Source organism: Prionailurus bengalensis, chromosome A1 (genome assembly GCF_016509475.1).
Source record: "Prionailurus bengalensis isolate Pbe53 chromosome A1, Fcat_Pben_1.1_paternal_pri, whole genome shotgun sequence".
Lineage (NCBI taxonomy): Eukaryota > Metazoa > Chordata > Mammalia > Carnivora > Felidae > Prionailurus > Prionailurus bengalensis.
The window spans coordinates 18,789,737-18,925,031 of record NC_057343.1 but is presented as its reverse complement, the minus strand read 5'-3'; the positions used below and the strand labels follow the sequence as shown (position 1 = coordinate 18,925,031).

The 135,295-nt window shown below is 42.9% G+C and overlaps 1 protein-coding gene, 1 non-coding gene and 1 pseudogene across 2 annotated transcripts; 2 read left to right on the top strand and 1 right to left on the bottom strand.

Moving 5' to 3' along the window:
* The first annotated feature begins 14,112 nt into the window (after nucleotides 1-14,112).
* On the top strand, nucleotides 14,113-111,474 carry FOXO1 (forkhead box O1). Its single transcript, XM_043577866.1, has 3 exons — nucleotides 14,113-15,185; nucleotides 106,333-107,688; nucleotides 108,162-111,474. The coding sequence occupies exons 1-2, from the start codon at nucleotides 14,535-14,537 to the stop codon at nucleotides 107,668-107,670; spliced, it is 1,989 nt and encodes a 662-aa protein (XP_043433801.1). The 5' UTR covers nucleotides 14,113-14,534; the 3' UTR covers nucleotides 107,671-107,688; nucleotides 108,162-111,474.
* TRNAR-UCG lies at nucleotides 74,035-74,119 on the top strand. Its single transcript has one exon. It is a non-coding gene; the product is annotated as a tRNA-Arg (tRNA).
* Nucleotides 78,396-78,494, bottom strand: LOC122496573 (annotated as a pseudogene).
* Nucleotides 111,475-135,295: the final 23,821 nt, after the last annotated feature.

The following is a 135,295-nucleotide window of genomic DNA, read 5'->3' as shown; positions in this document are numbered from 1 at the left end:
GGTCAGAGAGAGAGGGAGACACAGAATCTGAAACAGGCTCCAGGCTCTGAGCTGTCAGCACAGAGCCCGACGCGGGGCTCGAACTCATGGACCGTGAGATCATGACCTGAGCCGAAGTCGGATGCTTAACCGACTGAGCCACCCAGGCGCCCCTAGAATATGTAACTTTAAAAAATACTAGATTGGAATCGTTTTCAGATAGATGGTAGTTTGGGCCTGGAACATCTAGCTGTCCACTTGAGGAGTGGCAAGAGTGTAGGAAGAATGGACAGATGACATTCTGGGGTGTTGCATGCCATATTTACCTGGGAAGGCTGGACTACTGGGGGCCTTGACTACTGGCTGGGATGACCAGCACCATGAGGTAAATGAACATCTTAAAAAAGTAGAGGGCTCAATTTCTTGCAGTGTGTATTTCTATGAGAACCGAGGTAACATCAAACCCATGCATTTGCCTTTGGCCATGCCACACAGCATGGTGTGCTGTATGTAGCCCAGCCCGAGGCATTTTGTCCTTTGTTCTACAAGTTTTAGTAGCACAGAAAGAAGCCAACAGCACAGGAAAAAAACTCCTATGGCTCTGAATATGTTAAGATTTAGCTCAAATAGGGTGCCCAGCCTGGGGTGCCTGGGTGGCTCAGTCGGTTAAGCATCTGACTCTTGATTTCAGTTCAGGTCATGATCTCACAGATCACGGGCTCGAGCCCAGCATCAGGCTCTGGGCCTACAGCTAGGAGCCTGCTTGGGATTCTCTCCCTGCCCCTCCCCCGCTCCTGTTTTCTTTCCTTCTTTCTCAAAATAAATATATAAACTTTAAAAAAACAAAATACGAGTCCCAGCCTTGCTAGTCTCCTGTGGGGGTAAGCTTGGTGCTCTGTGCCTGCCAAGATGTTAAGAGCTCTCTCCGCAAGGTAATTAAGCCTCAACCTCACAGGAGATGAGAGGACAGGAGATGAGAGGGGTTTAGATCCTGACATGGGAGTAGCTACAATAACGGAGCTGGTTGCTTTAACCATCTGTAGGGAGTGTCGATTTCAAAAGTGGGTTCTCCGAAGAGTTTTTCTCTTCTCATCCCGAGGAGGCCTGTGCTAAGATCAAGAGTAGGAAGGGAATTAAGTAAATGTTCTCCTCAGCCCAAACAGGTATATGGCAGAGGAATGGACAGTGCTGCTGTGGCCAAGGCTCAGAGATGGGGGTGACAGCCTGACAACTCACATTACCGAGTGTGATTCCATAAGGTCCAAGCTGGGGGAGGCCTGGGAGGAAGCCACAGAAGTTCACCTGGAGGGCCAGTGTTTACAACCTGGGTGGACTCGGTCTAACACTCACACGTCCCAGGCCCACTCTGGGGAAGACTGGTGGCCTTAGAGTGCCTCACGGCCACTTGGACCATGGAGGGCAATGAGCCTGAATGCACTCTGGGAAGTTGGGTGTGGGAGGGAGGAGCTTCGGGCCGGTTTAGTAGGATCCCACAAGGCGCTGCCATAACATCTGGTCTTGTGCTTGCCTTGTTCAATAGGTTGGCCTTCCATTTCTTTTTCTTAAAAAAAAATTTTAATTTTTAAGCAAATCCTCACCTAATGTGGGGCTTGAACTCACAACCCTGAGATCAAGAGTTGCATGCTATACTGACAGCCAGTCAGGCACCCCAGCCTTCCTTTTCTCTCAGAGCCCCCCTCACCTATGTTTTTCCTCCAAAGACTCTGCTTTTCCTAAAGCTGGTGTTTCTAAGGGCTTTGCAGAAGACTAGGGGAGGCTAGAGAGAAGGCTCCAGGGCTAGGGACCTCTTTTTCCTCCCATCCTTACTTGCCCACAAAATGGTTTACAGGAGGCAAAGGTGGACCTGTGTGGATGGCATGGTTGAGCCCTCGTGGACTGTAGAGGTAAGACCAACTGATAGGGGCTATAAACCCCTGGTGGAACTAAGACCACCATGGATTCCCACTCAACAGAGAACCCCTCTAAATATTTTCAAAAGGAATCACAGGCCCTGTAAACACGCCTCCAATGCATGGGGCTAATCCCACCTGCAAAGCACCTTCATCTAATTGTCTGAGCTGACCCCCACAGCAGGTAGGCATTATCTTTCCCATAAAGGGATATCTCTATCATTCAGATAAGGAAGCTACCTGGAGAGATAAGGGGCTGAGCTTGAACTCGGATCTTTTAACTTCCCCTCTGACTTCTGCCTGATGTGTGCTGGGTTGGTGAGGAAGGATAAGAAGTATTAGATTCCTAATTTAAGGAAGCCACTTAGATTACTGGTGAAGATCAAAGATTCTCTGGACTGCCTCAGTTAGTATCCCAGCTCTCACACCTGCTAGCTAGGTGACCTTGTGCCAGCGACTCAACTTCCCTGTGCCGCCATTTCCTCACCTGTGAGACAGTAATACTCCCTGCCCCCCCCGCCCCCGCCACCAACCTAGGGTTTTGTGAAGATGAAATGAGTTTATACAGTACTGTGCTTAGAACAATTACCTGGCATAGTTTTCCTTCGGATGCTGACCATGCTGCTTGTTAATAAACCTAACATCAGCCGAATGGATTTGGTGGAGACCTTGGCTCTCAAATTTGTGTTTCATTGACTTAACTGTCTTTCTGGGTTAGGGCCCTTTAGTTCCTCAATGGAATGCTAAAAATCTAACCTAACCGTTGGAAAAACAGAACTGGTCATTTAGTTCAGTGCCTGCCCGTACAAAATGCCACAGACTGGCGGGCTTGAACAGCAGAAATTAATTTTCTCACAGTTCTGGAGGCTGCAAATCCAAGATCATGGCTGATCAAGATCAGCAGGTTTGGTTTTTCAAAGGCCTCTGGCCTTGGCTGGCAGATGCCCTCCTCTCTCTATGTCCTCAAATCATCTTTCCCTGTGCGTGCACATATGCCTCTGGGGTCTCTCCTGTGTACAAATTTCCACTTAGAAGATTGGATCTGGGACCACCCTAACAACCTCATTTAATTACCTCTTTAAAGACTCTATCTCCGGGGCGCCTGGGTGGCGCAGTCGGTTAAGCGTCCGACTTCAGCCAGGTTACGATCTCGCGGTCTGTGAGTTCGAGCCCCGCGTCGGGCTCTGGGCTGATGGCTCGGAGCCTGGAGCCTGTTTCCGATTCTGTGTCTCCCTCTCTCTCTGCCCCTCCCCCATTCATGCTCTGTCTCTCTCTGTCCCAAAAATAAATTAAAAAAAAAAAACAAAAAACGTTGAAGACTCTATCTCCAAATGCAGTCACATTCTAAGGTTCTGGGGGCTTCAATATATGGATTTGCAGTGGGGGTTCACAGTTCAGCCCATTACAGATTCGTTAAGCAAAAACAAAACAAAAAAATCCAGATGAGGTTACATCAATCAAAGAATGGAACATGTGTCATTTTTTTTTTAAGTTTACTGATTTATTTTGAGAGAGAAAGTGAGAGTGGGGGAGGGGAAGGGAGAGCGAGCCCAAAGCAGGCTCCACACTGGCAGCACATAGCCCTACACAGGGCTCGAACTCATGAGCTGTGAGATCATGACCGGAGCCAAGGTGAAGAGTCAGATGCTTAACCGACTGAGCCCCTATTTTATTTTATATTTAAAAAAAATTAGTTTTAAGCAATCTCTACCCTTAACGTGAGGTTTGAACTCACAACCCTGAGATCAGGACTTGCATGCTGTACTGACTGAGCCAGTCAGGTGCCCCTACCCATTATTACTATTTTAATAATTTCTCCATCATGACCCATTTAAAAATAATTTTTCCATTATGACCACTTTAAGAATTTGGTAGCAAAGGTAGCTAAGAAGACCCTTACTGAAAACCAACCTCTATGTCTTTAAATGTTTTGGGATAACATTTACATTACAAATTCCTACCTTGACTGTGTGATTTTTATCAACTTTTTTTTTTTTTTTTAATTTCAGGTCCACCTGACTTCTAATTTAAGAGGTTTCCATGGTTCTCATCAACTTTTTTTTTATTAGTGACTAAATTTGCTGTATGTTTTAATTGGGTTGTAAAAGTAAGGTGGCGATTTGTGATCTTTTAATAGAATCCTGGTACGTAACACACAGACAGGAACATGCATGCACACACACGCACACACACACACACACACACACACTGACATGTCGTTTTACAGCACCACTGCCAAGAATAACTAATCTAGGAATAACTGCAGAATCTGATAATACAGGTGGTGTTTCTTTTTAGAAATAATTTGTCTACATGAACAGACATGAGTCCTTTTTCATTTCAAAAGTGAATATTAAAATTAAGCTATTGACTCCTTCCTAAATAAGATGTAAATAGTCTTTAAAAACTCATACTAAAAAAAAAAAAAAAAAAAAAAGGATCCAGGACTTAGAAGCCTTATATTCCAAATCTATTTAAGTGGAATACTTACTGTTACTGTGGCTCTGTAGATTTTCTTTTTTTGAGCAGGCTGATTTTGTAGGATGTTTTGTTTGTTTTCTCTTCATGAGAAAGTCACTTGTGTTCTGTTTCTATGTTTCTTAGATGCAACATCTACCTCTTACAAAATATGCTGAGGTGTCTAAGTGGGTTTAGTTTTTAAGAATTCTATTGTATATGTGCTGCCGAAGCGAGCACAAGAATTCTATTGTAAAGAAGAACCACAAAATACCAAAGAATATATTGTATCAATTCTCTATTGCGATTATTTTAGAGAAATTTTCTCTATTGTTAAAGTTGGGCTGCCTTTTGTGATAACATTATCTGTTGAAGTTGAAGCTGCCAGTAACACCATCAGCTAAACTCCCAAAATGAGTCAGCTAACTTTATTTTTAACTGCTTTTTAATTGTCTGCTGAAACTATCAAGAATAATAAGATTTCTAAGGCATTTATAGCAAAGTTTTGGTATATTAGACCAAATTAAAAGGTGGATCAAATGTTCCGAATCCTCAAGTCATTTTTATATGTTGTTTTCTTTTTAAACTCAGCTGTAGGGCACGGATAGGTAGTAAAAATCCCTGGTTTGAGATTTTTCCTAAATTCGTGCTATGATATTCCATGGGTATTACACACATTATTTCCGAATTCACAAAAAATCGGTTGGATTTGGGCAAACGATGCTCATAACACTCAAATATGAAGGAGCCATCGTAGGCTTTAGAACAAATGTGAGTGATCTAGAAATTATGTGTTTACCTAAGTTAAAATAATTCTCAACGTAAGAAAAACCTACCCACGAGGTTGTACCGATGTCAAAGAACAAACATTTCATCCCTGTTTCAAAGCACTTTAAGACATTATTTTAATCCTTACCTCATTGAGGTATGTAGGTGGCAAGTCATACCGAGATAAAAATTCAAAATGCACAATAAATTGAACATTGCGTAGGGAATGAAAGAGCTTCTTAGTTGATCACGCCCTGTTGATTTTCTGCTTTTCTTGGAAGATCATTGGTGCTTTCACTTTATCATATTTTGCATGTAGGGCCAACACGCATCACAGCACCCTCGATAAAACGGCTACCAAATCTGTAAGAGAGCCACTACGTCTCCACAGTTTCCTCTTCACTCGAGCCCCGGTCCGACACAACCCCAGGAACACAGCAGGGCGTCCTTTTATATTCAAGTGGAGGCTTTCGGCTCCTTTCTCCATCCTGCTTCCCCAGGCCTTATCAGGGTTCTGATATGGCTGTGTCTATAATGAAAAGTGAAAAATCCAATCAAAGATAAAATATAGGGCTATCAAAGAAAAGAGATAATGTATTTGGATGATTGATTTTCCTTGATTATCATACAAAGATTGGCACTAATCTTCAACATTTGCTGGCTCTCACAGCAAGTTCAACGGGTCATTAAAACGAGGATATCTCCTGGAGATTCTAAAGCAGTGAGGAGTGATTTGCCTTTTGTGATTCATTGGCAATTGAAACTGTTCCTGGCTGAAAGGAAGGTAGCCACAGATAAGTTCTTCTGACTAATACTGACCGGTAGTCTGTGGTTTGTAGAGGGGGCTTTACTTCCCCGTGACAAGAGAGTGCACCCTAAACCCTTAGCTAAAGGTTTTATTCACGCTTACGAGAACTGGGGGCATTGAGATATGACCCCATACCATTCCCACAGTAGGGAGCTCTAAAAATGTTTCTGATATTTTATGCTCACTTGATGGTGGAGGAGGCACTTTCCAATTCATGTTGAAGTTGACCTTAAAATAGAAAGGAACACGGGATTTTATTTGTTTTGCTTATACTGTTGTTTATTGTCCCAGGAAAGTAGACCTTAAGGCTTTGACCAATCCCCAGCAGGTTCAGCCATAGAGCTGGATTTTAAATAATATAGGAGGAAGGCCTCCACTTGAACTGTAAAATACATGTTCACGTGTTCTAATTTAAATCCAAGCTTCTGAAACTCAGATGAAACAAGGCTTTTAGGTAAAAATCCAATGCAAATGACCTTCTTCGGTAGGTAGGGATGGAGCTCAATCTAGTGGTTCACTTTGGTTTGATGTGCTTTTATTCAGGATGAGACGAGCTTTGGAAAGAGTTCCAGATAAGCCAACCATTCCGGAAGGGCTAGTCGCTCTTATTGTATATGGTCCGTTCAAATAAGCAAGTGCTAATGGCTTGAAATCCCCCACATCATTCGAGTTATACAAATGCAAACATCAGCATTATTATTGTTATTTATGTTCTATCTCTAGGCTTCTCTCATTAACATAAACTCGACTGGTTTCAGGCAGAGCCGATTGCAGATAACCCCCCCCACCACCACCACCACCAAAATAAAGTCCCAAAGTCAATTTTCTGTTCCAAAAAACCCTGAATCATTGAATTAATCTCTGGTTAATTTCTAGTTCTCTTTAAAAGAATCCCAACATGTTATGGAGGCAGGAATTTAGTGTTAAACAGGAGATAAGCTCTGGGTTTTGATAATGGTCTACCTATAATTAGATAAACGTGTAAGATAAGACCATAAGTAAGTTTCTTAGGTCTTTGTACCTCTGTTTCAATTTCTGTAAAATGCAAATCATAATGTCTCCTACATTATTGGGTGGTTTTGAAGACTCATTCAGATGAAAGCTGTTGAACAAAAAAATGGTCATTTTTATTAACCCTGGGGCACAAAGAAAATAACATTTATGTATATATTCTGATTCTGGGTAAAAAGTCATCTATGGCTTATATATGAACATATCTTGAAATAAAAAATATATGTTTATATTTGTCAATTTATATATCATCTTGTTTCAGATGATATGTAAATCTGAAAAACAGGAGGAAGAGATCTCACCAAGCTTAGTCTTGGATTGCGGAAGGAGTTTTTCCTGTTGGATCCTTCCAGAGTGCAGACATGCAATATAGCTGTCAAATGTTCCGTTTTTAGTTTGTTGTCCAAACACAAACTCATTTAAAGCACACATGGCATCGTATGAGACAAATCAATTTCTCCTCCAGCATGATATCAGTGATCAACTCATTAGAAATTCCATTTTTAAATGTTAAACCTTAGAATATAGAATATTTCAATGTGTTTTAAAGGCTGTATTTACCACCAAATAGAAACCTGATACCCTAGAAAAATACTCACTATTCATCTATGTTTACTCTCTGGCACAGCAGACGTTGCATATGGGTGGGCCCTGTGAGTCAGCCAAATCTGAAATTTGATAAAACTCTTACCTCCTGTTTTTACACCTTAACTGATACAGTCAGTGACTATACATATCATTAAAAACACATGTACTCTACACAGTCATTACCTCTTGTTATTGATTCTTATCAACAAATGACAAGCAACATGGTCAGTTAGCATAAAATGCTAACAGTTTCTTGTTCATTCTTTTATTACTGTCAAGGACTCTCAGGGGTAGCTTTGACTCCCCTTCCTTTCTAATGTTATGGAAATAGGGAGATTTTATTTGAAAAAAAAAAACACAACTGATTATTGTAAAGCAGCAATTAATTCTTACTGCTTAACTTGAACATTCAGACATATTAGTTTTCCAAGTAAATAAGTAAAATGCCTCGTTAAACTTCCTTTCTGCCAAAAATGTATTACCATCTGTGTTCTACATGGCAGCGTTTTCTTATTTAATACATATGTCCCCCCTTTTTTGGAAGCATGTGAAGAGCTTTAATATGACACAAAACAGAAATAAAATAGTGAAAACACATTGTGCTTAAGCACGGATGCAACATTCAGATTTGTGACATTCAAAGAATCGGGATTTCATGTGCCATCCGTGAATTTTATGGCAATTCTATGAGTCCTTAATGTTAGAAAAAAATTTTAATGGTACCATTTACACAGCTTGGAGTTTGGGAGAGTTATTTTATTGTCTCAAAGATAAAGACCTAGTGTTTACTTAAAATAGGTTGAATTTAAGGGGCGGCTGCTTCACTTGGTAAAGCATGCGATTCTCGATTTCTGAGAGGTGAATTCAAGCCCAACGCTGGTCAGAGAGGTTACTTCAAGAAGAAAAAAAAAAAGGGTTGAATTTTAAATTAATTAATTAATTAACTAATTGATTAGTTAAAGTAGGTTGAACTTCATCAAACAGTCTGAAAATCTCCAGTTAGGAAGGTACTGTCATGAAAACCAATGCATGAAAACCGGTTTTGGCTTGAATGCTAAGAGGTCTCAATTCTGGTCCCAGTAACTGCACAGCCTTGGGCTAATCACTGAAATTCTCAGTGTCTCTGTTTTCTTACGTGTAAAAGGAGGAGTTTGTGTTGTATCAACAATGATCACCTAGAAATCCATCACCCAGATACAATCACTGCTAACATTTTTTCCAACCTTTTAAATATTGTATCCCCAGTATCAACATAGTCACAATGTCATTACAAATGCTTTGTCTATTTTATTTTATTTTATTTTCTAAATGTTTATTTATTTATTTTGAGAGAGAGAGAGAGCGTGCGAGCCAGCTTGGGTGCACAAGCCAGGGGGTGGAGGGATGGAGAGAGAGAGTCCCAATCAGGCTCCATGCCTTCAGCACAGAGCCCTACCCGGGCTTGATCTCCTGAACCGTGAGATCATAACCTGAGCCCAAACCACGAGTTGGATGCTTAACTGACTGAATCACCCAGGCACCTCTCATTTTGTTTTATTTTATTTTATTTTATTTTATTTTATTTTATTTTATTTTATTTTATTTTTAATGTTTATTTTTGAGAGAGAGAATGTGAACGGGAGAGGGGCAGACAGAGAGGGAGACAGAGGATCCTAGCAGGCTTTGTGCTGTCTGTGCAGAGCCCGATGTGGGGCTCCAACTCACCAACCAAAAGATCATGACCTGAGCCCACGTGGGACTCTTGACCAACTGAGCCAGCCATGCGCCCCTCACTTTATTTTCAACGACTACATAAGATTCTACCTTACGGATATGCCATTAGTCATTTAACCATTCTGTACTGCTGCTCATTTAAATTATCTACAAATATATTTTAGTATTCCTGTAGAGATCCACAAGTAGTCTCTCCCTAACACTTAAAAGTGAGGGAACAAAGTTTATTGAAAGTAACAAACTTTGGCTCTTCATAACTGAAAATATTGATGATCTGGTTCATGATTTGCCCAATGCCTCTCTCCAGTTACAGGTTAGTAAGCATTGTCTTTATTTGTGGCAGGCAAATAACCTGATGCAGCTTGTGGCTTTTGTCCGTTTGCAGCAAGATATCTAAACTGCAAGCTTGGTGGCCAAAGCTCATATTCCCAATGCCTGTGGACGGCACATTTTACTTAGCTTTTCTAGCTCGTCTTATTTTTCTTCGAAATTGATGATAATATTTCCATTTTTTCCTGCCTTAGCATTCCTAGTATCGACCAAATACTTTGTGTGTGTGTGTGTGTGTAATTCCTCCAAATAAATATTGTTAATATGCATTGGTTATTTTTTTTAAATTTTTTTTTAACGTTTATTTATTTTTGAGACAGAGAGAGACAGAGCATGAACGGGGGAGGGGCAGAGAGAGAGGGAGACACAGAACCGGAAGCAGGCTCCAGCCCAGAGCCCGCCGCAGGGCTCGAACTCACGGATCACGAGATCGTGACCTGAGCTGAAGTCGGACGCTTAACCGACTGAGCCACCCAGGCGCCCCTGTGTTGGTTATTTAAGAGTATCATAGCCTTAACTCTGACATCACAGTCATATAAAAGAAAAGAAAATAAACTGTGCACTCAAGGAATTTGCCATCAAAACGATGCACTCTAAGAGGCACAGTACCTGGCATCCACATGGTAGGCACTCTATAAATATTTGTTGGAACAATAACAAAATCCCAAGGAAATTATCCCTCAGGAAAAAGAAATGACTCCTTCTGCCGTTGCCGTAGCTACCGCTTAGTATGTCAGGTTTCAGGACATTGGTTTAAGAACCTGAAACTGTGTTTTTTCAGATTATTTTCTACGGACAAAGTGAAGAAAGGCTGTTTTAGGTTGATAGCGGTACCTCTTAATGTAGACAAAATGGTGGAAATGGGCAATGGTGGGGGAAAGGGAATGTGAAGTATGAAGCTAAATACCATGCCTGAAAAATAAACATCCAGACCTTTCATTTACTCATTAAATTGGACTTAAATGACCTACTTTGACATGTAAGAATTGAAACCAGAGATCAGGGTGTTGGTGGTGAGGGGTAAATGCAGGAGTTTCTGCCAGGGCATTGATGGAAGGCAACCATCCCTCCGTCTTCCCATCAAGGATGAGGCAATAATTACCCTGCAAACCAGGCAGAGAAAAGAACACATTGGTTTGTGAGATGGGCTTTGTGATGATGCGTTTCCTTTTTCATTTTAATTGCTCTTACCTGACACGAAACCTTTTTCTGCCCAGTTGGGCCATGTGTGCCAACTAGTGAGTGATAATCATTAGAAACAGCCTTCAAAGCAAAGGGCTACCACAAAAAATACTGAAGAAAAGAAATGAACTTCTTTCTCTTAAGCAGAACCAATGCCAACCTAAATACTTTGGCATCCTTCACGGAGAGAAAACGGGTACGTTTTTGACTAAAAAACCCCAAACCACTTCTTGTAATCTTCTTCCTTTCGTTATCTTCCTGTCGCCATCATCTTTTTGTGTCTGCTTTTCCAATCTTTTAAATCAAAACTTCATTTAGTTCAGTGCAATTCATTTAACTAAAATTACTAAAATCCGTGGAATGCACTGGAAGGAAATATACCGCAGAGTTTTATATAGTGGTTGTTGCTATATTGGGACTGCAGGTATTTCTAATTTTCTGTGTGTCCAGAAGATTATTGATGGGAAGGCCGGAAACTGGGGTTCCAGCTCTGGCAGCACCACTCAGGTCTGTGTGACCTTGGACAAATCAGCTTCTGGTGGGGTTGAGGGGGGGGGCTCAGTTTCCTTGTGGAGAAAGTAAAGGAGGCCACCGAGGTGACCCCTGTCTGCTTTCAGTTGTAACATTCTGTGGTTCTAGCTGGAAAGAAAGTTTAGCTGGATACAACCCTTATGGAGGGCAATTTGACTGTGTGTCTCAAAATTACAAATGCATTTAACTGCCGACCCAGTGATCTCTTTTCTGGAAATTCCTCCTGTGTATATACTTTCACAGATGCAAAATGAGTTATGTAAGGTTATTCATTACTGAATAGCTCCTACAAGCTAAAGATTGGAAACAAGCCAAATGTTCACCAGCACCCTAAGGTTCAGTAAATTGACACATACAATGGTACCGTAGGCAGCTAGAAACATCTTTTATCATACCTTCAGTTTTTTGGAACTATGTGTCTGGGACATTGGCGCTATAAATATTCTGTGCCTGTTTCAAGTCAAATTTTTAATTTTTATTTTTAAAATATTATTTATTTTGAGAGTGAGAAAGAAGGAGAGGGGCAGAGAGAGAGAGAGAGAGAGAGGGAGAGAGAGAATGCCAAGCAGGCTCCAGACTAGTTAGCGCAGAGCACGACATGGAACTCCATCCCACGAACCTCGAGATGGTGACCTGAGCTGAAATCAAGAGTCCCACGCTCAACGGATTGAGCCACACAGGTGCCCCTCAACTCAACTTTTTAAAAAAAAAGACCAAAAAAAAAACCCACAAAAAAACCTCACCACTGTAACATCCAAACGAGGCAGGATAGTCCAGATTTCAAGGACCGGAGGAAAGTCTGTAAGAAAACTGCCTTAGCCAAATACTCTCCTCCGACTGAAGCCATGAAAAACCGGAATTGAAAGGAAGGCAAGGCCAAATTTGCAGCTGGTTTCCTTTGCCAAGAATGATGCACTAGGGCACCGCCTATTTGTAGGGTGCGGCCATCCGAATGGGGGCTGCCTCTGCAGAGCTTACTTGAGGCTATCAACAGTTCTGCATTAGCGCCTTCCTTTGAGCTCGTCGTCCGGGTTACTGAGGTCCCCTAGCGGCTGGCAGAGGAAGCCTGAACCATCTAAATTTGATTGTAAATGCAGAGACCACAAGAGGAGGAGGGTGGGAACCACCTCTATCCTTAATCCATCAGGCTCACGACCTTCCTCTTCCCTGCCCCTCTCCCCCATTTATCAGTAGGAAGCTGTGATAAGTGGATTGTGAAGAAACAGGGGCCTGGACTAGGGAGATGATAGCGAGAATGTAAAGAAGAAGTAAATCTAAGTTCTTTCAAACTTTCGTAAATGAGGCCTAATTTTCTTTAGATGCCACTTTTCAATTGAAGAGTTACCTGTAAGAGAAAGGGGATTGGAAAAATAATTGGGAGCTGTCATTTTGGACAAGATATTTAAAACCCTACTGTCAATCTTCCATCCCAAGTGATCCCATCCCTCTGAAAGGAAATGCCTTCCTTATGCCTCCTAAATAGGCAAAACAAAACAACTGTTTCTTGAAAACTGTTTCTTTTGCTCCCCGAGACACAAGGGCCATTGTCTTTCTGCCTTTGGCCCCAATGATCTCGACAGGACGTCCAGGACCTGGAGCCCAGATGGGGAAAGGTGGGGTGGGGGGGGGGGGAAGTCGACTGACACTCGAGGCAATTTAAAGGAACCTGGGGGTGGGCAGGGCTCACCCAGGCTTTGGTTTTACCCCTCTTGCGCTGTTACTTGAAATCTCACTATTTCCATCCTAAATAGCAAAGAAATGACAAGCAAGCCGTTGAACTTAATTAGGGGTACATAATAAAGTGACAAGGTTCTCTCTAAATGCTCTTCTCTGACCCCTTCCCCGCCGCCCCTGGACCATTAGAGTCTGAGGTTCCCGCGCAGGGGAAGATGATCCCACAGAGGGCACTGAAGTCTAGGATGCTTTTGGGTCTCTGTGTGCGTGTGAAATAGGACTGTCTTCGGCCCGGCTGAGTCCCTTTACCTCATTTCTAGCCTTTTAGGTCAAGTGTGGCGTCAACCCAGCTGGGCTGCCGCTGGGCTGGACGCCTGGCCCCCGACTAGACCGAACCTGCAGAGGCTCAGATCTAGGGTACGAACAGGTGGGCTCGAGGCGCGGAGGCGGCGGGGACGGCGCCCGCCGCGCGGACTGGACCGCCGGGACCCAGGTGCGGGAGGGGCTTATGCAGCCCGCGCGGGGGCTGGAGGACTTGACAGATCGCAGGAAAATAAAACAAAAAACAAAAACAAAACCCACCGACTTCCCCACGTTTCTCTGCAAAAAACCGTGGGTGGAGTCGAGAAGGGGGCGATAGAGTAGAATTCCGCAAGGCCGCCTCCGCCCGCCCACCCAGTGCCCGCGAAGCGAGGAGCGTCCCCCTGGGCCCCGCCCCGCCCCACTTCGGGCCCCGAGCGGAGGTCGAGGCGAAGAAGCGAGCGACTTGTTCCACTCGAGCTTCTCGAGTACTCGGCTTTGCTCTTCAGTAGTAAACAAAGTGTCGCCGCCGCCTCCACGCTGGTTTGCGTCCTAGCAATCAAAACACTGAGAGGGCGAGAGACTCACAGAAATACTTGAGAATTACCAGAAAATAATAACAGAGATCCAAAAAAAAAAAAAAAGAGAGAGAGAGAAAGAGAGAGAGTGTGTGAAAGAGAAAAACATCCCACTACCCCCCACCAAACCACTGCCGCCTCCCGGGTGGAAAACCGGCCCCCGCCCAGGCGGGCGACCACTGGCTGCCTGGGCGGCGGCGCCGCGCGCTCATTGGTCGCGTGCGCTGTCAGTCAGGGGCGGGCCGGCGCGCGCGCCGCCGCGGGCGGGGGGCGGCGGCAGATCCCGTAAGTCGGGCGGCAGCGTAGTCGCTGCAGCAGCCGCCGCCGCCGCCACATTCAACAGGCAGCAGCGCCGCGGTCGCGCCGCCGGGAGAGCGAGCGGCCCGCGGCGTCCGTCCTCCTTCGGTCCGCAGGCCCTGTCAGCAGGAGTTCGGCGCCGACTGCTGCCCGACCCGGCGACTCTGGCCTGCAGTCCTGCCCGTGCAGCGAATCTGGAAGAGCCTAGATGTTGATGGACCCGCGAAGTTAAGTTCTGGGCTCGCGCTACTACTCCGCCGCGCCTTCCTCCGGGTTTTCGTCGGCTCGAGGCGCCGACCTCGCCCCCCCAAATCTCGGACCGTCTCTTCGCGCCCTCTCCCCCTTGGCTCCCTGTGCTGCTCTCGACCCTTTGGCTCTCCCGCGGTTGGGGGAGGGGTGGGGGTCACCATGGCCGAAGCGCCCCAGGTGGTGGAGATCGACCCGGACTTCGAGCCGCTGCCCCGGCCGCGCTCGTGCACCTGGCCGCTGCCCAGGCCGGAGTTTAGCCAGTCCAACTCGGCCACCTCCAGCCCGGCGCCGTCGGGCGGCGCGGCAGCGAACCCCGACGCCGCCGCGGGCCTGCCCTCGGCCTCGGCGGCCGCTGTCAACGCCGACTTCATGAGCAACCTGAGCCTGCTGGAGGAGAGCGGGGACTTCCAGCAGGCGCCCGGGTCCGTGGCGGCGGCCGCAGCGGCGGCGGCAGCGGTGGCGGCGGCGGCGGCCGCAGCTGCCGCCACCGGGGGGCTGTGCGGGGACTTCCAGGGCCCGGAGGCGGGCTGCTTGCACCCGGCGCCGCCGCAGCCCCCGCCGCCCGGGCCGCTGTCTCAGCACCCGCCGGTGCCCCCAGCCGCCGCCGGCCCCCTTGCAGGGCAGCCGAGAAAGAGCAGCTCGTCCCGCCGCAACGCGTGGGGCAACCTGTCCTATGCCGACCTCATCACCAAGGCCATCGAGAGCTCAGCCGAGAAGCGGCTCACGCTGTCGCAGATCTACGAGTGGATGGTCAAGAGCGTGCCCTACTTCAAGGATAAGGGTGACAGCAACAGCTCCGCGGGCTGGAAGGTGAGTGGCCTCGGGACGCACAGCCGGACTGGGAGGGGGCGCGGGGACTCTGCCTCCACCTGAGGTCGTGGTGAGGCAGAGGAGAGGGCGGCTGTGGAAGTTTGCTTGGGCTGAAAGTGCAGGGCACGCGGGCAGCGCGTGCAGGGAAAGCTCGAGAAGTGGCAGATGTGAGTGGTGGGCTTGCCCAGGACCTGTCGGGGGACAGGAGTAAGTGTGTGTGCGCGCGCTCAAGTGAGAGTTGGAGCGGGACGGGGAAAAGGGGCTCATTTGGGAATTAGGGAGTGAAAAGAAGTAACGGCAAGAAGTGGACATAAGAGCGAGCCGAAAAGTTCGCCGCCAGTGGAAGGAGGAAGGGGTTTACTGGGAGCTGCTCCCCCACGGCCGGCGAGGACTCTTGTCACCGCTTCTTTTACTCCAGGATCTTTAGTAGGGGGTGAGGGCGGCTCCTCTCCGTCGCCGCGACGCGCGTTCCCCCCAGCCTTGGGCTGCGCCGAAGAGCCGTTTCCGCCGCACTGGGCGGAGGAGGGCGCCGGGAAGCTCATCGGGGCCCCGCCGCCGGGGGACCGATCTGTAGGTGGAAGGGACAGGTCGCGAGTCGGCCCTTGGCAGCGCAGTTTTGGAAGGCCGGTGTGCATTTTGCTTTGTTTTGATTTTACCCGAAGTGGCCTCGAGTGCAGGGGGTCGGGCGCGACGAGCCCGAGGTAGTGCATCCGACACGTGCGAAGAGGCGGCCACCGCCTGCGGAGCGCGGGCGCCGGGCCGCGCCGGGCGAGCTAAAGTTCAAGTGTGACCCTCGGCGGGGGCGGAGGCGGGAGCGGGAGCTGCGACGGCGAGGGAGGGGCCGCAGGCGTAGGAAGAGAGCGTCTTTAAAGGGCCAGCGCGCTGGGGCGGTGCGCGGTGCCCGGCCCGGCCGCGGGGCTGCGAGGCCAGTACTTCTCTACGCAGGGAAGTGTCCCCAAACTTGGCCTCGCCCATGGTCTGAGGCTTTTACATAGGCAAGGGGAGGCTGCCTTGGGTGACCAGAGCTGGGGATGTGTGTACCTTCTTTCTCACTTTGCCGCCTCATTGTTACCGAGCGTGGAGGTACAGATCCCAGAGGCAGGCAGGGGGCTTTGTGACAAGTGTTTTCGGGGAGTCAGAGTGGAGGTGCGCATCAAAGCAGTTTGTAGGGCCGTCCTGCCACAAGAGAGGACCGTAGATGAGGGGCCTCTGGTCCTTTTTGTCTTTCAGAGAGGGAGACCCGGAGAGAAGCAGGATGGGGGCAGGTACTTCCCTACTAGGAGACTGAGAAGACCCCGGGGCTCTCAGGAGGAGAGGCTGTGGGGAGGCCTCCCGGGGGTGCATTCTCCTTTGGCCTTCTGAAGCTGACAGTTTCTCGCTGTCCCAGGTGGAGGGATCGATGTGAAAGTTTAGTGGAGAACTTCCTCACTCCTCGGAACTTCTTCCTCACCCCTAATCCTGACTGTGCAGCCTAATAAAGATTGATCTTTGCTGCGCAATTGGTTACACCACGGTTGTTTTACATACACTGTCATGCCTGTGGTTAATGTGTGTCAAAAAGGTTAAGATACTCCTAACGTATTGAGGTTCCTGGAGAAGGAGCCAGGATATAATTTTTTCCCAAGTGTGTTTTAGAGTAAACGTACCACTTAATAATCTCATTACTAGGCGTTAACATGTTATTTTACCAAGTGTTTCAGAAAGGTAAAGTGCTTTCTTTTAAGCTTGATATGTATTCTTTTAAGTCACAAAATCAAGATTGTCTGCCAAGTCCAATTTTACTTAACATTTGAATTTAAGACCTGACTTGCTCATCTATCAACCCTACTTGAGCTATTTATTTATAAAGCGTTTGCCATTAAAAAAAAAAAAAAACTTTTTCAAAGTACGGTGTGTACTTACACCATTCTTTTAGGTCCTTGGAAATGGATACAATTTACTTCAGCTTGCTGGAGTGCCTTTCTTCAAAGATGGAGAAAGGCGATGTTTGGGATTATTTTTAGTTTTGCCTCTCATATGGCTTTAAATCAGATTATTCTTCTTAAACTAGGAATACAACCTAAACTTTCAAGTTCAAAACAAAACAAAACAAAGATTCTAAGGCCAAAGCAAACCCCCAACCATTTTTATTAGGTTTTTGTTCTAATTTTTTTTGCCAAAATGCAATTATAATTTTATTTTTAAAAATACACTTTTCAGAGCTCGAAGAGCAATTAGAATCGTTGGTATCTGTTCAAAATTGGAGGCCCAGTGACTGCTCCCAGTGGCAACCAAGTGGGGCTTTGGGAGGAGCGGGCTGCCGTTCTCAAGTGAGTAAATGTTTCAGGTGTAATGAGAGTCCGTTGGTGGAAGTCAGATTACAGCAAGTGCATTTTCACTTTGAGTAAAGGGATATTTTAAGAAGAAAAGAAACAGCCTTAAGTATTCTAAGTCATAACTAGTCTTTTGGTTCGAGTTTTCATAAAAATGAGTTACTTGTTAAAACCAAGTTTTTCAGATTTGAAAGACTCCCTTGATTTAAAGGTTCGTAAAAGGGAGAAATTTTACTGTGACTTTTAGCTTTAAAAATCGAGTCCTAAAATGCAAATCAACCAAAACCTAACTATTTTAAAACTCAGGAGAGGCTGCTTTGGAACTAAATATTTCCTGTGATTTACTGGTGGGAATTAGATTGACTCTTTAATTAAATATAGTTGCTTGTGCTTTACTTTCTGGGGCCTGCCTAAGAATTTGAAAGTGGTTTTCATGGACAGAATAGTTGAGAAGCTGTTAAAGAGTTCATAAACTTCTAGTTCCTTAGACACTGGTTATATTTGTCAGATACGCATTTTGTATTTATGGAGATGGTACCTTACATGTGCTTCACAGTTGTTTTAATGTCGGCTATAATTATCATAAGGTTACACTCAAAGTGGAAGCTAAGACTTTTGGAAAACCCAGGATCTTTTAAACCATGTACACTATTTATAAATAGTGAAACTTCATTTCCATGACCTTTTTTTTTTTTCTTCCCCTCCCACATAGAAAGCTTTCTAGAGCTTGGGAACTAGTATTGTGAGCTCTGGTTCTGTCCGTCCCTCCCCCCCCCCCTCTTTTTTTTAATGGCAGTTTTAAGTTGACTCTTGTTTTTTGTTTTGACACTATTTGGAGCACTTTGGTTAAAAGAATGCTTCGACAAGTGAGATATCTCAGATGTTCCTTATTTTGGAATGACATTTCTTTCATTTGGCTTATGAACTGACAGTACTACTTTTTGTGTTTAGAAACTCATATTTTGTAATTTGGGTTTGTAATCTGCAGGTGAGTTATTTAAATAGCCACAAAGTCCCTAGCACAGGGATGATAGATGCTTTCTTGCTGCAGTCACATGTGATTTAAAAATGACCTCTTTAAAGGTGAGGCCGGCTTCTAGATTGTTACTGAAATTACCTTAAAAGAAAACCTTTTTTTTACAGTGGGGTGAAAATGTCAATATCTGTATTTGGGGAAGGGAGCATGCGGTAAGAGAATTAAAAATGAGTAAGGGAATTATGCAGCCAAGTGTGATACCATATTTACTAAAGGCTGAAAAAGGTATGTGGGACTGACGTAACAGGTCTTATGGCTGGCATGTTTATTTTTCAGAAATTCCAAAATTGATGTCAAATGTGAATACCTTAATTGATAATTATAAGAATTTTATTTTTATTTTACCTGTAGATTTGTGGCAGATCCTTGGAAGAGAGTGGTGACTTCTATTTTTGACTTTTCTCAGCTTTTATTTTCTTAGGGTGGCAAACATTTGAATACTGGGAAGAAGGCATTTTTAATTCTCATGTAAATTTTAAAGAAGGTTAAAGTTCATTGAGACACCCCCTCCCCCCCAATTATTGAGAGTCTGTCACATTGGCAGTGGACACAAATGTGGCTAGGATACCATGCACTGCACAGGGAATCTTTTAAGGGGACATATAAACTGGGGAGGAGGGAAAGAATACTCAGTGGTGAGTTAGAATCCCTGACAGGCTGGACATGTTCTCTCTGTCCTTGTGCCTTTTCATCCAGCCTCCTAAACTACAATTCTGTATGATTTTTCTAAGACAGCAGCTGTCTGTATTTGCCTGGAATTTCTTTGGAGAGCCTGAATTATTTGCATTTTTCTAGAACACTCTGCCCTTGGAAACTACCCAGTACCTTGGCATCATGGGAATTTAATCGGCTGGGTTTTTTTTTTTTTTTTTTTTTCCCTGCGTGTGCCGTAACTTTGGGGCTTCCTGGAATCCTCTTGGAGAGGCAGGATAAACCCCATGGTGATTAGAGCAGTTTGTAGTTGTACTGAGCCTTGGAGCATTGAGTGAGCAAAGTGGATTTAGCCCTGCGTCTCTGCAGTTCAGCATTTGCCTCGGCCTTCTTAGTAACAGCTTGCAGAGACTTGCCTTTGCCCCAATCCCCTGGGACCTTCCTTGGGTTAGATAACCACCTTTTCTTGGTGTGTACAAAATTCTGAAGTTGGTATGGGCTGCTCCTCAGTTGTCAAACAGGGTTGGATGAACTTGAGAAAGTGTTTCTTTTGGTGTCTGAGGGGGGACGGTTTGTGTTCCAGTGGATATGCTGTATATAAGTGTACTGAAGCCTGGAAGAATTGTCCCTTTTTGCTAATTCTTGATTAAGACTAACAGAACTCAGTGGCACATAAATTCTTTGCAGAAAATTACTGCTTGTTATTTGTGGTCTTCTAAGGAACATATGAAACAAGAAAATGGATTTTTGTACATTAGTGATTTCATATGGTTCAGTTTTTAACATCCACCCTCCTATTGGCATCCCACTCCACGCTGTCTACCTATGGTTTATAAATTTGTGGGTTAAGCACTGCAAATATTGAGGCTTGGTTTGAATTATTCTTGCCACTTGGAAAGCTTTGGGGCTGCTTTCCCTTTTTTTTTTTTTTTCCTCTTTTTCATTCATCCTCATGTAGCTTTGACATAAACTGTTAAAAAAAAAAAAGCAAACTATTTTTGATATTGTGCCAAATAAGATTAGAAAGCTAAATCTGCAATCCCTTTCCAGTTTATTATTTGGTGAATTTTCACCTTGGTGCATTATTAATATTAAATAAGGACATACATTCAATATGTGTCCTTTATTTCAGGCCATATTTATTACAAAAAAAAAAAAAAAAAGACGAGATGGGACTGTGTGATGAGCTTCTATACCCCCAATTTTTGGTTTCTCATGATTGCTCGAGCTTGTAGTCTTTATGGTCAGAGTTCACCAAGGCTGGCAGGGGAGTGTCTAAGCCTTCCATTTTCTCAGTTTTCCGTTGACCACCCCCTCTGTAGAAATCCCTTTATTGGAGACTGGGTTACATTGGACTGTCTTCATCCCCCCCCCACTTTCATACTGCTTTCTCCTCCAGTTGGTTCATTCATTTTTTCTTCTGTGCTCAATCCTAAAGATAACCTCAGGACTAGTTGTGGACTTTTTCTCTGGCTCTTCCCTAGGTAACTTACTCCATCTATTGTCCTGTGTCTCCAGTTACTTTAAAGGCCATAAATGTCCCACTTTCACCTCAAATTGAACATGTCTAAACCCAAGCACGCCATATTTCCTCTTAGTCTCAGATAAGGTTCCCATCTTGAGTTCCCTGATTTGGTTAATAGTCTGGTTAACCTTTTCCCTAGTTTTCAGGCTTGGATGCCCTTTTCAGCATATTCTTCTCATGCTTTTTGGTGCCCCCAAGTCTGTCAGCAATTCTGTCTCAGTCTCTTGAGACATTCTTTTCACGACCTCCACTCATTCCCCTAGGTTAGGCCTCTTATCTCAGGTCCAGACCATCCTGTCCCCAGCACTTGGATCATCTTGTGCCTCTACTGCAAGTTCTGAAAATTTTGCTTAGTCTGCAAAGCTCATGTCCTTTCCACCAACTTCCAGTCTTGGTTCCTGCCTGAAGGCATTTTTGCCTTCTCTTAGTGAATGTCTGGTGATTTCTTAATTCATGTTGCTGTATATTGTAATTTGACTTTAATGTCTGCATGTTATATCATGTCCATTATATAGTAAATATGTGGTTGGGAAGAAATTTTTTCTTGAACCATGGGTCTTTTATATTTCAGCTTTATGTGTGTTCAAAATGTGATAATGTTTTTATTAGTATTACTAAAGAACAATGATTATTTTCCACAGATGGTCACGGTATTTTTATTAATTTTTTTCAATTTGTTGAATAATTATTGTATGAAAGATGTCATATTAGATGTATCTGAACGATAGAAAAATGATTCGAATGTGATCCTGTAGGCAGGTTAGGTATGGCACATAAATCAGTGTAGTTAGTCCACAGTAGAGAGGGTTAAGTGTCTTTGAGAAAAATGGAGTTCTGTTTTGGCTATTGAGGTGGACCTTGCAAATGGGATGTTAGTCTCCCAAGATTTCATTATAAAATTTTCAAATGTTCAAAGTTGAAAGAGTTCTACATTGAACATCTGTATACCTGCCATCTAGTTTTTACTTACTATCATTTTATTATACTTGGTTTTATCAAGTAACTATCCATTGGCATTCCACTTTTCTATACATCAGATAATTCTTTTAGCTGATTTTCAAAATGATGAACTGGCATTTATAAAGGCGTGAAAATAAGGGAAGCATCAGTTTCTCTGAGTAATGGCTATATGACACACAGGAAGTTTAAAAAGTATAGGGTAGAATATCGTCAGATGGAAATTGAACTTTATATGTATTAGAACAAATTTTTCTATGAAATTATATGTTTTTATAATATAAGAAGTTATTAAAATAGGGTCACATTTTTAGTTTTAAAAATTCAATTTTGTAGAAATGTTCCTGTGAATATAGAAACCCATGGAATGCAAGTAAAGCCAGTGTACTGCATTGGGTTTAAAATTTACATGCAGAATTTGATAATGGAACATGGCACATATTACATAATTGACTTAACATGAAGAGTAGGTATTTCTAAAATATTTAGCTTTTTGCTTGGTCTGTTCCTTAAAACTAACCTTCAGGGGCACCAGGATGGGCCGTGGATGGAGCATGCAACTCTTGATCTCTGATCTCTGGGTGGTGAATTCTGGTGAATTTGAGCCTCACCTTGGGGGTAGAGTTTACTTAAAAAGACAAATAAACAACAAAACCTAACCTTCATACTGTCCTGTCCTGGGAGCAGAGTGATTTAAATAAAGAAGGGTCATTGTTGAGCATAATTCTTGTGTTTTTGGAAAAAACAGAAATTCCTTTTTTTTTTTTTAGATCATCATTTGAAATATTTTGAAGAACCTTTATACCATTTTCCATAATGGCTGCACCAGTTTACATTTGCACCAAAAGTGCATTAGGTTTCCCTGAAAAAAGAGAAATTCTAAAGTTGGAGTTAGCAATCTCAAAATATACTTACGGCAATCATGAAGAAAATTTATATTGGCTTAAAAAGATGCTTTCAGATTTAAATGTCAGTTCTAATATTGCATTAGCTAAATCCTAGAAATCCTCGATAGCTTTCTCATTGTAGTTTGTCTTTACTCACTAACCTTGTATAGGAATGAATGTTATAATGAGATTGTTCAGTGGATCCAGAGGAAGTTAAATCTGGATAGGCTAAACCCAAAACTGATGTCAGGCCGATATATAACTGAATGCATTCCAAATACTTGTGAGTGAGCCTAGCTAGCTCATGGAGAACCAAAAGATTTATGTAATAGAAACTGTACTGTGGCATAGCAAAAAGGCACAGATACAGATCTTTAAGCTTATTGGCCATGTTAGAAATAACAAGTGTTGGAGAAATGTAGAAAGCTATTTTGCTAGTATGTACATATTTATGGTAGCAGACGGTATCATTTAGAAGGTGCCTTACTTTGGGGAGCGAGGGACAGGGAAACAAAAACAGATGAAGAAAGAGCTCACTTGGAGGAATTACTAAATTTGTAAGTTACCTAACACATGGACAAAGTAGCTTTCACAGCACACCAGGATATCATGCTTGTGTGATTGCTAGTGATCAGAAGCACTAGGAAACAGTATGTAATTGGCCAGTCTGATTTTTTCCCACTGTTAATGTTTGTGGATCCAGTGAGGTTCAGAATTGCTGCTCATCTTTGGTCTTTTCATTCTGTCTTTAGAGAGATATGTAAAACATCTTCATCCGATGACTTATGTCTTATCTTAGTTCTGATTTTGAAGGGGAGAAGTGTAGGCTTATTCCTAGGCTTATCTCCTGGGAGGAGAGGCAGAGTCAATTTGTAGATCTGTGGGAGGACAGGTCATTTTTTCTAAGGTAGCCTGTCCCCTGTGGACACTACGTCACATGGGTTCTTCAATTCTTAGGGCTGGTGGGTGGTACATGTGTCTTCTCAGAAGAGACACCTCTAAAGCCTGTGCTGCATTGGTCTGCACTGCAGCACCTGTGACCTGGGATGTGCTGTTACCTCTGACAACCCACGCTCCTCTTACACACTGCTGCTGGGCAAAGACACGAAGTCTCAGGACTGCCACCTTTTTGAGTGTGACCTGGTTCCAACATCTCTAATGTGGATCCTTGAGACCTAACAAAATCTTACTCTGCCTTGATTAACTTTTCGCCCTAGATGATATTGGTCTTAAGTTACAGAAGTGACCCTCATGCTAAATCCTGTGACCTTGAAGGGTGTGGAGCTGCTGCTTAACTCCCCTGAGTAAAGCAGTGCTGTTATGTGAAAGAGGGTGGGAAGAGAGTGTGGCCCATTTTCTTTTTGTGTGATTAAACACATTTCTTGGATAAATAGATTTTTCTCAATCGCCATTCCTCGCAGATCTGGAAAATGGGTCATGGTTTTGTGAATCTCTTATGTTAGAGATTCGATATGCAGCAGAGTTGGAAAAAAATGTTTTTGTCTTTACAACCCTGATCCTGAAGTTGTTCTAGAACTGCTTTCGCGTGGCTGGTGAGAGGCCTCCTGTTACTGGTTTGCTGAGTTAACAGTTTGAAAGGAGCTAAGCAAACCTGACATCAGGAAGGGGAGGGGACCTCCGTGGCTCCATTTATTTTATAACTGCAGTAGGAAAGTCTCGAAGAGCATGATTAACCCTCTGAGTCTTGTTTGGGTTCTAGCCAAGAGAGAAGGTCTAATGGAGGAAGGAGGAAGATGAGAACCAGCTTGGATTATGTGGGAAGATAAAGATCTTTTCGGTATCTCTCAAATAGTTATTTGAGGCCCAGAAGCATTTAACTTTGCCTCCTCAGTTCCTCCCCAGCCCCCATAGTAGTTTTCCTTTTGCTTTTAGTAGGCTCTATGCCCACCGTCGGGCTTGGACTCCCAAAACCTAGATCACGAGTGACATTCTATATTGACTGACTCAGTCAGGTGCCCCCAGTTTTCCTTTTTTAATTTAGAAAATTAGTGCTTTTCCTCTACCAGTTCCATACCCCAGGAGCTTGCCATGCAGGTGTCTTGAGGGCAGACCCATCTTGTCTAGGTGAGAAATCCCTGCATACAGAATGGGAGGGTCTTTATCTTTTCAGTGGTGGTGAGGGTAACTGGGAAAAGAAAAGGGCTTACTCTACATTCCGTATTTAAAAAGAAATGTATTTGGATTTCAAATGTAATTTGGAGAGTGAAATTATAATGAATTACATAATTCCTAGGCTTGTAAATACTACATGTCCTTCAAAGCTTGAAAACAAAATAACCACATAAATATTTGGGAATGGTCTATACAAGTAAATATCAAATACTTCAGATAGTTCGTTTGCTTGGAAGCAAGGTCAAAGGAAATGGTTTGCATATGGTTTAGCTACAGGCTCTTATTTTGGCAGATTCTTGAGGTAGTGACAGTCAAATGTGGATTTTATTGTACTATTTTGACATAAAAGGAATTTTTTTCCTGTTGTTCTCATATAACCTTAAGTGTAGGTTGCATCAGGATAAATGCATCAAGATAGGTACCTTCAGTCATCCTGATTTTGTATCAGAGATGACGTAGTTTCTTGAGTTTGTGATATGTAATTTGGAGAATCATCAATTTGTCCCACCAGTGAGGGTTCAGCGTCAGTTTCAGCCCACCATACTGTGACTGAATGTAGGAGAACCCTCCTACTTTAAGGCAAGCTTTATATCACCTGTCTGCATCTGGAGAACCTCTTTCCCTTTCTCTCACCCTGCAGGGCCAGCTCTGAAGGGGGGAGGGGGAGAGGCTGAGAGGAACTTGCCGAACTTGTAAATATCACTAAGGTTGTTTGTGTACTGGGTACCAAGCTGGTTGCATTTCTCTAAACTTGAATGTAAACCTTTTCTCTCTGGATGGGTAGATATGCATGCCATCATGAAATTTACATGCAATGAATGTGAAAGCTTCCTGTGGGCCATCCTGCTGAGAGAATCTTATGTAACCTGTGCAACTTGAATTGGTCTCTCCTTCAACCTTTTAGAATTTAACTTTCTATTTTTAGTGTCCCATTATTACATTTGCATACATTGAATGTGAAAGATTCCTATACTTGCTTCTGTTACCTGTGTGCCCCAACTGGTTTCTTGAACCTCTTAGAATTCATGAAATAGAATTAATTATATAGGGTCTAGATTTATATTTATTTTGTATTTGTATTAAGACGCGGGCTTTCAGATTATTTTTTTTGTTGCTGTTGTTAACACTGATCTTAAACACAGTATTTGATGGGTTTACATTTTAGATGAGCTCACCAAATGGTTTTTATTGCTTTTTTTGTTCTCTTCTGAAGTACTTAGGAAAATTAAAAAATTAATGCCAAGGAAATTTTTTAGGGTTAAAAATTCCTGTAATGAGGTGTGTTTTGATGTGATTTGCATCATCTTTTTTGCCTCTATAATGGATACTTCGCCAGCTGTGATCACTCTGCTTTGTAGTAGCACTGTAATATTATATCCCCGTATTCCTGGGATGTTTTCTGTAAGGTGCTTTATATTTCTAGAAATGCCATTTTGATATCTTTGATAGTTACATGGAACATACTAAAAACCAAACAAAACACCAAGATTTGGGGTTACTGAAATAGAAATTTAGAAGCATGGTTGTCACAGCTTTAAGAATTTCCGTGCCCACACTTTGGTGTTTAGATGGTTCCCTGTATTTCAAGGCTAGTCCCCACGCTGTCTGTATCCATCTTTTCAGAGTTTATAGCCTGAGTTTCTCAGTGTGGTGTCTAACTCAGAAGTAAATATTCTTTGTAAAAAAAATATTTTTAAGTTTATTTATTCTGAAGGAGAGCGTGTGCATGAGGGGCAGAGAGAGAGGGGGAGAGAGAGAATCCCAAGCAGACTCTGCACTGTCAGTGCGAGGAGGCCGATGCGGGGCTCAAACCCATGAATCCGTGAGATCATGACCTGAGTGAAAATTAAGACCAGGCGCCCCCAGAAGTAAATACTCTTGAGTCATCTTTCCAGGTTATTGAGTTTCAATAACTCAGTTGAGTTTCATTTAATAAGTAGTTGGGATATTAAAGTTTGTACCATTTCATTCCTTAGTGTGACTGCTTTATTTTTGCTTTATTTTGAGCTAAAGATGGAGAATATGGGGGAGAGACAGAATATAATGTAGAGAATATTATATTGATACATGCGTAGCTCACATTTATGCTGATCATTTCTGCTCCACAAACTATGGGAGGTTGCATGTTTGAAAGTCAATTTCAGAATTCATTACCATTCCATTGCATGCCTTATAAATTCTATTTCTAGGAAAAAAAATTAAAATAATGACTTACACCATGTGATCCTGTTGAACAGCGTAAATGATTTTGGGTTATATCAAATGCTGAATGTATTCATAGAAAGGCCCTGCTTAATTTCTTTTGTGATGAAATTATGTAGACCTTTTAATCAAAGACAGACTGTTGATGGCCATGGTTCTTAGACTAACCATGACTTCCGCCTGTGTTTATATAAAAGGCAAGAAGAGAAAAAGGAAAACACATTCAATCACGGATGTCAAGAGCTGAGATCATTCTACTGGGATTGACAGCTCAGGGCTTCCAATTAAGCCTCATTCACACTTTCCACCCCCATTTGTGTTTCAAATAACTTTTAAAGAGGACTGGGAGGAAGAAGTAAAGAAGTCTAAGCATAAAATGAAAACTAAACATCTCAGATTCTAAAGTAATGCATCAGAGGGATTCCTTTCCTGTCTAAATTCTTTGTGATCCTTAACTGTGAATATACCCCTGGGATTTGAAATGGCGAGCCCTCCCTTTAGTCACATGCCCTATTAAGCATGTTTCTGAGGAGGCTTGCCTAGACTGTTTCAGGGACTCACTTAAAACAAAATGACACTGAATTTTATTAAGCAAACTTTCCAGTCCGGGACTTGCCTTTTGCACAAAATCTCATCTCTCCTGGTGAGGTCTCCCTGCTCCCTGGGGCTGCCATTGTGTTACTCTGGCCTGAAACAAGTTGGCGGCCACTTTGCTGCAGACCCGCACAGGGCCCACAGGTAAGAGCCATAAGAGCGTCGACTTGTTAGACCACACCAGTTTTGCAGATGAACTTAAATGTCATCAGGACAGCCTTCCTGTGTGGGCATAAAAACTTTTGAATTTAATGCCTTTTCCATCTTTCATCAGGTTATAGCTTTTGGATTTATAGTTACCCGTTCTGGCTATAAATATATTAATAGTATTTTTCTTTCGCCAAATATGGGGCATGACCTTTGACATCCTGCCTGGCCATGCCTGGGAATTTGACATCCTTCAATTTGGATAGAATTCCCTTGCTTTGTTTCCTGTGATAGTGTAGGGAGTACACATTTTGGCTCTTTCAACCAGAGGTAGAGGAAGACAGGAAAAAAATAAAATAAAATTGGAACACACAAAGAGGGTATTAATTATCTCTGTTGGGTGTGGTTCAACACTGGCATGCTTCTGTAGGAGTCTGAGCCTACAAAATAATTTAGCTAGTGCAGAATATTAAGAAAATACTATAATGATACTTAGTTTTATTTTCTGTGATCTGGGTCTAATTTTTGAATAGTTTGACATGTTAGGGTCTTTGAGCTCTTGCATTTAAGTACACATGGTAAAAAGAAAATCTGACTTTTTGTGATGCTTTTATGTCCTAAGTATGCCATTGACAGCACAGAAAGCTGCGAAAAAGAACATACATGAACTTCTCCTGAGTCAGGGAATGTTTTGCTCTTACTAAGTTTACAAATGTGTGGTTGTGTACTGAATCACCAGGAGTCAGAACCACCATCAGAAATGATCCCCAGTGAATTGTCATCCAATTCAAATGTCTTAAAAGTTTGATGAGGCGGAAAGAAATGTGGAAGCCAGAGTTTTGCGGTGGTTTACCTTTTGAGAGTGACGAAAGTTAGCTTTTGCCTGAACTGCTTTAAACTGAAAATCACCATCTATTAATGACCACCCCCCTCATTTTAATAGGTTTACTTTTTGTTCATTAATTTTCTCATTTCTCAGCTGAGGCTGATAGCTGGGGTAGATTAGTTAAAAACGTGGGTTGTAGGGAGTCTGTCTGATCTGTTCTCAATTATTCCCTAAGTGAAGAATGCCACATAGTCTGCTGAGCTTCTGAGGGCACAGATCTAAATGACTTATATTAAAAGTGTCTTTTTGATCATCCCCTACTCCCCCTCCATACTTTTTCATTTCTTCTTCGGTTTCTTTCTCATTTTCAGCCCCCTGGTTTATTCAATTTGAATAAATTTCTCCAACCGGTTAATGTAAATCAGGTGAAAAGTTTCTTCAGAGGTTATTGCTGGTTACTGGTGCAGTTTTACTTTATCACCACAACCCTATTGTATTAACTACTGCCATTGGAAATGGTCTCTAAATTATTAATAGATACAATCCCATTCACAGGGATGTACAAGTAGATTTAATGTCTCACATTGTGTAGAAGTTACCTTAAACTGTTTGTGTTCCCATTTATTTCCTTGTTGAGTTTGGGTTTGGGCCTTCAAGTTTATTAAACTTTGTGTACCAGAAGGCATGATGAATCTTGGAGTATCATTTATTTATTTAACTTTATTTTTAAGTATAATCTCAAATTTTAAAACTACCACCTGATATGGAAGCCTCTGCTTGGCCATTGTGAGATACTTGAGAATGTGTTACTTCCCACATTGCTATAAAGTTTATTTCTGTATTGACCCCATGTGTTCGCCTGTAATTCCCCTTTCTCCTGCCCCCTGGCTTGCTTCTGGTTCTGGTTTTGGGAGTCACCTGGAATTGGCTCAGTGTGTTTCCTCTTCAGGTATGTGAAGCCAGTTTCTACAGCTAACCAGTATTCTTTTCCCGGCTAACCGGTTTTAACTCTTTAATCAACCTTTCAGAGGACTTAGATTTCTATGTGTTGACAAAACACAGAATCCCAAACCTGGTTTTTCTTTTTTTTTTTTAAACAATTTTTTTTTTTTTTTTACATTTATTCATTTTTGAGAGACAGAGCACAAGCGGGGAGGGGCAGAGAGAGAGGGAGACACAGAATCTGAAGCAGGCTCCAGGCTCTGAGCTGTCAGCACAGAGCCCGACGTGGGCTGGAACTCAGGAACCTCCAGATCGTGACCTGAGCCTAAGTTGGATGCTTAACCGACTGAGCCACCCAGGCGCCCCAAACCAAACCTGGTTTTTCTGTTATGGATGGGGAGTGACCAGTGGAGTACACAGTGGGGTCGGGTCGGTAGTGCCTTTGTCCAGGGACACTGTGCTTCTTGAAAGGTGGCCTGAGAAAACCTGTCCTAGTTTCTGGATGCTGTGTCACCCTTTGACACAGAAGAGCTGTGAAAGAGCGTAGGGCCATAGGGGCCTGTGCTGATTCTAAGCAGTGTCTGGAGGATGGTAGTATTGTGCTTTACGGGAGCAAGTTCCACATTAAGCAACACCCATAGAGAAGAGAGTGACTGAGGGGAGTAAGCTAAATGGAAACAACTTTGTGTATTTTAGTCTTTAAGCTAAAAAAACCTGTGAGTATGTGTTTGTCTTAAAAGATATTTTTACTAACCTTAGTTTGTGCTGGTAAATAGACAAGGGGGGAAGGAAACAGCTTCTCCCTGCATAAGATAGTCTGGATGTATAGACGTAAATTTCCACTGAATCTGCACCATCAGATCCATCCCATTATGTGATGTATAGTTAATCTATATTTGACTTTTGGGAAGAGAGAACCGTACCAAGGGATAAGATGAGTAATTATAGCCATATCAGTGTTAATTCTAGGTGCCTTTTATTTTCAAGTAATCTCTGTAACCCAGTGTGGGGCCTAAACTCCTCACCTCCAGATCAAGACTTGCATGCTCTTTTGACTAAGCCAGCCAGGCGCCCCTCTAGGTGCATGTTGTCATCACTTGTTTTCACTGAACTAAAAGTGTATCTTCATGCTGTTCAGTGGCGAATCTTGAACTCTGTAGGCATAATCAGGCTCAGCAGATTTTGTAGTCTTTCCGCTCCATCTGTGTTAAACGTGGAAATTATTGACTTGGTGATGGGTGGTGGTGTTAGCTGACTTCACATTCTTTTTTATTTTTATTTTTTTTTATTTTTTTTTTATAAATTTTTTTTTTCAACGTTTATTTATTTTTGGGACAGAGAGAGACAGAGCATGAACGGGGGAGGGGCAGAGAGAGAGGGAGACACAGAATCGGAAACAGGCTCCAGGCTCCGAGCCATCAGCCCAGAGCCTGACGCGGGGCTCGAACTCATGGACCGCGAGATCGTGACCTGGCTGAAGTCGGACGCTTAACCGACTGCGCCACCCAGGCACCCCATGACTTCACATTCTGACATGTCTCTACATTACCATAGTCTCCACGTTAGTAAAAGGAGTTAAAAATCTCAGGATTGCATGGTTTTTGTGCCTTGATGAGGATGATCAGGGATGCCATCCCTGTGTTCTGGGTGAATAATTCCATAGACATTTTATCTGTTGGTTACAGAGATTTGACTCTGTCAGTCCAGGCTTATGGAGCTGGGTTCTCCAGCTCCTGTGCACTGCTTGGGAAGTGTCTGAGCCAACCCTGCATGTGTGACCTGGTACATGCTTTGGGACCCACACACATCTTACATCAACCTCATTGGATTGGGTACTCATCCTATTTCTGTTTTCTCGTTGCCCTCTCTCCCTTCGTCATCATCTCCCCAATACCTCCTAACAGTTTTCTTCCTGTTCAGAGCAGTAAAATCCCTGCTCTCCTTGTCAGTCTACATGGAAACTTGGCCTACTTACCTGGCTTCCTTTGGGCTGAGCTGAGATGGGAAAGGAAGACTAGTCCTGTCTTGATCGCAAAATGTTGGGGATGTGTGTTTCAGTTTCCTTCTGCCTCGGTTTTCCCACCTGTAATTTTGGACAGTGATAATTGGCCAGCCAGTGCTAGTGTCTACAAAACTTGCTTGGAGATCTTCGGTTAGATATATTTTCTAACACCCCTGGGAAGATGTTCTTAGATCACCAGCATGTTTGAGAACTGATTCTCATCAGAATTCCCTCTAACATTGGCTTTTTATAGTGCCTTCATGACCCTCTCCCAGGTTTGTGATTTTGCAGTAAATATTAGGATCCCTGGATTCTGGTTTTAGATTGGTAACCAGATAATTCATATTTAGAGAAGTCACATCACTGCTCTATTAACTTCTTGATCTGTAAAGTGGGGTTAGTGATACCACAGGGAAGTACTTGCAGGGCAAATGGAGGTGTTCAGAGCAGGAGCTGTATAATTATGCAGTATCACACATTTTAGCATTAGCCAAATTTCTTGGCCTTAAAATTCAAAGTAGCTGAGCATCTGGGGCTTTCATATTTTTATTTATTTATGGGCTTCTGGATTATGTAGAATATTTTCAGATAAAAAGCGCAGATCAGAACCAAAGAGAGAGCCAAAATACCTATCTTTCCTAATAATGCTGTAACAGATTTGATAGGGACATTCTGAAAGACTTGTTTTGTGTTTTGGAAGAGCTTCTGATAGCATGGGAAAATACCCAGCAACATGGGAAAGCAGAATATAAAATTGTATGTAAACTGATCTGACTGTATGATATATCTTTCAGTTTCGGATCATGTGAAATATCTGGAAGGAAATATATCCAGATGTTAATGGTGGGTCGTATTTGGATTGTATAAATATAAGTAATTTATTTTTTATTTTATTTAAAAAAATTTTTTTAATATTTATTTTTGAGAGAGAGAGAGAGAGAGAGAGAGAGCGAGCGAGCGAGCACGAGTGGGGGAGGAGCAGAGAGAGAGGGAGACACAGAATCTGAAACAGGCTCCTGGCTCCGAGCTGTCAGCACAGAGTCCAACGCGGGGCTCAAACTCACAAACTATGAGGTCGTGACCTGAGCGGAAGCCGGATGCTCAACCAACTGAGCCACCCAGGCGCCCCTATTTTTTCTTTATTTTTGACTGACTTTTCACATTTTAAGCAACAAACACATTAGAAGCATTTAAAGTTTTTGAAATGAAAATGAACTTTGTGGTTTTCCATTCCTATTTGAGAGAGAATATTGGATTAAAGCAAGTGTTGATTAGTTATACTGTTTTTTTAAAAAATTTTTTTAAATGTTTGTTTATTTTTGAGAGAGAGAGTACGAGCAGGGGAGGGGCAGAGAGAGAGGGACACAGAATCTGAAGCAGGCTCCAGATTCTTGAGCTATCAGCACAGACCCCGATGTGGGGCTCAAACCCACGCACTGCAAGATCATGACCTGAGCCAAAGTCGGACACTTACCCAGGCGCCCCTGATTAGTTACACTATTACAGGGAGGAGAAGAGGACTGGAATTAGACTTTATGTTTATTACTTAATTACATAAACATACCAGGTAGGTATTGTTGCTATCCCCATTTTTAAATTATTATTTTTTAAAGTTTTTATTTATTCATTGAGGCAATCACTATACCTAGCATAGGCTCGAACTCGTAGCCATGATCGAGTTGCATGCTCCTTGGGTTGAGCCAACCAGGTGCTCCTCTATCCCCAGTCCTTAGATTAGGAAGCTGAGGCACAAAGTTAATTTGCCCAATGTCACATAGTAAGTGGTGGAACCAAGAGGTCAGTGGGTTATTATTGCAGATCTCAGGTTCTTAACCACTTCACTGTACTACATCAGAGAGCATGATTACCTTTGGAATCTTGGAAGAAAAAACTAGGACTTCAATTTAAAGTTGGAAATACAAAGGCAGAATAAAATTAATGGATAAATGATAAGTTAATTAACAGAATCTAAATGGTTAATGCACATACTGGCAGTCCCAAGACAAATTCTGTCGGCCCATCCAACTAGTTAACTAGATTCTTTTTTTTCCAACGTTTATTTTTTTTGGGGGGGGGGGGGGGACAGAGAGAGACAGAGCATGAACGGGGGAGGGGCAGAGAGAGAGGGAGACACAGAATCGGAAACAGGCTCCAGGCTCTGAGCCATCAGCCCAGAGCCTGACGCGGGGCTCGAACTCACGGACCGCGAGATCGTGACCTGGCTGAGTCGGACGCTTAACCGACTGCGCCACCCAGGCGCCCCTAACTAGATTCTTAAAGATGACAAAGTACTTTGATATAGAAAACCTTTGGGCTAGTGGATTTTCTGCACCTCTGAGGAGAGGAGGGAGTGCATTTGTAGTGATGATTAATGAGTGGTCGGGAGGGGCTGACCAAGTGACCTAGACATGGCTTACGGTATGGCCAAAAGGAGTTGCCCCGTGTTCTCAGTATGTGGATGAGTGGACTCTAGTCTCTCGTACTATGGGCTCTGTAACTCCCTCCACACACTGCTTAGGAAGAAAAGTACTTACTTTCACAGGGAGATAGACTTGGCTTGCTGATGCTCTTTGGTTGACAAATAGAACAAACACCCATTTGGACAAAAAAAAAGACTGCTCTTGGTGTGAGCTTAAGCTTCAGAAAGATTATTGTGTCCTCATTTAAGGGGCAAGGATGAGGTAAAGTTCTTAATTAAGCTGTCATCCAAACGTTGCTAAGTGCTGGTTAGTCTTCCTTACCATTTGGCCGTATCTCCATTGCATGGGTAGGAAACTAAGGCCAAGGAAGGCCTTGTGCTTGCTCCAGACCATCCTCCTGGCATTGTAGGAGTTGCAGAATGCCAAAGCTGCCCTTCTTGCTAGATCATCAGTTGGCCTGTATAACTCCTGGGATTTCCCTTGTTTAGAGAAAGTCTTTTGGTTTTGTTTTGCAAGATGCATGGAGAGAGTAGTGTGGTTCAGAGGCAGTGATAGTCCGGGCTTCAGAGTCAGGTGCTACTTACTTGTTTTTGGATCCTGCTTTCAAAGAGTGTTCATTCCTATATAGCCCTTAAGAAATCATGTCAGCCTACAGCGATTCTTTCTTTGAACTGCTTTTGTATGTTCCTTGTATGAAGTGGTGGCATTTTAGATTTTCCTGAACAAATAGTTCATAATAGGTGGACAGGATTTGTGCCAATTTAGCATGAGATTATGTAGAAGATGATTAATATTTACTTTTTTTCATTAAAGTGATATCTGTTTAAGTTAGAGGGCTCCTTTGGGTCAATAAGTAATGTTTAGAACCTTGAGTCTTGTCACCAGATTTATTCAATCTTGTTGAACTTAGAACTTTGGACAAGTTCATATCTAGGTATAGGTTTCTTCATCTCTAAAATGAGAAGAATACTTCCTGGGATGGCCGTGAGGGCCAGGAGATTGGGGTTGCTGCATAAGACAGGGTGCTGTCTCCCGTGTCCTCCATCCATTTTATTTGCAGAGGTTTTTCAGGTAGAAGGGAGAAAGGAAAAAAATTGTAAGTATTTCTACATTCTTATACAAAAGTCTAGGCCAGTGGTTCTCAACTGGGGAGGATTTTGACCCCCTGACCCGGGCACATTTGGCAATTGGGGAAACACTTTTGGTTGTCAGAATGGGGTGGGAGGGGGTCACTACTGGCCTACAGAGGAGAAAGGCCAGGTTGCTGCTGAACATTCAGCAGTGCTAAGGACAGCCCCCTAACAGAATGATCTGGCCTCAAATGCCAGTACTGCTGAGGCTGAGAAACCCTGCTCTGTGCAAAATTACCTTATATATTTCTCTTGGACTAAAATCCCCTTATTTGTTGATTACTAAGTGACTGCAGAACTTAGACTGGCGTGAATATAGAGTTTGCCTCAATTTTTCTCATCGTTGTCTCTAAGAGGGCAAGAGTTTTCTCAGGACACTTGCTGTCCTCTGAGATCTTGGGTCCCCCAGATGTATATTAGCAAAGCGCTCATCCCAGGCCCAGTCCTCCCGCCTTCACAGAATGGGCATTGCTCACACTGTGCTTCCTTCCTCCTCCCACGTGACCTCTTTTGCCACCTCCTTTATGAAGCTTTTTTGATTTCCTCCAGTTGAATGGGATCTCTCTCTTTCCTTGGATTCCTCATAACAGGTGTGCTTTCTCATGGAATTTCTGTATTTGTCTCTTGCTTCCTGTGTATCATCTGACTGCGAGAGCTCTTTGGGGCAAAATTCTTCCCTTCGCTTTCCTGGTCCTGGGAAACACCTGAGTATAGTTCCTCACACATAAGGGGGCATGAAAACAGACATTTGGAAAATAACACATTACATTTTTTTCTTTTTATTTTAATGTTTGTTTAGTTTTTAAAAAATTTTTTTAAAGTTTATTTATTTTGAGAGAGACAGAGACAGCATGAGTGGGGGAGTGTCGGGGGGGCAGGAAGGAATCCTAAGTGGGCTCCACACTGCCAGCACAGAGCCCGATGCGGGACTCGAACCCATGAATTGTGAGATCATGACCTGAGCTTAAATCAAGAGTTGGACTCTTAACTAACAGAGCTATCCAGGCGCCCCACATTACATTTTTCTTGGTGAGGGTATGAACACTATTTTTATTCTTTCATGTGATGACTTCCTCATATTACTTTAATATTCCTCTGTAAGTTATATGATGATGATGATGTCATCATCAGAGGTTCTCATCTGGCTTCACATGGTTTTCTAGAGCAACCATTTAAATTATTAGGTCCTTAAATTACCAGGTTCACTGTTGTTATTGTATTAACCTAACCTAATCCATACGATTTCTTAAATTTAGAAAGGAAGAGAGTATCCCAGTCCTTTCTGCCACTGAACTGTGCTGGTAGAAAAACAAGTTTCAAGAATTAAAAAGCAAAAAATACAGTTAAAGTAGGCAGACATACCACTATTAATGAAGTAGGTGGACTGGTGGTAAAAACGTGTATTGTAACTTGGAAATGAGTCTAAAATGCTTCAGAATTTTAGACTTGCCTGTAATTGATTTATAGAGAAACAGAATATTTCTGAAATTCTGTAGTATTGGTTATCTAAACCACAGATTTAAGTTATTCTCATAAAGTTAATAGTTGCTGAGAAGTCAGTATACCTGAGGGGCCAAGAGCTTGGGTTTTGCCGGTCACACTGCCTGGGTCAAATCCTGCCTTTTGTACTTAACAGCTTTGTCACTTGAGCAACCCACCTCACTGTGTTGTAGTTTTCTCATCTGAAAAATGCGACTAGCAACTCTCTTAGAAGTTGTGAGAATTCCTTAAAATACGGACTGTTCAGCGCAGTATTTGGCATGGAGGAAGTTTTATAAACGGTTGCTATTATCATTACTTCAGCATAGAACAGTTCATGGAAGGCCGAAAACAGGAAGGAGATTGACATTTTTTGAGTTGGGTAAAATTTGACAGATGGGAAGACTCAAGTCAAGGGTAAAATCCCCACGTGGACCTGTTATAAGCGTTTATACTGGCATCAGCCGCCACTGCATATGACCACAGCTACAAGGCAAGCTGCCGTCTGTCTGATTTTTGAATCCAGTCTTTCTCCAGTTGTGAAGTTCTTAATCTGTATGCCTCAGTTTCCTCATCTATAAGCTGGGATAATAATGATAGAGGGTTGTTGGGAGAACTAGTTAATTCATTTGAAGTGCTTGAAGAATAGTGCCTGGTACATTGTCTGGACTCAAGAAATGCCGTTGTTTCTGGTTGTTTAAGAGATGTGTTGTTTATTCAGCTTCTACTTGGTGCCAGATGCAGTGCTAGGATTGTTGTAGAGATGTTCTTTTGTTCTCATGGCAACCGTTCCAAGTGAGTACTATCACCAGGAGACCCAGACAGTTAGAAGAACTTGCCCAAGATTGTATAGCTTGTGGCAGTTGTAAATGGGTTTAACTGACCCACCTGATGTTTTTGTTTTTGTTTTTGTTTTTTAGTTTTATTTGAGTAATCTCTATACCCAGTGTGGGGCTCAAACTCACACCCCGAGGTTAATAAGAGTCTTCCAACTGAATAGCCAGGTGCCTCCACCCCTCTGATGTTTAACTGACATTTTGCACAGACATGTGCTACTTTGGTCCTGAGATGCATATACTGGGTCCTTGGGAGGGGGCAGTAGTTGGGACATCCCGGTGGCCAGGACCACTCACACCCCTGAGAGTGGGTAGGGTAACCCCCCAGTGGAGGGTGAAAGATTGGCAGCCATCGTCCTCATCAGAGGGTATGGCTGATGGCCAGAGGCCCTTCCTGGAGGAGGCGCCCAGCCCTGCCCAATTGTGGAGGGCAGTGAGAGAAATAGAGTTAAAGCAGTTACCCAGACATTACATCTTCTAAATTGTCCTTGGTTTACAAATACTCTGTCAGATTGTCATAAAAATATTTTCATGATAGTTTTAACAGGGTATTTGTTCAAGGATTATAATAAACCTGATTACAGAAATGTCAGTAGTGTTTGATGAGCAGATTATGAAGTTAAGTAAAAAAACTGGATTGTGGTGATTTCTTTTTTCTTTTTAAATGGCCTCGGTGGTGTATAAAAATACCTTTTCCTTGTTCCCATGGGTTGCAGAATTAAACTATAAATTAAGTCTTTAAATGTTTCCCTTTTGTATTAAAGCACCTTTTATTAGAAACTTAATTGAATTTTTTGTAAATATTAGGAGCTTATAGTGTAATGGTTCTCCAGAGCTGCAGATACTTGGTAGCCTACAGAAAAGTTTTATCATCTTTAATTTACTCCTCCTTTCTTCCTAGGAGGAATTGTGGAAACAGTTAAATGCGAACCACTCTTTTCCTAAACTTTTTGTTGTTGTTGTTGTTAACATGGCATTAGGCTTTATGGTTTCTTGATTGAAGGCTCTTGTAAGCGTTTCTGATGTCTAACACTTCATTTCAGGCAGATAGAACAATGCCAGGTGACCCATAAGGTAGATGATTTATATACTTAATTGGTTATGGTTCATGAATGTTGTGAGTTAGGTTTAGAGGCTTAGATTTTAGTGAATGGTGCTAAATTCACAATGAATTTGTAGAGGTTTCTTCTATTCTAGAAATTAAGACCAAAGCCACTTTTCTTAGTAATACTAGAGTGACTTATAAGTTGTACATTTTCTTTGCAGCTTCTTAGGTTTATGTTCAGTTTATTGAATGTCAGACTGCTCATTTATTAATGTCTAAGTGAGATTTGTTATTACCTATGTGGCAAGACAATTATATGTGCACATATGTGGTTGTATAAACATGAACTAGTTAAATTGTGGAGTCTTCTCCTGCAGATTACTCCCAACATGGACCAAGGCTTTGTGATGTCATTGGGAAAACTCTCAGGGGACTTTGTCCTGGGTAGTTTTATTAGAAAAGTGGAGCTTTTATACATTTTGCTGTCAAATCATATAGCTGGTACATCCAGCCTTGTTATCCTGTCCCATACCTATCTCTCATGTGGGCAAATAGTTGAAGAGCTATTGTCAAATCCTAGATTGTAAAGGAAACTTTTCCTAATTAAGTCTCCAATCTTAATACAGTGAGTGCTTTACTTGGTACAGTACTTTTGCAACTTTATTTTTATGATCCTAGGTGCTCTGCATAATACATACAGTAGGCATTTCCACTGATGTACGTATACCCGGGCTATTGTTACCTGATTGTAAGGAGCCTTGTGAATTCTTTCCTTTTCCACTCGAGTTACTCTGACTTGATTTTCTTTTAGGTATGGAATGGATGGACATCCACATTCATATTTTTTCATAATAGCTTTATTGAGTTATAATCCACATAGCGTACAGTTAACCCATTTAAAGAGTACAATTCAATGATTTTTATTATATCCACAGAATTGTGTAACCATCACTATAATTAATTTTAGAACATTTTCATCACCCCCCCCCCCAAAAAAAAAACAAAAACAAAAACTATAACCGTTGCCAGTTACTTGCCTCCTACCTTCCAGCCCTAAGCCACTAACTATTTATCCGCTTTGTGTCTTTACGGACTTTGTTATTCTGGACATTTCATATAAATAGAATCATATAATATGCAACCTTTTGTGACTGGCTTTTTCATAACATTTTCAAGGTTCATCCATGTTGTAGCATGTGCTAGTACCTTATTCCTTTTTACGGCCAGATAGGATTCTGTTGTAGGGATATGCTGCTTTTTATTTATCTATCAGTTGCTGGACCTTTGGGTTGTTTGCAATTTTTGATGATTATGAATAATGTTCTGTGGTCATGTACAGTTTTTTTTGTGTGTGGACACGTGTTTTCATTTCTCTTGGCTTGGATATATACCTAGGAGTCAGATTGCGGGGTCATTTGGTAATCCTTTTTTAATCTTTTGAGGCACTGCCAAATTTTTTTTTTTTGAGAGCCAGAGCATGCGTGAGCTGGGGAGAGGGGCAGAGGGAAAGCAAGAATCTTAAGCAGGCTCCACCCTCAGGGTGGAGCCTGATGCGGGTTCCATCCCATAACCCCTGGGATCATGACCTGAGCTGAAATCAGGAGTCAGACGCTTGACCAACTGAGCCACCCAAGTACCTCAAGGCACCGCAAAACTTTTCCAAAATGGCTGTACCGTTTTACATCCCTACAAAGAGGGTATGAGGATTCTACTTCCTCTATATCCTCGATACTTGTTACTGTGTTTCTAGCCATCCTGGTGGATATGAAGTGGTATCTCATTGTGGTTTTGTTTTCCATTTTTCTGATGGTGAATGTTGTTAAGCATCTTTTCATGTGCTTATTGCCCATTTGTATATCTTGTTTGGAGAAATGTCTATTCAGATCCTTTACCCATTTTTTTTTTTTTTTTTTTTTTTTAAGTAGTCTCTGTGCTCAACCTCAACATGGGCTTGAACTCGTAATCTCTAGATCAAGAGTCCCGTGCTCTACCAACTGAGTCATCCGGGCACCTCTCCTTTACCCATTTTAAAATTGTGTTATTTGGGGCCCTGGGTGGCTCAGTCAGTGGAGTGTGTGACTCCATCTCAGGGTTGTGGGTTCAAGCCCTATGTTAGGTGTGGAGATTACTTAAAAATAAAATCTTAAATAAATTGTTATTTATGTTTATTTTTATTTTTTTTAGTTTTTTAAGGTTTATTTGTTTTTGACCGAGTGAGACACAGAGCATGAGCTGGGGAGGGGCAGAGAGAGAGGGAGACACAGAATCTGAAACAGGCTCCAGGCTCTGAGCTGTCAGCCCAGAGCCCGATGTGGGGCTCGAACTCACAGACCGCGAGATCATGACCTGAGCCGAAGTCAGATGCTCAACCGACTGAGCCGCCCAGGTGCCCCTATTTATGTTTTTGTTCTTGAGATTTAAGGTTTTTTATTTAACCTGGATACAAATCCCTTATCATGTATATGATCTGCAAATAATTTCTCCCATTCTGTGGATTGTCTTTTCACTTTCTTAGTGTTTTTTCTTTTATTTTTTTAAATTGCGGTACACTACACGTAAACTTACCACCTTAACCATTTTTAAGTGTACATAGTTCCTTGGCATTCAGTATTGTCACACTGTTGTGTAGCCATCACCACCGTCCGTCTCCAGTATTCTTGTCATCTTGCAAAACTGAACATTGAATGTAACCCCCAACCTTCCTACCTCCTAGCCCCTGTCAACTACCATTCTACTTTGTGTCTTTGAATTTGACTGCTCTGTGCACCTCACTAGGGGAATCGTACGGTTGTCCTTTTGTGACTGGCTTATTTCACTTAACATAATGTCTTCAAGCACATACTGTAGCATGTAATAGAATGTGCTTTTTTAAATGCTGAATAATAATCCCTTGCGTGTGTATACCCCATTTCCATTCATCTGCCAAGGGACACTTGGGTTGCTCCCAGTTTTTGCTACTGTGAATAATGCTGCCATGAACGGGGATCGTAGAGGGGATAGTGGTGTTCTTTGAATTACGAGTTTTAAGAAGTTTTTGATGGGATCCAATTTATGTTTTTTTTTCTTTTGTTGCTTATACGCTTGGTGTTGTGTCTAAGAAACTATTGCCTATTCCAAGGTCGCAAGGATCCCTACTTGTGTTTTCTTCTACGAGTTGGATGGCATTAGTTCTTACATTTAGGTGTTTGACCTTTTGAGTGAAGCCATATTCATGTTTTGTGGACTGGTGGCTCTCAGCGTGTCCTGCTTCGGTTACGCTGCAAGGTTGGCGCTTAAAAGCCTGTGGCAGGGAGCCCTTCACCCCGGTGCTGCCTCCCCCGCCTCCTCCGTGGACTCCCAGCCGCCCTCTCTTGGCCCCAGAGGAGTGGGAACTCTGGAGCAAAGACTCGGGCAGTTAATTAATTTGCATCCTCTTCATTTTTCCTTATTCATCATAATGGCTTGATTCTTTCTCACTCATCTATCTCCACAGCGTAATTTATGTCAGGCAGAGAAGTCCCCCTCAGCGAGCCTCTTTGGGAATCGGAAGTCACACCTGTGTGGCCGCATTGTCCCTTTTGTTCTCTTCTGAACCACACTCTAGCTGAATGCTGTGTGCCGGGAGGGGAGCTTAGTGTGGTATCTCGAGGCAGTTTCCCTCCCATTTAAGAAATTTGAAAGATTTAAACACATAAAATGACAGAGTGGTGTTGCCAAAGCGTGTAGCCTTCACAGTACCTCAAGGAAAAATAAGATTGTTTTAGGCCCTTTTCTTGTTTACCAGACAATCATTAGATGACAAGCCTTTTCCTGGTTTTTCTAGTATTGTCAAGTAAGTTTTGCTCTTTAGTAGGAACAAAAACAAAACAGCCCAGACTGTTTTGAAGGATTCCCCTTGCCTTGGGTGTGTATAAACTACATGCAGATTTTCGGTATAATCAGAGAATCTCAGGGTTTCAGTTCCCCTTGCTGTTAAATTAATAGTGCTTGAATTCCTAGAACAAAATGCCTAGCATTTTGGGAGGTCTGGGGTTCCTGGTTCACCTAATTATGTTTTAAAACCTCCTTCTCTTAATTTTTGGAGGTAGAAAGGTAGGAGGTATTACCAGTTTTTAAAACAAATTTTTTTTAATGTTTATTTTCTAGAGAGAGCACAAGCCGGGGAGGGGCAGAGGGCAGAGGGACAGAGGATCCAAAGTGGGCTCCATACTGACAGCAGTGAGTCCGATATGGGGCTCGAACTCATGAACTGTGAGATCACGACCTGAGCCGTAGTCCGATGTTCAACCCACTGAGCCACCCAGGAACCCTGCTGTTATCAGGTTAAAAAACAAAACAAAACAAACATTTATTTATTTTGAGACAGAGAGCACAAGCAGTGCTTAAGAAACAGGAGATCATGACCTGAGTCAAAATCAAGAGTTGGACACTTAACCAACTGAGTCACCCAGGCACCCCTATCATTTTTTTTTTAATTAAAGTTTATTTATTTTGAGAGAGAGAGAAAGAGTGTGAGCAGGGGAGGGAGAGAGAGAGAGAAAGAGAGAATCCCAAGCAGGCTCTGCACAAGCCCGATGTGGGGCTCAAACTCACAAACGTGAGATCATGATCTGAGCCGAAACCAAGAGTCAGAGGCTCAACCAACTGAGCCACTCAGGGGCTCCTTATCAATTTTATTTTTAAGTGGTAAGCACTGTTTAGTAAGTTAAACATACTAAACGTGACCTAACTAAAGGCGGTTCTCACACTACATACTGACAGCCTGAGTGCTGAGCATGAGAAAAGCATAAACCCGCTACGTGTTTCTGGAGCCTTCCTGATCACCAGTTCCTATCTGCCTTCTAGGTCCTCTGGTTTCAGAATGATGTATGCTCACTGCACCAGCACTCACTGAATCGCCCCGAATCCTATCGTCTGTAGCTTCCTCTTACAGAACACAGTGCCCCGGGAGAGTCATGTGGAGCCAGTGCCCTGTAGGGAAACTAGGTCTGTGGTCTCTTCCCAGGCTTTAGCTGTGGCCCACAGCCCAAAATGTGAAAGGAGGGCCTCTGGTGGGTGGGCCCCGCACCCAGCCTCGTCTCTACAGACTGTGAATGAAGTCGTAGGCAGCTTAGAACTAGAACCACTCATTGCCACTTACTGGCTGCGCCCCTTAAGTGATTACAGTCTAATCACTGTAGTTTGTGTGTTTGTGACCTCAGACATTGAGCTCTTGGAAGCACAGCCGGCACATAAAGATGAGGTTGTTACACTTGTTTGCATCGGTGTATCTCCTTCAGGAGGTGCACTTTGATGAATGTGGTAGACTGTAGGTGGCCTCGCAAAGTATCTGTGACAGTACTGTCTGAATTCAGGGGAGAGGGGAGTCTGTTTCCAAGCAGGTGCCTGGGGGGAAACTTGGGGAAGAAGGTCGAGCCTGCAGGGCTTTCGATGCGTCCAGGTAATGGCACTCAACTCTGTTATTTTGTATTATTTCAGTTTAGGCAGCACTGTCATACTTTCCTCCTCAGTTACCCTCAGTTACTTGGACCTCAATCGCCCTGCCAGTTCCCTTCTGCATCTTGTCAGCAGGTGACCCTAATCTCTTTTTCACAGATGAGGGACTGGGCTTCTCATTGAGCACTTGATACAGCTTAGATTTGAGGTGACCTGATGCAGTTTAGACTTTTTAAATTTTATTTATTTACTTACTTACTGTTGGTGCAGCTTAGATTTGAACTGACTTGATACAGATTTGAGTCTAGCCTGCGTGAGTCCAAATTCTCTTAATCCTTTTCCAGGAAACAGTAGTAGAATGAACAAAGAGAAGAAAGACAAGCTCAGATAATACAGCGAGTTCTTCAGGATTGTGGGAAAGAGGGGTGAAGAGTGCAGGGACAAGAGGGCCACACGGTTACAAGGTGTGTTAAAACAGGTTGTCAGAGAGCCTATGAACACTGAAACCCTCAGAAGGCTTCCAGTGTGTGTGTGTTGTTAAGAAACCGCTTTCTGAGGTATAACTCACAGGCATAAACTCCATTTATTTTAAGTACACAATTTGATAGGTTTTGATACGTACATACACACTTACGAAACATTACCACAATCAAGATAATGAACATTATCTATCACTGAAAAACTTCCTTATGCACCTTCAAAGGACTTTAAAAAATGTTTTTTTTTAATTTGGAAATATTTTAAAAATGTAAGCTTAAAAATATAAAGAATTTCTGTGTACACTTTATCCAGATGCATCAATTTTTAACATTTGCTTGCATTCTTATGGATCTGTGCATTTGTATGTGTGTATTTATATGGACATACATTTTATACAAACATTTTCCCCTGACCTATTCCGGAGTAGCTTATATAAATGGTGTTGGCTTCTTGGCTTCATCCCTTCATGTTGCAGGGTATATTTCCAAAGAACAAGAGTAGTCTCCTACGTAACAGTGGTACAGCTAGCACATTTAGGGAACTTACCATTTTGTCTCCCTGTTCTATTTAAACAATTAAAAGAAAAATGTTTTTAACGTTTATTTACTTTTGAGAGATAGAGCACGAGTTGGGGAGAGGGCCGAGAGAGAGAGAGAGGGAGACAAAATCTGAAGCAGGCTCCAGGCTTTGAGCTGTTAGCACAGAGCCCAATGCAAGGCTTGAACTCACAAACTGAGATCATGACCTGAGCTGAAGTCAGACGCTTAACCAGCTGAGCCACCCAGGCGCCCCCCCCCCAACCTTTTAAATTTTTTAATGTTTATTTTACTTATTTTCTTTAGATTTTTTTTAATTTTTCTTTTTTTTTTTTTTCAACATTTATTTATTTTTGGGACAGAGAGAGACAGAGCATGAACGGGGGAGGGGCAGAGAGAGAGGGAGACACAGAATCGGAACCAGGCTCCAGGCTCTGAGCCATCAGCCCAGAGCCCGACGCGGGGCTCGAACTCACAGGCCGCGAGATCGTGACCTGGCTGAAGTCGGACGCTTAACCGACTGCGCCACCCAGGCGCCCCTAGATTTTTTTTAAAAGTAATCTCTACCCCCAGTGTGGGGCTTGAACTCACGACCCCGAGATCAAGAGTTGCATGCCCTATGGACTGAGCCAGGTGTCTTCCCAAATTTAACATTAACATGGTGCTTTTTATCCCATTTTTAAATTCCATGTTCCTTTTTGTCAGCTTCCCAGTAACATCTTTAATAGCAGTTTTCTTTTTCTCCTGGTACAGGATCCAGTGAAAGGTCCCACAGTGCTTTTAGGTATTACCTTTCTTCGTCCCCTTTGATTGGAACAGTTCCTCAATTTTCATCTTTCATGCAATTGACAATTTGAAAGAACACACAGTGGCTAGTTTAGAGAATGTCAGAGGTTTTTGAGCAGGTCGTTGAAGTGATTCCTCAGGGCTCAGGGAAGATGAACACACAGGGTTCAGGGGTGATAGAGAGACGGTCTGGGGCAGCGGCCTTGTTGCTGTGATTTCAAGAGGTCTAGGTTAGGGTGGAGGAAATGCTAATAGAATTGCTTGGCTGTGGATGGAACTGGGGAAGAGCAGAGGAGATTGCAGGGTTCTGGAAACACTCATGATCTAGCAAATTGAAATAAAGAGGAGGGAGGAGTAAAGAAAGATTGGGCAAGGGCAGGTTCATGTCCCCAAGTCATATATATGCATTTCTTAATTCTTGACGTCATATGCCTCTGGCAGGTGCTAACTTTGTGTAGAAAGATTTGGTTGTGAAATGTTAGGGGCTTTGAACCTTGTGGCCAGATAGAAGATAGAAGTTTGTTGCACGAAGGGCAGTTGCTAGTGAAGTGTCCCCCTTGGGTGCCTGTTGACACCTGGTAGGCCTCCATCTTTGGAGGGAAGTTTGTCTGCTGCCTGAAAGGAATCAAGGCTAATGTCATCTTGGGTGGCAGAGTCTGGCTACCTAGTTTTAGGGAAGTTCATGTCTGCCATGAAACTAGGCATCTTTCCACAACTCAGAAAACAGACATTTGGAAGGGAGAGAGGTGTAGGTGGAGTTTACAACTTTGTTATATAGCCTAGTTTTTATTTCTCTGGGTATTTAATAGTTCACTAAGTACAAGGAGTTAACTTCTGGGTCTTCTGTATAGGTGAATCCAGAAAACTTGGGAATCTAAACTGACATGGGAGGCACTGGGCTGGTTCAGTTGGCAGAACGTGTGACTCTTGATATTGGGGTCATGAGTTCGAGTCCCGTGTTGGGTGCAGAGATTATTTAAAAGAAAGTATTAAAACTGGCATAGAATTGGGGCGCCTGGGTGGTGCAGTCGGTTAAGCGTCCGACTTCAGCCAGGTCACAATCTCGCGGTCCGTGAGTTCGAGCCCCGCGTCAGGTTCTGGGCTGATGGCTCAGAGCCTGGAGCCTGGTTCCGATTCTGTGTCTCCCTCTCTCTCTGCCCCTCCCCCGTTCATGCTCTGTCTCTCTCTGTCCCCAAAATAAATAAACGTTGAAAAAAAAAAGTTTTTAAAACTGGCATAGAATTATTTTTATAACCTTTGGGATGCAAAGAACATTGTGCAGTTTGGGGCAGGAAATCTCTGACTGATAGCTTTAGAAACAGCATTACATTTTCAATTTTATAAAATGTTTATTGCTTTATACTAAACCATCATAACCACCTAAGTTCAGCAAACTTTGTCAGGAAGTTGGAAATATCTTTTAAAGTTTTTACAATATTTTAAATAGTGGGATTAGTTAAGAATATATCCTATTACTAGAATGTGTGCTGGTAGGATTTTTCTGTTACTCTGTTTCAGTAGAATACAAATGGCACTTGACATATGATGGTTTGACTTCTGATTTTCCAACACTACAATGGTGCAAAAGCGATACACATTCAGTAGAAACCCGTACTTTGAATTTTGAATTTGGATCTTTTCCCAGCTGGGCAGCAGTGGCTCCCAGTCAGCCACATGATTATGGGGCTAAACAATAGATACACTTATAATCATCTGTACCCATATGACCACTCTGTTTTTCACTTTCAGTACAATATTCAGTAAATTACATGAGATATTCAACACTTTATTTTATTTATTTATCAAAAAAAATTTTAATGTTTATTTTTGAGAGAGACAGAGCTTGAGCAGGGGAGGGGCAGAGAGAGAGAGGGAGAGAAAGAGAGACAGATAGAATCCCAAGCAGACTTCAGGCTCTGAACTGTCAGCACAGAGCCTGACACAGGTCTCAAACCCATGAACTGTGAGATCATGACCTGAGCCGAAGTTGGATGCTTAACCAACTGAGCCACCCGGGCGCCCATCTAGTCTTATCTTTTTAAGTGTTAATGGTGGGAAATTGTGGGCACCTATTGAGCAATAGTCAGAGTTTGCTGGATTTGTTGGAAAAGTAATCTATTAGCACTGGAGACCACAAGTAGTATAAATTGGTGATAATATATTTATTTTATTTAAGTAGGAAGGAGATCCCTTGAGTTAGAGTTTTTAGATGACACGTTACATATTTAATCATTAGTATGTTTGTGCCCTGCCAAATTGGTTCTAGATCATAATAGTTTAGCAATATGCCACATGTATGGTATTTGTGCTAATGTTTTTCTTTTCTTTTTTTTTTTTTGAGTCCAGATTGATAATTTATTATATTTTGTGTTTTCTTTCAATTCAGTGTGGTAATTCTGTTGCATTAAAGCGTTAAGCAGTTTTATCTTTACTAACAAACCGCTTAATCCCAGTAGATGGTACTTTAATGGCGTCTACTGACTTAAATCTATCCAGTCAAAACTTTATATATTACCAGACTTTCGTTACTTGCATATAGCATTTGAAACTTAGCTTTATAATTGGTTGGCAAAGGGCTTTAGGATATACACACAAATGTTTAATGTTGAAACTGCCCTTGCTAAATTTTCAACCTAAGAGATTGCCAGAAATACTGTTACATACATAAAAAACTATACATAACTCTTCAGTGAGCTAGTTATTTCCATTACTGAAACAATCCCATTGAAAGTTGTAATCATATATTTTTTTTAAAGTTTATTTATTTATTTTGAGAGAGAGAGAGAGAGAGTGTACTAACATGTGCGTTTGTGCCCACTTGGTGTGTGTGAGTGGAGAAGGGATAGCATGAGAGGAAGAGAGAATTCCTACTGTCAGCAGGGAGCCTGACGTGGGGCTCGAACTCACGAACCTATGAGATCATGACCTGAGCCAAAACCAAGCGCCAGATGCTCAGGTGACTGAGCCACCCAGGTGCCCCTGTAATTCTATATCCTTTCACATGTTTACCAAAAGCTATTAGATGGGGAGCATGGGTAATTCCAACATTATGTGTATATATGCTATATAGCATTTTAGTCTGTAGCTCCATCCATGTTGTTTCATGTGGGAGGATTGCATTCTTTTCTGTGGCTGAATAATATTCCATTACACACACACCCCCCACATTTTCAACTACTCATTTATTGATGGACACTTAGGCTGTTTCCATACTTTGGCTATTGTAAATAATGCTGCAATAAACATATGTATCCCTTTGGAGTAGTGTTTTTGTATTTTTTAAGTAAATACCCAGTAGTGTGATTGCTGGGTTATAGGGTAGTTCTATTTTTAATTTTTTTGAGGAACCCCCAGACTGTTTTCCAAAGTGACTGTATCAGTTTGCGTTCTACCAACAGTGCATGAGGGTTCCTTTTTCTCTCCATCCTCACCAACACTTGTTGTTTCTTGTGGGTTTTTTTAATTAAAAAAAATTTTTTTTCTTTTTTAAATGTTTTTGAGAGGGTGGGGATGGGCAGAGAGAGAAGGAGATGCAGCATTCGAAGCAGGCTGCAGGCTCTGGGCTGTCACCACAGAGCCCTATGTGGGGCTTGAACCCACAAACTGTGAGATTACGACCTGGGCTGAAGTCAGACGCTTAACTGACTGAGCCACCCAGGCGCCCGTGTTTCTTGTGTTTTTGATTTCATTGCCAGTAGCTTTGATCGCACTACTAACCTGCTTTCTGTGGATGACACTATCGGGCTGCAATGTGGTGACAATTCCCAGGTGCATGAAATCTTAGACTTGAGATTAGGTTATATCTCCTTTCAGCATCTCCTGTGGAGATGTGGGACTTCTTTGCAGTATTGGCCTCCATTTCTTTTATGGGATGCACTTTCATTTATCACTGTCCTTCTTAGATCGTGCTAATAAAGAGCTCAGCTATCCTCTAGCTATGACGTGGCCAGTTCTGAGCACAATACGATTTTAATTTTCTGTGATCTCAAAACTATACTTGGGTTAATGCAGCCTAAGACCCTGACAGCTTGTTGAGTATCTGTATCACTGTGATGGTTCATTTGAAGCCTGCAGTCAGCAAACGTTTCTGTTACCTACCTCTTTGTTTTATAATTCTGTTGAACTTTCAATTTCATCTTGATTTTTAACCCAGCGTTCTAACTTGTCAGTGTAATTTAATTCTATTGTTGATTTTCTGGCTGGTCTCATTTTGCTTCTTGTCAAGTTGGCTGCTCTGCCTTCTCTGGGTTATCATGGTATACACACAGATGGAGAAAAGGTTTATTAATAAGGGCAACAGTAAAAAAAAAACAAAAACTAATGCTCCACAGTGATCCTCAGGGTCACTTGAAAAAGCCTGTGTTCATGGAGTGGCCTACCAATGGATTAATGTTTTACGGTCATGTTTTTAGTGGTTGGAAAAATGTATTTCAATATGATTGTGTTATTTTTCAGAAGTCAGTTTCCCCTTTTCGTTGTTCCTTTTCCCCTTTCCCCTACATTTCATTGTTTTTTTAACTTTCCCATTGGAGGATTCAAGGAAAGGTGAATAAATGCAAATTAGGTTGTTTGTTTTGATTTAGTAGTACTCTTGATAAAAGATATTCTCTCAGTTGAGAATTTGTGTAAATGTGGTAACCATTAGCATACTTAAAGCCAAATAAAATGATTGACATAGGCTTAAACCTCTGAATCTAACCCTGGATGCAGAGAATGCCCTGGGGAGTCTCCCCCTAAGTGGAGATTATTAATGTGCAGAGCATCCTTCCCCCTCCCGCACTTACAGCTCTAATAGTTCTTGGGGAATGGGTAAGATAGGATTAAACTGGGAAATAATTTGCAAAGGGTTGAAGTTTTTCAGTAGTAATAACAAAAAGCTAATTTTTTGTTTTGTTTTTTTCTTTGTATGTTTGGCAAAGAACTATGCGCTTTATGTGTATTATTTTCTTTAATCATTATATAATCCTGAAGTAACTACCTGCTATTAACCCTGTTTTGTAGTTGAGGAAATGGGTTTAGGGAATAGTGGATTTAGGCAGAATTGGCAGAAGGTATGGTGATTTGTTTAGGTATCTTTGATTTGGGAAAAGCAGATTTAGATTTGCCTTTTGCCAGAAAAGAAACTTCATGGGTGAGCTGGTATTCAGGAGTTCTGTATCTCAAGGGTGTCATGGTGAGACTTAGCCATTTCAGAGTTGTTGGTTTTGTTCTGTTTTGTGTTTTAATAAACACCCTCTTTGTAAGTGTACCATTTTCCCACAGTTGTGAAATTTGAGATTTTAATTTTAGAATGAAGGAAAAGTCTTTAATGGAATATGGGCTGTTCTGTAAAGAGACAAATGTCATGCTCATTAATTAGGATACAAATCTTTTATAATACCATATACAAATAATTATGTAATGCTATTCAATAATATTGAACAACTGCCAGTCTCACAGAGTGCTTCAGGGTTTTAAGGATTTGGAAGAACCCTGTTTTTTTCTACTGCTTTCTACTGCTGGAATGCCAATAGAAGTAAAAATTGAGCTTAAGTATAGACGAGCTAATGAGATGGCTGCTTTTTAGTGCTCATTTTGTACTAGATGGTAAGGGCATATCTAATTCTAACTCTTAGTCAAGCCATATAAAGTAGATGATGTCAGTATTGCCCTTCCTTAAAGTGGAAATCAAGGCTTAGGTATTTCAGGAAGTAATGTGGTTAATAAAAAGGACAATCTGGAATCACATCCAGGCCAGTCTCCAAAGCTCTTAGTTTCAAGTGTTATACCGTCTTCAGTTTTGTAACTCTGGTCTTCAGTAAAATGACAAGTTCTATTCTCTCTGCCTTCATCATCCAGTTGAGCAAAATCACCCGCCAAAACATAATCCTGCAACACGGAACACAGCTCTTGGGAGCTTAGAAGAATGAAGAGCTTTTATTTTGTTATGAAGTGGTGTTTATACTTGTACGTTTAACGTTCTTAATTCTTGAACTTGTCTGGAAGAAATACCTGGAAATGTGGACGTTGTCATTTTGACAGGTGTTTAACACAGTGGTCCCTATTTTTTCCGTGAAAGAATGAGGCTGAAGTGGTGTTATTTGTTCAGTGGCCCAAAGTGTGTGAGAGGTCTAGACCTCTTCATTTCTCGTTCACGGTAGTTTTAGGCTTATACTCTAGAGCTCTCATTCTCTCCAGATCATTTCAAATATGTCATTTGTTGTGCCGTATATGGCATAGAATACCCATGCTTTCATCGCTTAGGAAACTCTGAAATTAAAAGTTAATTTCTTAGTCATTCAGCATTATTACTGGACTCTTCTATTTTCAGATCATGGTTTCTTTTCCTCCTAACCACTCATTTGATATTTTTTCTCTTGTTCCTTCATCCAAATATAAGTGAGGACAGCAGAGATGCTGGCCTGTTGAGGCTTGAGTACTGTGGCTCCGTTGTCTGTACTGACTGGGGCTATATTTCCCATCTGGCCCTTGGATACCAGGAACATGTTATTTGGTCTTCTTTTCTGTCCAAAGAGTCTGAGGTCTGCATGATGTCCCCTTTCCTTTTAGTGGTACCCTTAGGGTACTCTTAGTACCCTTTCACCTTTCTATTCCCTTATTCATTAGGGATAGACTGTTCCCTAAAATACAGTTTCTCTTCCTATTATCCCATTTGGATCATGTAGAGATTTTAATTGAATTGTCCAATGCAAAGGTGAGTACTTTTGTATATATAATATTTTAAAAGTCTGTTTAGGTTTTTTATTATTTATTATATTTTAAAAGTTTATTTTTGAGAGAGAGAGAGCGTGCATGAGTGAGTGGGGGTGGGGCAGAGAGTGGGACAGAGGATCCGAGGCAGGCTCTGTGCTGACAGCAGACAGCCTGGGAGACTGGAACTCACAAACCACTAGATCATGATCTGAGCCAAAGTTGGAGGACACTTAACCAGCTGAGCCATCCATGCGCCCCTGCCTAATTTTTAAGAAAAAATTTTTTAATGTTTATTTGTTTTTGAGACAATGTGAGAGACAGAGTGCAAGCAGTGGAGGGGCAGACCGAGGGAGACACAGAATCTGAAGCGGGCTCCAGCCCAGAGCCCGACGCGGGGCTCGAACTCAGGAACCGTGAGATCATGACCTGAGCTGAAGTCGGATGCTTAACCGACTGAGCCACTCAGGCGCCCCTGAAGCTTTTTTAATATTTAAAGTGATTTGGATTCGGCAAGGTAGGTAGGGAATGTCTGTGTATGTGTTTGCGTGTTAGGGCAGGCACTCTAGAACAGAAGGGATATAACTTGAAAAAAGAACACCTGAAAAACTCGGAATTTGTCTTGTGTTTCCTGTAACAGTTGAGCAACCAGTACCAGTGAATTGCAGTTGGAACTGGAGGTTAGTTGCTGCTTTTTCCACATATTTCCTCTGCCTCCAGACCCCACCCGGACTACCAAGTAATGCCAGTTTATTATTTTCATTCCTTGGGTCTCTTTTAGGTCTTCATTTTACTGTGTTTTTTTTACCCTTGTGCCCACCCTGACTCACTGATCTGCTCTGTCCTTAGCACAGGGGCAAAGCTTCATTCATCTCTCCCCTCTGTACTGCAGGCTCCTATGTGGTAGCTTCTAATGTTTACCTCTTAACAATAAATAATATTCCCTGTCATACCCTTTTTGTACCATCCAGTGTCTCTCCATTACGAAATGTCCTTTCTGCTACTCCTACCTGTGATTTTACTGATAGACTTCTTGTCCTAACCCATGCGTATTTTGCTTTCTTCATCTGAATTTTTTTTTCCCTTACTCTTCATTAGACCTACATTCTTTCATCCTCAAGACTCATTTCCTTCGCGAGAACTTTCTAGAGGTACCTGTTTTGATTCTTGTCTTTTTATCAATATTTCCATCTCTCTCCTTCATACTTCTTCAAACATTAGAGTCTTTGTAGAGCTCTCTGAGAGAATTCAGCATGGTCTGCTAAAGATATTTGTGTTCCATTCAAGTAAATATTCCAACTAATACTTTTGAATTCAGAAAGAAGACCTTTTTCCTTTCCCTCTCCACCCCACGTGCAATTTTATTAGCCAATTCTGCCCTCTCTACCTTCAAAATATGTTCAGATTTCCTTCCACTTTTCCTCCTCTACTGCTGGCCCCTGGTCCAAGCGGTATGATTTCTCACCAGTTGCTTGTTGTGTCTCCTAACTGGATTCCCGCTTCTGCCTTTGCTTCCCATCAGCCTGGCTGCCTCAGTTGGTGGAGCACGCAACTCTTGATGTAGGGGTTGTAAGTTCGAGCCCCATGTTGGGTGTAGAGATTAATCAAATCTTTAAAAAAAAAGCTGAGATTCCTCCAGTGACGTATGGGGCTCCGATGGCCTGACCCCCCAGTCATTTCTCTGACCTCATATCCCTCCCCTTGGTATCCTTCTGATCACACTGACCTCCTTACAGGCCAAGCATCCTTCTGCCCCAGAACTTTGGCACTGTCCTTTGCCTCTGTAACTCTCTTCTCCAGGTGTCTGAACGGCCGACTTCTTTACCTTACCTTTGTTACTCAGATGTCCTCCTTTCTGTGTGACTTTCCCTGACCACTTTGTTGATAATTGTAATCTCCCCCATCCCCAGTACATTCCCCACCATTTTCCTCTCTCCTTTATTTTTCATTGTGACGTTTATTGCCACCTGACCTACTGCGTGTATTCTGCTTGTCTGTCTCCCCTCTAGAGCTTGGGCTCCATGAAGGCAAGCATTTTCTGTTACATTCATTCCTTTGAACCCAGGACATAGTTGGTGCCCAGCAACTGTTTATTGCATGAGTATACTTTTCCTATACCTCTGAATTCACTATGTGCCTTCTACCTTACTGGGGTGATTGGGGTGGTCATTGGGAACATCCACCTTTTCTGTGTCATAAGGCTTTTGAAACCCCTCTTTTCAGCTGTGTACCGATTGGTCTCCTAGCTCCTTAAAACTGGTCTTCAAGCTAGGAAGGAATGCGGTTCTCAGGAGAACCTGCATAAACAGGGTATACAGGTTGAATAACTGACCTTATTTTGTACAGAGTTTAAATCTAGCAAGCTCCCCATGAGGGCCTGAGAGGGTCTCTGTGTCTGTAGATTAGTTTTCGACTTGCGTCATTTTCTTTCTGCCCTGACTTTCTGGTTTAATGTTGCCCAGATAGTCTGTTTTCTGCAGGAAGGCTGGCCGGCAGAAAAGAGGGTATTGCCACCATACCTGGCAGTGTTTCTCAGCCAAGGGGCCTGGGGCCTGGGGCTTCTGCTGAGTGCACAGCGCCGAAATCCCTCTAGCATCAGTCTCAGTGTCAACATCCTCTCCACGAAGATTTGTTCTAAGGAGCCCTCTGTTCCTTACTTGGCCTATTTGGAAAGTGAGGGGGCCTGACTGTATTTTTAAGTCTTTTAAGTTACCAGGGACCTTGAGTCAGGGAGCTGCTCTCCGGGTAGTGTTTTCAGATGAATGAAATGCAGTGCCACCAGACTGCAGGATGTGCTTTGAAATGGTGGTCACATTCCCATCAGTGCCCTCGTCTTTCTAAAGTGGACTTAGCTCATGATCAGCACATACTCTGATGATTAAATGTGTCTAGCCTCAACATTTTCTGCCACTGAAGGACATGGGGATAGTAGGGACCAAGCATACAGCAAACACTTTGGTATTTAGAAGCACCTGCGTGGCCGGCTGAACTTGCACATAACATCATTGGTGCTGAGTTAGTTCCCGGGGACTTTTCCAACATTCGTCTTCGTATTGAATTTTGCTCTTATTCCTGAAACAGAGTGGCCACTGAAATCAGGAACTAGACTGCTGGAAAATACCTTTGGAAACCACTGTGTTGCATGGTAGAGGAAAGGTGACTGCCAGTTGTTCAAATGCTGGGTTTGATGCTAGTTTTTTTTTTTTTTTTTCCTTCTGTTTTTTTTTTTCTCTTTAAAGAGGGGGTTTGATTTACTTTCTCTTCTGTCTGTTAAAGCTCTTCACAGCCGCTTAGAAAAAAAAAACCAAAAACGAGCCATTTAATGGTGCCAGCCATTAGGGTGCAACTTGAAATCCTGGGAGCGCCATCCTGTCGGTCCTGGTCACTGGATTCTGTTGAAGACTGTACAGCTGCAGAGACGGGTCTGCCAGGCGGTCAGTCAGATGGTTCTGGTGTGGCCCACACTCCTGTTTGTTCAAGTGACCTGAATGTGCTTCCTCTTTGGGGACCTGTTTTAAATGCAGATGCTAACGCCCCATAATCACCCACTAAACTCACCCAAGTGAGAGCCAGGAAATTCAAATTCATAGTGCCTGTGACTTGGCCGCATTGCCCACACACATATCAAGGTCTTAAATCAGAGAGACTGTCATATACAGTAACACTCAAATTGCAGATGGGCGCAGAGTTGCTGTTGCTGTGGGAAATGCAACTTTGAAGTTCCAGACTTTGATGTGATTAAAGTCTCAGACTTAAAGTCCCTCTGTGTGTGGTAACTTTTTTTTTCTTTTTTTTTTAACACCAAACTGAAAATAAAAATTGATTTAGATTGGGGATGGGCTGGAGAAGCAGCTTGTAAAGGGAGGAGGCCTCTTGCAAACCACATGTAACTATGTCACATTCTTATGTGCCTGAGAAAGAGAGAGATGACAGGCCACTGGCCTTTTCACTGTCTCTTTCTACTTCTAGCTGTTTGTTCATCACACAAACCCTGCCCCCAACACACATGCCACCAACCCCCAAAAGAGGACACTTTTAACTCTGTTGTGTGTCACGACCTATAGCGATCATCCTAATGGAGAAATAAGAGTTTATATGCATGAGGTGTTCTTTTTCTTTTTTCTTGTTCTCTCTCTCTTTTTTAAAAGTTTATTTATTTTGAGGTGGGGGAGGGCAGAGAGAGAGAGAGAGAGAGAGAGAGAGAGAGAGAGAGAGAGAGAGAGAGAATATCTCAAGCAGGCTCTGCCCTGCCAGCGCTGAGCCTGACACGGGGCTTGAACCCACGAACCATGAGCTCCAGACCTGAGCTGAAATCAAGAGTCAGATGCTCAACCGGCTGAGCCACCCAGGCGCACCCCCCCCCCTCCTTTTTTTAGAGATAGAAAGAGAGGGGGAGAGGGAAAGAGAGAGAATCCCAAACAGGCTGCGTGCTGTGCGTGGACACGGGGCTCAATCCCATGACCCTGGGATCACGACCTGAGCCAAAATCAAGACAACTCCCTGAGCCACCCAGGTGCCTCTAGGTGTTCTTTTAATGAGGATCCCAAGGTTCAGATCCTTGGGATCATCTGGCCAATTTCTTAAAATTGTGGCTGGTGAAAGTTTACTTCTTGGCCTTCGGTGTTGCTAATGAAAGGAGTATGAGAAAGCAGAGTGGGTGGGTCATTCGTCTTTAAAACGTTGCCATTAAAATTCTAGATTACTTGATATCAGTGATGGAATGGACTTTGAAAAAAACAAGCAACCCTTGTGCCTAGGACTTTAAAATATTTTGGCCACAGAAATTGTAGGGTCAACTTTGTTTTTTACAAGATACCTCCTTAGGTATGCTTGCACTTGTGTGTGTGTTTGCGTGTGCTCGTATGTGTAACACACATGCATATATAAAGAATCCCTTCTGTATTTTTCCTTTAAGTGTGAAATCCTGAGGTGTCATCCTGGTACTTAATTTTATAGATTCATGGAGACTATAATATTTTTCTCCCCCATTAATGGCATATTCTCTTAATATTTAAGTGTCTGTGATGTGCCGTGTGCCTGCCCTGCTCTATCCCATTTGTGCTTTGTAGAACCCCATGGGAGAGGTGGTGAAGCCCCAGGTTTTGTGGATGAGACTCGAGGTCTCCACGGAGTGACTGCTAAAAAATGCAAAGATGGAGAGTGGGAACGCCCAAGTGTATTTCACTCCCAGGCCTCTGAGAGTCTACTGGCTCTGCCCTTGGTAATTCCTGCAGAAGGCAGGGCAAAATTTAGCCCCCTAGTTCTTAGGAGGTTTTTGGTATTGATAATTCTATAGCTGTGATGGGGAGGAGTGAGATAACAAGGCTCATGAGAGAGCACAGAGTTTGTGCCATAAAAGTCTTGGAAATGAGAACAACACACCAAAATATGCCTTCTGTTTGCCTTTTCGCATCTTCCTATTCATGTTTAGGGGCATAAGGAGAGTCAGGTGAGAAGGGAACAGGCATGTAAGTCCGTGGGAACACCTGGTGGGGTTTTCTACCTCTGAGCATCCTTTCAAGAGGAGATGGAAGGTGGCTTAACTCCCTTAATGTAAACAGTCAGTGGAGCTATGTGTTCTACACTGAGAGTCTTCCAGAATTCTAAATTTATTGGTCATATCTTGCCAACACACTGAATGTACCTAATATTGGCTACGGTGATGATGTCTTGTAGAGTTTTGTGGGCTTTGTTTTGTTTTGTTTGTACTGAACCCACTCTAGCACAGTTCTGGCTAACAAACAAGATCACGTTCTGAAGTGGTGTCATCACTGGTCTCTAGAACCCCTAAGGTCACATAGAATGAGTTTAAATAGCAGGACAGAACAAACTCATTGTTCCTAGAATATGCTGCTCCCTCATTCCAGTTATTTTATCTGCAGACATAATGGGCTTTATGGTTTATATGCCGTGTACGTGTCATTGAATATACATTCATTTTTGGTGAAGGTGTCACTTTCTCCCTAACTTTTAGTTTGAGAAATTGCAACAGCCAAGACTCTGGGTTCTGGAATGTATGTGTATATTTGTGTATAAATAAATGCAGTTTTATCAAACCTGGCAGCCTTAACAAATGGTGGTGAAAGATTTTGGCTGTCTTTTAATAGTATTATGATGTGGTTGACAGTTTAAATAAGCGGCACTTTATCTTGATGAAGTGAAGGCATTTAATTGGTTATCTTGGCCCACCAGGGTGTTTGTTGGTCAAAAATTTAATTTTCTTTCTGGGTGTTTATATTATTTTTCCTTCTAGTTGCTTGAGAGGTATTGTTTTTATAGCGTATGTGGAAAACATGCCTTTTTTTCTTTTTAAAGTGGATTGTAGTATAGAGCTTTGTTAATAAAAAAATTAAAATAAAAATGGTAAGGCAGAATGACTTAGTTATTTTTATATTTTCCTGTAAAAACAGCCTCAGTTAAGTGAGCCACAATGAGCCATGATGTATTTCCTCCATCAGGATGGAAAATAAGCCATTTATTATTTCAGGTCTGACTCACAGTGAACCTGCTGACACTGGGGTGTTTTAAAATCATAATCACAAGGAACAGGTTAGGGCAGAAACTTGGACGCTGGGCCTAGGATTACCTGCTTATTACAATGTTTTACAACTTGGATGCTTTAGGTTTTCTGGCACAATGTCCTAAACCTCACACACTAAACACCCCCTTGTTGTACAATTATTGCTTGCTGGTTTTAGATGGTGCCAAATAGACAGATGTCTCATCATAATTACCATTTTTTAATTTCACTGTTACACACACACACACACACACACAAACACACACACACACACGTTATCTCCTCTCCCTTCCCCCAGTGTACCGTCTCCCTCCCCATTTGGGATGTCTTCCGTTAAGGAGGACTGGAGAGAGAGGGATGTGGCACATGGGTGCAACACGTTACAAAGAGCTGGTTATAGCCAGTAGACTTATTGTATGGGAATAGATATGCTTCTTCTGGCTGTTTGTTTTTTAATGTTTATTTATTTTCTTGAGAGACAGAGACAGTGTGAGCGGGAGAAGCGACAGAGAGAGGGAGACACAGAATCTGAAGCAGGCTCCAGGCTCTGAGCTGTCAGCACAGAGCCCAATGTAGGGCTTGAACCCACGAACGGTGAGATCATGACCTGAGCCAAAGTCGAACGCTTAACTGACTGAGCCACCCAGGCTCTAGTTGTGCTTCTTTATCAATGTATTAAAATAACAGGCTCTTCTGGTGAGTCACTGTAATTTTGAGGTACTCACTGGAAATAAATACTTTGAATTTTTGATAGCAACTCTGATGTGAAGATCTCAAATTTCCAGTCGTGTCAAAGTCACAGGTTCTTGCTAATACTGTGTTCCATTGCCTATTTTCATAATTGCAAGAAATGCTAAATTTCAATGAGAGGTTAGTGAAAATAAAAATGCATGTTATTTGTTGCCCACCACTTTACTAAATCCCTTGAATTCTGCTCCATGCTAAGAACTTTGGCTTTGAGGGATTTTTTTTTTTTCCCCGCTGAAGAATATCTTTAGATGTCAGTTTGAATATATGCAAATACAGTCTTCCTTGAAGACAATGCTATTCTACTGGTCTTGGTTCAAACACGAGGAGTAATGTTTCACTTTGTTTTCCTGGCCAAATTCTAATGAGCTGCGTGTAGTCCAAAATGGACAAATGAGTAGCCTTCATTTTTTAAAGGAGATTACCACCTCGTTTGACAGAAAAAAATAGATGCCTTCAAACCTGTGTATTTTGCGCTGTTGCAGAAACGGACTCACAGGTACACGAACTCCTGTAATTCTATACACACTCCAGGCGTATGATACTGTATATACTGCTACATGAATTTGGAAATTACATCCTTTCAAGAGGAAGTATGTCACTTTGTAGACAGAAGAATAAAGAAAGGAAACACGTTGACTTTGTCGTGACAAGCAGAAGGAGATCTGTGGTAGGTTCCTAGTTTGGTATTCCATCCTCCAGATGACTCTGCTGCATAGTGTGTTCTGTTGGTCCAGACGTGATTTTATTTCAAGTCTACTCAGCTTCCAAAGTTACAAATGAGAACTATAATTAATTAAGCTGTAGCAGTTTTAACAACATTGAGCTATGTGCTGGAATAAGAGATGGCTAACTTGAAGGATGTTTACATTGGGTCTTATTGTTTAATGTTATCCTGATTTGGAGGCCCTTTAAAAATACCAGAAATTGGTTTATTTTAACATTAATTCTAGTTAAGGATTTTAAAGCAGCGTTTTAAAAGTCTTTGGTACCTGCACTGAAAGATAGATGCACTCCTTCCCACCTATCTTTAGGATCCATCATAGGAGCTGAGAATTATTTTCAATAAATTAGCTGTGATCGTGACAAATCTTACTGCTTTGAAGGGGGAAGAAGGCTTTTTGTGAGGTGATACTGACAGGATATGGTTTTCTCCCACTTATATAATACCTATCTTAAGAATCAGTAAAACATTTGGAGATGACACTGTAATTTGGAGACCTTTTCTTTTCTGAAGGTAATTCAAATAAAAGATGGCCCTGAGGAGTTAGTAAGATGGAAATAAAAAAGAATAAAGTAATTTCTACTTGAACAGCAAGCTGATACTCTAAGGGGATACAGCAGTGACAGGTAACCAGAAGTATGGGTTTTGACTTGAAGGATAAGATAGCCTACATCAGTCATCTCTTGCTGCATAACAAACAACAAAATAACAACAAAACATCCCGGTGGCTCACACTGGCTCACACCTCGCAAGCATTTATTTTTTGCTCCGTTGCCTGGGGCAGCTCACTCCGTTTCTCACTTTGAGGCCCAGACTGGAAGGTCAGTGACTCTCTGGGCTAAGTTCTCCTCATGATGCTGTCAGATGCTCAGGAGGGGGGAGCCTTACTACGCAAGCTCGTTTCAAGCCTCTGCCAGTGCCAGAGTCCCTAGCATACCATTGACCAAAAACAAATCATATGACTAAGCCTGAAATCAGGGAGGAGGCAAGTGCACTTCATCCAGCAAGAGGCCATAGAAATAACCACATGGGAACAATTGGGACCAACAATTCTATTTACCACAAATGCTAAAAACGTTAGCAGCTGAAGGAAGCATTTGGTTATGAGATTATATGGTGCTACCTTGTTGTCTTTGGCTTTTGTCGTTTCCCATGCTCCAAGAAACACCAGTTCGGGTTTGCGTGTGACCGTGGACTGAATTTAACACGTCACGGAGGGCACGTTCCTATCAGGTAAGGGGTGAGCAGAGATTTAGGAGATTTGGATTCCAAATCTGGTTTAGCTCTTTCCTTGTTGAAGGACCCTAGGCAGTTCATATAATTTGTCTCTGCCTTGGGCCCTTGTTCTGTAAAATGAAAATACTGGGCTATTCTGTCTCTGTAGTTCCTTCTGCTACTAGGATTTAGATTTCATTCCCTGTCTATATGTGCAGGTTTCATTTATTGACACCTTCAGTCCACTTTATGTGGCCGTGTATTGGAAGGGTGTAAGACTTTAGGAAATGCTCAGGAACAACAGAAATGACTTTAGACGCCAAAGGAGGTTAGGTAGTGGACAGGTTACACTGAATGTATGGGGACTGATTATTTGTGTGTCCTCGGCTAAGTAGAATGGAGTAGTGACTGCTGAGTGCTGTGTTTGTGGTTACAGAATCTCCCAGCAGGATCTAAGTTCCCTGAGAGCAGAGACTGTGCTTTACTTTATCCTTCACTCATAGTGCCAAGTACAGTGCCTGACATGCAGCGGAGCCCATTTGGAATGAATGCAAGCTGTAAAAAGCTTCAAATGGGAAATTCATGCAAGTATAGCTTGAAAGTCTGCGAGAAAAATGTGGGTTTTCTGGAGCTCCTCTTCAGCGCCTCGTTGTTGCCTCTGGGGATCTGGAATGTTACAGTAGTCCGAGGGTTGCAGCACTGATGTAGACGCCGTCCACTCTTTGACTCCCTGCTGTATCTGCAGCACTCCGTTAGGTACTCAGGGTGTAGGAGAAGGAAACAACCGCTGTGCTGCAGTTTTCCAGTTGTTGCAGAGTTTCGCAACCGTGTGCCTCTTTCTGTAACAGAAAGACAAGACACATGGGAGAGACGTGGTGGGAGGCAACAGTGACCTCTGGTCAGGAGCAGATTTGAGGGGTTTATGGAGAGCCTCTGGGAAGCGTGAAATGACCCAATGTTTTGGTAGCCCACGTACGAAGTCAGAAGGGTGAGATGAGGCTGTAGGGAGGCAGGCAGGGTCAGGTTTGAGAGCCTGGCCTGAACTTGATCTTTACCTGGTGGCATCTGTATGTTGATCTTTACTTTTCCATCCTGGAAAAAGGAAGCCAAAAAGGGGTTTTCCGCAGGGCCGAGGATGTGATCAGAGGTGCTTTTTTGAAAAGTGGGGAACAGGAATGGCAGCAGGGAAGCTGGATGGTGGGGATGAAGGGCTCCCAGATGACAGTATGGCTTGGGAAGAATGGAGGGACAGGGGGACACCTGGCGAGTAGTCTAGCATGAACATCCACTTCCATAGCCTTCCTCAGCCTCTCCCTGTTGGTGCCTTGCCCTTCCAAAAAAAACCCAGAAAGCATCATGTGTAGCCACTTAAAACCCCTTTTTCATAAGCTGACAGAAGCTGGTGCACTGCTTCTGAAATATTGCTAGTCCTTGAAGCAGTTTGTTTTAGGTTAGAGAGCTTCAGGTGACAGGATGGGTGTGGTGTAGTCTCGGTGTTGAAGGATGTTATAACCTCACTTGGGTAAATCGTCAACTTGGTGTGTTGGAAACCACCTTGGTCACTAAAGTAATGGATGTTCTTTTGATCTTCAGTTTTTACCTTTGCTTTATCTTGCCATCAAACATTTAGAAAAATGGCTTTTGCACTAGTTTGGTTAAGTAGAACATGCCTTTCAGTAAATTCCACTGTATTACTGTGTCAGAATATCTTTTCTATTACTCCGGATTTGTTGGTATTTTCACAATTCACTCATGCACGTCTTCTAGCTTATTAGGTTCATACTTAATTAGCTTTAAACCTGTCAACTGATGTTAAGAGGCATCTCCTCGTGGTTGGGGTTGGCAGTATAACTGGTACAATTTGGGGTATCCTGTTACACCTTAGTTGCTTGTATTTGCTAGCCCTGCACCTTCACTAGTCACCAGTGGTGGTGTTCTTTCCCTTTGTGCAGTCAGTGATGACACAGCCTCTTCTTGAAGTGGCTAACAACTGGTCAGGGCTTCTAGAGCTACTGATCCGTAAGTATGGTGGGCACATGACTGGAGAGAACTGTGAAAGGGAATGTCATGGGGTTTCAGGGACTGGAAAGGTCATGTTGGGTCAGAAGCACCAGGAAGAATACTGCCCTCGCTCTTAAATGGGTGCTAAAGTGTGGGTAGAATTTCAACAGGCTTGGGCAGTTGTTGGGCTGGGCAGGGAGGAAATTCAGGGTAGTGGGATCACCTGTGACTGGAGGGTGCTTGTGGGAGAGGGTGAGCTGGTAAGGGGATCGAGAAGGACAGTGTAGTGGGAGTTGGGTTACTAGAGGTAATGCTGGAAAAGGGGGGGACATGTCCTCATCCATCATTTGTATTTAAGAGTAGGGTGCTGTTGGGCAGGGGAGTTTTCATATGTGTATCGGTGACAATAATACTGTTAAAGTTTTAAGCACCAACTGTGACGCTTTGGACTTAAAATTGTAATGGAGCATCTGTAAACACATTGGAATTATCCTCAAAATGTCCCGGAAATCATCCACTTATTCCATGATCAGGGAATAAAATATGATTAAACAGTGGATTTTAAGAATTTTATTGTTGCTATACTTCTGCAGACATGTACTAGTAACTGACTCTTACTATTTTTTTTTTTTTCTACAGTGTGTGGTTTTGCAGGCTAAAAGTGGGGACTGGATTACAGTTGATCAAAAGTGTGTATGTGTGTATTAATCATTTTGGAAAATTTAAGTTACTGATTTTGTCAATCTGAAAGCATGCTTAAAAGGACTTTAGCATAACAGCATAGTTAGTTTTCTTAGGATTGCCTTTGGCTTTTGCTGTTACAAACTTCAAGGTTAAAAAAATGTTAAATCACATATATATATATATCAGATATATGTATATCAGATATGTGTGTCTATATATAGATATATTTATGTAAATGATAAAGAATATCACTACCCAGTATTATTTATTTGATTTTCAGTAAATCACGAAATAATGTACCAGTTTGTCAATTCTGGAAACAAATAATTCAGGTTTCTATGGCATTTAACAAATATGATTATTCATAGCAAAATTTGCATTCCTGTAGCAGTTTAAGAGGAAAGCAGTTCTGTCAAAGAGGAACCAGTTGGATTTTAGAAAGGAATTAACATATAGCTGTTTAACTCTCCGTAATATTAAATAAGTATACTTTTGGTTTCTGTCTGGGGGGGGGGGGGATAATATTTTAACCCAGCGGTTTGTGGTTTATTCTTCCACATAGAACTGTATTTAGGGATGACAGTAATATTTACAAATATGTGAGCAAATGCAGAGCTGTCTGGTTTAGAACTGTATTGCCTGTTAATGACATTTTCAAAGAGAGCTTCCCGCAGGGAAAGGCTCGTGATGATTAAATAGCATCACCTTTCAGTCATCTGCAGTATAGGTTACATGTCTGCCCTTTTGGTGATGCTGGTGGCTTGGTGTCCTTGACTAGGACCAGTCTGACACTAGGCTGAAAATGTCCAAATCAATTCTAATGTAGGAGTGTAGATCACATAGGAAGATAAACATGCTAAGAGAGCCACATACAGAAAGTACTGTGTATTCCAAAGCTTAGGAGAATTAAAAAAAAATTATCTGGCATCAGGTAATTATGAGATAATTGGGAGTTACATGCAGTCATATGTGCACATTAACTAGCATGTACATACAGGCACATATATATATAATACCACCATTCAGATTTTCCAGAAGATGGACTTGTAGGAACAAGTAATGACATTCAATTCTTACACATTTAAAGTGTTAATATAAGTGCTTCTTGGGTGGCAAGGTGTGTGTGTGTGTGTGTGTGTGTGTGTGTGTGTTTTAATCGAAGTTGAAACAATTCAGCCTAATTCTGTCATATTAAACATAAACATTAAAAAAAAAATCTTTACCCTTGCCTAGCACAAAAGCCTCAGGGGACGTCCTTGTGGCAACACCAGCATCAACACCAGCATGGAGACGGTCGCAGCTCCCCAGTTGACCTTCAGTTTCCCAACACACATTAACCCACGCTCTCCTAAAGCCCCTTATTGGTTGAATGTGGCATTCTGACTGCTTGAGCTAGCCTCTGGTGCCTGGAGTTAGTTGTCTTTTTCTTGGAACTTGGTTTGCAGTTGTACTTGTTTTCCCAATTAATTAACTAACAAATGAACCCATTAAATATGGACAGAATACTTGTTTTTAGGAAAATGAAGTTGAACATTTTGGGGATACTTAGATTGCTGATAAATCAGGTGTGCTCAGACCCTATAAAAGATTAGGAGGAGACCATGGAGAATTCTGTAGTTGGATTGCTGTGCTATGGGAAGATTCCTTCTCCACTGTAAAGAAATGGCAAATGTAAATACTTGGTGACGATGCAATGTAGATTTATAAGAACGACTGGAAATCCAGCCAGAGGATGACATCTCACAGGTTTTTCTTTTATCTCAAGCACATTTACATTTATATTTTTAAGGTAAACATTTAAATCCTATATACCATTTTAAAGAAATTCTATACTTTATCTTGCTTTTTTCTTTTTAATGTTTATTTTGAGATAGAGAGTGGGGAAAGGGCAGAGAGAGAGGTGAGAGAGAATCCCAGTCAGGCTCCATGAAGTCAGTGCAGAGCCTGGGATGGGGGCTCCATCTCACAAACCCTTAGATCATGACCTGAGCCGAAACCAAGAGTCGGACGTTCAGCTGACTGAGCTACCCAGCATGCCTCACTTGCCATTTTTCTTTTTCCTTTCCTTTCCTTTCCTTTCCTTTCCTTTCCTTTCCTTTCCTTTCCTTTCCTTTCCTTTCCTTTCCTTGTCTGTCTGTCTGTCTGTCTTTCTTTCTTTCTTTCTTTCTTTCTTTCTCTCTCTCTCTCTCTCTTTCTTTCTTTCTTTCTTTCTTTCTTTCTTTCTTTCTTTCTTTCTTTCTTTCTTTCTTTCTTCTAAATTGGCCAACTAGGGTTTTGATCTGGTTTGGATTCAACTGGATAACAAACATGTTTTGACCTTACAGTCAGTGTTATTAAGAACATCAGCTACCACAAAAAGCCACATCTAACCTACTTGATTTGTGATACATCTTGTTTCTCCTTATCACCTTGTATTGAAATGGTAGGTAGAAGTAAAATGGGAATAAAAAGCATAGGTATAGTAAGAAGTTGAAAGAGGCTTGGAAGGTTGTTGCCAGGGCCTTCCATTAAAATGGCTGAGGAAATGGCCCTAACAGTGGTGTAGCTGTTGAGTGACTAAGACAGTGAGAGGGTGACTTCAGTGTGTGTTGTGGGTGTTGTGTTCACATTTATCCCTTATTCATCTCACACAAATTTGCCTCTAGATTGGGACCTTGAACTCTGTACTGATTTTCTGGTAGTGTGAGTTTCATGCAGAAAATTGTGCGTATCAAGTCAGTGAGCTTCATAGTATGTTTTTGTTTTGTTTTGTATTTAGGACCATCTTTTAGATGCATCAGCTAAAATGGATATATATTGTCAATCTCTGGCAACAAACCCTGGAAAAGCCTTAAAATGTTTGGCAGTTGGTGGTCAAACATGGTTGTTAGGGGACTTTGTAAATCATGCCTGCTAGATAGAATGCATTGTATTGGGATGAAATTAAAAGACCAGTTTTTTTTTTTTAATTCTAAATGATTTACTTTTATTTATTTTTTAAAGTAAGCTCTAGGCCCAGTGTAGGGCTTGAACTCACACCCCCAAGATCAAGAGTCTCATGCTCTACCCACTGAGCCAGCCAGGCGCCCCTCTAAGTGTTTTTGTGTAGAAAAAATCATGAGCATTAAAAAACCGTATTAACCATTAAAGATAAATTATCTCCCCAATGGCGTTTGAAATAATCTTTTATATTGCTTACGTGGATCTCATTCTCTTTTACATTAAACATGTACATTGATTATGCATCTTCCCGTGTTCTTCTCATTCAATCCCTAAGGGATCTGTATTAATGAGTTTTAGGCTTTGAACTTAAAAAATTTTTTCTTGTTCTCAAAAGTGAGACTGGGGATAAAAAGGTTTTTCATATTTCCTTTGAGAGCTTTTATTTATCTCCTATACCTCTGTCATTTGAAAATTTCTCAAGTGTATAGCAGGCGTGATTTTTTACAGATGACGAGTTTAAATGCTAGAGAATAGATTTCACTATTCCTTGGTTCACTTCCTGGTTCCGTCACTCACATTCACCTTCAGAAAGTTAGGGGAAGCATAAGCAACAGCTAAGGTGTAGGTAGGTTATTAAATCTATAGCTAGTTTACCCAAAAAAAAGGTCAAAAATTTAATTTGTTCCTATGGTGATGGAACTGAAAGTAAATTAAAAAGAAAACCAGAATGCTTGTCTTTTACTAAAGTTTACATGAATCTTTCTGTGTGTGATTTCAACCAATGCCTCTTGGCTTTGGAGGTTATGTATATATAATTTCATGATTAACAGTGTATGTACTTCCATAGAGTTCCAGTTACCTTTTTTTAATTTTTCTTTTTTAAAGATTTTATTTTGGGATTCCTGGGTGGCTCAATCTGTTGAGCATCTGACTCTTGATTTCGGCTCAGGTCATAATTTCACAGTTCTTGAGCGTGCATTGCAGAGCCTGGTTGGGACTTTTCTCTCTATTCCTCTTCTCTGTGCCCCTCCCTCGCTGTCACATGCACATTCATTCATTCTCTCTCTCTCTCCCTCCCTCCCTCCCTCCCTCCCAAAATAAATAAATAAATAAATAAGTAAACAAACAAACTTTAAAAATATTTTAAGTAATTTCTGTGCCCCATGTGAATCTCTAACTCATGATCCCTAGATAAGGAGTTGTATGCTCCATCAATTGAACCAGCAAGGAGGGCCACCTTATTTTTCAACCATAATTCTTTTTTATTTTAGTTTTAATGTGTATTTATTTTTGAGAGAAAGAGCAGGAGAGGAGCAGAGAGAGAGGGAGACACAGAATCCGAAGCAGGCTCCAGGCTCTGAGCTGTCACCACAGAGCCCAATGCAGGGCTTGAACTCATGAGCCGCGAGATCATGACCTGAGCTGAAGTCGGATGCTCAACCGACTGAGTCACCCAGGTGCCCCTAACCACAATTCTTATGATTCTTTTTCTTTATTACACATAATAGGTCTGAACTGAGGATCTTTGGTGATATATCTGTTTCAAAGTATTTATCAAATTAAGATGTTAATGATAAAAATGTGCTTGTACAAAGACATGCTTTTAGTTATTGCTGTATCTTTTTCAAAAGAACAGCAAAGCATGAATGACATCTTGTAAAACATGTGCCAAAAAGTGCCAGTCTGACAAAAAAGGCATTTAACCATTGAGAATTTTAATAAGAATTTCGAAATGATGTTATAGGGAAGTGTTCGTGTTTAATGTGTTAGGCAGTTCAGAAGATTTTGTTCATGTTTCTTGGAGACTTGCTGAGAACAAATTTGGCTTTAAATTTGTATTTATAATTTAAAAAATATGGTTAAAATTTGAAAAATAAGGCAGTGGGCTATATAACTTTAGTGAAACAAATACAAGTGTTTTAGTAGTGCTTCCATTTTTTTATATGCATTATCTTTTAAAGATCACTGCTTAATATTATGTATAACACTTGCCAACTTGCTTTTGATTAATAGAGTAAGTTCATTTAGATAATAATATAAAATATCATTGGCAGCATAACTGGAAGTGGCTTGAGCAGATAAAAATTAGCTTCAAGTTGGGACGCCTGGAGGGCTCAGTCGGTTGAGCATCCAACTTCAGGTCACTATCTTGCGGTTTATGAGTTCGAGCCCCGCGTCGGGCTCTGTGCTGACAGCTCAGAGCCTGGAGCCTGCTGCGGATTCTGTGTCCCCCTCTCTCTCCACCCACCCCTACTCGTGCTCTGTCTCTCTGTCTTTCAAAAATGAATAAACATAAAAAAAAAAATTTGTTTTTAATTAGCTTCAAGTCAAAAGCTAAATTCCTCTTTTCATATTATCTCCTGTCATCATTTGGAGAAAAGAAGCATTCCTCATCTTAGGGGTTCTTATTTAATATCTCCCACAGGCTGGGCTTTAGCAAACCAGTTTATCATTTGTCATTTGGTAGAAGTTGTAGTCTGGTGAAGGGGGAGGGAGACAAATGCAGCGAAGGCAAACAGGAGGCGGATTGAGTTATAATCTGTGCGTGTGGGATAATTTTAGGCACAGACTGGACGTGGCTCGGGCTCATGTTTTCAGACCTCGTTCCTGTGCAGGCATTGATCTAGGATTTTCTCTCTTTTCAGCTTTTATTTGTAGTGGATTTCTTTAGGCAGGACCACTGTTGATTGGTTGCTAATCATCTATAATCTGTGACGATTAGGAAGTCTAAATTAAGTATTGGATCTGTTAGATCTGATTTGGACAGAAATTTGAATGCCCAGTTTCTTGGATTGCCTTTTAATCATCATTGGTGATATGCAAATTGAGTTAGAGTCTTGAATAAGAAAAGTACCTTCGGAGTAAATGAGACAGTTCGGCAGCTCCATTAACTCTTTCTGAATACTAGGTTGGTATTTAGTCTACCCAAACAATAATTTACTAAGTTTAGCATACCCAGACAGTAATTTGCAAAGTAATACCTTGAAGATGCTGGAAAGAGTTAATGAAGCTTCTGAAGTACCTTGTGTTTTCTTGGAGAACCTGTGTCAGCATTTCTAGTGGTTGTACTGGAGGACAAGTGTCCTTAAATCGAATGCTGATTGCAGGAATTGTTGCTAAATTTATGCTCCCATTTTTCGGTTTTTATCCCACTCCTGTCCTATCCCTGGCCCTTTTTTTTTGCAAGACTCCTTTTTCTTATTCTGAGTGAGTGTTCCCCAGGGTTCATTCACTCCTGTACCTCAGGCTGTTTTGTGATGGTCTCTCTTCTCACCGGATTTAGCCCGGTGCCTTGACAACACGTGGTTTCTGGAGACCACTTGGTTCTTGCTGTCTTGTTCTTCACCTCCCATAATCTCCTGTATCTACCTCTCCACATCTTTCTTCCCAACTTCTAGTCTAATTTTCAACCAGCTGGTGACCAAACCAACTCATCTTCCTCCCTAAAACCAGCTCCCCCCACTGCTTCATTATGTTTTGAATAGCACTTTCTGCCACTCTTTCAAGAGTCTAATTTTGGAGCCATGGAAACTCCTCCCATCAACTCCAGCCTCCTTGGTGGAGCATCTGGATGAAACTCCCTTGGGGTCTCCCCTCTCTCCCCTGTGGTACCTACTGTCTCATCTCTGGGCCTCTACCCTGGGCTTGCTGCGTCCAGTGTCCTTCTTCCTCACTCTGCTCTGGACAGGCTACCATGTCAGATCCCTTGACGTGTTACTCGAATTAGAGCATTTATCTCAGACACCTTCAGACAGTCTGTACTGGCATTCCAGGCCATTCACCATCTGAAAGGCCCATCTTTCTAGCTTCCTTTCCTGCAGACTCCTGTACCAGCGCACCTTCCGTGCTGTAAGATACTCTCCTCCCCCCTGGAGTTGTTTTACTATTCTCCACACCCAGCAGGGCATGCCTTTTTCTCTGTGCACACTGATCCTTCTAGGACTATTCAGTGGAAGAAGCCAGGCCCGAAAAGGTACGTTCTGCACAATCCCATTTGTATGAATTCCAGTAAACAAGCAAAAGTAGCGTATGAGCTAGAAGTCATAATAGTGCTTACCTATGGGGAAGGGGCGGCCGACTAGGTGGGGTGTGAGAGGGCCACCCACTACTAGGGTGCTGGAAATGATTTGGGTGGTTGTTGCATGGGGATATACAAATGTAAAAATTCATAGAGCTGTACACAGCAGATTCCAGTGCTTGGCTGGCTCTATGTAAATTAAGCATCAATAAAACGTAGACTAAAAACAGTGTGCACCGTCTAAGGCTGTGATAGGTTTAAATTCGATAATGAGTTTAAAATGCTGTGCACAGAGACTGCTGTGTGGGGAAAAATCCCCATGCTGCAGTAGGACAGAGTTCTTTTTCTCCTGAATTGTGTAGCAGATATTCCTCAACAAGACTAATTTTGCAAATAATTTGACCTTGAAGACCATTTTTTGTATTACATTCTTCACTTGAATCTTTATTGCCACATTTATTGCTCGGTTGATATTGTTGGTTTAATGTGGATACCTGTTTCTATTTTTGTTTAGCGTACATTTTTGATCATCAGTAGTAATAGTGGCAGGTGTGGTGTTTTGTGGAAAGCTTGTAATAGTTTTAATGTTTCCCCTCACCCCAAATGTTGCATACATCAAAAGAAGGATTTTGAGTTTATTTTAAAAGTATTTTACACAAGCTTAAGTTTGGAGTTATTTCCCTGGTTACCAGGGAAGCATCCATAAATGGGACTTAGGGGAAGGCTGGCCTGTTCTGGGGAAGACTTTCTTGGCAGGGCTGTTAAAATGGGCTTAAATGATTTTTAAATAATAAATGTTTTGCAAGATGGTGGTTAGCAAACTTTAATGTGTGCATGAATCACCTCTGTACAAATGTGGGTTCTGACTCATTAGGTCTGGGGGGAAGCCTGAGGTCCTGCATTTGTAACCAGCTCTCAGGTGCTGCGGCTGGTCCCTGACACACTTTGAGTAGCCCAGAATTAGTGACATTACAAAGGGCAAAGCAAGAATAACTTAGCTTATAAAAACCACCCCACCAATTTGGGTGGATAGTGACCCTGTGAGCCATGTTTGTGTGAATATAACTGAAAGAACCCATTCAAGAAAGTACTAAGTCTTCTTTTAAAGTTTTAGTATTACCTGATTTTTTTCCCCCCACGTTAGTGGGCCAGACTGGTTGATTTCATTAATTTGTTTTTGTTCCCTCTTGAAAATAACATTGTATCAGTTGAAATGGTCATGAATCCAACCAGAATTTTTAGGGAAAGAAATTTAAAAATAACTTGGAATCATTTGTGACTGCCCCTCCTAAAAAATAAAGAAAACAGAAAAACTAAACTAAATACCACTGGCAAGGCACAGCCCTTCCCCATTTGTCACCATGTTCCGTGAACAATACTTGACAGAATAACCACCGCGGTGCTGAATGCCATGTGAAGAGCCAATTTCACTGCTTCATGTTCTCCCGCTCGCTGTGGGTAGATTTCCATTCCCCTTCTCTGAACTGGGACCTCTTTTATTCCGTGTTCCCTCTTGCTTGTCATATTCTTGACTCGGCAGAGGATGATTTTATACTCTGTCAGACTTTAACATCTGTCAGGCTATGATTTGAAACTGAGGAAAATCCAAGTTACAAATTGAAGAGGAGATCCAGCCCTTTGATGTTGGGAAAGCAGTGCTGTCTGGGGACCTGTCCCCAGAGCAGTGCCCGCCAGCCCGCCACTAGCCTGCCTGCTGTTACAGGGTGACAGGAAGAATGTGGCTCTGCCTGCTGGCTTCTGGGCACATTCCTTTCTGTTTGGGACCAGAGTAAGTACCAGATATACACGTTATTGAATTACTTAATGAAGATTTTGTAGCACATCTCTAATTCTGTTGAAAAAGCCGTTTCAGGCCCAGAAGTGTGTATGGGGGCAGGGAGGGAGGAGAGGAAGAGAGAGGAGCTTTTACATTCGAGAACGGGGTCCTCTGTGACCCTCAGGATGCATGGGAGTACTCCAAGGCCGGCTGTTTCTTTTCAGCCCTGAATTGGCAAGGGGACCGATGCAAGCTCAAGGGAAGGTTCTTAATAGGGCAGGACCCTTTACCAAGGGGAGAATGCAGGGGTTCGGCTTCAGCCTTGACTCAGTGTTGCCATTCAGACACAGGAGATCTTATTTAAGCTATGATTGAGGGCCTTCAGATTGTGGGCTGTGGTTTACAGACCCTGATACCTTAGAGGGGCGCAGCTCACACTGGTAAGAATGGGCCCCAGTGGTCTCTGTCAGAATCGTGTGTAATTGAATTATGTAGATGGTTCCAATAACAAAAATACCTTCACCTCCCTATCACCTTCTTATTGGGGAGATCTCTGCCTTCGAAAATCAGAGAACATACAGAAAGGTTGGGTGGCCATGAACATGTCTTTTCTCTCAAGCTCTGAGACTTTATCTGTATTGATAATAAGAATAGTGGTCCTAAATACTAAACACAGTTATTGTTGGATTGATTGAGATAATATATATGGAAAGACTATGGACTCGAAAGTATTTGAAGAGAATGGTTGTGCATCTTGTAGACTTTCTTTCCTGAATACCATAATGCTTAGATGATTACAAAGAAATCAAGAATTATCACCAATGTTTAAAAAGTGGGTGTGACTTCTATGTGTTGCTGGCTTGGAATGTAAGCTGGCTGAGAACAGAGCCTACCCAGTGATGTGTGTATTTAGTACAGTGCAAACTGGGATTCGTTGGGTCAGTTGGAGAAGGTGGCCCTGATGGTAACAGTGATAACCATACCCTTGAATCTCACTGGGCCAGCCACTGAGCTGCTCCACGCTCCAAGTACGTGACCTTACTGGAACCTTGGGTAACTATTGTCCTCATTTTATGGTGGAGGAAACAGAAAGCTTAAGTAATTTGCCTAAGGTCGTATAACGAGTAACTGGCAGAGATTTGAGTCGAGATCTCCAAAGAAGGCCACATTGCTTCATAAGGCTAGTTTTTAAAATTTTTTTCCTCAGGGCGCCTGGGTGGCTCAGTCGGTTGAGCGTCTGACTTCGGCTCAGGTCATGATCTCATGGTTCGTGGGTTCAAGCCCCGCGTCGGGCTTTGTGCTGACAGCTTTGAGCCTGGAGCCTGCTTCTGATTCTGTGTCTCCCTCTCTCTCTGCCCCGCCCCTGCTCACGCTCTGTCTCTCTGTGTCTCTTGAAAAGAAATAAATGTAAAATTTTATTCCTCATACGAGGAATAGCCCACAAAGACTTTAAGATAGTCTTCCAAAGGCTTACATTTTCACTGAGGCTCACCAGACTATGGAAAGAAATTACCACTAATGGCGTACCTGGATTAGAGCAACCCTGCTCCTTGTCTTGGCCTGGGCTTTCTGGTGAGGTGTCAGAACAAAAGCCTCAGGACTCCTGGAAAACAGTATAGTGACCATTTGAGAGCAAATGGGGGTTAATTTCCTTTCCATGTAAGGAAAGATGAACACTTGGTCCATTTGGCCACTCGAGAGGACTTAAATCAGGTTCCATAACTATCAACTTTACTGTCCCTTTGTTGCAGGACAAAACACACAGACTATGTTATTCCGCCCTGAGCCCAGAGCAAATTATGTTGTGTTAAATAATCACAATGCTTTTATACTTAATTGGACTTAAACTCCCTCCCCCCCTTCCCACCTCCAAACTATGTAGACATTTCATGGAGTCTGTCAATCACCAGAAGGAAAAAGACTCAATGTGTCACTGTTGTGTGGCTAGCAGACCAAGTTGTGAAATAAACATACCTTGAAATGTGACTTTCATACCTCATGTTTTTTATGGCCTTACTCCTTAAAGTATGATCCATGGATTGGGCTAAAGGCATCAGCCTCACCAGGGAGCCTGTTAGAATCTCAGTCTTGGGGCGCCTGGGTGGCGCAGTCGGTTAAGCATCCGACTTCAGCCAGGTCACGATCTCGCATTCCGTGAGTTCGAGCCCCACGTCGGGCTCTGGGCTGATGGCTCAGAGCCTGGAGCCTGTTTCCGATTCTGAGTCTCCCTCTCTCTCTGCCCCTCCCCCGTTCATGCTGTGTCTCTCTCTGTCCCAAAAATAAATAAAAATGTTGAAAAAAAAATTAAAAAAAAAAAAAAAAAAAGAATCTCAGTCTTGATGCCAGGTATACTGGATCAGAACCTGCATTTGGACAAGATTCCAGGTGATTCCTGTGCATGTTCAAGTATCAAGTATTTATGGTACTCGACCCCCTCCAAGTTAATGATTAGGCTTCTTTCTTCTCTACAAAGTCCATTTCAGGGATCAAATCTATTTTGGACCTGGGCCCTAAAGAACAGCTGTCTCAGGTTTAGCTGTTTAGCATCAAGGGGCATTTTGCCATTTGTAGCCAAGTCTGACTTATTTATTAAACCTCTTCATCTGTCTCAATTTTTCTCTGTACTGTGTATACCATTTGTGATGCAAAGCTAGTGTGGTGTTCCTTTATTTGGGGAGAGGAGTTAATCTTGGCCTTTTGAGTGTAGAAATCTCAACCAGATTACAAACATGATGATCTCCTGTAGATCCCATTGAAGATAGAAGCCCATTAAGCAGTTGTATTATCCAGATTTCTTCCTCCAGTTGCACAACTACTTCTTCCTCCAGCTTGTGCTCTTTCTTAGAGGGGAGGGTGAGGCATATAAAAAGTTGCTATGTGAGCACGTATACAGAGGTGCTCTACCTCTTTGGTTATTGTCTATGCCTCCTGCCCTCTCAGCAGGCAACCGGGGCCTGATTCTTGTCACTTACTGGCTTTGTTATCACGGCCTCCGTTTTCTTCACCCCAAAACGAAGGTGTTGGATTCGTACACTCTGGAGAAACTCACCAACCCATTTTTACCCTCTGCAGCCAGCTCAGCTCTTCATGACCCGTGGTCATTTCTGCCCGTGTTTCTGACACCTCTCCTTTCTACCCTTTTCTTCCTTCTCTACCCTTGCTGCCCTGGCCTTCCCCTGGGCTCCTCCTGCCCTCACTCACCTCCTTAAACTCCAGAATGGCATAGAAGTGATCAGTGTGTGGTTTTTGTGCACTGTCAAGGAGGGAGATTCCATGTTCAAGGACTCAGAGTTGAACTTGGGAATTTATGTGAATTTATAGTATCTCCACTTGATTATACAGTTCTCTTGGGAGTGCTTCAAGCAGAAGTAGCCCATCATGAATTTTGTTTTGTTTTGTTTTGTTTTAGGGAGGAGGGCTCTCCTGTTTTTAGGGAGGAGGGCCCACTAAGTCCTTTTCAAATTCAGAGAAAGTAGGGTATCTTGGATCATTTTAGTATTAACTGTGGGTTTTTGTCAGGCCAGCCTGTCTAAGGGGATCTCATTAGGCAGCGCTCTGTAATGATGACAGAGCAGCTTAAAATGTCCAACTAAATGTAAATGATCTCAGAGCCAGTAGTTGAGTTTCACTTGAAAGCCAATGAAACATCTAATTAAGGAGCAAAGGAGGATGTCAGAAGGATCCAAAGTCCTGAATTTTTGTTATATTGCGGTGGATTTTACTGGAGGATTCTTTATAAACAATAAAAAAACTTGGTTTTCCCTTTTTCTTTACCTGTGGAATAAATAGAACCAGCTCATAGGTTGGAATGTCCGGTAGATTGTATTACGTACTACCAGGGTTCAAATTTGAACTTGAAATATTTTTAAGCAAACTATACAATGGTAAACGCTTTTCTCCACTTCATGTATAATTATCTTGCTAAGCTTTTTTAAGCCCTACGTAAGGAGAAAACAGAAACATCTTGGAATGATTGTAAACTGGTGCCTATGACCCTGGAAGTGAACTGTTTTCTAATTACTGTATTACATGTATCACTTAAGGTTCTATACTCCTCCTCCTTGGAATCTTAGATTTTAAATAGTACGATTCAAAATGCTGCCTTCTGTTCTTGAGGCATAGTTGATACTTTAGCAACGTTCAGTTTTATATACATAATTGTTGTATAGGCTGTGAAATTATTACTTATTAGATTAGTAATATCACAAGCTATGTACCTTTTAATTGTGTTTAATAATGTGAGACCCAGAAATGCCCCCTCTGTTCTCCTTTAATATTTCGTGGCAGGACAGTAGGGATGCACCATCATTGTTAAGCAGTAGGTAATAAAAGGGACTGGAAAACGGGGATTGGGGTTATTGAAAGTGCAAAACAAGAGAGAATAGCTTGTAGATTCTTTCTGGTGATTAAAAGTTTGGTTTTCCTGGCTGTGCTAAGTACTGCAGAAAGATGAACCAGGGTGAGAGTGTCAGTCCTTCAGTAGCTCACATCCAAGGCAGGGCTCACCTGATGTTAGAGTTCTAGTCGCTGAATTGGAGCTCTTCAGAAAATGTTCCTGAGGCATGTAGAAATCAGGGCATCCTTCTGTCAGCCTTTCTTCTGCCTTGATTTCAGTGCCATTCAAAAAGAGAGCGTTCTTTGTTCTGGATCTTTGAAATATGGATTGATCTGTTGCTTTTCAAAATTTAAGGTAACTGCCTCCAAGGTACTGTAGGCCTGATTCACAAAGCAGATGGCAGGCAGGAAGGGACGTTGTCTGTATCCTGAGTTTTGATAAGTGGTTTTTGTTGTTGTTGTTGTTGTTTTTAAATGGAGGACCAGGTACACAGGTTCTCAAATTAAGTTGTCTGGAGTTGAGTCCTCTGAGAGCTGTTGGAGGAGGAGGTGAGAATAGCATGAGGTTTAAATGAGACAGGCATTGCACATTCTGGTGCCTCCAGCTTCGAAGAGTAAGACATACATAGTGTTGTGGGATGAAGATGTCCATTTGTGAACATTCAGCAAGCCTAATGATTTATTTCATTTAATATACTTGGAAAGCTTTAACTTCTTTGTTGATCTGTAGCCACCAACAATTTGGAATCGTCTTTGCTATAGAGTTACATGTTTTCCCTGGGAAATAATACATAGCCAGCAGCTAGTGGGGACGGTATGAGAAATAAGAGAGAGATTGATTAACTCCATTCCACCCTCATATGCACAGCCTCATGGCTATGTGTGTGCACATGTGCGTGTGTGTGTTAGCCCTGTTTTGTTTTTTTTAACTATATGACCATTTATATGCAGCCCTGTTTTTTGTTTATAACTGTATTACCATTTATGTGCAGTTCCAGAATAGTGGAAATAAGTTATGGCAAATAAAAATCATAGTAGAGGCTGCCATTGTTGGGGGAAGGAGGGGTTGGCAGAATGCTAGATCAATCGGAAAAGAACACAGGGAAATTTCAGGGGTGATGGAAATGTCCTCTTCTGGATCGGACTGGTGGTTCCATGAGTGTATGCAACAGCCAGACTCAACTGTCTCTTAAGATCTGTGCATTTAATTTACTATAAATTGTACCACCCCCCCCCCAAAACGTGAAATGCTTCATAAATTTGTCATCTTTGCACAGGGATCATGTTAATCTCTGTATCATTCCAATATTAGTACATGAAGCACATTACAGCTTCTCTTGTTAGTTACAATTTTAAAGTTCTTTTTTCCCCATAGAAGACTTATAAGACTTGGTTAAACAATACAGTGATTGGAAAGATGATGTGGTCACACTTTGAAATATCTAATGTTTTGACTTCAGGTAAAACATGCATTGTAACCTCTTAGCACGTAGTATTTCATAAAAGTCACTGAACAAAAAAGCCTTCATTATTAGAGGCTGGCCTCCTTCCTTCCTTCCTTCCTTCCTTCCTTCCTTCCTTCCTTCCTTCCTTCCTTCCTTCCTTCCTTCCTCCCTTCCTCCCTCCCTCTCTCTCTCTCTCTCTCTCTCTCTCTCTCTCTCTCTCTCTCTCATGAATGAGAATCCCAAGCAGGCTCCACACTGTCAGCACAGAGCCTGATGCAGGGTTCGATCCCATGAACCCTGTGAGATCACTACCTGAGCTGAAATCAGGAGTTGGATGCTTAGCTGACTGAGCCACCCAGGTGCCCCCATTAGATGATTTCACACTGAGATGTTCCAGGGCAAGAGTCAGTGTTTTTGTAGAAAAGTCCTTTCTTTTGGAACTCTCAAAGAGATAAAAAGTAACAAATCCAGGATGAAAAGTTACTTTAATTCTAGTATCATAAATGAATTCCCACAACAGTGGCCATCTCCGGAATATGCAAAGACTTTTCTTACCATATCTCCTTCTTACTCATTGAGTCACTGTATACTAAATATCAAGTCCATGCCTGACACAGTCCCAGGGGCTAGAGGCCCAGCAGTAAACACCACTCACCGAATTCATACCCATGTAGAGTTTACAGTCTCAGTAGGAGAGAAGGATAAAAAGTGCTTTGGAAAAAGTTAAGCAAGGAAAGTGGGGGGACCCTGGATTTGAGGGTGGCCTTATTGGGGTACATTTATGCAGACACCTAATATGATGACGTCTTCTTTTGGGTCTTTTGAATTTTGCACCACATACATATAGTTCCTCATCACAAATAAATATTAAGAAAGAATATACAGTATCAACTCTTGACCACGTTATGTCCTTCTGTTAGGATACTGGGCCTTAATGAAGTCTTTGATCCCAAAGATAAGAAAAGTAGCTGCTACTGAGTTGGATAGTTTTATACATAAATTGCTTAAATTTTTATATTGAAGGCTTTAATGAAATGGAATATTTTTGCTATTAATTGCTGGATAATGTATTCTGAAACTTAGCAGTTTATTTTTTTATTTTTAAAGTTTACTTATTTATTTTGAGAGAGAGTGAGCACGAGAGAGAGCAGGAGTGGGGGAACGGTAGAGAGAGGGAGAGAGAATCACAGACGGGCTCCTGACCTGAGCCGAAACCAAGAGTTGGACACTCAACTCACTGAGCCACCCAGGTGCCCCTGAAGCTTAGCAGTGTAAAATAACACACAGTCATTATCTCACAGTTTCTGTGGGTCAGGAATCTGGGGCCCAGCTTACCTGGGTGCCTGCAGGGGAGGAGACGTCGCAGGGCCTGAGTATCAGGAGGAGATCCTTGGGGCTTCTTAGAGGCGGGCTGCTGTGTGGTGTCTCTCAGTGGCCGCATTTCATCCTGCCCTTAAAGGAGGAAAAAGAAACTATTTCCCGGACTTTTTCATCCCGTTTTTCAATCAAATATAGCACACATCACAGGGAAGTGACGGTTGGCAAAAATAACAAAACAGTAGTGAAATTACAGAGTGAATGGCCTTTAATGGTTTTACGTTTTCTGTGATCATAGGCCCCATTGGCTGTTTCTTGTGTCAGCCTCCACTCTGCTGTCTGTCCTTCCCAGAACCTGGGTCAGGACAGCACTAGGATTCCTGTTTGGGGCCATTCCACCTCGGGCTGCCCCGCACGCTACCCTGCTGGTCGCCGCCTCCACCCCTGGCGGTCTCTGCGGCTTCGGTTCCTCACAGTTGCTCAGTTTGGCTGAGGGTGATTGCCACTAATGGTTTCTTCCTTTTGTGAGGCTTGCTTTCTCCATGAGCCGCTGCCTGTCTGGACCGTGCCTGGACCCAGTTGCAGGGCTGCGTGTCTGGAAGGTGGGGGCCGTGAGGAAACTCTCCTACAACACTGCCATCCTTCAGCAGCAAGCTGCCGGCTTGCCCTCTTCCGAAGCGAGTGTTCCGTCTCGGGTTTCTCAGGGCTCCCCCTTCCCCCTTACTGGTTGGCAGAAGGGCCAGGGCCTCTTTGTTTCTCACTTGATTTGCAGAGCAGAAGTAATAGACTTCGGTAAACTTCTTGAGTGGTCCTCCCTTTCTGCTGGGACTGCTAGTCTTTGTGGCCTGACGCATCCTGTGTCTTCATCAGTCACGCCCCATACCTCCAGAGGTCTTGCTGAGCCTTTGCGTTGTAGTTTCTGCAATACCTACCACCTTAGAAACCAGAAAGGAATAAAAGGAAGAAGACCGTGGACATTAGGTAGAAGAGGATTTTGCTGGCCAGTACATGAAGCGGAATGTTAAGTGAAAATTATCGTGTGTCGGGTGAAACGTTTAGTTAAATTAAGCCCACCTCCTTCCCCAAACAATTTGATTTTCTTGCAAAAAGCTGCACAGGAGGTATTTAGTACAGTTCTTGGGTGTTATTTAAACTGGAACGGAATTTCAGCCTATCACCACTTCCTCATCATGCTTCCCAGCTAGTCTGAGCTCTCGCAGCAAGTTCTAGACTTTCAGAATGCTGGGTAACCTGTGCTGCGGAGATCGGAAGGTAAGCTTTATCTGTTGCATTTTCTGGGTTTGTGCTGTGTCTGGTTCATCTTTAGCTTTCGCTCATTCTGCGTTTGAGTTGACATATTTCAGTTCTTGCTGGGCTGCCACTGTTAGTTGGTATCTGTCCTGCAGAGCGTGGTTAGGTCCCTAACGGTATTCCCTCAGACTGGGTGGGATTACTAACGTGGGGTCCTGTTATTTGGGGCTCACAGACCCTTACAGGATTCGAAGGGTCTTTGGACGCCAGCCGTTTACTCCAGGGAAACTCTTGGGGTGAGTAGCAGGTTAAGGCTGTGCCTGAGGTCACCAGGCTGGTTAGTGACACCGCATAGAGCAGGGTTTCTTGGCTCCCAGCTCAGTATCCTCTCCCACACACAGTGCTTCTTCCCAGCTGCGTCACCTTGCAGGCAAGCTGAAGGCAGTCTCCTGTCTTCATTCTACACCCTTGACAGATGAACGCTTCTCTAAAACTTGAGTCAGTTTAGCTCTGGAAGGAGTGGGCCTTTGGATAATGGTCATTTTGGAAAGAAAGCTATTTTAGGGACGGTAGCTGCCAGGAGTCATTATGTAAGAAAGGACCCAAGAGTCTCAGCAAGGAGAGGATTTCCCTGTTGGTGCCATTTAAGTCATGGTATAAATTTCTCTCATGGTGTTTTGTTTGCATCATTTGGCTTAGATGTTGTTAGATGTTACTAGCTTCATCCAATTCCTTGTTTTGTGAAAATAGGTTTTTTGTTGATCTAAGTGGGCTTCTCTTTGTCAGTGTGCCGGAATAGTCGTTCTTGGACCGAAACGATGGCTTTTGAATCTCTCTGCTGTGTTTTCAGGCATGCCGTAGGGGTTGTAAGATAATACTGTCGTTACCAGGAGTTGGGTAAGGGCCATGAACACTGGGGAGAGAGCGGAGAGAGCCTGCCACAGGACCGAATCGCAGGCTTCTGCTAAAGCTTCTTGACTGCAGATTGTGGCAAAGGAGTAGGACTTGCGGCTCTTTAGATTCCTTGTATCTCCGTCTTCACATTGTTGTTTCCAAGCACCCCTCAACCATCTGCTGCTTCGGGCCTGGTCCAGTCGTGCTCTGGTGACCAGCCCCAGAAGCCTGACAGCTCTTCCTGTCTCGACTCCTGCCAGTTCCGACCAGCCGAGCTCCCAGCACACGGGAACAATGGGGCTCCTTGAAGACTCGCCTACTGTTGACACACAGAAGCACATTTCCTCTTTCTGAACTTCCAGACAGAGTTACCGTGGTGGCTTTGAAATTTGCTCTGAGACGAATACACTCAAAGGATTCCGTTAATCTATTCTGATTTACTTAGGAGGCGGCCGCGCTCATTATTTGACTTATGTTAGTGGTTAATTAACCAAACTAGAACATGTTTCCTTTTTACAAATTGAATGCTGAGAGAGTAACAAAGACCAAATATTTTACAACACACAGATCCTTGAGTTTGACTCTGAAATAGTATATTTTATTTTGCAGCAACTTCCGGTTTTAGTGACAATTAAATGCTGTTTCTATTATTAGCAAGTTTTGAATTTTAAGTAAGTTGAAATGGAAATGAAAGTTGTTTCTAAAAATAATGCTAACTGTGTTTATGCGAGTTTTTCTGTTGTCTTTGTTTTGGTTTTAAATTGTGTCATTCGTGGGGAGGGCCTTGATTGGGGAGAAAATGTGAATTTCATGCCAGTCTCTTTTTGTTTAGAATTGATGAGAATCGGATCGAACTGTTTATGAGAGTGGATGGGAATAGATGAGGTTTCTTTTAGTGTTGGACACTCTTGCTCTCATTGCTTGTTGATCTTCCTTGACTGTCCTCTGGGCAGTGTGCATCAGTGGACTTCTGAGTCACCGTCATCTATTTGACGGTGAGGGGTCTGCCCTTTATTTTACCAAGGAAACCTCCGTACATAGCTGCTTACACTGAATTTGCTAAAGACGATTTGGTTGGAGACTGCTCTGATCAGGCTGGTACCTTCTACCAGTGTGAGCTGAGGAGATTAGATGGACAAAGGGGAAATAATCATACTATTCCCCGGTCCTTTTTCAGTGGGGGTCTTCTTAGAGTGACTTTTTGGCTTGGAGCAAATCTGTTCCCCACTGCTTCAAACAGAAGGAGGAAGATGTATTTCAAAGCTTATTATTATAATTTTTTTTGGTCTGGACTTTGGGATTCTGTGAGCATTTGTTTGGCAAATTGTGGAGGGTTTAATACCCTTATTTTCACCAGCTAACTCAGTGGAAGATGAAAAGGTTGGCAGAGAATTCAGTTTCACTCGTGACATCACTTGGCTTATTCAGATTCTGGTGAATCAGGGTGTTGTAATGAAAGTGGAGCTCTGTTCTCCAGCATACCTGACCTTGCTGAGAAGTATACTTCAGGGAATTCTAGCCAGGGCCTGTCTTAGGAACACAGTAAACCATTGGAGCGGAAAGGTGCGAGGTTCGCCTACCTTAATCCTCTCTCAGTTTCTTTAGGGTTAAATTAACATTCATTCATTCATTCATTTTTTTTTTTTTAAAGAGAGAGAGAGAGAATGAGTAGGGGAGGGGCAGAGAGAGAGAGGAAGAGAGAGAATCCCAAGCAGGTTCCACACTCTATCTCATGATTGGGAGATCATGATCTGAGACCAAACCAAGAGGTGGACACGTAACTGACCGAACCACCCAGGTGCTCCTAAATTAACGTTTATTTAAATGTGGGATTGGGTTTGCCTGAACCCCTAACCTTCTGTTAGTTGAATTTACTCTGTGAAATTTTAGGCTTTCTGTATACCATAGGAGATGTGAGGCTATGGAGCATAATAAACACAGTATTCTGTACTCTGCATTATGTAATTTGAAGGTAATTTGGAAAGCACTGTTGTTGAGATTGCTTGTTTGTTTATTTATTTATTATTTATTTATTTGCATGGGGCCTGAACTCATGACCCGAGCTGAGGTCAAGAGTCAGACATTTAACCGACTAAGCCACCCAGGCACCTCCTGGGAAGCACCGTTCTATCCTGAAAAAGTTTGTGCATTCGTTCTCTTTTGTGTGGAAGACCCCATGGTCTGCACAGAGGCAGAGAGACTCGTTTCCATTTTTACCAAACCCCTAGCCATTTTCAAAGGTAGGGATGTATGCCTAAGACAACACTTTAAATTGGATGAGTTTCATAATTAATGCCTCCTTAAGTGAAGGCTTCTGTTTAATTTGCCTTTCTAGACCATTTGGTAGAAATTGCAAAGGAACAGGGTAAGAACAGCACATCTCAGTTGGCAGTCAGTAAGAGCAGACTATGGAAGTGCCAACTCCTTTGTTTGAAGGTGGCTATTTTCTTCAAGCACTTGAAGGAGATTCGAATTGTCGTTTAGTGAGCTGTGCTGTAGGTGTTGACTGACAGCCTTCGGGAACATCCCTAGTAATTATTATGGTTGGTACCAGTTCCTCCCTCCATTTTTGAGTTTTTCTTTGAACAAAAATGACTTTTTGTTTGACCAAAGTACCCAACCATGGAAAGAAGATGGAACTTGGATAAATCTTTATTTTTATTCTTTGTATTTGAAGGGGAAGATTAAAACTATTCATGTAAATAACTGGCTTATCTGGATTTTGCCATCATTTTTGGGTCCTGCCTCTGCGGATCATTGACCATCCAGCACTGTTGATGCCTGAGGAACTTCTCCCGCTGGTCTGCTCATTTTCTTCTTTGTTTTGAGCCTTTTCCCAGGCAGAGGAGGTCAGGCAGGTACACGTGCCTTTGGGAAGGAGGTGGTGGGAAAATATGGAATAATGAGCCCTTCTGACTTCGGATTCAGCAGTTTAGCATTGGTGCAGTAGGTGGAGTTATTCTTGGAGCCCCAGTTTGAAGATTGCTGTGCAGAAACCCATCTGCGCCACTGGTTGCCAACATTTCTGGTACAAATATTGTCATTTGCTCTTGAGGCAATCTGCTATTTCAGTCCTAGATGCAGTTTTGTAATATGCTGGGCAAAATAGTAGAGAAAAAATATCTTAAGTGGTGGTATAATCTTCAGTTTAAAAACACTTTAGCAATGTTTCCAGTAGAGGATTGTTCAACGCGTCTCCTTTCCTCCTTTCCTTGGCTGTAAACATAATCCAAATTTCATTTTTTTCTCACTTGTCTGAGCCATGGTTTCCTTGAGCTGCACCCACCCAAAGGAAAGATGGAAGGATAGATAGAAGGCTTAAAGAATTGTACTTTAAAGTCAGACTGTGAAGGTTTAACATGTCATGTTCATTCTGTTGATACGGTAAGTTGTGCTCAGAAGTTGCTTGGTTAAAAATTCTCCAACATGTTACTGTGCAGCCCTTTGTACATCCTTCCTTGTTCCAGGCTGTAAGAATCACTTCTGCCAAGTGGGCCACTGAGAAGGCGGCCCCTCTGTTGCATGTGCAGAGTGGGAGCTCCCTGAAGGTTATGGGACATTTCCAGAAACCCTGGGGTAGCTGTACTACCATTTGATTGGGCTTTGTCAGCAAGCCTTTCCTAGAGCGGGAAAGCGTGTCCTCTAGGAAGTAGTACATTTTTTTCTGTTACTGTGGCTTTCTCCACATTTTTCCCCCAGTCTGAGAAACAGTAAGAAATCCATTTTACAGTATGACTCGATGTACCTGTGCACACACATGCCAGAGTCTTACAAGGTAGTACTGTCCTTGCCCTTTTGCGTGAGGTTTGTTCCATTTTATTAATATTTGAAAATGCTGGCCTCAGTGCTGCAAATTGATGTCACTGCTTTATGGATTATGCTCCAGAGTTTTTAGCTTGAGGGCTTTCCCATTTCCCACATTTATTCTTTTAAGGCCTTCATGTCATGGCAGCGGCAGTGGCGTTAGGGGAGAAGAAGTGGATGCATCCATTTGGAAGACCGGCCCACAAGCATGAAGCAAGGAGGAGGGGGTTCACGATTCACGTGGATGCACATTGAAGGATTTGGGCTGAATTAAGAAAGTCGTGCCTCTTTGGATTGGTCTCAGACATGGAACTAGTTAAAATCATGTACTAAATGAAACGCTTCCCAGAAGGCGTCTGATGCGATTTGAGCTGTGGCGTGACAAACTAGCCAGGATAGTTTTGTACTTACCTGGACATCCTTGTCATTTAGATTTTACCTTCAACCCTTGAAAAAACTGGTGGCTAGTTGGATCCACTTTGCTGGGTGGGGTTTCACACTCCTGTTTTTCTGCATTAACTTCGGGTTCACCTGACCTGTGCTCAACTGTCTGCAGAATCTTGGATCCCATGAAAATACATTCCCCTGTTCATTTCCTTAGAGCAAATGTGCAGTCCACCTTCACCCTGGAATCGGATGTGTGGTCATCAATGTAAAGGAATTTTAGGTGCTGTCAGTGTTTGATAAGAAATCATTACCCTTTCTCTGCATAGCAGGAGCTGTTGAAGCAGAGGTGATCAGTCTACAGTAGTGTTTCTCCTGCTGAAACCCTGACTGGCCTATTGGTATCTGGAGCAATGATCTTGTAAAGAGTCCATTGTGAAGTTGGCTGTGTGTATGTCCAAGGGAAATATTAAAGGGGAAAGCGGGGGAGGAAAATTCCAGGAAGTTGAAAGGTGAGGTTGACACGTCCTCATTCACCAACGATGCTTCTGTTTTTCCTTCTGAAAAACAATGATGATTTAAATATTGATCTCAGAATGAACTGGCTTTTATCCATAGCCGTATAATTATATTTTCAAACATGCTTTCTTAATCATGTGTTAAATAACATCATACTAATAAATAGCCTTCTATTATTTGGTGTTAATGACCCAAAGTACCATTGACAAAGCATTTCTCAAACTTGCCTATCATGTGAGATACTTGTTAAGAATATTCTGGGATTTCATCCTTTTCCTGTTGAATCAGAATCTCTATGAAATGACACAGTAGGTTATTTTCTTAGAATATCAAAATTGAAAGGAATGTCAGTCATCAAGCTAGTTCAATTGTTCCCAAACCTGGTGACCCTCAATATCGTGAGTGTTTTAGTACAGATCCCTGGCCCCACTCCATTCATACTTGAATCCCAGCCTCCGAGCTAAGGGCTTTATTAGTGTTTCTGTTTTCAGCAACCTTTCTGGAAGAGTCTGATCATCAGTTTGGAGTGATAGCCACTCATCTGTTCAGATGCCTTCAGGAAAGGAAAATTGACTTGATGTGCTTGGTTATTGGGCTAGATCATAGCAGAACAAAGAATCCTCTTCTGCTTATCTATTGATTCGATCAAATAATGTTTACATCTCAGGTATTGACCAGTAGGTGAGTGTGGGCAGTTTCGAGATGAGTGAGCAGGGTCCCTGCCCTTGAGGGTAGATTGTTATTCAGCCTTTCTCAAGGGATGAATTTGGGGGTGGCATGAGAATCATCTGGGGAGCCTTTTCAAGCCCCAGCAGATCAGATGGGCGTGTGCCTGTGTGGTGGGGCCAGAGGAGTACAGGGCCCGACTCTCCTTCTTCCCCTGCTGGCTACTGGCCATCCTCCATTTGTCTTTCTCTTACAACTTCTCAAATATTTTAAACATCTAGGAAAGCATGGAGGCTAACATAGCATCCACATGACACCGCCAGGTTTTAACAGATGTCACTTATCTTGCTCTAAGCCTTCTTGTGTTGGACGATTTCTTCAAGAAGTCTGCCTCCTGGCTGGGCTGATATACGTGGGTCCATTAAACCTCTGTAGGAACCCGCCAACCTTAAATATAATCAGTGTTGTCAGTTAACATTGCAGAATGTCATAGGTATCATTCTGCAAATTGATTTTTTTTAAGTCAGCATTATGTTTTTGTGAGATTTATCCATTGTTGTTACATGACCCGACATGACCGCATACTTAACAGTAAAATCAGGAAATTGAAGCCAGACAGCTTGAAAACCTTCTTAATGGAAAAAATTCAAGATGATGTGGGTGGGAGAGAATTTCTGTTGAGTTTTTAGTATAGAACATTGTTATTTATGGGAAAAGAGTTGATTTGAATTACGCACTATTTTGAATAGCTCAGTATCAGCTCAGTGAGAATGAATTGCATGTTGTATGAAAAGTTAATTGTTTTTATTTACTGTGGGTGTATAGTTATTGCAGTTTGGTCCAAACAGGTGAAAGTTAAGATTTGTGGCCTAAAACAGGAAGCAGATGGGGGCTAATTAAAGTTCTGTTGTTGGTAAAAGGATGACTGATCAAGGAGCAGCTGGCTTCCCGATTTAAACGCAATTTGTACTGTTGTTTGAGGGCAGCCCTCTGCAACTTTTCATGAGTATCTTTCTAAAGTGAAGGAATGTGTTACAGCAACAAGTGGGAAGGCTGTTGCACTCTATTTTTGTTCACCTTTTTGCCTGCAAGCGGTACCTCTTCAGTTTGTCAAAGACCCCAAAACCCGGCCACAGTTTTCAGTGGTGCTCCATCCACTCTGGACACCTGTTCTACCTTGGGAAAGCCTGAATCCTCTTCGGTATCCTCCAGGAAAGTGCCCTAGTGTTTGATTTAATGTTGCATTTTGTATTTCTCCCCAAACCCTCTCCTGATGGATTTAAAAATGTTGGTGCCCAGGCTATAAGCCAGGAAGGCCCATGTCTATCTAATGGAAGCGCTAAGAGGTGCGGTGGAGACTGTCTTGGACCCAAGTGTCTTTGAGCTTCTGGCTGACCTTACTTTGCTTGATTGTGCCCTGGATGACTTTCACCTTGAAATGACAGCATCTTCTGTTGCTACTGCTAATAAAGGTTGGATAAACATTGAGACCAAGTGCCCTGCATGTGTTTTGCCTGAAGAACAAATCAGCACTGGGTTCTTTCTGAATTTGTTCAGGGAGGTGACAGGTCAGATGAGGTTAGCCTTGCCTGTAGTCAGAGGCTAGACATTTGCTTGACATTTTGTAAGTGCTTTGCATGGTTATCTCATTTTAATCCTCATAAAAACCTGGTGTAGTGGCTATCATTCCCACTTTGCAGATGCGGCAGTTGAAGCTTGGAGAGGTTAAGTGACTCAGCCAAGGTCACACGTTTGCTAAATCTCAGGAGTGGGTGAAGATCCAGGTTTGTCTGATAACAAGCCCTGTTCCTCAACCACTGTACCCTACTAGTTTTGTGTAATACTATTGTTTTTTTTCCACTTCCACTTCTGCTTTAGGAAAGAGCTATGTTTGCTGGAAAATCAGAAATCTTAGGATATGGTTTATGAACTTCATCTTCTTTGATTATGTAAATATTTATGTGTGTATGTGTATGTATCACATGATACAGGTCCTGTCACTTGATAGGAAATCAGTTTTACTTTGTTTTTGTTTTTAGAATGAAAGCCTGAAAGAACAGGCATGGGTTTTTTTATTTGTCCTCTGCCCCCACCAAAGGAAGTAGCTTTATTCAGATAATAAAAGCTATACTATACGTGCTCTTTTTTTTTTTACATGCTCTTTCTTTTAAAAACAACAGGAAAAAAGACAACATGCAGAGGTAAACTAGAAAGTAAAAACCCTCATTACCTTTACCATCCAGAGACAGCATCATCATATTCATGAAAATGTCTGTAAAAGAAATAACTGACCATATAGATCTCATGTCACTGGTAATAAAGAGCACCATTTATATTAGCTACAAACCCCTCCCCCCCCCCCCCCCCCCGCCCACCTCCACCCAAAAAAAAGTGTGTTCTAGAGGTTGCAGAGATGTCATAATTGACATTCATTGTCAAATGTTGTATGTAGACTTTCCAATCCTAGTCGCTATTTTTGCCCAGGCTGGTCCTACACCAGTTCTGCTACTGATTATGCTAACGAGGAGAGACTGCGTGCGGGTACTGTTTTCATGACCCTAGAAACTGACCCTCTGCTCCCATCACAGTTCTCACAGTATGAGGAATGGCGTCACAGTCAAAGCTTGACCCAGGAGAAGTCTCAGGAGTCTTTGTTATTTTTCTATTTCACTTGTCTTCTAAGCAGATCAGCCTACTACACTCCTCCTGTTTCCTCTTCCCCTTCTCTTCCACTTCCTGTACCTTGTGTGCCTCTTCCTCTTCACAAAACATTTAGGAAGGTGGGAGGGATTTGGAGATGAAATTAAGGGTGGGTCCATTCTTCTCCCCTGGTAGCCAGCTGTGCCTTGTGCATTTTGTTGACTGTTACTCTGTCATGTTTGGGGGAGGGGCCTATGCCAGACCTCCTTCCTACAGAGTGATTTGGCCTGGTTGGACAGTCTGTGTCTCCTTCATTCTTCAAAGGGTAAGAAGTATGTTTCCAAGAGCACCTGGGCTTTCCAAGGTAACTGGGACAGGTGGTTGTTTGGTTGGGAGCTCGGGCAGCTCTGCCCCTTCTACCTGGGGCACAATCCTAAAACCTCGCAAATGCGTAGAACTTTTTGAATGCTTTTTGAAGCAGTTGTATCCATTACTACTACCCTGGGAGGCAGGTAGGACAGGCATTATTTTTTCCACTTTGTAGACAAGAAAGCTAAGATACACAGGACATTAAATTTGTCCAAAGTTACATGTACAAAGACAGAGCCAGACTTAGGTCTTCCACTTGACCACCATCTTGCCATTAGGGCAGCATTTTCCAAAGTGTGTGCCACTGAAATATGGCTTCACAGCAGAGTCTGTCAAGAAGTATCAGGGAAATTGTGTGTGTGTGTGTGTGTGTGTGTGTGTGTGTGTGTGTGTGTGTGTAGAGGAGTACATGTGATCACACCTACAAAACAAAAAAGTCTAATGGAGAGTATTTTGTTTTTGTTGCTTTGTGTATGAACATGCACATAGGATTTACTTTGGAGGTGTTCCAGGAGACCTCAGTGGTTGGAGGGAAATCTAATCTTTGGGGACCTGGAGGGAAAGTCCAGGGGATGCTGTTACATGGGCATGGTTGGGGGTAATGCTTTGGGAATAAAGACTACCCTGCGGGTGGAGTGGGAGGCTGGCCATGGGGAATCCTTGTCATCATGTCATTGTCAGTTCAGTAGGAGCTTTATGGAATAGAGTTTAAACCAGAGCACAGGACAGTTCTTCAGCAGCAGGACTAGCATTCTAGGACCAGTTGTCAGCGTTGTCAGGTAAAGATCCGTAACTGTAACCTGAATGACAGCTGCACTGTTTTTGGCAAAGATAGACCAAAGAAATTTGGACCCAGAACAGCATGCTGCTGCATCTTGGCACACGTTTGACAAGGCACACTTCCTGTGTGAAGCCATCTGCCTCAACATGCCTACCCCCAGCATTTCTTTAATATTTAATATTCAACTTTGCACTTGTTGTTACTCTTACTAGATTGGCTAATGATGGGGGGGGGGCGTGACGATAAAGGTGCAAATGGCAGATTCTGCATCCATCTCATTACTGAGCTCTCCTCCTTCCTTTTAGCAGAAGCAGAACTTGACAAAACTCTTGTATTTTGAAGTAAATTGTTCAGGCAGAAATGATGGGTTATTTTCCACTGAAATCTCAAACCAAGGAAACAAGTCTAGCTTCTTAGAACTGATCTTGGACATCACACTTGATGTCTTTTCTTTTCTTTTCTTTTCTTTTCTTTTCTTTTCTTTTCTTTTCTTTTCTTTTCTTTTCTTTTCTTTTCTTTTCTTTTCTTTTCCCCCTCCCCTCCCCTCCCCTCCCCTCCCCTTTTCTCCTTCCCTCCTTCCCTCCTTCCTAAGAACAGAGGATCTATCTGCTTTCATCCTAAGCTGTTCCAGGAATTGAGTATAGATTGAAAGTTTACAATACAGTATTTTTAACAATCAAGGTAGAAACTCTGAATTACTGGGAAGTGTTTGGTTTGGTATTGTTGTGGTGGGGAGAATGACCTCAGTAGGAGGAATGGCTGGGAGAAAGTGCTGTGAAATGGATGGGGAAGCCAACAACCTAAAGAGAACCTAATTCTCGCAGCAAGGGTTTCTCAGCTGTCCTCCAGAAAAGTGATCAGAGAAAGCATGAGACTGTGTGACTTAAGCTTTACAAAATGTTTGAACTCCCTGCTATTGTTTCTTTGTTTGCTAGTGACTTTGCGAGTTTTAAACTTGGCTGTAAGTTGCACGGCACTAACTTATTTTGGGCAAGAAAGGAAAGGAGACGGGACGCAGATGGAGGCCAGGGTATCTATGCCACAGAAGAACGTCAGTGGGATTGGCCATAGGTGGTGGGGTTTATGCCCACAGTTGTGTGCTTTTACGGTCAAATCCTGATGGGATAATCAACCATTAAAAATTAAGTTCCCGAGGTTTAGACCTCTGTGTGTGTGTGTGTGGGGGGGTGCCTTTCACGAGAATGGGGGAGGTGTGGTGGGGTGGGAGGGAGTGTTGTGTGTGTGATAAGCCCAGAGCCAGATGCCATCTCAGGCCACCCTCACATCACTGCAGTCCAGCTGTGGTGGGCCATTCTTGGCCCTGGATTCCATGTGCCCCCACCAGGACACTGACTTAACTAGTGAATAATGTGTTGTAGCTGTATTCATGCTTATGTCAAACGGTCTATGGTTACATTGTAGGGCATTATTTCCTTTAATTTCCCTTTAGCTGTTCAAAACAACCCGAAAGATGTTATGGTCAAGCCCAGACAATGACCTCAAGAAACAAAAATAAACCTTTCAAAAAGCGAGAACTGAATTTGTATGCTGAATGTCGTGAACGAGGGATAAAAGTATGAGAACATACTAGGCTTCACGAAGGGAGAATTTAAAAATTCGTTTTCAAAACAAATGGTCCCTGCCCCAGGGTCCTGCCCTCCTGTGACTACGAGAAAATCTGAGATTATGCCATGAGTTCCAAAACAACCAAGTAGCATTCAAGTTATGAGACAGAAGCTAAACAGCTGCTTCGGTGATCATGTTCAGAGACATCAATCCGGTCCTGAAGATGACACTTGTGAGGCTGTTCCCGCACACCAGGCTCCGCACAAGCTGCAGCAGAGCCCTGTTAGAGGGCGGAACCGCGGGCACCTCTCAGGATGGGGAAGAACCGTGCCAAACAGCACCTCCTGGAGATGCTTTTGTTCATCAACAAAAATTTAATGTGCACGGTAAAATACACCCACACCCACTTAAATTTTGGGGTAGGTGAAAAAAATCTCTGCTTTTCAAGCAGGACACAGACTCTCCTTCTCTTCCACCATCTTGTGGGAAGATGGGTTGGCACTTTCCTCCAGGTTCCACATCGTCCTTTTTTCTGATCTTCTTTGTTCTCCTGTACGTTGCATGTAGGATGCAATGCAGGCTCCTCGGTGACTAAAAGGTGACTCAGCACCTTCTATTCCAGCCCCCATTCACCCTGTGGTCCTTTTGGAACAGTCACGTGTGTGTATGTATGTAGGTATGTATGTATGTGTAAATAAATCAATAAATAACCCAGCCTAGAAAACTGAAAAAAGAAAATGTTTTGTTCTACAATTGTATGCTACTCTAGCTTAATTTATAGCTACTTTAAGGACTAAAATGGTTATCCAGTATATTGGTGTCCGTCTTCATGAATTGTTTAATAGAAATACATTGTGGCTTTAGAAATGGTTGAAATGCAAAACTTAACCTTCTGTGGGTAGGATTGCACTAAAGAATGATTGTTTTAAAACTTTGTTCAACCAGTAATAATTCTAAGCTATTACAGTCTTAACTAGGTTGTCAGAATCTGACTACATTACTTTTCTCAGTAATAAAAAACAAATAAATACCAAAGAGACTGCCATTGGAAATGGCCCTGGAGAAATGCTGAAGTGGTCTGTTAGGCTGACGTCCCTGCATGTAGTTAAGTATCTGTGATAGCAGGGATGATAATTTCTAGAGAAACTGATTACCTTTGTTGTAGAATATCAAGAATTTACAGAAAAATTCTCTAATATGCTTCAGACTGGTAGCATCTTTTACAGTTTGGGTACTCTGTGTGGTTTCCAAACATGTTCCCGTTTGGTCTGCATTGTGCCCCTTTGCGTTGTGTGGTGGTGAGGCACCAAGACATCATCTGACTTGTCTGATTGACCTGTGGGAGTAAGTGACCTAAATTGAACCTGAATACAGGACCTGCCCTCTGGGAAGACCCTTAATTCTGAACTCTATTGGCAAATGCATACTTTTTAAAGAAGGTGGAGAAAAGGGCATCCCTGAATATACTAAATACATATATCATGGTGGAATTCCTAGCTGTGGTTCAAAGTATCCTTGAATGCAGTAGCTTGGAAGAGATACAAAACATTTGTACTGTGTGCAAGATTTCAGTCACAATAGTTGTTATTCACAGTCCCCTTTTGGAGGAAATTCAAAGTGTGATAACAGTGAGAACAATGAACACTGAAGTTCCAAAGAGGAGGTTAAGGTACCACCAACTTTGGGCTCAGATGAGAAGTTCTCAGGTTTGAATCATCCCAAGAAATGCTTCATTTATTCATTTTTTTCTTCACTGGTCTCCCTCTAAGTATTTAAGATAGAGCTAACTGTACAGAATTCTCCCTTTGCTTTCTCAGCCCCAAACAAGAAATGAATATTATGTGTAATAAGTGCATTTTCAAAGATAATGCCTTCGTAGACATGATATTTATAACTACTAAAAGTAGCGGTGAGGTTTTTGTCTTTGGGGATTTATAAACATAGTCTTGTACTTTTCATTCTTGGCTGCAGTGTTGTTCATGTTTCCAAAGAGGACATGAGTTCAAGCTGCAGCATTAGCGTAAAAAGTTCAATGCAAGGAGAACTTTCCAGATGGTAAGGTTTGCTAATTCTCAAGTGAGGATCCCCAGGTGGTTGGGGCACCCCTTTTTTTTTTTTTTTTTTTTTGTCTTGCTTGCGTGACTTTGTCTCTTCTCTCTGGAATAAGAACCTGCCTAGCCCTGTGGCTGAGCTCAAAAACTGTGAAACACAAAGGGTACTTAGCAGGCTATCCTCAGGTCATCTAAATCTGCTTCCAGGACAGACTCTAGTTGGAGCTTCCAGCATCCCCTGAGCCCAGGAATAGTCTTGGCGAAGCACTTTCCCCCGGGGCTGGCCTTCATCTCGACCTGAGGCCTGACTGAGGTTGCAAATCCTGTGGGTATCACTAACCTAAGTGTGCTTACTTCTGGTGGAGTGTCCGTGACTGTGCAGGGGTGAGCAGGGGTGAGACTTTGCAGGGGCTGTTGTTCACAGCGTAGGCGCTTACACAGGGGAGGAAAGCTGTTTTTACAACTAAGCACAGCGCCATATTGTCTGGAGAGCCCTGTGTGCAGATGCTGTTTGAGATGTCAGGTGTAGCCTCGTGTTAGGACACAGGATCTGTGCTGGTGGGCAGGTGTGGTTTTAGGGTGGACACGTTGTGGAAGGCTTTGAAGGCTATGATGTTTGTAGGCCTTTAGGTAACCACAAAAGCTGCATTTCTGAAACATGTGTTTGGGGTTCTTTTGGAGACCCTGCGCTGTTGATGTGGGCACCTGATGGTGCTGAAGGAGCCTCTGTTGTTTGGAAGGAAGGTGCAGAGAGTAGGGCCATTATCCAGTGAACACACCTACTGTCTCTGTGGTCTGCTTGCTGAATTGGATCCCGATGTCTGCAGGATGCTTGGAAACAGCCCTGGCTTGGCCCCTGCCTTCCATGTCTGGGGGGTTTTGCTTTACCGTGGAGCAAATGGGCCCAAATGATTTTGCTAGTATTAGGTCAACCAGTGATTTTTTTAGTAGCTATTTGATTTGGGACAAGAATTTTTGTGAGCTGGCCCCTACACAAAAAAGTACACGTGCTCAGCAGTCACAAATCGTTGCTGATTAGCCAGAGTATTCGGCAAGCAAGCTAGTTTCAGGATTCTATATAACTAAGAAAACTTTACATTGCACGTGATATATAATTCAGAATATTATATTTTTGCAGTTTCTCTCCATTCTTCTCATAATCTGGATTTGTTACATTTGAGTTCCAAAAAACAAAACAAAACAAAACAAAAAAACCCCAACCCACTTTGACTTCATACTTCTTAATTCTGTTTACTAAGGGTAGCATTTCTTGGTAAATAGATTATGCATTCAGTGGATTCATGTTCGCCTAGATTTTCAGACAGTGAACATATTTAGGGCAAAAAACAATTCTGTATAGTACATTCTATGGATGGGATATTATCCTAGAGATTTTAATCTCTCAAAGTTTCAGGTGTGCTTGCCTTTGAATTTATATTCAATTCATAGAATTTTTCATTGGCTCTTGTAAACAGTTGGGGTACATGCCCTGTTTTTGTTTTGTTGTTGTTGTTGTTTTGTTGGTTTTTAAAGCTGATTTATTTTGAGAGAGAGAGAGAGAGAGAGAGAGAGAGAGAGAGAGAGAGTGTGTGTGTGTGTGTGTGTGTGTGTGTGTCCCAGGCAGGCTCTGCACTGTCAGCACAGAGCCCAGTGCGGGTCTTGAACTCACAAACCATGAGATCATGACCTGAGGTGAAACTGAGAGTCGGTTGCTTAACCAAGTGAGCCACCCCGGCTCATACCTTGAATAAACATTCACCTAATATGAGTGGGTTAAAGGGCTCATCACAAAATACTTCAAAATTTACTTTAGTCCTTTAATAACTTTAGAAAACTTGAACATTGATCAAATTGTTACACACCGTGTTTCATTTTGATGCCTAATTTGAGTTATTCATCAGAAGAAGATAAATTCTCAAGTGTTCTTTTGTTTTTGGTTTCTACTTTGTTTTGCCATACTCTGGTAGCCAAGTTCACGGGTAGTTCTTCTTCTGGTAGCCAAATACAGAGTTAGTTAATTAATTGCTTGTAAAGCAGTGCATTTGTAGAGCCGCTGAAGATGAGAAAAATGGTATGGCCTATAAAATAGACACAAATTTTCATTAGGAAACAGCAGGAGCACTTCGGCAACAAATGAGTTTCCTCTTAATACTATGCTATGGTATGGCCTTCTGTGTCCGAGACAGTCCATATTCTGAGCAGTTAATTAAATAGAAGTTTCAGAAAGGATGGGCTCTTTCAGGCCACCAGATGGTCAGGATGGGGTGTTGAAGTTCTCTGCCTGGGACTTGGCAGTGCGTGGTCTTTATGCCTCCCTGGACGGGGAGGTGAGTGGGTTAAAGGATCGATAGGGATGCCCGCATGCTGCACAGACACTAAATTAATCCCAGGAGACACAAACTCCACTTTGAAATCCTTAGCTAGCCTTAAAAAACAAAAAAAAAACCCCAAAACCCCACACATTTAAGAGAATTCTAGCTAAATGAAATTTAGTCTCTCTATATCCACCACTGGGACCTAATTAGCCAGAGTTGATGACACTCATTTGAGAGTTGGCGTTATTGGCTTTTGTGGCAATGTACTCAGGCCAAAGTGTATGACAGCAGGAGGTAGTTTCTGTTTTCCAGACTTGACTTAAACAGGGGTCTACATTAGCCACTTTTTTTTTTTTTTTTAAAGTAAGCTGGGCACGGAGTAGCCCAACACAGGACCCTGAATCACGACCGTGAGATCAAGACCTGAACTGAGATCAAAAGTTGGAAGCTTAACTGGCTGAGCCACACAGGCACCCTGTGTTAGCAACTTTTATGGAAGAGAGAGAGTGATTAACATCAATACCCCATAATTTGGAACACAGGGAAAGATGCTTGTACCTAAGGTTTCAACCTCACCTGGAATTTTTGGAGTTTTGTCTTTGGGCTTCCTAGTTTCTGATAGTGTGAAAAGCATGGGGCATTAAATGCTGTTGGAAAGACTTTCCTTTTCACGTTCTGAAAATTGAGGGGCTTTGCCCTTTCTTTGATAAAACAGCTTTCTTCGATAATGGGGTTTTCCTGTAGGACACAGCAAGGGGAAGCACTGTGTTGTTTTGATTAGCACCTTCTGAGAAATAAAAGCATGGGATAGTTCTGATATAATCAAAGTAAATTTTCTGCTCTATCCGTGGAGATTTTTTCTTACACCCCGATGAGGTTGTTGGCTGACCTGTTACTCTGAAATACTTAGGCTTTTGGCTAATGTGAGAGCTTATCAAAAGGCAGGCGGCGGCGTCCCGCATTCTCTCCGGGGCCATCATCTCAATGGGGTCATTTTCCGCACTGCAGGGCTTCCTCCCTGCCCCTCCTCTCCGGCTGGGGGTGCTTCCCTCTTCCCTCTTGGTTTCCTAAGACCATAGTCCCATTCACTTGTAGCTCACCTTTTCACCAAGTGTTTGCTCCTGCAATATGTTCTTGAAATCCCCCACCTCTTCAGGCCCCTTTCAGGGTTTGTTCTCTGCAAAGTAAACAGTGGTGAGTGAGCGGTGTGTGAGAAGAGATGGAGAAGGGGCGTTGCTGTAACTGTCCTCCTGCATGGAGTCTGTCATCCGTCAGCCGGTCTGTCTCCTTGAACAACCTCAGGGACCCACATATGTTCTGACGTGGGTCGTCCAGAAAGCTGACAGAGCACGCTAGTTAATCACATTTTTACATTTAAAATCCTCGCAAGGGGAGAAAACGATTTTTCTGTAAAAGAAGGATTGCAGGCTCAGTTGTGAGGACCTGGAAACCAGCTTGAGGAAGACTGTTACACAGGAAGTTTGTGATGAATGGTTTTTAATCAAGTTGTAACCATTCACGATCGCTTTCAGATTCCTGTTTATATATCCCTTTGCTTCCTATCAGAAAGAGGCCAGCCTTGATTTCCTCATCTTTGTGTCCAGGGGTGTGCTAAGCACTTCCCATATATGTTATGCTGTTCAGTTCCTAACCATCCTGTGTAACAGTCCTGTGTAGTTACTGCTTCACGGATGGCAAGACTGAGGCCTAGTGAGATCAAGGTGCTCCCTCAAGGTGGCCCTGCAGTCAGCTAGACCTTGGCTTCTGCCTGTCCGCGTGCTGAAACTTTTCATGGTGCTCATGAATTCTTACAGTTGTCTTTTTGGTACTGTCTTACATGAGAGCATAATCTCCCATATGCTTTTTTTGTTGTTGGAGGTTCTTTAACGTAGTCATATTTTCCTTCTTTGGAAAGATTTGAGTCAGAGAGAAAGCTGTTTAGAGCTAAGAGTGTATTGATAGCCATTTGTGAATCTATAGCTAAGAATTGGTTTGATTAGGGGAGAGACCCTGCATGCTCTTGATACTTGTTCTAGATTTCTTCTAGGAATAGAGCCCCAGGTGCTTGTGCTTTTTGTAAATGAACTCTTGTATAAGTTTCGTATAAGTTTCTCATCTGGATTTTAATCTTCCTAAATTCTATTTTCTGTAATAGGAAATGGGAGTGTTGGGCCAGATGACCTTCCCAGTGCCTTCTAGTTTGCACATTTCATGAGGCTGCAAGTCTTTTCTTCCCAGCCCTGGGATCACTGGAGAAGCCCAAGTCCTCATTGCAAACTGGGGGGCGAGAGTGTGCTGTGGGGTCATTGATGTTCAGGCAAGAAGGACAGGCTTCTGGAAAATGAGATCAGCCTGAGGAAGAAGAGCTGAACACTGCTGGGGCCTATTGTGTAAGCATGTAGGTTAGCCATTCACCATACATCTTCTGTTACAACACTTTGAAAAGTTGAATCTATATGGCGTCTATTGACATCACTTGTAAAAAGAACAATTGGCAAACGGTCACATATTTTCCTTCCGTTTGCAAGCAGAATGGATTATTTTGCAAAGTTGTTTTATTAGCAACTAATGGGAACTCTGTTGAATAGAGATTATTTCTACTTTCTCCTTAGTTTGTTTTCACTCGTAGAAGTGCAGGAAGAGATGGTGTAAAAGAGAGGAAGCAGGAGGAGGGAGTAAAGTCCATGCTGGGAGTCTACAAAACAATTGCATGCATTGACAAAGAGTTCACAGAAATGAGATAAAATGCTTTTGGAAAAATCTAGTTTGTCTAGCATTTTGAAAGAATTTCTAGAATTTCTAGAACAACAAATTCATTTAGTCATGTGTTCCAGTGTCTTAATTTTGAAGTTCTTTTTGTTTGATTTGGTGACTACTGCTCCCCCCCACCGTGTGGCAAGGTGACGGGCAGGTCTAGGCTGCAGGGGCCCCTGGGGCCTTTCCATTTTCCTTGTGGGTCCCCACAGCCTCCTTACACATGCTTTCCCCAGGGCGATGCTCATACCTGAAATTCACACTTCAGCTGTTACGGTTTCCTGCCATGAAGAGTCACCATTAGAATTAAAGGCAAATCATATTTTGTCAGTCTGTTTTACCCAGTGAGGCAGAAAATTCGTTTTGTACACTAGTATTTGTAAACAATTATTTCTCCTCCCTCAAGATGCGTTCATGTAACCTTAGTCTTGAGTGTGTTCCTTCACAATGTGATTGTTCACAATGGCGGAGCCAAGGAGGTGGTTTTTTAGCTGGCAGCAGTGTTGCATTCAGACTCCTGAAACCTAGGTCTGAGCCCTAGTTGGACAATTAATTTTCTGAGCCTCAGTTTTCCCATGTCTAGAACAAGGCCAGTAATCCCTGCCTTATAGGGATCTTTCAAGTGTGGAATGCGATGATGGATTAAACGCAGTTTGTATATGAAGTAAAATGCAGACATAAAGTATGAAGGCCCGGGGTTCGTGAGCAGGATGTACTCAGCCAAAGTTGATGGTTTTCTTTTATTTTTGGTTATAAAGACAAAGACCCGAGTAGTCTTAGAACTGCCGAGCAGAAAGAAAAATGGAGTGATGGCAAGACCCATGGCTGGAAGGTGGTGATCTCCACGCACACCAGTGGACAGGCTAGATGGAACCAAGCTGGCAGCTCAGGTCAGAAGGCAGGATTCAGAGTGATGAGTGTCCAGGGTACAGAAAAATGGACAGGAAGGAGCCCGGGGCAGGGTAGGGGAGGAGAGGTGCAAACCCAGGGCCAGATCAGAGCATTTCTTCAGCCCAGGTCTGGTAGGCCAAAGAGCTTGCTAGTCTTGACTCTAGGACTAGTTCAACAACCTTGGTTTTCTTTGTTCAGGCTTCTAGTAGACTAGAAGTCTACTGTAATAGAGTAGGGGTCTCCAAATGTTTTTTGTAAAAATCACATATCCTTTCTGATGTCACATTTTTTCATTTGTACTACAGCCATAGATTGTGTGTGTTATATAACACATTTTGCCAATATAGATTTAAAAATGAGATAAAAAACTTAAAGCAAATGAAAGGTGTGAAGATTTCTTCTTGTGCGTCAGCGACGCTTCGATTATTGCTTTAACCAGCGGGGCTGGGGGCCTCTTGGGGAGGGGCAGTTCCTGTCCTGTGTCCTCAGGGTTTCTAGGGGCCAGCCCCAGAGCCTAGCTTCTGCCAGCCAGAGAGGCAGGGGACCAGCAGGGCTCATTTGTAACCACCCCCCCAAGGAGACACAGGACTGTGGTCTCTTGACTGTGGCCCGGGTAATACCTGCCACTCCTTCCCTTGTCGCACACTGGCTGAGTCCAGAGAGCTGAGAGGCCACAGCTGTGTGTGGTGCCCACGCGCGAGGCTCCGTGGCAGCACCTTGAGAAGACTTCAGGATTCTGATACACTTACTGGCAAGGGCAGTAACAGACCAGCTTTGGTATCTGAGTTCCTTTATTATTAACGTCTCTTCACAGCATCTGAGGTACTGTCTGGTGCAGAGAGAAAACATCTTAAGTCTTACCTCAACGCTGGTCTACTTTTCCAGTACCTAACATGTAACACGTTATTAGTGGCAACAGTGCAAGGTAGGATAGTAAATTAGACTGATGGTTATCGTACAGATAAGTGTCTAAAACACAGACATTTTATAGATACCATTATCCTAATAATAACAACAGTAACATCAGCTAATATTGATTGAGGTAAGCACTTTACATGTGTTCTCTCATTTAATCTCCACAACAGCCCTGTCAATGTAGAGCCTATTAATCCATTTAACAGATACTTGAGTGCCTCTTGGTGATGGAGCTGTGAGGATACATTGTACAAGAAGACAGACCAGGTCCTGAGCTCATGCAGCTTACAGTGTAGTGGGGAGCCACACATGCCCCCAGGGGACCACACATAGCAGAATCATAATTGTGGTGAGTAACCAAGGTCCTGTGTTAGCAGTAGGATGGGATGGTTCCAGAAGGAAGGGACGTTTGAGCTCAGAGAGAAGTTGGAGGAGGTGGGGATGGCAACCTTTGATAGGAAAATGTCAGTGCTCCTGGACAGCGGTTTGTGCATCATTTTCTGTCCCATGTGGCTGTTTAGGTGGACTTGTTCTTGGCCCAGGTCAATCATAAAACATCTAGAGGGCAGACTCTGCCTAATTCCTTCTGTTGTCTTTCATTGCACCTAGCACAAACTAGGTCCCAATAAATGTGGTTTGGCATGAATTGGTATGTGAACAGATGGCCAAAAGATGTGTAAGACATTACACCTTCCCTGTAGTGTGTTTGGGATGTCAGTCAACAAACATTCCTTGGCTTTTTCTTGTGTGCACATCATCTTTGTGTGTGTGTGTGTGTGCGTGTGCATGCGTGTACACAGAACTCTTCTAGGGGCTTCAAGATTAGGAAATAAAACCAGACTTCGCCCTTGCTCTTTAAGGAGCTTGGAATCCATAGAACTCCTGAAATAGAGCACCTGGGACTTGGAGGCAGGCTGAGCAAGCAAGCACATACCTTGTGCAGCTCCTTCTGCCCCCGACGCGACCCGCCCAAATGTCCCGGGTCAGGTCAGGCTTCCCAAGAAGAACGTGCTGCCCTGCTTGGGGGGGCAGGTTGTGGGGAGGGTATGTGAGAGGAAATCCAGCTCAGCATTAGTAAAGAGCCCAGGCTGCAGAGAAATACAGCTGCTGGAGAGGAAATTTGCTCATGTGTCCTTTGTTGGGGGGTGAGGGTGGGGGGATGGGCGGAGTCTAATGGCATAGCAGCTTGTGATTTGGCTAAGTATCTTGCGGTGTATGAGTTTTCTGTCTTCACAACCTGCCTTACTTCTCAGGTAATATTCTGTTTGTAGTAAAAAAACTGAGTATCTCCAAGCACTGACAGTGGAAGAGTTTGCGGGAGAACCACAGTTTCCTCCGGCCATGGCTGTGTCCCGCAGGGGTCTGCAGACATAATACCCTTAATAATAGCAACACATATTTTTGCAGGATTTACCTATTCACCCCGCCCCCACTCCCTATCATAGCCCTGCTGGCTGTATGAAAAACAGGAATTTTTGTAACAAGCCCTGCACAGCAAACCTTTTCCTGTTTGGAAAAAAAATTTTTTTTAATTGTTGGCAAAGTTAGAAGACAGCTCTGTTACTCAAAGAGTGACCTGAAATGTCCTCTTAGAAAAATATGGAGCATGATGTTTTGATAAGTAGGGTATTGCTGTGGACCCGACCCCTACCACCCTTTTGGAGAGGGGGGGTAAGTCTAAGTGGTGAGTTAGTGTATGTCCCACCTGGCTTAGTGAACGCTTCTTGAACTTTCTAAAGATTTCATCATTACATATTCTGCAGTCTCATTAAAAATGTCCCCTAATATCTAATTATGAGTGTTACAGAGCTGCACCACCCTCTCCACCAGCCAGTGCGGACAACCAGGAAGCCATTATCTAGGAGGATCTTCCCCCCTTTATCATTAACTAAATGTGACAGGGACAGGAGTCAAGCTTCCTTTCCTCTAGAGATTTCATCGTGGCTTATCTATGTGTCTATTGTGTTCCAAGAACAAGATAGTCAAGATGGAATATTGTGCAAACGGCCAGACTTTCAGCCTATAGAACATGTCGCAGGGTCAGAGCGCTCGGCCCCTTTCCAGGTCCTCCCCAGGGACAGGCCTGCCTCTTTAAGGACAGATTTAGAACCTGCTTTGCTGGTGTTGATGGGCCCAGGAGATGAGGCTGTGGTTCTTGGAGCATACATAGGTGTGTGTTTAAGACCTTTCCGTGGGGTTTGGAGAATCTTACGGAAATGAAATAGGCCATTAGAAAAATGTAGTACTTGGCCTCTTTTAGGGATTCTTGTGTGTACTTAAAGTCCTCCTCAAAGCTTTTCTTGAGTTGGGGTTAGATCAATAGATGGGAAGGAAGAGGAAAGTCTAGGGAACAAAAGAAACCTTCATGCCATCCACTTGGACACCTGCACAGCATCTAGCCCGGAAGGCCCATTCAGAGCCGAATCTGACCTGCCCGCGCTGTGTGCCCTGGCAGAAGGGTTTGTCACGTTGCTCCTCTGTTGCAATCCTTGGGTGGAATGTAGTACAGAGGGTCAGAGGGCATTTTGAAATACGGATTTCTCAGCCCTGGCTATCCGGCCTGACTTGACTCGGACTATCCCATCTCCTTTTAGACAGTGAGATTTTTTTCCCCGCATGTTTGTAATCTCTTTTTTAATAAGAAAGAACCTGAATTCATGGTTTGTGTTGAAGCCCGGGCCTTGTCTGTGCAAAGGCTTTTTCTGGCGCAGCGATTGGCACTCAAGCATCTGCATCCCACGTTGATGGCATGAGGATGTGGGCACTGTGGCTGCATCCCTGGGTGACCACAAATCCAGCCAGGGCCTGTTTGTGGTCAGGGTGAGGGGCCCCAGAGGTCCAGGGGGCTCAGTCTGCTAAGCCTTGTCCCCAGTTGGCAGAGGAAGCCAGGGGAAGCTTGGGAGACATGCACAGGAGCCTGTTCCCAGGGGTCTAGGACATCCAGAATCCTGCTCCTGGACTTGGCCTCAGGGCCCTGATGACAGAGGCTGCTGAATGAGCAGGTAGTGGGAGTCTGCTGTGTGCCTTGTTCTAGATGGGGAACAAAAAGCTACAAGACAAGGGCCCTCCTTTGGAGCCCATTTTTGCTTTTCCATATGTCCCCAGAGGCTCTCCAGATGCTGGTGATCCCATATGTGTCCATTAGGGGAGTTGGATTGGGGCTTCCTTATTTGCAGCCTGGCTTTGCTGCTTCTGCTGGAGCTTGAGACTCTCTTTGGCCTCCTTCACTGTATATTGGGAGTTGTGGGTTTGTGTTTGCAATCCCTCTGAGCTGCTGCCCACACCCCAGTGAATGGGAGGTAGGAGGAGGGGAGCAGGGCTCAAAATGGCAATATCCTCGTGCCCTCAAAGTTGGGATCTAGGCCCTACTTCTTGGGAACTGCTTGCCATGTGCCAGGCACCACTGAACATTTTATAAACTCTGTCTCCCTCTAATAGCCCTAAATGGGTCTATTATTTATCTCTGTTTTATAGATAAGGAAACTTAAGGCACCTAGGGGCCAAGCAGTTTCCCAAAGTTAAGTTGATTTTCTTTACTAATTGTGTTGGAAATACACATGGCACAGTTTAGTTGTGGAACAACTGTACTGAGCGACTGAAGCCTGGAGCTCTTTGTATTGCCACCCCTCTCCCCCGGGTCTTTTTGGATAGAGCATGACCTCCCTCCGATGCAGTGACCTGGAGTTAGTTGGCACATACCGCTGGTTATTTGTGGGAGGAGGGGTTGGTGAACAGCACTTGGATCTAAATTTTCTCTTTTTCGGCAGTTCAACTTTCTAAAATAAGAAATATGACCCTGTTTGCCGTATATTCACCTATATTAGCCTAATGGACTTGAAAGGTAGAAAGGAATCTAGGTCTTACTGTTTTTCAGGCTTTTAATTCTTGACTAAGAATATATCCTGCTTCACTTCTTTCTTTTCCATAATCACGTGGGCCCAGTAATCTAAAACTTCTCACTTGTGTAAATGGCATATGTTCAATCTGAAGAGAATTGGCAGTAGTTTTAGGGGTGATAGAATGGAAACGGTTTTTGCTATTTACGTAGCATTGTAGCTAAGCAAAAATTTAAGTGGTTTTAAAGTGAGTTCCTGTGATTTCCTGTAAAATACAGCTATGTAAAAGAAGGTGTCTATAATAATGCTTATTTAATTTTGTCCCCTCATTACATCAAGATACAGACACTGGGTTTGTCTTGGTTTGTTTTGAGAGCGTGAGTGGGGGAGGGGCAGGAGAGAGAAGAATCTGAAGCAGGCTCCATGCCCAGTTCGGAGCCCAGCATGGAGCTGGATGTGGGTCCTAACGTGGGGCTCGATCTCCTGAACCGTGAGATGGTGACCTGAGCCAAAATCAAGAGTCGGACACTCATCCGATTGAGCCACTCAGGCACTCCTACAGACGCCTGTTTTTAAGATAAGATACTATTTCTCTTGTACTGGTTTGGAGCTCTTTTATAGTGGAGTTCAGAACCCTTCTGGTGGTATAGGTTGAAATCTGTACCACAAACTTTAAAAGATGTGTACTTGTCTTCCATTAACATATATCTATACTGAACAGTAAGTACTCCAACGGGAGAAGTACTTATTTCTAACATGATGTTTTGCTTTCCAGAATTCAATTCGCCATAATCTGTCCCTACACAGCAAGTTCATTCGTGTGCAGAATGAAGGAACTGGAAAAAGTTCTTGGTGGATGCTCAATCCAGAGGGAGGCAAGAGTGGCAAATCCCCTCGGAGAAGAGCTGCGTCCATGGACAACAACAGTAAATTTGCTAAGAGCCGGGGCCGAGCTGCTAAGAAAAAAGCATCCCTGCAGTCTGGCCAGGAGGGTGCCGGGGACAGCCCAGGATCTCAGTTTTCTAAATGGCCTGCGAGCCCTGGCTCTCACAGCAATGATGACTTTGATAACTGGAGTACATTTCGCCCTCGAACTAGCTCAAATGCTAGTACTATTAGTGGGAGACTTTCTCCCATTATGACCGAACAGGACGATCTCGGAGATGGGGATGTGCATTCTCTGGTGTACCCACCATCTGCTGCAAAGATGGCTTCTACGCTACCCAGTCTGTCTGAGATAAGCAATCCTGAAAATATGGAAAATCTTTTGGATAATCTCAACCTTCTGTCATCACCAACGCCATTAACTGTTTCAACCCAGTCTTCACCTGGCACCATGATGCAGCAGACACCATGCTACTCATTTGCACCTCCAAACACCAGTCTGAATTCACCCAGCCCAAACTACCAAAAATACACATATGGCCAGTCCAGCATGAGCCCTTTGCCCCAGATGCCTATGCAAACACTTCAGGACAACAAATCGAGCTATGGAGGTATGAATCAGTATAACTGTGCACCAGGACTCTTGAAGGAGTTGCTTACTTCTGACTCTCCTCCCCACAATGACATCATGACAGCAGTTGATCCTGGGATCGCCCAACCCAACAGCCGGGTCCTTGGTCAGAATGTGTTGATGGGCCCTAATTCGGTCATGTCAACCTATGGCAGCCAGGCATCTCATAACAAAATGATGAACCCCAGCTCCCACACCCACCCTGGACATACCCAGCCAACATCCGCAGTTAATGGGCGTGCCTTGCCCCACGCGGTCAACACCATGCCCCACACCTCGGGTATGAACCGCTTGGCCCCCGTGAAGACAGCTTTACAAGTGCCTCTGTCCCACACCATGCAGATGAACGCGCTGGGGGCCTACTCCTCGGTGAGCAGCTGCAATGGCTATGGCAGGATGGGCCTTCTCCACCAGGAGAAGCTCCCAAGTGACTTGGATGGCATGTTGATTGAGCGCTTGGACTGCGACATGGAGTCCATCATTCGGAACGATCTTATGGATGGAGATACGTTGGATTTTAACTTTGACAATGTGTTGCCCAACCAAAGCTTCCCGCACAGCGTCAAGACGACGACACATAGCTGGGTGTCAGGCTAAGAGTGAGTTAGTGAACAGGTAAGATCACCCCCGTGTCAAAAGACCTTCTGAAGCCAGGACTTAAAAGAGAGGAACACGGTAACTTGCCACATATCTTCCATGGTTGGGACTTTTCCTGATGTCAGCTGGCTGTTCCTTGCAGAGAGGCATCTTTTATCATTCTTTCTTTGCCCTTTTTTCAGCTTATAATTTTTTTTTCTTTGAGCTTAAGCATAAGGAATTTTCCTCTGACTGCTTTAAAGATTTCTTTTGACAGTTAGATGGCTGCATCTTTTTAGTAACTCTTCAATAAATGAATACGTTTGATACAAATCAAATGCTGCAGGTTTTTTTTTATAAGTGGAATTTTCCCCATTGAAAGATTTCAGAGCTGTTTGAGAAAGCTCTAGTTTCTCCCATTCCCCCCCCCCCCCCAAGTATGTCTGTCACTCTAATACGTTAAATCAAATTGATTTTAATTCGGCTGTATTTTCATTGTGTGTTTTTTCTAGGCTACACTTAAAAGTACTTCAGACTGTCTGACAGCAGGAACTGAGAGAAGCAGTCCAAAGATGTCCTTCACCCCTCCTTTTCGTTTTCTTGATTAAAAAAAACAAAAAAAACACAAACAAAAAACGAATTTCTTTTTTCCTTTCGTCAGACTTGGCAGCGAAGACACTTTTCCTGTACAGGATGTTTGCCCGATGTTTGCAGGTTATGTGCCGCTGTAGATAAGGACTGTGCCATTGGAAATTTCATTACAATGAAGTGCCAAACTCACTACACCATATAATTGCAGAAAAGACATTCAGATCCTGGTGTGCTTTCAAGTTTTGTACATAAGCAGTAGCGACAGAACTGTATTTGTGTGTGTTTTTGTTGTTGTTGTTGTTGTTGTTGTTGTTGTTTTTTAAAAAATATCCATTTGGTCCAAGGAAAGTTTATACTCTTTTTGTAATACTGTGATGGTCTCATGTCTTTGATAAGTTAAACTTTTGTTTGTACCACCTGTGTTCTGCTGAACAGACGAACCACAGAGAACCAAGCTCTCCATCCTGCGCCTCCAAGGGACAGCTTTGGGCCTGTTCACATGGCCACTTCACATGAGAACCAATAGCCTGTTACCAATCTGCTGAATTAATGGACTTGTCAGACACCTTCGGGGGAAAAATTAGATTAAATGCCAGCCTTGTACAGGTCTTTTCTATTTTTTTGTTTGTTTATTTTGTTATTTGCAAATTTGTACAAACATTTAAATGGTTCTAATTTCCAGATAAATGATTTTTGATGTTATCGTTGGGACATTTTTGGAATAGATATTGAACTGTAATGTTTTCTTAAAACTAGAGTCTACTTTGTTACATAGTCTGCTTGTAAATTTGTGGAATCCCAGATATTTGAGGCAGCATCCATAATTTTCATTTTGTATTTCTAACTGGATTAGTACTAATTTTATACGTGTTTAACTGGTTTGTACACTTGGGGATGCTACTTGGTGTTGTTTCTGACTAATCTTAAAATCATTGTAATTAGTACTTGCATACTCCACGTTTCTGGCTCTGTTCTGGCAGGAGAGTGATGGTTAGTTATGGACATTTTGCGTTTCATGTTTAGGAGAACTTAGTAAGCTTTTATGTATGTGTTTTAAAGAAATTCCATCTGCTCCTATTATCCCGTGAACTAAGTGCACGGTGTTTCAGGGACTCCTGAGGGGCCTCGTGATGTTTGTAGATCAGAAAGGGAGACCCGAGTCTAAAACCATGCTCCTCTCTCAAACTGGGAGTTTGGATCAACTTAACCTTTTGGAGTTGAGCTTCGGCAAATGTTTTCCCTCCTATTTCTGTGCTCTTATTTTGGTCTAGGTGGAGGTTGGTTTGATAGCTCTGCCTTGAAGGATTATGTTAAGACTCACACTTCATTCCTCTCTCCCTTCTGTCCTGCAGATTACTTAGCACACTGTGGAAATTTAGGTGGAAGGAGGAAAATTTAAAATAGGACTTCAGTGATTTGCAGAATGCTTTGTGTCCCTGAGTGCAGATGGCTACCAAATGGACTAGAGCTTGTTTAAAAATTGGGGCAATTAATTTGAAAGCCAACAAACCAGCTGTAGGTTGTATATTTGAATTTATTGTAAAACCTCTTATGGTAAGTTAGAATTGGAGAATTTCCTTAGCCTTTAGCAACCTAAACTACAATGCTGCATCATTATGTTTTAATATTTTGCAATTACCTGTAACTGACAGACTAGGTTAATTGGCTTTGCATCCGTCAGTATTTTCAAGTCTTGTGGAATGCCCTAAGTCAGCACAATAAAAGGAGCAGGTGCACAAAAATGTTCCTCTTGCCTTCTTGAGAAGGCTCTGATTTCTTTCTGTGTACTTAGCCCAGATCACACTTGCTTTGTCTTGCATGTGAATTGCCGATCTGTTGGCTTGGTCTTTCCTACATGTTTAACGAGAACACAAGTGTTCCTGAAAGATTTCCTATAGGAGGCCAGCTCTGTTGTAAGCTTCCCACTGTGACTTCTACTGTCTTGAAAGTTCATTAAACAGCCACCTGTCCAACCATCCTTACTGCTAGCCACTCCAAAATATGTCTGGTTTTGGAAACCCTAGTTCCTCTAAGCAGTGCCTTCTGCATATGTAGTAGAACTTGTTGGTGCCAGAGTACTTGGGTTCTCTACTGTGTCCAGCTTCTTTCCTCCTCCTCCTATGCCATCACATGGTGAGCCTCAGAGCCCCTGTTTGTTCATTAAAGAGGCAACTCCAGCAGAAATCACTCTTAAAATCTTATTACATCCTAGAGTAACTTTTAAAAAGATGTTTCTTCCTCCTGAGTCTGTGTAAATACCTCTTTTTTTTTTTTTTCCTGCAGATTTTTGTGTTGAAATTCTCATGAATCTTGAGTATCTCTCTGGGGTACAGTGAAGTCCAGTGAAAGGCACCTTGTCTATTTTGAAAACAAACATTATGTGACCTCTGGTAATACTTTTTCTGTACGAATACTGACTTTCTTGAGTAATTAGTATATCAGTTATTGTACATGATTGCTTTGTGAAATGTGCAAATGATATCACCTATGCAGCCTTGTTTGATTTATTTCCTCTGGTTTGTACTGTTATTAAAAGCATATTGTATTATAGAGCTATTCTGATATTTTAAATATAAAGTATTGTTTCCGTAATATAGATGTATGGAATATATTTAGGTAATTAGATGTATTACTTGCAAAGTTCTGCTTCGACAAACTGACAAAGTCTAAATTAATTAGCAAATGTTGTATCCCAGTGGGCAGTAAATCAATGGAGCATACTGAGAAGAGGAGAAGGACACTTGAAATGGAAAAAAAAAAAGTTTTCCAAAGGTATACAATTTGGACACGTTCAACTGCTGGGTATATGTTACCAACACCTCCCTCCCTCCCCCCAGACTTACTTGAAACTCTCACACTCAGCTCTTACGAGTTCTTAATTTATAACTGACTTTTAAATGAGAAGTTTCTCTTGTGGTTTTGGTCTGGGAGTTAATTGTTCATTAAAAAAAGGCAGTGTGGTTTATGCAAACAAAACAGCCTCGCATTACTCCTGGCCTCCTCCTTGAGGGTGGTGTGCACGGCCTGGCAGTGTGGCCAGGCGTGGCCACCGGAGTCCTGTCGGGATGCGGTCACATCCCCCCCGCATTTCACTACTCGAGTTCAGTAACAGCACAGATTCCACGTTCCTGTTCCGATACTCTCTGAGAAGTGCCTGATGATGCTGATGTACTTACAGACACAAGAACAATCTTTGCTATTATTGTATAAAGCCATAAATGTACATAAATTCTGTTTCAATGGTTTGGCGTCTTTCTTTCCTAATTGTGCAGAACAAGCTCTTTATTAGTGTTTTGTTATTGTTTTTTAATGTTTACCTTAAGTTAAGCCTTGTCAGCCACAGTGCCATGGTTTCTTCAAATCTGGTATTTCCTTTGGGGGGCGGGGGTGGGTTGGGGAGGAAACAGTCCATCTGAGAGCGAAGTCCCGAGAGTTGAAGAACAAGTAAGATCCCTGATAAGGAACAACTCGGGAGTACCGCATCTTCGGAATGTCTGCGACGACATCCTGTGCAATAATTCCTAGGCATATTAAATCTCATGCCAGACGGACCATGCTAAAGGGAAAAACACTTGAAGGGCAAGTTAGGAGGGCACTGAGCACTAGCGGGTGTGCGGGGAGCAGTGGCTTTCCAGGGCCGTGCGCGTCCCTACCTCACACACCTTGCCGAAGGGGGAGGGAGGATTGTGTCCTCCTTTAAGTGGGCACAGATTGGAGGTTTATATGTTTTACTTTTCTTTTTTTCAGAAAGTGCCTGAGGAATGAGCTAGGATTAGATTAACATGGTTAAAATGCACTAAAAAAAATTTTTTTTAGCATGTATTTATTTTTTGAGAGACAGCATGAGCAGAAGAAAGGCAGAGAGAGAGAGGGAGTCACAGATTCCGAAGCAGGCATCCAGGCTCTGAGCTGTCAGCAGAGTCTGACACAGGGCTGGAACTCACAAAGCACAAGATCATGACCTGAGCCGAAGTTGGATGCTCAGCCAACTGAGCCACCCAGGCGCCCCTAAAACGCATTTTCAAACCAGGAAAAGCCCGGTCTCCTTGCTTCTGACTCAGTTACAAGGCAAGTGAATGAATGGGTTAGAGTAGCAACAAGGAAATAGGTTATTCTAATGTTTATCTGTTTAGACACCAGAAGGTCAGTCTAGCTTTTCAGGGTTTGTTTGTTTCCCCTTCCTTCCAGCAAATAGAACCCTTTCTTTAAAACACGTGATAGCCTAGAGCATAGAGCAGATAAAGAAAGGCATCTTCTCCCAGACCCTGGGGCTCATGCACCTAGCCCACGTGCAGAAAAATGCCCTGATTGTACCACCAGGACTCAAGCCGGCAGGCTCCTTTCATAGCCCTCCATACACATACACAGAATCGTGTATCTGATGTCACGTATCGGGACCAGTTCCCAAGGTTTAACATCACTTGATAAGAGGAAGCAACTCAGCAGGAAGATTTCGCAGACAGAATCCTGGGCTGGAGCTCAGTGCTTAACGTAAAAGGAGAAACTTCTTTGGTGGCATATAGGTCCTTGCTGTGACCAGGCCGCCGACACTAGAATCGGGATGTGTACCTAGGATTGTTTCTTGGCCACCGAGCCTGCCACACTGAGGGACTCTGCCCTAGCTCCCGTTTCTTCATGTTTGAGCAGACCCCTAACAGGTGCTGGCTAAACGTACACTGGTTGGTGTGGTTAGGTGGGTGGAGTACTGCTCTCAGACATGTATCTGCACTAAGTGGCAGTCTCTGAGTTAGACGCCATCGCATACACGTTGAACTTTTTATCATCTGTTAGTGCTCATTACAGGCCCATGAACCTGCAGCTGGGTTGGGCCATGACCTCTAAAAGGGGGTGTAGTCCTAGGTGTCCTTAGGTCAATTTTGCTATTTCATTATTGGTGTAAAAATGACACTGGTGATAACTTGTGTACACAGACTCGAGGATGTTTTCCGGTTACTTAAACTGGAAAACGAGTGACATTTCTGTGGGATGGAAAGGGAGGGAGGTATGTAAGCTGGTGGGAGTATAAGAAGGCCAAGGAGTCCCCTTGGTGTAGCGGGTGATGGATCAGGAAACCGGATGTGAAATGGGGACAGCTGAGGTGTGAGCCGAAGGTGTCTGGATGCTTTGACTAGAGGAACCTACAGAGTGGCACGGACATCCAGAAGTTCAAGAGAACTTTTAGTTACTGCAGGTGGCTGGGGGGAGGAGGCTTTCTTATGCGGACGCCTGGCTTTAGCAGTATGGCTGTGAGAGGGGGAAGCGCCACGCTGAGAGTATGTGGCTGTTACAGGAAGAAGGAAGGAAAGGAGATCAGGGCCAACTTTTCTCAGCTTGACTGGTGGCAGGAAAGTATCTGCTCCCCTACCCCTGCCTCCCTGCCTCCCAGTCTCCCATGGACTCAAAAGGCTAAATGCAATTTCTTGGCATCAGTACCTTTACCACGTTGGTGTCTTCGAAAAGTGCAAGAAGTTTGCACTGGAAACCACTGGTGGAAAGCAGGGATTTACCTCCTCCAGGAAGAGAGAGGGCAGCTTTGTGAGGGCTAAGTCACTCATTCTTTCCGTCTCATTCCCTCCGTGAACAACTGTTCAGAATTGCCATGAAACTTCAAAGTGGCAGATGGTAGCCTGGGAGCCGTGTTGGGTTTTTGTACTGCTAGAGTTGCTGCAAACATCCTTGGGACTGTAACCGTAGGGAAGTGGCTGGATGACCTTAGCGGAGATCGCTGCGTAGAATTGAGCTCACAGTGGCCCATTTTAAACCCAAGTTTTCTTTCCCTCTGATGTATTGGGATAGACAGGAGGTCCATTCTGCTTTTCAGTGCCTGGTTGCAGAACATGAGCAGAAGTGCCCATTGCTTGGTTCGTGCTGGTTTCAGGACACTTACGCCTGCAGAATGCGATCTGCTCTGATGTGTGGGCAGCGATTGGCCTGTAGATAAGGAAAGTTGAGGATACCTTCTACCACCTGCCTTCCAGGTTTGATGCGAGGATTAGAGGATGAGGTAATGTCTGCAGATGGCTTCCTGTGTCCGGGAGAAAGACCTTGTACATGTGAGTTGGTGTCAGTGTAGGTAATAGTAGGCTTTGGGGATTTGTTTCCTTAATGGGGCTTCTGGACAGTCAGCATTTCCTGCAGGATGAGTGGGAGAGCCACTGGGTTCATTTCCATCCTCTCTCTGCATTTTTATTTGCACTCTTCTCTCTCTTCAGCAGGGGAGTGTGGACAGTTGGCCAGACCCGTACTTTTTCTTTTCTTGGTAACTCCAGAAGTGCTTAGTAGGTTGTAAACCTGTAATGTGACCAGTACAAACTACCTGTGATCATGGTTTCCCACGAAGTTCTCCATGGACCCGTACTGAGAAAATTTAAAAACATTTTAGGCTTCTTGACTTTGACCTCACCCTGGTCGTGTGCTATCAGTAGACCGTGGAGGCCCCCAACGCCATGTGCCCCTTTTAGGCCATGCCTTTGTGTGCTGGGGAGAAGGGCAGAGAGGAGAAGCCTGATGTTGAGGAGGCCACAGTGATGTGCCAGGAGCCTGATCTCCTGGTTCATGAGAATTGATGGTTAAATTTGCCAGAAGTTTGAGAGCCGATTTTAAATACCACCATTGTTCACAATCAGATTAGATAAACTTACTATGGATTCATATTGAGAAGAAGGTAGTAAATGCTCAGAACTCATCACTAACGACTTTTGTCCTAATGTACGACAGTGTACTCTCGTCTGCCCTTGAGGTATTTATGTTACCTGTCTCTGTCTGGTGGGATTATTGTTTAATGGCCTGCTACTGCTCTGCTGAAGCTGAACACAGTTTCAGTTTAATGAATATAATTTGAATGAGGGTGAGAAAAGGTTTCACGGTAAGTCATACCAGTTAAATTTGCTGAGCGAATAAACTTACTGAGAAAGGAGTCGACTGGGATGGAAATCCATTCATCAAATCCTGGCCGAGTCGCCATGATATGTTGGCTCCAAGTAAAAGAGTTTGGCAACAGCCTATGAAAGCATTTTGGGAGAATCAATTGGCCTGATAGAACTTACAGTAGAGAGGATGGCATATTTTATTATGTGTGAATTGAATGCTACACATCCTTCATGGTGGTAAATTCATCATAAACTTACGTCTATCCAGGCATATATTAACTTCTCCAAAGAGCGGGTTAAATATTGACCAGCACACCACTGACAGTGTCATAAAGGCACCAGAGGACCGGAGGTTTGGGTGACCTAGAACAAATGGGTAGAATGGGAATAGGGGAGACGGAGAACAGGAAGTTGTGAGGCCCAGGGTGTGGTCAGCACAGTGGGTGACTGAGTGGCAGTGAGGTACTGGCCCCAGCAGTGGAAGAGGTCAGGGGAGATGAAGCCTGGTGGTCACGTGGGGCGTGCACATTAGACTCCGAGCCAACGAGAGGGGCAGCAGCAGGACCTGGGTGCAGTGGCAGTCTCAAATTCCAGGGCCAAAGCATGTAACTTTGGGGAGGAAACGGGAGGCAGGTAACAGCTGGATCAGTGGCTGGGAAGGTACACGATAGAGTGGCTAGATGCCCCAAGCATCAAAACAGGGTTTTTAAACTTGGAAGAAAAAGATTCTGGAGCTGGAAGTGGAAGGCGGAAGGATTCCAGTTCTGGTTTGAGACCCCTCAAGGGTTGTCACCCAGGGGTCTACTTACTGGAATGAGTGGGGGAAATTCAATGGCCCGAGTGAAGACCCCATCACCACGCCTGGCACACAGAGCTCGCGAAATTGGGGTGACCAAACATTCTGGTTTGCCCAAGACAGGTTAGGGCAACTTGTGCCCATAGTAATTGTTAGTGCTGCTCTTATCACTCCGAAGGGTTCAGGTTTGGGCAGTTGATTGTATGTTCACTCCACCAGTGAATAACCGCTGCTTGGTTTTTACTTCCTGGAGCTCTCACTTCACAATGGTTGTACCAAGGGACCCCCGTGGGTGAGAGCCCTCAGGGGCCCTGCCCCCGGGAGAAGCTTCCTTGGGCCAGAAGGTCATAGTTTAATCTCAAGCATGTAAGGTCCTTCCCAGCCTTTCTTTCCTTCTCCTGCCTTTCTCCACCAGCCTTTTCACCTGCTGGAAGGTTTGTTAATCGGGAATGTCCTTTTCCTTTCCTTATTAACCAAGGTACAGCTCAAAGCCTTCCCTTCCCTACCCTTCAAGCCCTCCCCACCCTCTCCTATCAGAGGAGTGACTTGAACAGGTGGGCTAGCTGAGTTTCAGGGCTCCTTTCCCCAATACACACATGTGGCTGTGTTGAGCTCTAGCTGAATAATAATAATCCTCAGTAGCCCTCCTGAGGCAGGCCTGTAGCCATCCTACGGACAAGTTCAGCACCAGGCCTTGACTGACTTGGGCCATCACCAAGCTCCCAGTGAGCCTAAAGCAACTGGCCTGCGCACTTGACCACTGGACACAGCCAAAGGCGTTCTTTCATGAGCCAGTCTGCGTCTGCCAACATTCCAACAAATTAAAAGCAGACCCAGAAGTCCAAGGTATTTTGACAAGTCTGGAGGTGCTATTTGCTTTCTTCAACCAAGGGAAGCTCAAAGGCGAGAGACGGGCTATGACCAATGACGAAATGCCTGTAAGAGATGATTGGTTTTCCTCACGGCACCCACCTCCAAAATTGCCATTGAGAACGTAATGCCAGTTCATCGGCCCACCCCCAGGAAGAGTTGCATGCCGTGGAAACAGGTTGTGCTAATCCTAAAAGTCAGATTCTCTCAGTTTAAAAAAACGGGAGGGGGGGGGAGGAGGGGGAGAGGCCAACTGCTCACCCCTTAGTTGCTAATTTGTTTTCACAGAACCTCACCTGGAAAAGAAAGAAACACTGTCATTTGTAATTTTTGCCTTAAGTCTTGTGTCATTGGGCTGCCTCTACTTCTCCCCTACCAAATGGAATTGGATAAAACGTGGGGCTTTTGCGTTCTGAGTTTTAAGAATATCATTTTGAAATTAATCGGACCTCTTCAGATATTTTTCAAACAAAATATTTTGAAAGGAAGGTACTTTTCTCCCTTACGAGACAAAAAGTTTCTCCTACTTCAGTTCACCACACCGAAACAATGACTTGGTAAAAGGGAGACATTTCCTGAAGTCAGGCAATTTTGTTTAGAAATCCTGGTGAAGTTGGGCTAAAACATACCCTGAATAGAAAATGTCATTTTTCCCTGTAAATATATCTTAGGAGATCTCAAAATGCTTCAAGCCCTCTGTGCTACACTTTTAATTAGTGTTCTCTTTAAGGTTCCATTTCCCTTCTGACTTCTTTTTTTTCTGTCTTAAATAATTGATATTCCATTAAAAGCATGAATAATTTTCAAAACCCTGAATAAGACAGGCTGGAAGCATTTAACAGCTGTATGGAATCTCATGTAACCATCATGTGCCTTTTTTTTTGGAAACAACAATTGTCCTTGTCTCTTGTGAGAAAATCACATGATTAAAAAAATAGATGACGAGCAATAATTCTGCTGTCACTTGGTCACTGGCAAGAGTAGGGCTAGGGAGGAAGACATAAGAAAAATGCATTCTTGGATCTTGCGGCCACACCAATCTGCAAACCTTCCTGGAGTAAATAATTTCCTTTGTCATTTCTGGGTAACTAAAAAAAGGCTTCGGAATGTTTCCAGGACTGGGCATTCTGTTGTGTAATACTTTTGGAGTCTGAGTTACCTTCCTTTGCTGAAAGAGTTGGCTCAACACCCAGCCATCTTCCCCCTCCTGGATCTGAGTGTCGGAGAAACAGATCTGAATTGAGTGAATGAAAATTCGGTCTTTATTATGGACAATAATACTCCCTCCAGGGTTAGAATTTCTTAATATAGTTGACAGCAGAAAGAAGTTTGGATCAGCTATGGGTCCCAAAGATGCTGGTTGACCTAAACGTCTTGAAATGAAGCATGCCTTTGTCTTAATTGTCCCTGCTTGGGAAGGGAGCTGCCGGTGTGCCACTGGAGGGTGAGCTTGCCAACGTGAGTGACAGGGGGAGGTCTTCTGTCATCTTTGAGATTCCAGAGAATAGAAGTCCCAAATATGAAATGTTTGAACGTAGCAGTGCTAGTCATTCACTGGCACAAAGAAAGTGTTGGAATTGAGTATTTCTCTGCGAACTGAGCCAATGTGTGTGTGTGTGTGTGTGTGTGTATGTGTGTGTGTTTCCAGGACATTTCTAAGACTTGTGGAAGAAAAACTATAATTAAGAAAAGTGGATGGGTTATTAGGAAAGGCTTGTTTTCAGAAGGTTTTGTGAGCTTAGTAGCACTTAGCATTTGTAGTACCTTCCATCCGAGGATCCCCAGCATCTGCCAATGTAGGTTCCTTTGCTTCCCTTTGAATTAAAAAGAGCAGAGGGGCACCTGGCCGGCTCAGTCAGTGGAGTATGCTATTCTTGATCTCGGGATTGTGAGTCTGAGCCCCACATGGGGGGTAGAGATTACAAATAAAAATAAAAATGGGGTACCTGGGCAGCTCAGTCGGTTAGGCCTCTGACTTCAGCTCAGGTCATGATCTGACAGTTTGTGGGTTCGAGCCCCACCTTGGGACCTGTACTGACAGTGCAGAGCCTGCTTGGGATCCTCTGTCTTCCTCTCTCTGCCCCTTCCTCTCTCTCTCTCTCTCTCAAAATAAATAAATAAACTTAAAAATAAATAAAAACAATAAAAATAATCTAAAAAAATTATTTAAAAGCAGAGCAAACCCACTGTATATGGAGCCTGGACTAGGGGAAAATGTCCCCCTGGTAGGGGAGTTTTGTTAGTGGAGACCCTGAGGAAACCTGCCGACGTGAGACACAGCATTACTGAGAGGGGGAGCTACTGACTGTGGGCAGCAGAATTATTTGGAAAGATTTGGAGAAGTGCCACTTCTGGGGCTCTTTCCCAGAACTGTGGGCTCAGAATCTGTAGTGGGGGTGTGATGGCCGAGAAATCTGCATTTTAACTATTCCAGGTGATGTGTATGAACAGTGCTGTTTGGGAACCACCACCAGTCTATGAAGTTGCTGTAATATTCATTGGTATTATTGGTATTCATTCATTTTCCATCCGATAAAATTAGTTATATCCCATGTCTCAGGCCCTCTGTAGAGTGCTAGGGAAGCCCTGTGTGGTGAACGGGACAGGGACAGACCTGTCAGCCACCCTCATGAGGCTCAAAGTCTCCTACTGTCTTCAGCTGCGGAATCAGGTTGACTTTACCAGAAAGACGTCATGAAGTATTCTTTAAAAATAGGCTACTTGGATCAGAAAAATACTGAGCTGATAACAGACCCTGAAACTAAAATGTCCATCATCCATCAAAGGTTTTATTATCTGCCTAACCTGTGGTGAGTGCTGGGTAAATGGGTTGACCAGACTGGCCCCTGTCCTCTAGTGTTTACGAGTCAAGGCCTGGTTCGGCCTCTCACCAGCATGAGGCTCTATCCCTGAATAACGCTGTAGAGCGGCTTTCAAGCAGCTTGAACCAAGAGACAGACCTGGAGACACAGCCGATTTGATCCAGAGTGACCGCATGGTTGAGCTAAATGCTTCCAGGTCTGAGGAAAATAACCTAGTCCGTGAAGGATCTGTTTTCCATTGAAAATGAGGCTTTGGGGGGAAAAAAAAAAAAAAAAAAAAATATATATATATATATATATATATATATATATATATATATATATATAGCTGTAGGAGAGAAACAGCTCATCTTGCAAAATCTCTGAAGGAACGTAAGCTGGACCCAGTTGGTGTGGCTAAGATGGGCTACCATACAGACCACAGTGGCCCAGGCTGGGCCAGCAGTTCCTTGCTCCTGGGCTGGGTCTGCTGCAGCTCCAGGGTAGGGAGCCTCTCTTCCAAAGCCCTGGTGAGGAGCAAGGGCCACAGTGTGAGCAGCCCTGGGGCAGGGTCTGACACCCCATCATGATGATGCACTGACAACTTCATCTGGGTGGTGTCCTCAGGCTGAGGTCTGTTCCATACAAGGGAACATTCCGGGTCACTGGAAGCTGCCGCCCCTATGGCTGCCTGGACTTTTTCTAGTTTGTTTGAAGAGTGTCCCCAAAAGTAGGACATAAATCTCCTGTTGCAAAAAGAACCTATCCAGTTCTGTTTGACCTTTTCTGATGAGGCAGGGTCATCACAAGCAATACGTGTGATTGAGCCACGTTGGTGTTCAGAGATGTCCTCAGGACTGTTGACACAGATCTTGGTGTTGGACTCTCCCTCCCTTCACCTCTCTTTCCTTCTGTCCCTCACTCCCCCACCCCAACTCTTTGTCATGGAAAATTTCCAACGTAAACAAAAGCAGAGAGAATAAAAAGTACAATGGTCCTCCGCGTATGCATCACCTGGGTTGAACAATGATCAACTCATGGCCAGACTTGTTTTCTACACACCCACCCTTAATAACACTGGGTTATTTTGAAAAAAACTCCATACAGCACATAATTTCACCTGTTTAAAATGTATATCTATCTAATTATATAGGGAAGGATTCTTTTAAGTTTTAAAGTATTTTTATTGACCTGTAACTTACATACATTCAGATCGTTCAAACCATTCGGTTTGACAACTTCATGTCAAGGTACATCACGTTTTTATCTTCCCGTCCCTTCGTGCCCCTTCTCAGTCATTTCCCTGCGTTGAGAAGCAACCATTGATCTGATTTTTATTGCTACTGGTAATTTTTGCCTATTTGAGAATTTCATATAAGTGAGATCATAATTCTGTACTTTGTAGCTCCTGGCTTAGTTCACTTAGTGTATTATTTTTGAGATTCAGCCATGTCGTTGTTTGTATCAGTATTTTGGTCCTTTGTATTCTTGATAGTGTTCCATTGTATAGATATGCTAACTGGTCGATCCATTCTTCTGTTGTTCTGTGCTGTTTTCAGTTTTTGACTAGTGTGAGTAAAGCGGTGTCTCTAGACATATATTTTTATTTCACTTGAGTAAATACCTAGGACTGGGATTGCAGGGTCATGGGTATGTTTACCTGTTTAAGAAAATGCCAGTGGTTTTCCGTAGTGGTTGTCCCATTTTACACTTCCACCAGCAATGTCTGACAGTTCTGATTGTTCCCCATCCTCTCCAAAATGTAGTATTTTTCACCTTTTTCATTTTTTCTTAAAAATTTTTAAATTTATTATTATTTTTTTTTTAATTTTTTTTTTCAACGTTTATTTATTTTTGGGACAGAGAGAGACAGAGCATGAACAGGGGAGGGGTAGAGAGAGAGGGAGACACAGAATCGGAAACAGGCTCCAGGCTCTGAGCCATCAGCCCAGAGCCTGATGCGGGGCTCGAACTCACGGACCGCGAGATCGTGACCTGGCTGAAGTCGGACGCTTAACCGACTGCGCCACCCAGGCGCCCCTAAATTTATTTTTGAGAGAGAGAGCGCCAGTGTGGGAGGGGCAGAGAGAGAGGGAGACAGAGAATCCCAAGCAGACTCTGTGCTGACAGCACTGAGCCCAATGTGGGGCTCGAACTCACAGACCGCCAGATCATGACCTGAGCCGAAGTTGGACGCTTAGCCAACTGAGCCACCCAAGCGCTCCTCATCTTTTTTCTTTTAACCATTCTGTTGCTTATAGTATAGTGGTATCTCATCATAATTTGAATTTGCATTTCTCTGATGATTAATGATGGTGAACCCTTTTCTTGTGCTTACAGGCCTTTTGTACATCTTTTGTGAAGTGTCTATTCAAGTATTACTCATTTTTTTTGATTGGGTTGTTTGTCTTTTTATTATTGAGTTGTAGGAAGTCTTTATATATGATATATGATATGTGACATATATTATATATTGCGGATACAAGATATAGGTATTTTTCTACTTGTCTATCATCTACTTTTGTATTTTTCCAGATATAGGTGTAGCACATATTTTCTCTCAGCCTGCTACTTATTTTCTTGATAGTGTCTTTTGATAAATAGTACTTTTAAGTCCAGCTTATTAATTTTTTTCCTTTATGGTTTGTGCCTTCTGTGTCTTCACCAAGAAATTTTTACCCACCCCTGTATTTTCTTATGTTTTCATCTAATAATAATTTTATTTTTTATCTATAGGACCAAGAGCTAAAATAACCACAACAAAATCATAATGGCAATACCATCATCACACATAAAGAATAAAACAATCATAATATTAAGGACCCAGTCAGCACAATATTAAAATTTTCTCAAGTATTTTCTAACTTCTTATAGTTTTTTAAAATTCGAATGAGAATCCAGATAACATTCACATATTGATATTTTGATATGTCTCTAAGAGTCTCTCTTAATTTATGTATCTTGTCTTTTTTTTTTTTTTTCACTCTGTTGAAGAAACTGGGTCATTTGTCTTGTAAAGTATCCCATGGTTTGGATTTTGCAGATTGTATCTTCATGGGATCTTTTAATATATTTCTCATCCCCTGGGTATCCTGAAATTTAGTAGTTAGATCTAGAGTTGTGATCATATTCGGGTTCATTTTTTGTAAAGAGGGCATCATAGTATTCTGTGAATATATAGGGTGGGAAGTACATGATGTTTGTTGTATCTCTTCTCTATGGTGTTAGCAGCCACTGATCATTATTGTTATCATGCTTATTTCATTAGGGTTATAAAAATGGTGAAATTGTATCATCTCCTTGAAATACATTAGTTGAAAATAATGAAGAGACCAACTATGAAGGGAAACAACTATGTGGGTGCCCAATGGACTTTACCTGGAACGATCCCAGGGATGTTGATGGTTTTAGCAGGCCACTAACCTACTTTGTATCACCCGTTTTCAGTTTTCCCCATAGCATTAGAGTGAAGCTGTTCCTTATTAATATTTACAGCAATAGCAGTAATAATCACTCTCTGCTGAGCACTTTTGGGGGCAGGTTCTAACTTAAGTGCTCAATGTGTGTCGCTCATCAGATACTCCAAGGTAGAAATGATTACTCAGATCCTCCTAGCTTCTACCATAAAATAATAGATTTATCTAATGACCTCTGATCTTCCACGTGGGTTTCTTGTAGGCCATTGCTTTCACTATGGATATGTGGAAGGCTTTCCTCCTCCTTTAACTTTTTAGGTTTGAAAAGATTGGTACCATGAGATGCCTTTCCCAGTGTGAAAAAAATAAGAATTCAGGATACACACTCCTATAATAGGATGTTGACTATTCCCATTAAAGGTGAGGACTGCGGCTCCTGCATGAGTAATCCCGACTCTGGCTGCGTACTGACTCCAGCCCGAAATTTAACTAAATCATCTGACCCTTACAAAGGCTCCATTTCCTCCTTGGTAGAATGGGAAAAATAATACCGGATTATGACTTGTTGCCAAAGAGGTGTTTCCCACTACAGACCAAATGGAGACAGCTTGGGTGGATGGTGGGGTTTGTAACTGCTTCCAAATAAACATAGAAGAGCACTATCCCAGAGAACACACCCTCCCTGGTGAGAGTCCCCATTTTTCCTTCTTCGTAGCTTTGTGTCTTTCAAAAGGAAATGACCTAAGGGACTAGATGTCTGAAGGAAACTATTAAACAAAATACTTAAAATTGGCTTTGACTTGAAAGAAGAAAGTGTTTAAGATTTGAAAGAGTAATGAGCCATGCTGCATAGCAGTCCCTTTTGGAGGGACACACACCATTCAGCTGGTTCACAGGCAGGGGTTTGCGCTCTGTCTCGATTGGAGGAGGGGGTTGGTCTTCGTGTATTAGGGCTGCCTGTGCCTCCTTCTGTTTCCTGGCCCTTGATGCCCTTCCATAAACATACCCAGAGGTTCCTATCCCTTTGCACATTAACTCAGTTATAAAACAATATGCTTTTCCTCAAAACCTCACCAAGGATTGCTGTGGGCTTTCCTGAAGACACACACATTTTTTTTTAATTTTATTTTTTAAAATTTACATCCCAATTAGTTAGCATATAGTGCAACAATGATTTCGGGAGTAGATTCCTTAGTGCCCCTTACCCATTTAGCCCATCCCCCCTCCCACAACCCCTCCAGGAACCCTCAGTTTGTTCTCCATGTTTATGAGTCTCTTCTGTTTTGTCCCCCTCCCTGTTTTTATATTCTTTTTGTTTCCCTTCCCTTATGTTCATCTGTTTGAAGACACACACATATTTAATAAAAGCTTACCAGTCCCCATTGTGTTAAGCTAGGGATTCTGTTTCCCATGGAATGGTTATGCATCCTGGTTTTCTCAGGACACCCTCAACATACACTTGTCACCCTATGGTAGTTACTAACAGGATCCTCTTTGACTTTCAAACGTGTCCTGGTCTGGATGTGTCATGTGGTCTCCCTACTTACACACGATAACTCACCCATTACTTTTCTTCAGGCTCAGGTATGAAGCAGTGGACGTGAGCAAAAGTCCTCTTGGCTCCTCCTGGATAAAAGAAACTGGCGTTTCGTGACTGTTCCCCCTGATACAGTCAATAAGATGGAGAGTGCCTCCTCCCCCACCCCACCATTCTTTCCCAGCCTTGCTGCTTTTGATAACTGTTTTTCATCTGAAGCCACTCCAAGTTTACTAATGGGCAGCTCATTCCAAGACGGCTTCCCAAGTACATGGCAACCAACATGTTTCATGTTAGCCTGCCCACACGGATCTGAGCTGCAGTCTTGCCGAGTGAGGCCCGGTGCTCATGACTGGGTATCATGCTCAAGAAGTTTTTGTCTGGTGACGGAGAGTGATATTAAGAGTGTGTGAGAAAAATATTAAGAGGAGGCTGTTCACTTCAGACAGCTATCTCAGTGTATGATAATAGACCAGCACCGTCCAGGCCAGAGGAGAGACAAGGGAAATTCAGCTTGATCTGAAACACAAACACACAAATCGAAACATAATTAGCCTGTGGCAGAAGTGGTGACGGGACATAGCCTAAATGACCAAGCATTTTGCCTAATAGTGGCTGTAGACTCACGTAAGGAAAAGCAGATTAAAGTTGAGTTCCTAGGGGCGCCTGGGTGGCTCAGCCGGTCAAGCCTCCAACTTCGGCTCAGGTCATGATCTCCTGGCTCGTGATTCGAGCCCCGCATTGGGCTCTGTGCTGACACCTCGGAGCCTGGAGCCTGCTTTGGATTCTGTGTCTCCCTCTCTCTCTGCTCCTCTCCCGCTCGTGCTCTGTCTCTCTCACTTTCTCTCTCTCAAGAATAAATAAACATTAAAAAAGTTAAAAAAAAAAATTAAATGTGAGTTCCTTAGTGAGTTCAACTTAGCTACCTCTTTGGGATATACACAGAAATCATGAATTACACGCTGGTCATTATTCATGCATACATTCTTTTAACAATAATAGATCTGAAAGCATTTTAAAAACAAATGTGTAAAAATATCAAGTAGTATTGTCGAGAATCTACTATATTTGTGACATTGTGTTGAGGGCTGTGGGAACAAAAAACCAGTAAGACATGATTCTTCAAAAGCTTATAATTTAGTAAAGCAAATCATTGTAACGCAAATGCCTGTTCTAGCCAAAGCTAGAACAATTTGAGCAACAAAATAATGGTAGTATTTATATTTACTATAATTTGTATAATTTAATATAATTTCTGTATAATACATTATACATGATTTATAATGATAGAAGACTATAATTATATGTTCTGTGATGTAATACATAATATAATTATTTCAGTATTAATTGTATTTATTTTTAAACAATTTTTTTAGCGTTTATTTATTTTTCAAGAGACAGAGAGAGACAGAGCATGAGCAGGGGAGGGGCAGAGAGAGAGGGAGACACAGAATCCGAAGCAGGCTCCAGGCTCCGAGCTGTCCGCACAGAGCCCGATGCAGGACTCGAACCCATGAACTGTGAGATCATGACCTGAGCTGAAGTCAGATGCTCAACTGACTGAGCCACCCAGGTGCCCCAAATTTTATTTATTTTTAAATGTTTATTTACTTTGTGCATGAGAGAGAGAGAGAGAGAGCAAGCAGGAGAGGGGCAGAGAGAGAGGGAGAGAGAGAATTCCAAGCAGGTTCCATGCTGTCAGCACAGAGCCCGATGTGGGGCTCGAACTCATGAGCTGTGAGATCATGACCTGAGCTGAAATCAAGAGTCAGATGCTTAACCTACTGAGCTACCCAGGCACCCCTAATATGAATTTTTAAATAAAATAAATATTCTGACAAGTGTAAATGACTGAAATAAATGAATATGTGAGGAGGAGAGACAAGTTTTCTTTACAGAAAAGTTCTAATGAATAAATATGGAAGAAATGAGGGAAGTAAAGGTCACCATTAGAACATCATAGTGATAATTGTTGCAGGAAGATCCACTGATGAATGGTAAATTAGAGGGCACAAGTTTAAGGAAAAACAGAATGTCTGCAGAGCCTCAAAGTATCTCCCCCAAATATTTTCTAACTATAGAGGGGGAACATAACGAGATTATAGTGGAGAATCCTGGTGGATGCCACCTTAGCCAAGCGATCAAGGTTAACATGAGCAGTAATAAGACCCGTGGACATCAGCATTTGCTGACATGATATCCTGAGAAGGGCACATCCTGTCTGTGGTGTTCTTGCTGAGAACGAGCGACCTCAGTCTTGTGGTGAGAAGACATCAGACCGACCCAGGTTAAGAGACGTTTTATAAAATACTTGACCAGTACGGCTCCCAAAGCATCAACTCACATCACAGATCAGAGGACAGGAAGGAGACTTTGATGACTAAATGCAGTAGAGGACCCTGGATTGGGTCTCGTCATGGAGAAAAAGGACATTGGTGGGAAAAGCCACCAAAATTAAAGCCTGTGGGTTAGGTAATAGGACTGTACCAGTGTTAACTTCCTGGTTTTGATTATTGTACTGTAGCTACATAAGGTGTTAATGTTGGGGGAAGTTGGATAAAGTGTGTACAAAAACTCTTTGTATTACCAGCACAGCTTTTCTGTATGTCTACAATTATCTCAAAAAAGAAAGATTTCGGAAGTATATGCGTGTAATAGCTAAGGGTCAAAAGTAAATGCCATGAGTTTGGAAGTAAAGTTGGTTCCTAGTGTATCCCCCCTGGGGCGCCAGGACGGAATGAACTACCCCTGGGGTGTGAGGTGTGCCCCTGGACTGGAGGGTGAGGACGGGGAATTAGGGGGGTCTTCTCAGGCAGGGGAGCGTTCGGCCGGGCCGCAAAGCCTGGGGGGAGAATTGTGATATGCAGGTTTGGACAGGGTGGGCGAGACTTTTAAGGTGGATGGTCTTTTAAAGGTCTGGACCAAAGCACAGTGGCGCGAAGGGGCAGGGAAAGAGTGAGCGTCAGAAGGTTGGGTTGGACCTCAGCAGCCTCAAAGAAGGATGGCAGTGGCCAGGCCCCTCAGTGCGGCAGGAGTGTGGGGAGCTGGAAGCCAGACTGACGTCACCGAGAACACGGCTTAGCTGTGCACCGGGGCAGCTCACCCCCTGACGGAATCCGGGACGCCGTCTGAACCTATCCCCATTGCCTCAAGAGCGGCTCAAGGCGTGTGAGAACAAATGGCGCGTTTTAGTTTTCTGAAGGTGATTCAATTTGAGAGAGAGCCAGAGCGAGAGAGAGGCAGAGAGAGGGGGAGAGCATCTCAAGGGGGCTCCGCGCTGTTGGCGCGGCTTCCGGTGCTGGGCTCGATATCTGGAACCGTGAGGTCATGACCTGAGCTGAACTCGAGAGTCGGGGCTCAACCGACTGAGCCACTCAGGCGCCCCAACAGCTGGTGTCTTTTAAAGGCGTCTGTGGAGGTCGAGGCCTCAGTAAGGGAACGGATGACTGGGAGGCCAGCGTGTGCAGAGACACGGGGGAGGGTTCCCAGCCCGCAGGGGCGTTCATTCTGTGAACACTGTGGTCACAGGGCTGTCGTGTGGACTGTGCGTCCTGCAGTGCAAGGAGAGTCCTGCTGTGATGTGAAACCTCACCTGCTCAGAATGAAAACCAGCGCCTCGTCAGACTCTCCCACCTTCTGGGATCCAGCTCATTGGCGTGACGGGATCACTGGGCCCCGGGTGCCAGGGAAGCTTCTGTGGGCTCGCTGGACGTCTGGAGTGCCCTGCAGGGTTGTGTGGTGCTTGGCCCAACTCCTGTCCCTCCCGGTGGAAATGCTGGCTCTGGAGCTTCCCCCAGGTGTGTGTAAAGGCATGAATGCTCCTCCTCAGAAATGTGCTGGGTTCTTATGTCATGGCTAGACAGCCCCCGCTGGGCCTATTTGCTGTCCCTCTTTCCCCTTGCCCCCAAGTGGCATCAGGACATCTGGGGAACTTCTGACTCATGTTAGCAAGTGACTGTGGCCTTTCTGCCGAGAGGCTCTGTCCCAAGGGAAGAGGCAAGGGCAGCCCGGGAAGGTGCCTGCAGTCACATGGCTCCCTGGGATGACAGGCCCAAATGGGACTTTATGGCCAGGCGTGATGGAAACCGTAGCCCGTGATTTCGGGGAGCAGGGCAGTGCTAGCTGGGGGGATTTTTGGCTCTGCTGATGTTTGAAAAGTCTGACAGCAGCTATAAAGTGTAGCGGCTGTGATGTACATCAGGTACTGCAGGACTTTTGGACCCGGAGTCTTGAGACTACGGCGGCTTTAAGGAATTCAAGCAATGACACACCGCTCTCACCGGTCTGCATATGCGGTTCTGGAAACTCTGCTAAGAGAGAGCAGCCCTTCCATTAATTAATTTTCTGAAGAAACGGACTTGAAATGTATTGCCGTATTTTTTCTCCCAGGAGTTGATCCCTAGATGCCAAATGAATTTCCCCTGGATCTTCAGGGAACGAGGGACTGGTGTTTTCACTTGCTCGCCTCGTGCGCGGTGCAGCTAGGTCCTGCGTGGAGAGCTGGTAGCAAAACTGTGGGGGGGGCGGGGAGGTGAGCCAGGCCCTGCTACCCTTCCTCTGTGTAACCGTGATAGGTATTCATGAGGTCGGAGGGGTTAGTGGACCCTTGAGACATCGTGTCCCACAGGCAGGCAGTCTCTCGGCCTCTCTGCGTCCAGGGCGGGGCGCCGAGTGAGACGGGAGAGAGGAACGGTTCGATGATGTTCTCAGTGTTGTGTCAACTCCTGGCTCCTTCGCCGAACTTACGCAACCTCGGGCAGGCGCCTTCAACGAGCTGAGCCCTTCTTTCCTCCCTGACGAAATAGGATAATAATGAATGCCTTCTTTTGGGGGGTTGTCACGAGGCTTAAAAACCACAGTTGCCTGTAAGCTCCCTGCCCTGTGCCGGGCACGGAGGACAGCCACCTTCTCATTGAGGGGGGTGCTCCTTTGCAGAGGAGGAGGCCAAGGAGGCAGAGAAGGGCTGTGTGACTCCCCGGCCAGTGCACCCTCTCCATCGCCAGGCCTGCTCTGAAGCCTGATGGTTAGCACTGTGGACTCTGAAGGCCGAAGGGGCGGGCGGTATGTGCTCCAACAGACCTCGGCTGGCTTTTGAAGCCCTTTTAAACAGCTTTGCCACTGCAGAATCATCCCTGGAAAAATCTGTTCATCAGACATGTGCCCTGCCAGGTCATCCAGCAGCCCAAGTGCTTTATTTTCAAGTTTTTTTTTTTTTTTTTTTTTTTTTTTTTTTTTTTTTGCCAGTGAGACAGGCTGCAAGGCCTGTCTCCAGTTCAATCCCTGCAAGTCTCCGTGTCAGGAACAATCATGGTGACTGGTTTTGGTTAAAATGTCTTCTGTGCCAGGCACAGTGCTAAAAGCGTTACCTGCATTATCTCATTTAACCCCTGCATCAATCCTGAGAGGAAGGTGTTTTTTGTTTCTATTTCCCTGACAAGGAGTCTGAGGATTAGGAAACATTAAGAATCGACTCCAGCTTGTTGAACAGAGCCGGTTTAACTATGAAGGCCGTGTTCTTTAACCACCGTACCGTGTTGCCTAACTCAGATGAATCCAGAGGAAACGTTAGAGGTTTTCCTAAGCCTAGTGTCAAGGGCAAGTGACTGGGTGCTCACGTTCAGATACAGAAAAGCCCATTATGCACCTGACAGGTGTAACCCAACCCAGGCCATGGTTCACGCAGCTCCTGGCCGGTGCAGGTGACTTAACATACTAACAGTGTTATACATAGAATGGCATCGCCTGATGTTTTTCCTGGACTGATGATTCTGGAACAGAGAATCCAGGATTCAGGGGGAAAAGGGCGTTGGAACAGAACTAACCATAAACCAATAAGCAGCCATTATGCAGAGGTATGGTGAGAGCTTTGGACTTGGCGGGGCTAGGTGACCAAATTTTGCAGGGAAAGCGCACCTCTACTCAGAATCTTCCGGCTGTAACGTTATTCACGGATGTGTATGCTCTGACTTTCCCGAAACAAGGTAAAATATTTACTCTAAGAAGAAGTCATTTAATGGGACTGAGGATCTCACTTCACCAGTTAGACTATAGTAAACGATAGGACATCTGTGCACTGGGAGGCGCGTAACCCACGACTAAAACATTATCACATCATTGCTCAGAAGTTCAGCTCTCATCATGGGGTCAAACCCATCTATTGGTGGTTGCTTTCCATTTTCGTTGTGACATCCCTGGGGTGGGAGGCAGCCGCCCCACACTTTATACAGTTTGGAAGATATGGGACCTGAGTTACAGTATTATTATTCATATGCCAGCACTTGCCATAAGGCATTTGCATTAATATCAAAGGTGGAGAGATAAGAAGGAAATAATTAAGGGATACAGAACGGATTCATTAAAATCCTCTCAGGGGCGCCTGGGTGGCGCAGTCGGTTAAGCGTCCGACTTCAGCCAGGTCACGATCTCGCGGTCCGTGAGTTCAAGCCCCGTGTCGGGCTCTGGGCTGATGGCTCAGAGCCTGGAGCCTGTTTCCGATTCTGTGTCTCCCTCTCTCTCTACCCCTCCCCTGTTCATGCTCTGTCTCTCTCTGTCCCAAAAATAAATAAACGTTGAAAAAAAAAAATTAAAAAAAAATCCTCTCTTTCTCACTGTTTGGTTTTGTTTGTCAAATCATCCGTGTATATCTCACTTTTTTTTATCATAGAACATTTCTACCAGGCACAAATGTAGACTAGTATAATGGCCCCATGTGCATATGGCCTAGCCGTGACACCTACAGCCCTCATTCACACCACACCAGGGTATTCTGAAGCACATGTTTCCAATTGTCTGTAAATACTTCAGTATTAATCTCTAAAACATAAGGACTCTTTTTAAAAAAACTGCAATCTGATTATCATGCCTTAAAAAATCAACAATGATTGTTTATTATCCATTAGTGTTCTTATTTCTCTGACCATCTGACACACTGTTTTTTCAGTTTTGTTGGGGTATGATTTACAAACTATAAACTTCTCCTATTGTAAAGATACGATTTGATTGTTAGTAAATTTAGACAGTTGTGCAGATATCCACACAGTCCAGTCTTTTTTTTTTTTTTTAATTTTTTTTTTTTAACGTTTTTATTTATTTTTGGGACAGAGAGAGACAGAGCATGAACGGGGGAGGGGCAGAGAGAGAGGGAGACACAGAATCGGAAACAAGCTCCAGGCTCCGAGCCATCAGCCCAGAGCCTGACGCGGGGCTCGAACTCACGGACCGCGAGATCGTGACCTGGCTGAAGTCGGACACTTAACTGACTGCACCACCCAGGCGCCCCTACACAGTCCAGTCTTAAAACACTTACACATTTTTGATGGTTTGTTTGAACCAGAATTTTATTAGGGCTCATATGTTGTGATTGGTTGATGTGTTTCAAAAAAAAATTTTTTTAATGTTTATTTATTTTTGACAGAGAGAGAGACAGAGCATGAGCGGGGGAGGGGCAGAGAGAGAGAGACACAGAATCCAAAGCAGGCTCCAGGTTCTGAGCTGTCACAGAGCCTGACATGGGGCTCGAACTCAGGAACCATTGAGATCACGACCTGAGCGAAGTTGGATGCTTAACTGACTGAGCCACCCAGGTGTCCCTATTCATTTATTTAATGCTATTTATTTATCTTTTTAATTTTATTATTTTTTTAAATTTACATCCAAATTAGTTAGCATATAGTGCAACAATGATTTCAGGAGTAGATTCCTTAGTGCCCCTTACCCATTTAGCCCATCCCCCCTCCCACAACCCCTCCAGTAACCCTCAGTTTGTTCTCCATATTTATGAGTCTTTTCTGTTTTGTCCCCCTCCCTGTTTTTATATTATTTTTGGTTTACCTTCCCTTGTGTTCATCTCTTTTGTCTCTTAAAGTCCTCATATGAGTGAAGTCATATGATTTTTGTCTTCTCTGACTGACTAATTTCCCTTAGCATAATACCCTCCAGTTCCATCCACGTAGTTGCAAATGGCAAGATTTCATTCTTTTTGATTGCCGAGTAATACTCCATTGTACATATACCACATCTTCTTTATCCATTCATCCATCGATGGACATTTGGGCTTTTTCCATACTTTGGCTATTGTTGATAGTGCTGCTATAAGCATGGGGGTGCATATGTCCCTTCGAAACAGCACACCTGTATCCCTTGGATAAATGCCTAGTAGTGCAATTGCTGAGTCGTAGGGTAGTTCTATTTTTAGTTTTTTTGAGGAACCTCCATACTGTTTTCCAGAGTGGCTGCACCAGCTTGCATTCCCATCAGCAATACAAAAGAGATCCTCTTCCTCCGCATCCTCGCCAACATCTATTGTTGCCTGAGTTATTAATGTTAGCCATTCTGACCGGTGTAAAGGGGTATCTCCTTGTGGTTTTGATGTGTATTTCCCTGATGATGAGTGATGCTGAGCATTTTTTCATGTGTCAGTTGGCCATCTGGATGTCTTCTTTGGAGAAGGGTCTATTCATGTCTTTTGCCCATTTCTTCACTGGATTATTTGTTAAGTTTGATAAGTTCTTTGTAGATTTTGGATCCTAACCCTTTATCTGCTATGTCATTTGCAAATATCTTCTCCCATTCTGTTGGTTGCCTTTTAGTTTTGCTGATTGTTTCCTTTGCTGTGCAGAAGCTTTTTATTTTGATGAGGTCCCAGTCGTTCATTTTTGCTCTTGTTTCCCTTGCCTCCGGAGACATGTTGAATAAGAAGTTGCTGTGGCCAAGATCAAAGAGGTTTTTGCCTGCTTTCTCCTGAAGGATTTTGGTGGCTTCCTGTCTTACATTGAGGTCTTTCATCCACTTTGAGTTTATTTTTGTGTATGGTGTAACAAAGTGGTCCAGGTTCATTCTTCTGCATGTCGCTGTCCAGTTTTCCCAACACTACGTGCTGAAGAGACTGTCTTTATTCCATTGGATATTCTTTCCTGCTTTGTCAAAGATTAGTTGGCCATACATTTGTGGGTCCATTTCTGGGTTCTCTATTCTGTTCTGTTGATCTGAGTGTCTGTTCTTGTGCCAGTACCATACTGTCTTGATGATTACAACTTTGTCGTATAGCTTGAAGTCTGGGATTGTGATGGCCTCCTGTTTTGGTTTTCTTTTTCAAGATTGCTTTGGCTATTCGGAGTCTTTTCTGGTTCCATACAAATTTTAGGATTGTTTGTTCTAGCTCTGTGAAGAATGCTGGTGTTACTTTGATAGGGATTGCATTGAATATGTAGATTGCTTTGGGTAGTATCGACATTTTAACAATATTTGCTCTTCCTATCCAGGAGCATGGAATCTTTTTCCATTTTTTTGTGTCTTCTTCAATTTCTTTCATAAGCTTTCTATAGTTTTCAGTGTATAGATTTTTCACCTCTTTGGTTAGATTTATTCTTAGGTATTTTATGAGTTTTTGTGCAACTGTAAATGGGATCGATTCCTTGATTTCTCTTTCTGTTGCTTCATTGTTGGTGTACAGGAATGCAACCGATTTCTGTGCGTTGATTTTATAGCCTGCAACTTTGCTGAATTCATGAATCAATGGTAGCAGTTTTTTGGTGGAATCTCTTGTGTTTTCCATATATAGTATCATGTCATCTGCGAAGAGTGAGAGTTTGACCTCCTCCTGGCCGATTTGGATGCCTTTTATTTCTTTGTGTTGTCTGATTGCTGAGGCTAAGACTTCCAATACTATGTTGAATAACAGTGGTGAGAGTGGACATCCCTGTCTTTTTCCTGACCTTAGTGGGAAAGCTCTCAGTTTTTCCCCATTGAGGATGATATTAGCGTTGGGTCGTTCATATATGGCTTTTATGTCTCGAGGTATGCTCCTTCTATCCCTACTTTCTTGAGGGTTTTTATCAAGAAAGGATGCTGTATTTTGTCAAATGCTTTCTCCTCATGTATTGAGAGGATCATGTGGTTCTTTTCTTTTCTTTTATTGATGTGATGTATCACATTGATTGTTTTGCAGATACTGAACCAGCCCTCCATCCCAGGTATAAATCCACTTGGTTGTGGTGAATAATTTTTTTAATGTATTGTTGGATCCGGTTGGCTATCTTTTTGAGGATATTTGCATCCATGTTCATCAGGGAAATTGGTCTATAGTTCTTCTTTTTAGTGGGGTCTCTGGTTTTGGAATCAAGGTCATGCTTGTTTGATAGAGTTTGGAAGTTTTCCTTCCATTTCTATTTTTTGAACAGCTTCAAGAGAATAGGTGTTAACTCTTCCTTAAATGTTTGGTAGAATTCCCCTGGAAAGCCATCTCACTCTGGACTCTTGTTTTTTGGCAGATTTTTGATTACTAATTCGATTTCCTTACTGGTTATGGGTCTGTTCAAATTTTTTATTTCTTCCTGTTTCAGTTTTGGTAGTATAAATGTTTGTAGGAATTTGTCCATTTCTTCCAGATTGCCCATTTTATTGGCATATAATTGTTCATAATATTCTCTTATTATTATTTTTATTTCTGCAGTGTTGGTTGTGATCTCTCCTCTTTCATTGTTGATTTTATTTATTTGGGTCCTTTCCTTTTTCTTTTTGATCAGACTGGCTAGTGGTTTATCAATTTTGTTAATTCTTTCAAAGAACCAGCTTCTGGTTTCATTGATCTGTTCTACTGTTTTTTTTTGGTTTCGATAGCATTAATTTCTGCTCTAATCTTTATTATTTCGTGTCTTCTGCTGGTTTTGGGTTTTATTTGCTGTTCTTTTTCCAGTTCCTTAAGGCGTAAGGTTAGGTTGTGTATCTGAGATCTTTCTTCCTTCTATAGGAAGGCCTGGATTGCCATA

Excerpts from the sequence above, each read along its gene's own strand:
- FOXO1 (XM_043577866.1), top strand. The coding sequence starts at position 14,535 with ATGGCCGAAGCGCCCCAGGTGGTGGAGATCGACCCGGACTTCGAGCCG. Across the intron at positions 15,186-106,332 it reads ACAGCTCCGCGGGCTGGAAG|AATTCAATTCGCCATAATCT; the intron begins GTGAGTGGCCTC and ends TTTGCTTTCCAG.